The 105,346-nt window shown below is 39.3% G+C and overlaps 1 protein-coding gene across 3 annotated transcripts; it reads right to left on the bottom strand.

Moving 5' to 3' along the window:
* Positions 1-16,960: 16,960 nt before the first annotated feature.
* On the bottom strand, positions 16,961-96,908 carry PCNX1 (pecanex 1). 3 transcript variants are annotated; one of them, XM_065754709.1, is made up of 36 exons: positions 96,572-96,908; positions 88,237-88,445; positions 82,226-82,331; positions 79,657-79,702; positions 78,684-78,773; positions 75,312-77,012; positions 63,886-64,018; positions 59,670-59,854; positions 52,659-52,749; positions 50,843-50,900; positions 48,569-48,786; positions 47,648-47,801; positions 47,057-47,089; positions 45,543-45,714; positions 42,439-42,549; positions 41,907-41,998; positions 40,635-40,744; positions 39,374-39,479; positions 38,160-38,252; positions 36,903-37,053; positions 36,170-36,311; positions 35,105-35,282; positions 34,605-34,713; positions 33,850-33,979; positions 32,558-32,616; positions 31,791-32,006; positions 31,115-31,368; positions 30,020-30,250; positions 28,641-28,741; positions 27,611-27,761; positions 26,742-26,972; positions 26,114-26,388; positions 23,988-24,241; positions 22,485-22,921; positions 20,971-21,111; positions 16,961-17,842 (listed from the first exon to the last, which is right to left on the bottom strand). In XM_065754709.1, the coding sequence occupies exons 1-36, from the start codon at positions 96,722-96,724 to the stop codon at positions 17,702-17,704; spliced, it is 7,062 nt and encodes a 2,353-aa protein (XP_065610781.1). In that variant the 5' UTR covers positions 96,725-96,908; the 3' UTR covers positions 16,961-17,701. The 3 variants fall into 3 exon arrangements, with proteins under 3 accessions (XP_065610781.1, XP_065610782.1, XP_065610784.1); XM_065754710.1 differs by lacking the exons at positions 52,659-52,749; positions 59,670-59,854 and having other exon boundaries at positions 96,572-96,907; XM_065754712.1 differs by lacking the exons at positions 59,670-59,854; positions 63,886-64,018 and having other exon boundaries at positions 96,572-96,907.
* Positions 96,909-105,346: the final 8,438 nt, after the last annotated feature.

Genomic DNA, 105,346 nt, shown 5'->3' with positions numbered 1-105,346 from the left:
CTCCTCCAAAATTATTTTTAACTTGCTATCAGCATATTCACTACAAGCAGACTGGAACACGGACAACTACTTTATAAACAAATCAAAACAAAGAAAGGGGGAAAAAAACACCCTGAGTCATTCCCTTGTCTTCCTGACATTTGAATCCCATGTTATGCACGACTGGCTGCCTCAGTACAGGGAAATGTGGCTAATCTGTCTTTGGACTAGGTAGCGTGGCACTGAATTTATAGCTGGTTTACTCAGCCCAGCAGAGAATCAGCTGCAGATAGAACTACTAGACCCCTCTCCTCCCGAGTAAGCTCCAACATCTGCTGTTCGTTCCAGATAATTCATCTTTGTCTCCTGCAAAGTACACGTCACCAGTACCTCACTCAGGAACAGCAAACACTCATTGTAATGAAGAGCATTGCCTCTGGCAGGCTAATTGCTCTGATTCCACCCCCTCAAGGAAAACAGTTTCTCATTTTTTTCTGGTTATATTATTTCAGGACTTCATCCAAACACTTGGCAGAGGAGCAAGTGCCCTAGACACTCTTTCAAATTCCAAGACCAAGTACCTCATTTTATTCAGTATTTCTGTAGGTTTATTTTCACAAATAAAGTGCTTCTCTCTTTTTCAAATTTGCTTCTTTTTTTTTTTTTTTTCATATTCTCTTTCAAGTCAGTTACGTAACACAAAAGTTTCGTGGAGATATTCCTGTTCTTGGCTGCCATATCTATGCGAAGTCCTCCCAGTGGAGGCCCCTCGAGGTAGTTACGGTCACATAACAGACCTTCAGTCTGGCACCCCTTGTCAGCAGAAGCACAGCATGGTCACTACCAGCCCAGGACTGCAGCTAGCACGAACCTCAGCCATGTAGCAGGCTGAAATGCACAGTATGGACATCTAATAGTACTGCGGGATAACTTACTCCTCCTTACTGGAAACTTGTCTGGCAAGCCTATGGATGACCATGGGTGGTCTGCAGAAGTAGCCTGCAGCTACTCTGTGAAGCAGCACAGTATGCCCACATAAGCCAACTAATTCAAGCTACAAAAGGGTTGCGTATGTGCAGATGGCAGCTAAAGTAGGGCAGCACCTGTGCTCTAGCTCAAGTTAACATTGTAAAAAGAAACATTTTTGAAGTAAGAGATAAAGGAACTTGTGTTTGAGAAGCCATATGGTCAAATAACAGTAAAGGAACCAGGTGATGGCATTGGGGTTATACACCACCAGCCCTTGAGATGATGTACTTCAGTGAGATACAGGTGAGGTACCACATGGCTGTGTAGCCTGGAAAAGAGATGGCCCCAAGGAGACATGGGAGTGGCCTTTCAGTATCTGAAGGGGCTGTAAGAAAGAAGGGGACGGACTCTTGAGCAGGGACTGCTGTGATAGGATAAGGAAAAATGGCTTCAAACAAAAAGAGGGGAGGTTTAGATTGGATCTAAGGAAGATTTTTACAGTGAGGGTAGTGAGGCACTGGACCAAGTTGCCAAGAGAGGTGGTGGGTGCCCCATCCCTGGAAACACTGAAGGTCAGGCTGGAGGGGCTCTGAGCAACTTGATCTAGTTGTAAGTATCCCTGTCCACTGCAGGGGAGTTGGACTAGATGGCCTTTAATGGTCCCTTCCAACTCAAATGGTTCTATGATCCAACAGGACAGTTCCTATTCAGGGCAGGTTTTCTGTCAGAAGACACCCACCTACCATTTGCAGTGCAGAAAGCTGGCCGTGCTGAGGCAGCACATCCTCCACCTGTAGGCAGTGCAGTATGCCTCACATCTCTGTACAAGCCACCTTCTGTGTAGTCGAACAGCAGTGTGACAGGAAACATCACTATATAGTGATTAAGGGGACGGGAAACGATGCTTCGCGTGCCTTGAAGGCTACAAGTAGATCGCTGCATGCTACAGGAAAACAAAATAATCAGAGCAAGAAAGACACTGTAGGATGTGTAGGCTGTCTGTAGGATGACAGGATTCAACTCCCAGGTCTGTACACAGCCCTGTGCTGCCTGTCAATGCTGACATCCCCTTCCTCCTGATAACAACACAGATAATTGCCAAAACAGTTATATAATATATATATTTCTTATATATATAAATACTACTTGTAGGTCTAAGGGCTACAAGACCACTTCGAGGAAGCTTTCTTCAGAGGACAGCTGGACTGGGGGTGCCCTGCCAGCTGTCCCTAGGACCACTGTAGCACAGGGTTGGAAGCTGAAGTTCCCCGGCAAAGGCACTGATGGTGATGCTCTCTGGGTGATGCAACCTTTGGGCACCAGGGGCAGCAGGACAAGAAGCAGTGTCATCTCACAAGTGCTGCTGAACCCAAGCGCTGTGCCCTGAGCAATGTCACCTTCTGGATGCAGGCAAGCTCCCTATGAATTTCTGAATGTTCAAATCATCTTATGAAAATAAATAGGCTTTGGAGAAAGCCCAAGGGCATATTTCGGAGCACTTTGGATTTTAGCCTGTTTCATCCTCTACTGCCAGCTGTCCCTCTGTCCTGCTAATGTACTTTGTTATGCAGCTAGGTAATGAGCCTACTTCTCCTTTACTGATGGGATTATAATTGTGTATTTTCTGTAAGAGAGGAGAAAGGAAGCCAAACTTGTTCTGTAGGACTCAGAGGTAGGACCAGGAAGGGATTTTCTCATTTTATGTTCAAACACAGCTGAAGCATTCAGTGAAGTTACCACATTAGTAAGAAACATGTCCATTTTCCTCAGCAAAATGAAGCTGAACTCTTCTTCAAAAGATTGCCTCAAGGGCTGTCAGAGGTGATGCTTCGCTAGCAGGAATGGTATCTTTGGATATGGCTGTACTGCCTCAAAAATGCATGGGAGAAGGTGGACTAACCAGGGCAAGAAGAACATGCTTTTTTTGTCACCTTTTTCCCGCACACTAAAAGATGGGGATCATAGACATGCAGCTCAGACATGATCCCAGACAGCAGTCACACTTTGCCTTTGGTTCATGCCAAGGCACTGCTCAGCTGGAACAGGTGGCTTCTTCTGTTTGGTGCAGCAGGATGGAGAGGCAGCCCCTCACCACAATTCCTCTCGCTGCCTGAAGAGATCCCAGCAGATCGCATTCACACAGCCCTTCCCAGACTGCTTTAGGAATTGCCCCTTTTTCAAGGCAATGATAGCAGGAGGCATACATGTCTGTTCTCGGCCTTTATCACCTCCTTAAATGGTTAGAAACCAATCTTTGTGGCAGTTTATGGCTTTATGAGCTACTGTGCTTTTAGTTAATGCTTTGATTTTATCTGCCTGAGTCATTGATTACCTGATTGTTTTGACTTAAGTGGCTTGTATTTTGTCTTCCTTGGAACGGCAATGCCCAGTGGTTGGCAGTTTACCATCTAAATGGGCTAAATATAAAAGAGTAATTATATTTTGCACTCATGGTGGGAAAAGAGGATTTGATTTATTTTGATTAGTTGTCTAAGTTTTTTTTGTATCAGATTTTTGGCACTTGAATGCATAAAGGGCTGCCTTTGAACTCCACTTAACTGCTGAGAAACAGCACTTATACTTTATGCTATCAAGGTGCCATCTTCAATAGGTTTCTAATAAGGTTTTTATCTGACCCACAGTGAAATGAGTTGAATGTTCTCATACACATTTGTCACATAGGGCCTTGCCTTAGTTTAAAAATAACAACTAAGTTGATATCTTAGTAATTTTACATTTGTCTTTGATTATTAGTCCCTCAGAATTACAAAAGTCAACTGCAATATATTCATGGAAGCATAATTATATAAAGTTGGTGCAGCCAAAAACTGGAAGAAAAAAATGGACTACATGCTTTTGGAAGCAGACAAAAATAGATTCTGAAAACTGCCAGTGACTTCAACAACAGCCTTCAAGGGAGGTACACCAACACCAAGATCTCCAAAATGAAAGGTTACTACTCAAAAAAGAGTTTGATCTGAGTGCTGCACTCCCGACACACGTCTGCTGACCCCACAGCAGCTCAGGTCTCCTGTCAATCAGCAGCACTCTCATTTCAAGGTAGGATCTCTTTCTCTTTCACTATGGTGCTTTGAATTGAATTGAATTTCCTCTAAGTTTTATGTCTATGTCCTCTTAGAATCATGCAACTGCTTGAGTTGGCAGGAACCCTTAAAGGCCATCTAGCCCAACTCCCCTGCAATGAACAGGGACACCCACAGCTACATCAGGTGCTCACAGCCCTCCAGCCTGACCTTCAGTGTCTCCAGGGATGGGGCACGCACCGCCTCTCTGGGCAACCTGTGCCAGTGTATCACAACCCTTAATGATAAAGATCTTCCTTATGTCCACTCTAAACCTCCCCTCTATTAGTTTGAAACCATTTCACCTTGTCCTACCACAACAGACCCTGCTCAAGAGCCTGTTCCCTTCTTTCTTACAGCCCCACCCTCCCCCGCCTCAGAAATAACCTAAATTGGAGACAAGCTCTCAAGAATGTCCTTACTCTTCTCTGTGAAATACAGCCACCAGCAGCCCTCTGCAAACCCCTCAGAGCAGTCACCATTCTCATCTGTGGGAGAGCCGAGGGGACCTGTCCTGACCTTGGGTTTTGGGACATTCTGACAGAGGTAGGAAGGAGGCTGCAGGCAGTTGTCGCGCCACGTTGCACAAGTCCCAGCAGGGCAGCAGGCACACACTTGCTTATCTGCTTTTGCAATTACTGTGCAAATTACTTCTCACCCCGATGGGGCTTTGTGTGTGTTTTAACAAACATCTCACAGCTTTGGTATTCTCTGCACATTAAGAGAGCCAGCTTCACCTGGGAGATGCAGCCTGGGACTCTAAGCCTTTGTATTTTCTTTTACATTTTCAAGCTTCCTTCCCACAGATAGAAAAACTGACCCGCATGCTTGTTTTTTCCCCAATTCAGGTTGTCCTTTGTTCTACTTGTGCTAGAAACACAGGCTGCAAATGTGCCAGAGCAAGTCCCACCAGTGTTTCCTTAATTCAGTCAAGCAGAATCGATTCCCACTAACAGCTCCAGCCAAACCTCTTTAGACCTGTACTAAGGGCACCGATCGCCCTCAGACGTAGCAGGAAGTTCCCTCTGTGCTAGCACTGCTGGAGTCCAGTCCGACACAGATTTGCATCCTACACCCTGCAGCCTTCCTCAGTGTCCCATCCCTGACCCGCACACACCCTTCTGCCTCTGTGCCTGCAAGGGCAGCACGGGGCCAACTCCTGGAGCAGCTGAAGCTGGGCCACCGCTGAAATTTCACCAGCGTGTCTCTCGTCTACCCACACGTCTGGATCATGAACACTAAGTCCTGTGCTTCCTGACAAATTTGTTTAAAATTGGCTTGTGGAAGAAGAGGCTACCAGTGTGTGCGTGTGTGGGGCAGGGAGGGCTGCGCAGACATGGTTGTGTAAGCATAACTCTCTCAGTAAAATAGGCTAAAAATAATAAAGCTACATCATCGCATTCTTTCACAATGCTTCAGAAAACCCCAAGCAGTGCTTGCAGCTGCCAGGAGTCACTGCTGAAACTGAAGGGAAATAGGTGAGGAGAGCACAGCCACCTCAGGTGTCCTGCTCCACCTGCCCCAGGGCTGGAGTGTTGAGTGATTCTGAACCCAGCTACACTGTGCTTCAGCAAACTTAGGTCTGAACAGTCACCTGTTCCAACAGGCCTTCCTTTCCCAAATACAAAATCACCTATGTATTCATCCTGAGTTCTGGATTTTGTAAACAGTGCTGCTCTAGGGCAACTATTGCCCTTCCTGTAACTCTTAGCACTTTGTGGCTCAGGCTCCACTGTGGCTGGCATGTAAAAAGCGTGTCAACACTGAGGATGAGATAAGAAGTAAGGGAAGATAAGCAAGAGACCACAGTGAAATGCTGAAGCTGTATCTGTCTGCACAGCAGACTGTAGAATGCCTTTATCCTCACCACTGAAAACTTGTCGCACATAACATGGGCAGACAGTTTCATAGAATCATTAAGGTTGGAAAAATCCTCTGGGATCATCTAGTCCAAACATCTACCCATCCCCACCATGCCCACTGACCACGTCCCTCAGTGCCACATCCACATGGTTCTTGAACACCTCCAGGGATGGCGACTCTACCTGTGTAATGATGATGTTCCCTGCAGCAGCAGCTGGTGCAGGGACAACTGCTGTTTGTAGGGGGCACAAGGCTTCAGGCCTGGGCAGTCCCTCACCAGCTGAAGGCCAGGGCTGCATCTGGGCACAGTGGCCTGAAGGAGTGCACGGCCTCAAGTTGCACCAAGGGAGGTTCACGTTGGATATTAGGAAAAACTTCTCCAAAAGAGAGGGGAGGTGTTGGAACAGGCCGCCCAGGGAGGAGGTGGAGTCACTGTCCCTGAAGGTGTCCAAGAAACATATGGGTATAGTACTTAGGGACATGGTTTAGTGGGCAATATTGGTGGTAGGTGGACAGTTGGACTGGATGGTCTTAGAGGTCAATTCAAACCTTAATGATTCTATGTGCCCGTAACAACAGAAGTACAGATTAGCAAAGAGGGGATTTGTGGCTAGGACTTCCTTTTCAGCATAGGTGGAAGGGGAGGGAGCAACAAATGGCCCTGTTAAGCTAGTCTGTTGGCTTTAAACCAAGGTAATGAGGCATGTGGGCTCTTTGACAAAGAGCCAGAAACTCCTTTTGCCACCAATTTGACTTCTACATTTTTTTGTCTCTCTTAAGCTGACAGTAAATTCCTCACAGTCCACTGAGCATATCAAAATGGGGCTCAGGCTAGGTCTAATGCACAGTTAATTGGGTACATAACCTTTCAAAGTACTACAAGGAAAATAACTCACTTAATTGAATATTTCCAGTTGTGGAAACCTCCCTCGCGGTAAATTGCACTACTTCTTGCACTTTTGTATGTACAAAATGTAGAATAAAGTTGGATATATTCATTCTTTTCCTACACACAGCATTTCCCACACCTGTTCATCTCAGCTGTCCCTGCTGCTCCTTCCATAGGATGGGAGATCACCTCAATAGACAAATCAGACCTGGACTGGGAGCTCCTGCCCTGCCACCCACAGGGCAATAGACCCAATCATCCTGCCTGATGCTCTAGAGAAACTGCACAAAGGAGCCTCTTGAAAGAGGAGCATGATGTCTTGCACTCTCTGGCAGCAGTACTTTCTGCACACAGTAACATCACCATTAGGCTCAGCTCATCACCGGCCTTTTGGATCCCTTTCATGGGATGAACACCATCTTTCTACAGAGAACAAAGCACGACAGCGATCTCCCAGCTGCCATCCCTAACCAATCTGTGGTACTTGCCCTGCAGTAGATAGACTCCTTATCTCTAATGACTACCCCACAGGGAAGGGTGGAATCAAAACATACCTGCTGCTTTGTGCACAGCAGCTGCTTGCTGCATGACCTGCACCAGGTCCTCAGGCAGTTCCTAACGGTTTGATTGTGCCAAGGGCACATCTGTGCTACTACAGGTGACTGAAACATTTCCCCACCTCCATGCATTCTACCTGCCTCCTGCCAGCTCTCACCGCAAATATTTACACATGGCTGCTTGTAAGCAAGGCAGGCACCTCAAGTCACATCTTCAGCAAGCTTGCATTGCTTATGCACTTGTGAACTTGCACCTCTGTGAGCTCATTGAAGGATGGGAGCCTCTTCCTGCAGCCCCTCCTGCAGAGGAGGAAGCTGAGGGCAGCACAGTGCATGGCAGGACCACCACAGGCACTGCACCAAGTGGCTGCCAGCAATGAGAACAGCATCAAAGCCCCACTGGGCATCCAAAGGTCCTGCTCTGCAGGTGCAGGAGACATGCCAAAGTTTTCTCCCTCCCTGCAAGCAGCAAGCTGGCCAGCTGCAGCACAGTGCTCTGCATTTCAAAATGCTTCCTCACAATCAAGGAATAACGGGTTTGGTTTTGAAGGTTCTAACGAGAACAAAATAGGTGTGGGGGAGCCACATTTATGATCTGGGTAGGAATGTCACCATCCACTGAGATAAGGATGTTTTGTGACACCTGTTTGCAGCTGTAGTGAACCCTGGTGTGCAGTGCAACCCTTGGTGTGCAAGGACAGGGGCTGCAATCCCTCCTGCACTGCAAAGCCAGGAGAGAGCGAGGTCACCTCCTCACCCCACTGCCTGGCTAACAGACCACGCAGCAGCCACTTCTGGGATACAATGGGGAAACAAACCTTCCAGTCATCTCCTTGCTTAATTGCTCTCTACTGCCTTAAGTACAATGGCTAACAGTTAAAATGGACTTTGGGGTGTTGCCTACAGAGATCTGTAATAGTTTCCTACTTTTTCTTTCTATTTGCCATCTATTTTGAGTGTTCTACCTTTCCTGGGCTGCCCATGAGGAGCTGCGTTGTGCACTTTCATCAGCTGATTCTGGGAAATGTCAGTTATGCTGCTCTCCTCTTAGCAATACATTTCTTGAAGGATTTAAAAATAGCACAGTATGAAACATTTCCATCTTCTCCCTTCTAGAGGAGAGCCGAGGGGGAGTTAACTCTTTTCTGTGCTGCCAAAGCACGAAGCCTTGCAGTGCTCAAGTGCTGCTGGGCTGAGCAAACTGCCAGTGCCAGCAGAGGCAATGCCAGCAGGGTGCCTGCAGCAACCTCTGTGATTTCCTCCAGGGCCACCTTCTCCCTGTCTGAAGACACCTGTGAAGGGCAACCCCTGGCAGCCAACCGCAGAGCCGTACCGTGGAGGTGCCAGGAGCTCCCTGCTCCAATGAACCCATACTCACCTGCTAAACCCACGCCACGTGCACTAGAGGCAGTCACAGAGCAGGGGAAGAGATCCTTTTGTTACCCAAGCAGCCAAAGGATGCCTTCACCACAGAGCTTCTCCTGTCCTTCTGCACTTGCCATTAACTGTGCAGTTTTCCTCTGGCTTGCGTGGCCTCTTGGGGAGCCCTACTCTGCTAACCACAGGGTTGGGAAACACTGCCCCGACCACAAAACGTGGCTTCCCCTTTCAGATGACAACTCACTTTTCCCAGTGCCTAAGGAAAGCCCAGAAGCACAACAACAACCAGCTGCGTCCTGCTGACATAAGAACAGCTAAGGCACTGGTGGGACCCCTCAGGTCCCCTCCCTGCTGATTGCACAGCAGCAGTGCCTATACACTGGGCAGCCTGAGCAGACAGAAGCACCCAAATTCTCATACAGGTATCGCAAAGCCCAGCAAGGCTGCATGCTGCCCCCAGGCTTGTGTGCTGTCTCATTCTGTTTTCTTTCTTCCCTCACAGGAAGCATTGCCTGTGGGGGATAACCCTCACTTTCCCTGCCTCACCATCACTGCTTTAAAGCCCCAGTTTGATGTCCCAACAATTTATAAATCACAGGAGACCTATGGTATTTCAATTGACTCAGAACTTTGGCGTTGTAGCTGAGGTTATAATAACTCCAGCAAATCCACTCAAGAGTGGTTTCTATTTACTCAGCAGTGCTGTCATATCAACACATGTGGATCATGACGGCAGAGATGCGAGTTTGTTAGAAGTCTGGGCAGCAGGGCCATGGGCGGGCAGCTCCTCTGCTTGGCAGCTGGTCAGGCAGCAAGGCAGAGGGACAACCCTCACCTGCCTCATACGTCCAGCCTTGGAGCTGGCGTTTGCTAGGGCCTGGCCAGGAGCCTTGCACACCTGCAGCCACCAGCGTGGCCTCAGCCCACGCAAAGATGGTTCCTGAGAGCTTCATTTGGTGCCACTTGGAAGTAACTCTGGCAAAGCTCTGGTTTTCCACTCGCCTTCCTCCTATCAGGACCAAATAAAAGCACTCCCAGCACGAGGAGAAACAGAAGAACACTTTGCATGAAAGCGTTCTCTAGTGAGGAAAATTCTAAGTCACTAATATATCCCAGAAGCAATTTATTCTCCATGAATTTTCCAACAACATGAAGGAAGGATTCCAAAGTTTCTTGGCAGGCAGCAGTGCAGCAGTACCACGCATGGAATTTCCTGCAAGCCTGCTTGCTCCTTGGGAAGGCACAGACTTACCATCCATCCCTCCACAGCAGGTCCACGAGACATCAGCAGGGAGTGCTGGGTTCTGCACATGCCAGGCACGTGCACTGGCACCGTGCTGGTCACCTTCATGGCACCCTTCAGCTCTACACCTGCAGGGAAACCTCACTGCTAGCAGCTGAGAGCCCCTCATTCACAGCACTACCCCAGGTCTGAAAAGCACATTTCACCCAAGGGAAAACAAAAATAATGCTACATCTGCAGTATGAATTTCCTGTGATTTCCATTTCCTGGGCAATTCTGACAAGTGCCTTTTCATGTAAGCCCTGGAACAGAGCCAGGAGTGAAGGCTGTGTACAAACAGCGACTCCCAAGCTCCAAGATACCTTGGCAGTCAAACACAGCTCAGTGTTCACCCAGTACAAGCAGAACGTCCCAGGGCAGCACACAGCGGTTTCCTCCCCTTGTGTACACTCATAGGAATGCTTAACGACGGACAGAGAGGGGCACCCCGCTGTCTCCTGCTGTCTATCACCTGCAGGATGGTGTGGCTGCAGCCCATTCAGCCAGCTCCTCCCTCTCTCCATCGAGGAGACGGCAGCATGCACCGGTGCCAAAAGGTAGAGTGCTGGCAGCACCGAGCACTCACCACTCCCACCACTGTAAGCACACCGTGGGCCACCTGGGAATGAAGGCTGTGGTTCCCAGAAAGACAATGGGGCACAGCCCCCTGCCGCCCACCCGGGCACTAAGCACCCGCACTCACCCACCTGCATCACCACAAAGGGACAAAGGGGCTGCAGAGGCTCTTCCTGCGGGTATGAGCAGAGCCTGACCCCACACACGTCCCATCAGCTGTTCTCTGCACCAGGGCAGAGCTGATGCTATCAACATGGCCATCATTTTTCATCAGGAGTGGGCTCATTAGGATAAACAAACCCAACTACAAGCCCTGGTCACCTCAACATGGCCCACCATTCCACTGCAAAACAGAAAGGCTTGAGACTGTGATTCAGAAAATGTAGCCTAGCAGAGTTTCTCCAAAAAGGGTCTATTTATATAATCACTGCGGCGCTCAGATACCATGGAAATAAGTAAAGAATAATTTCTTGGGGGAGTCTGTGGCACTGCAGATTTGAGCAGCAGTTGCTGTTGCTGCCAAACCCAAGCCCCTGCTGGTGTTCCTTCCCCCAGGCTGCCCACGAGCTGCCGTGCTTCTTGCACAGCTTTCACCAGACTGCTTCCAGACCCATTTTCCTTTCTCTGTGCTCATGGGTGCCCACCGCTCCATGTTTGGTGCTCCAGTGACTACAGCCAGGTCACAGCAATCCCTTGCTGGGCTCTTGCTCAGGAATATTGCTGGAAGGGTAATACCCACACAACCTACACTCTCCAGTTGCATTTTGCCACCAGCTATCCCTTGTTATTCCCTGCTGGAATCTGTAAGCCCTGGACCCAGAAGGGGTCAGCTCACACCCAGCCCCCTGGCCATTCACTCATTGCAATGTGATTACTCAGAGGACCAAAGACCACAATGTGGACAAGGATGGAGAAGGGCTGAGCCTTGGGGTAGGCTCCGTACCATACCTATACTGCTGTCCCAGAGAACCACAAGCCAAGGGCCACTGCTGCACTCTCCGCTGGGCTTTCAGGGCTGAAAGAGGAGAAGTATGTTTGTCACATTTACAGGTGTTCTTCTGACTTCATTAATCTTGTTACCTTTCCTGGCAAAGCTACTGCTTCCTTAAGCAGCTGCCTGCACCTCATTAAGGAGTAAGCTGTGCACCTCAAGTTACATGTGCCTGACTTTCCTTCCTTCTCTCAGGAAAGGTGAATTTAAACTAAAGCACCTGCCTCACCAGGCTGGAAAGGAATTCGGCCCAGCTGCTATCTTAATGGCTCTTTGAGTGTCACAGAATCACAGAATGGTAGGGCTTGGAAGGGACCTCCAGAGGTCATGGAGTCCAACCCCCTGCCACAGCAGCTCCCTAGCCCAGGTTGCACAGGTAGGCGTCCAGGCGGGTCTGGAACGTCTCCAGAGAAGGAGACCCCACCACCTCTCTGTGCAGCTGTGCCACTGCTCCGTCACTGCACTGGGAAGAAGTTCCCGTGCACATTTTGTGCAGAACTTCCTGTGCTTCAGTTTGTGGCCATTTCCCTTGGTCCTATTGCCACACACTGCAGAGAAGAGTCCAGCCTCATCCCTTTGCCTCCCACTCCCTAGATCTTTATAGATGTGGATCAGATCCCCTCTGCATCTTCCTTTTTCAAGGCTGAACAGGCCCATTTCTCTCAGCCTTTCCTCATAAGGGAGGTGTTCCAGGCCCTCTCACCTTTGTAGCCCTCTGCTGGGCTCTTTTGAGGAGGTCTTCAGACCATCCTTTGATAACCAGTAGCCTCCCACGGGCCCAGAAAGGCTTTGGTGGCTCCGCTCTCTGCGCAGGCCACGCTGGCAGTGCATCGGCTCCACCCACACCGAGCACCCCATGCCATCCAGGGACTTCCACCTCCCCACGGCGGGCACAGAGCATTGGGCACAGGGCCGCTTCCCGCCTCCCTGCAGCCCGGCTTCATTGAGCTGCTCACACGAAACGAGGCACTCCGGCTCCCGTTGGGAAGAAGCCTCGGCGCCCCCTGGCGGTGGACGCGGGAAAGCGCACGCTGAAGCGTACCGAGATAAAGAGGTTCCGGGGAAGCGCCGGTGCAACAGCGTGGCAGGATGTGAGAAAATGAAAGCGCAGCGGATGCAGAAGCTGTGCTTAAGAAGTTCTCGTCTTTGTTGAACGGCAGCAAGGGGGCAGAGGGCTCACGGGAAGCCGTAAGAACAAGAACGGTGCCGTAGAAAAGGGACGTCCCAGAACGGATCTCCTCTCAAGCTCTGCGGCGCCGTAAGAGAACGGCGGAACAGACTCCTCCGGCACGGGAACCTGCGGGAGCGACACGCGGGGAGAACGTAACAGCGCAAGAAGTGACAACACGTGAAAAAAGTTTTTTATTTCTCAGTGTTTCTCCAATACTTGTCAATACTGTCCTTTTGCTGCACCAGGTTGAAAAAAAAAAAAAAAACAGAAAGAAACAAACCAAACCAAACCTCTGCCTTTTCCATTTTCAACAGCTACAATATTTACAGGCTGTTTCCAGTAACACACGCAGACACATACACACTCACAGACACGCAGGTACATATATCCCTATGCCTGGCAAGGTAGCCGGTTGCTGGTAGAGGCAATGTATATTGTCACTGTCCATTGCAAACCCTCCTCCACCCGTGTATCTCTTCTCCTCTCTCTCCATGCAGCAGCTTGCAGCCAAGCTATTTCAGGGGGAATCCTTATGCAAGAAGTACCCAGCTACTTGTCAGCACTGTTCAGGGCTGGGGTTCTCCATTCAAACTGTACACAGCAGAAGTCAAAAACCGCTCCTATTCAGGTGCTTGTGAGCCATGCACATGCACTCCTGAACTCTTTTGGAGCAGCCATCTTAATCACCTTCCAGGTAACACATGTATTATGCTGGGGTGAACAAGCCACATGCTTTACCGTCCACCAAGGTATTATGTACCCACATTTTTACTAAGGCACCAGTAATCACTGGTTTAGTTTCTGAAAGCGTCCAGCCTCACTAAATGTACTGCATTAGGTTATCAAAGACTAAGCCAGACAACAAAAGAATAGATGCCTATATAATAGGTATAAAAATCCTTAATAAAAATAGGTGCATAAAACCTGTGGTGGTACAACCCCAAATCCAATATAGGAAGAATAATATCTGAATAATATTAGTTGTAAGAAATGCAATCTGTCCTGCTCCATTTAGCGAATGGAAAGTCCTGTAACTGAGAAAGATCATCCAAGCAGTGTTTTCCTATCTACACTCCTAGGTTGCGTGGTGTCACGTGTATCATCACAGAAAAGCTCTGAGGTTGGATCTGACTGTAGGATATCCCCTTCTCCCCCTCATCCTGTTCTAGACAAAGCTCTGTGGCCACTCGTCAGACAGCTAAGGGCATGGATCTGTGCTGTGAGCTTTCATCTTGCTCCTCACCAGTCACCTAGGCCTCTCAGAAGAGTTATTCCGCTCCCGTCAGAGTTATGAGGGTGGTGGTAAAGGAAGGACAAGGGATGAACTACACCCAGCAGGTGGGAAAACTGAGGTCAACACCCAGAAACACATCGGCTGATCCAGCAAAGTGACTACAAGAACCAACCTTGATGGAACCTAAAACAAAAACCACATCTTGGCCCTTGTTCTCCTGCCAACTCTGAAATGATTTCAGAAATGCTGTATCACGAGAGAGAGCCCCTGAGAATTCATTGCTATTACTGTACAGTGTAAGTGCACAATTATAGGTATCACTGGTGTCACATCCCTTTTTTCTTTTTAAGTCAGACCGTTTTCAAAAGATTTCATAAGCTGGAAAAATGGAAACAGACTTAAAAATTAAACATCAGCCTGTTTGCTGATGGACAGAACCCAATGGGGGGAGCTTCTAAGCACTTCTCAGACATCAAATATTTGTTGTAGGAAGCAGGATGTACATATTTATGTATGTATACATAGACATCACCTTGAAAGAAAAGAGAAACAAATGCAGCTCTTGGATAGGTGCACATCTACAACAGGACTTAACTGGAATGTTCTTATGGCAACGGAACATCACACAGTGAAAAGCAGCCACAGTTCATGTACTCATCTATGGGTTCTCATGAAAGCTTTAAAGAAACAATCCTGTTCTACGATGGGCTCAATCTGGACTGACAGGACTATGTGGAAAGTAGTCATCCTTTCTACACCCGTAACAGGAGAAAAATAATATAATAATAATAATTCTCTGGGAATAATCCCAGAGAATAGAACAACTAGAACCAAAAGTTTTCATCCCATGGATGGATCCCGTCTATCCTGTGGGGATTTAGAACAAATGCTGTGACGCTCACAGTGGAGCCAAGACACAAACTTGCACAAACCAACATACAATCATGTGTCAGTCTTTAGAGGTTGCAATATAGGAAAACTTAAGGAAAAGATGCTAATTTTCCAAAGCCTTAGGAAGAGTAAAATCACAAGGTGACTTCTGTTGAGCAGATCTCAACCTGGCAGGAACACCGTGTCAATGGTTGCACAACAGGCGTTTATAAAGTATCTCTGAAAGAAGCTATCAACCTGCAATCCAGCTGCATTAAAATCCATCTCCTGAAGGCAAGACATGAAGTCTTGAGATAAAAAAAAAATACTAAAGATCTACCAATTCTCTTTACCCCCTAGGAAAAAGCCTTTCTTTTTCCCCCATCTGCTGCTTGCTAATTTAATTCCAGCTACACATTCACTAGAATTTTTATGTTAACGAGTCACCAATTCCTTTTATCAGCAGCAGAGGACACTGCTGTTATCTTGCATTGAAGAAAATAGTATAGATTGTTCAGAGTCAAGGTTAACTTACTGAAAGTTGCTTCAATTGAGTTAAAGAACAAAAACACCACAACACAAAAAAAACCCCACCCTGGTGTATTTTGCTTTTTAGTCATTTGTTTACCTTAAGGCTCTAGTACAGGGATTAAAAAAAAACAAAACCACCAAACAACTTTCTAGAACAAAGATCAAATTAGGGTCTATTTCTTTCTAAAGAATCTTGATGAAGCAATATTCCTGGTTGTAAAGGAAACCCTGTAATCCGTCTATAGGGAAAGACAGAATAAAACCCTAACCGAAATGTCTTCAATCTAAAACATACAAATGTTCTTCATTCCTGACAGCAAAATGAGCAGACTACTGACCAGGCTTCATTTACTGTACTACACCTCCAGGTACATGGCAGATGAATTTAACTAAACTATAGCGTGCACAGATGATGAGCTATGTGGAACAGCAAGACTGTTTCAATGGTGGCAGATCCAGAACTGTGCATTTCTATCAAGATCAACTACACATGCGTACAGCAACAATACCCATCTGTAGAATGCACAGAACTTGGAACACAAATTTGCATAGTGTGTGATGTAAGCAAAGCCCCAGTATAATCCACTGGGAAGTTTTAACAATTTGTCCAGCTACCAGGCACACTGAATTACCCTTTTGTAGCTAGCAAGCATACAGTGACTTGAGTCAGAACACCAAGAATTTTTAAGTAACCGTTTCTTCCTTTTCTTTTTTCCTCCCCTCCCTCATCCCATATAACTTCACTCTTACATTAGGTACACAACAGACAGGGTTTCTCTGAGAAATAATTGCAACCACCTCTGTGGTGTATCAGAAATCTCTTCTGATTACATCGTTTAGAAAGAAGCGGAGGTGACTGGAAAGAAGATGGCTGCTCCCAAAAGCTAGGACTGTGTGCAGATTCTGCACAGAATCCTACGTAATTATGGATCAGAAACAGGAAACAATCACAATAGGTACTTTTTTTTTTTCTTATGGATTAAGAGGAGTCGCAGGAACTGCAAGTCAAAGTCAAACCAGTTTCCCTCTCACACTCCCATGGTAGTTCTGAGTTACTTGTTTCCCTGAATACACACATTTAAAAAAATACAATAAAACCTAGGATATGTAACACATGAATAATTCAACTTCACAGTTATAAATACTCAAATTACACTTACATAGAATGTATAATCACAGAAAATAAAATTCAAGTCATAGAAAAGAATGAAGACTAAAGGGAAAGACAAGGCAAGGTGGCAGAAGAAGTGATACAAGTGTAGGGCTGTGCCTTCTATAAAAGCCATTTATAAATTGTTGTTTTTTTAATTTTTTTTTTTTTTAATTGGATAGAATGAAAAAAAAAAAGAACCTTCAAGTATCTCCCCTACAGAACTCAACTATCTGCCAGAGAAGAGCCAATGAAACAACATAGCCAGTTCTGGGTGTAAAGAAGCAAGGTAGTTTAAGCTAGCTAAGGGAGGACAGATGAAAGATAGTGTACTCGGGTCCACTTTTAAAGCTGGATGTGTTTTACAGATTTGAGGTACCACTGCCACAATAGATTCTGATGTAGTACAGGGATACTCAGGTACATGTCTAGATATTTCTTATTTTACCATTTATTGTGAAGAGGATGCAGCAAATGCACTTGTACGAAATACAGAACATAGAACCAAACCCATGGCACAGCCCTTACCATCAACATGTATATGGAGAGGGAGGGGATTAATCCCAAAGGCAATTTAAATAATGGTATTTTATATACTTATATTTATATATATAAATAAATGTTCTCAGCAATCTCAGGGTTGTTTTTAGTGCATTGCTGTAAAAAATTAGTGCAGTTCTCATTAATGTTTTAGCTCATAAGGAATAAGAATCTATACATCTGTTCAGTCTCTTCTTGCCACTCCTGAAACCTTTACACTGTGTTTCACCAAACTGAATGTTTGTAGTCAATTTCTTTAAAATAAGGTGGATGAATTCCACACACTCTGTGACAAGACATGGCAATTTTTGGCAAAAACAATTAGAAAAATATGAGGTGCTCTGATCTTAGAACTGAAAAGTTTGTTGATTTAAAGCATTACACAATGCATAAACAAAATTTATAAACAAAAAGATATGTCTCAACAAATCTATCCTTCATGCAAGTGTTTCTTCAGCAGCTAACAACTTAAAAAAATCTTACATTTGTTTATTTGGGGAAAAGGACTTGGACAAATCTGTGTTTCAAGTCCTCTCCTACAACTGGACCAAAGTTTTAACGTCCTGGGAGCTGCTGCTTCTGGACCCTTCTCTTTTTCTGAATCACTGGAGAAGGGGAAGTTTAAGTCTCAGAGATTTACACTTCAGCCCCAAGTTCAAGGACTCCAGTTTCAACAACAGCAACGTATTTATCTTCAATTTGAACCAGCAGGATGGTCTTATCTATGTGGGACCGACTACTCGGATCTCTGCTGCAAGGCACCCAGCGGTGAATCACCTGAAAGAAAATCAAGTAAAAGAAAATGTGAGTTTCATAAGAACAGCTGTCATTTCAAAGTTGTAGCTGATAATTCAGGGCCCTTGCAAGGCAAAGGGGGTAATAACACAAGGGCTACACTGACTTAGCTGCTCGCTTTCCAATGATCACAGGCCCACTGATAGCTATTTGTCACAGTCCTGCTGGAGATCTGCAGCTTACCAGAAGGCATTCAGTCCTGGATTTGGATTTTAAGACAACTTGAGCCAAATCAGAGCTGAACATATCACACAAAATAAATAACAATTAGAAAAAAAACACAGACATACAGATTAAGAATATTTTGAAGTAATAATTTTGAAGCCACAATACTTCTAAAGTATCTCAGCGGCCTGCTGCACACAACAGCATGGAATAAAGTTTATCAGGAGTCAAGTATAAAACCTGTAAAACTATCTTACTTAGAGATAATATAGAATAATTTAAAAAATTTTTATAAAGAGAAATGCTGCTGCATTAAGTGAGAATAGGAATATACCACCCTCAGACATAAAGCACTTCCCAGGCATGTCTAAATACTACATCCTTTGTGTCCAACATAAAACTAGCACCTTTGATATATTCAAGGGTGACCTATTACCCCAAAGGCCTGAATATCAAAGTTTCTTAGAAACTACATGTGTACATGCACAAACTGTATATAAATTGTAACTGACTCAGACAGTTTAACCATCTGTTACATAATGACTGACATTTATTTCACTTCAATTTCATATTTTCTATTACTGATCACTTGCAAAATAATGCCACCAGATAGTGAGGAGCTGATATGAGAATCTTTTGGGGTTGTCCTGTGCATGTCAGTGGTGGAGGGGAAGGGGAAAAATGCTCTCTGGCACATAGAAACATAATGCAGAATACACCTTAACCTTGAACTCCTGGAAGAAGAAGGAGATCCAATCTAAAGATGGCTAGATTTCATTTCATTGAAGAAGCCCTACAATATTTTTGTGTAGTGAATATACTAGAAAAGCTTAGCAAAATAAAAACCAAGGTTAGGAAAAGTGTTTTTTCAACGTAATAGAGAAATTTTTAACAACTGAGAATGCACAGTGCTCACAAACTAGAAGGTTCTCCTTTAAAATAATCCTTAAATGAGGGTCTTACAGTTGTGAGGATCAATGCAACCTACTCTACTCCTCCCAATAATCAGAAGACATTTTGATACTTTTACAGTTCAAGAAACCAGATACCAGAATAAATAATTATTTTTATTGTGATGACTTAAAACCTGTCATAATTCAAATCCTGAATCTAGTATCCCTAATGCTTAAAAAAAAAAAACAAAAACACACAACCCAAACCCCACAGCAACAAAAACATGAGGAACGATGTGGCTGCTGCTTCTTAGCCATTTTCTCTTTGTTCTTGTCTTTAACCATTCTGTTCCGCTTCCTCTTTTACTTTCTTCTCCTTTTGACTACTGCTTCTTTTCCCTTTTTACACAGTAGTTAAGTCTATATGCCACTCAGAATGTGGCCATAATTGTTACATAAGTACCAGAGTATGTGTTTTTCTGATGTTGATCTTCATACAAGGATGCTGTTATAACAATGCTTTGGCTGTTGGACTGCTTGATGAGCAGCACCCCAACAGGTAAAAGTCAGTTGTGTGTGCTTGCAGAAGGTGCAGGATTAGAAAGGGAAGACTGTCCTAAGAAGTAAAGGATTTACTGATGATGTATGCGTAATACAAGCAGCAAAAGCTCTGTCATTCAAGTTAAATTAATTCCTCCAAATCATACACAAGCAAAGGAGAAAACATCAGATTAACCAAGGATAAAAGATGTTCTTTTATAACCCTGCCAGTATACCGCACCAATCACAGACAAGAAACATCCACTCACTCTCAATCTCAGAACAGTCACAGTACATCAGCATGCTGCAACTTGCATGACAAACTGCAGAACTACAGAAATAAAAAAAACTGCCCAGCATTGAACAAAAGGACTCATGATTCCAGAATACAATTCAGTTTGACCTTTTACATTCATCATCTCTATGACGTTATTTATCTGCAATCGCTAATATGGAAATCCCAAAAAGCATACTGTCTAAACCCACCTTCATCATGAATATTTACAACAGCGTTCTCCTACATGTTACATACAAGCTAGTCCTACAAGTTGGCCCTTAGGGTGCTCAACTGTTATCCGTGGAAGGAACTTGTTTTCAGAGGCCTTCTTTCACATACACATAACATATTCCAAATCTACCTTAATAGAATGCTCCTGCATCCACTATTTGAATGTCATCTCCAGCTGAAACAAGCAGTTTATCAAAAGATTATTCTTATTAAGTGTCAGAACTGACATACTGAAAGTGAAAATACAGTGGCATCAGTAAACCAATGCAGGTACAAAGTCGGCAACTCTTACCTTGTACTATTTACCACTGGAAGAATACTCACTGCATTATTTTTAGACGAGAAGATCTATAAACAGTATGCCTTGGGCAAAAAACTAGAAGAATCTACAATGGGAGATGTTTTCCAACTAATCAGTGAATTTTTATTTTCATATGCAGATATAACATCCCTAGGGAAAAGTGAGACTGAGTTTCAAGTCATATGATTTTGCAAGTTTTAGTTATAGCATATTTCCTTCATAAAGGAAACATCTATTAAGTACTTATTACAAAACAAAGACACAAATAATTTGTCTCCATTTTCAGAGTAATTTAAGAATCAAAAAATCTTAACTGTTCAAATAAAGACTAGTTGGCAAATTGACCTTCAATGTTTTCTAAGGGATTGATAGTTTAAGGAAAGGAAAATGAAGGCTGGATGAGTAAGCACGATGCCTGAGGTAACAGTTCATGACAAGAGCTGGAAGAAGGCAAGGAAGGAGAAAAGGCTGACAACATTTGAATCATCTTCTATCTTTTCGATACAGTTGCAGAAATATTCTTCTGCTCCAAATTAGGATTCTAGAACTGCTCTTCCAGCAACACTGACTTAAAAGACAGTTGCTCATCCAACTTACTACTAGCACATCATTAGCCTTGACACCCAGACAGACTGTCTCGTCAAGAGATTTTTTTTCCTTTTTGAATAAATTAGCTTATCAACTTCTAAACAAAAAAACTTACATGGCCTTCCATGCCTTCCTGAGGACTCCAGTCTTTCCAGCTGTTTCTTCCAGCTTTTAGCCGTATCACCTCATCTGGCCACTGCAGCTCTTTCCTTTTTGACACGTTGATCCCTTCCAGTACTTGACTGGGATCCATTAACTATAAGTAGGAATTGAGTTTTGACTGTTAGTTCAGCCAAAATTTAAAAGACAGGGATTAACTGTTACCTTTTGCGTACTTCCACAGAACTGACCTGACCACACAGAAATCCATATCTGATTTAAATGTTGCAAACCCAAGTTCCAAGCTACAAAAATACTTGAGCAGCAGAAACTGAAAATTGGGCTGTGGTTTCAGACACAGCTGACAATATGCTGGTTTCACTGCTGCCTGGCTCCCTTCCTCAGCCCTTCTTTCAGTTACACCGGTCCACAGAAGAGTCTGAGCTAGCTCAAAATACACAATGGCAGCACACGGTCCAGTAGCAGGGAAGAGTTTAGTGATGGCAAACTTAGGACTGGCTCATCACTTCTTAGATAATTAAACCTCAAGAAACACAGGTTTAAAGAATTCACTAATAGCTTTTCAGCCTACTTTCCTACCAGCATGGTTTGTTGAGACCCACACCCAGAGTTCTGAAGTTAACTGTCCTTTCTACAGGATGAGCAGGAGAAAACTCCTGAAAACTTCTCCTTATTTAAGGACAGAGAGAACTGCATAACATCCATTATTCCCACAGCATACAGCAACCTTGTCTGTGCCTTCCTTACACAAACTATGAACAGTTTCATAGAAGTGCCCTTGTCTGCAAACAAAAGCTACTAAGCAGAAACTTGCAAAATTAGTTAACTTTGTCTACATTAACTAACTTAGTTAATTATGACTAAGGATACAATTTATTCTAAAATGAGGTGATGTCAACAATAATGTCAAGTTTGACATGGTCTGACCCACTAAATACTTTTTGGTCCTTCCCAGTAATATACTGCGAAGAGCAAGCATGTGCAGCTATGGAAAGCTACAAGAGCAACAGTATTTGTGTATTTTTCACAGAACAGCTAAGGCTGCCAATAATTAATGAATGGAATACCATTTGCTCTTCAGTAACAAGCTACAGCTTTGTTTTTTGTTTCAGTTTTTTTGTTTTTGTTTTACACCAATTTTAGAGGACAATCTACTTGGTAGAAAGAACAACACTGGCTGCTTTCAATCCTGAGGTGAAGCTCCTTAGCTTTATGCATCGTCATGAATAAAACCGGACTAAGCATGGAGAAAAACTGAGTTTTTAAGTTGACATTCTCAAGCCTGTACTACAGGAAAATAAGTAATATAAACACACAGCAGAAGTGCTTGTCCAGAAAAGCATTTCCTTACATTAGTTCTCCAGTTGTAACTGCACAGCTATTGTATACAGAGGCATACTAGACTGTGCATGTATTTAAAAGTCATTATTTCAGCAACACACAAGGTAACATCAACAAAAGCAAGTAACTAGGGAAGTTTAGGTTAAGTTTTTCTTCTGGACTATTCACCTGGATTCTGTAAATAACGTCATCCTTTTTGGCTTGCATTTGATTTGCAGGGCTTGCATTACCAGCTGACTGAGTTTCAGCTGCAGTACCCCCTCCTTCTGTCCCTAGAAAGCCCACAAGGGCGTGCTGTTTACAGGCTGGGATGCTTTGGCTGGAGCTGCTGGAAGAGGGCAGACCATGCTGCATGCTGACTCCAGACTGGCCAGTAGGTTCCATTTGGTTCACCATAGACAGGCGGGACTGGATGGACGAGGGGAGGTTACGGAGGGATATCTGACTGGTGGAAGAACGCCGACAGGGCGCAAAGCCTGTTGTGGATGTGCGAAGAGATGAATGACGACTGCCGTAGCAATAAGATGAATGGCTAGCGACTGAGGCACGGGCAGGGGAATGTCTCACGAGGCTCGACTGCACAGAGTGAGAGCTGTGACTGGTGCCTAAAAAGAAAAGATACAGAATCAGGAGAGTTGCATAAAGCCTCCCACACACATTAGATTTATGACATATGACTGTTTTATCAATTCGATACAAAATTAATGGGTCTAATCAACAGTATCTGAAACAATGATACTGTAGGTGAAGGTACCTTGCACTTAACGTAGCAGAGCATTTGAGTATGTTTCATTCACTTTACCATGGAATTTCATGTTCTGTTCTACTCACAATCCCTGTGAGACAAATCACTTAAAATGCCTCAGCCTTGCTCTTAACACATTAGCCATTTATTTCTTAATGTTAACACTTAAGTTTTCAACACAAAAGACGGTACAGGAGTTAGAGATGTCAGTCTACCAAAAAACACAAGTATTCTTTCTTAATATGTTTGAATGGATGTTCAAAGACTGAGATTGGATCAGAAAACAGAAAAACATGTTTTTAAGCAGTAAGAAAATTTTAATGTAAAAAAAAATAGTAGTTTTTGAATATTACTTAGAAGAACTTGAATAAACCTCTTCAGAGCTGCAGAGGTACTCATGTAATGTAAAGAAAAAACTCAGTGTGTTCAGCTACATCCACGTTTACATTCTTTGAGTAAAGGCAGTTATTTGCAAAACTTTTTCTCAGCTTTACTGCTTACTGCATCACTAGCTTCAGATCAGCACAGACTCTGTTAGGATTCAGCTAAAATATAGTGGAAATAGATGATCCACTCTAGTATATAAATAAAAAAATACAAAGACATTAAAAAACAGCCAGCTTAGCAGTCAATACAACAGAAGTCATAAGGTAAGTCAATCTGTAGAGATTTGCTGTGAAGAGTTACGTATTCTGTTTTGCAAAAATAACTAAACACATTAAATCTCTATTTGAGAACTTTCCATTGGCCAAAACAGCACTGCAGTGAGGGAGGAACGCAAGCAGGCGTTAATGAAACAACCAAGGTTTGCACGTGTGTTTTTTGTCTTTTCTTTTAGGCTAGGCCAGGTCCAAAGAGTAGAGAGGCCAGTTCTGGCTACAGGACCGTACTTGTGAAAAATTGTTATAGCTGTATTTTAACATTACCCAGAGTGGATGGATGAGTTGGTGGATGAGCTGCGGGAAGAGCAGTGGGATGAGTCCCGGGATGAAGTGCCACAGGAGGGTGCTGTAGTGCTCCAGGTCCCTGCCCCGTAGGTACATTCACTCCTCCTTGCGACACACTGCTCTGTGACTCATTGATAGTGGCATTGTTACTTGTGCAAGAAGCCCCACCTCCAGCATCAGAATCTTCAATATTCCCACCACTGTTACAGCCCGCTCCACAACCTTTTCTTAGCCTGAAAACACAATGCAATTAACATTGAAGTCACATCACCTGAGCATAAGGGATCTAAGAAACAGTACACTCAGCACGATCTATAAAGTCAGCTTTTTTTAGTCAGATTTTTTGGAGAATGCTTTTTTTTCCCCTCAGAATAGGCTTCACAAGTATAAAAGTTGCTTTCTAGGATATAGTAATTTTCTTCGTGACAGCTAATCTAATAACAGTTATGATAATCCAAGTGCTTAGATAAAATAGCTTTTGGGAAAAGAAAAAAATCACCTCTGAATCAATAGTTCTAAATACAAAAAGCTGAAAGAATCTCTCGTTATTTTGCAACTACTTAATAAATTGATGCTCCTTAAGATAATAGTCAGACAGTCTCAAACAGCAAAAACTTACCTATTTAGATAAGCAATATATATATTAATTTGGTTTCTTGTTACTTTCAGTAATATAATTATAGTTTTAATTTTAAAGTACACGTTGCAATTATTTGAATCATGAATTCTTCTGTGCATTCTGAACGTTCAGATAACTACCAACATTTTCCTGTATATATAATCATACAGGCTTTTCACCATATTGTTTGTATTGGTAAACCTCAGACTGACACACAACACAGCATGTTCCTTCCTCCTTTCAATTACTACTTTCTATTATTCCTTTATTTTGGTCCCACTCAAAATACACCAGGAAATCATTTCTTTTTTTTCTTAGCCCCTGAGATTCAGAACAGCTTGGATCCAAATACTGCCAGTGTTATATTTTCACCTGTTGTGCTACCCACATGTCAGGCAAGCAGGCTGTTACAGAAGACATAAGCCACCAATTACAGAACATAATCAGAATGTGCTGCATTTACTGTATGACATGCTGTAGATGTCTACAGTAAACATGACCATCAGAAAAGCAAGAAGGCTGTTCTGACTATGGGACTACCTCTGAAACCAGTAAGGACATGTTTCTGAATGCCATGCAAAGTTGTCATGGTTGTTTTTACAGCCATAGTTATAAGGAGACAGAAGAGAAGTAAAAAGTTCTCACAGCCTAAAAAATACAGCACAGAAATTCTTTGTACTAGGTTACCTGGAGGTCATATGCAGGGTGAATTATATTCTAGCTCTGACAGATGAAAAACATATTATATAATACATCAAAACTGAATAATAACTAAAGTTCGAGTTACTGTGCATGAGCATACCAACATTAATACTTACACCTGCACGCTGCATGTTTACTAGACAGAAATCCTAGTGAAGACAGCAAAAGTAATGAGCAGAACGATAACAAAAAAGTAATGTGGAAGTTGCACTGATTTTTGTTATCAGACATGACATTACAACTGCGATCATAATTCCTGCACACAAAACTTTATCCTTTTAGTTTCTCTAAGCTGTCACTCAGTTTGTGGTTTAATGGTTACAGATCTTCAAGGTTAACTCCTTTAGGTTAACTATTAAGGTTAAGTGCCAGAGCATTTGCCATATTTTATAGATGAGCTTGAAATAGAAGTCAAGACATATTCATTTCCATGTAACTGAGGCTGGACTCTTCTCAGCAGTGTGGCCACAAACTGAAGTATAAGAAGTTCCACACAAATGTGTGTGGGAGCTTCTTCACAGTGCAGTGACAGAGCAGTGGCACAGCTGCACAGAGAGGTGGTGGAGTCTCCTTCTCTGGAGACATTCCAGACCCGCCTGGATGCCTACCTGTGCAACCTGGGCTAGGGAGCTGCTTGGGCAGGGGGTTGGACTCAATGATCTCTGGAGGTCCCTACCATTCTGTGAATACTATAAAATTATGACCTGGTTGGCATATATGAGACTAGTTAATGACATACAAGAGCACAACCATATACTTGTGAGAACTCATTTTCTCAGCTCACCTATGCCACGTAGACACTATGAAGTTTCTGATATTTCCTAAGCTGATAGCTCCTCCAAGAATCTCCTTAAGCTGTTCATGACTGTCTGAATAGGACGTAGTCAAAGGTGAGACATAGATTGGGTATCCAATTGGCTGGTCACAGGAGGAGTTGATCATGTTCCTCAGAGCCTGTTTTGCATTTTGGATACTTCCTCTTTCTGGATTGCGATTACGCAGGAACACAAGCTCCTGTTGCTGCCCTGCCCACAGGCCACGCACACACTCCTTATTCACCTGCAAAAGATAAGCCATGGAAGCCAAGTAAACACTGTGTCAGGAAGTGAAACGTTACTTGACTGCTTTGCCACATATAGACTTCTACATGCATACAAGTTACTGAGCTATGAATTTACAAGCACTCATTCACTAATGAGCTGACCTGATGGACACATGAAGAAGAAAGAATAAAGCAAATGTATGAACTGAAAGAGAAATAAAAGTTATAAAATAAAATTTGAAGTCATAAACTGATTTTCCAGTGAAGCACTTCTACTACAGAAGAAGCTGCCCCAGCATTGACAGACCAGTAACAACAAAGTAATGATCTGAGTTGAAGCATGTAGTAGCATATCCTAATTATAGCTTACCTTAATGACCCTGAAACTGAGATAGCGCTTATTCAGCATAATAATTTTGTATTCATTGGTGCCATCATCCATCACATGACGCAGAGCAAGGAGGGAAGGAGAATTGGAGAGAACAGCACTCCGCCAAGCAGGGTCCCCCTCGTGTGCTATAACTAGATTTTCTTCATGAGTTGTTATGGCTTCATAGAGAACAGAAGGATCATCATATTCATCTGGAGAAGTGAAGTGATCCTGTTTCCAAGAACAGTTATGATTGATATTTCAGATGTAACTATGTATAAAAAGCAAATAACCTGCACCTCAGGAGAGGTTTGCTCCCCTGAACTTAAAAAGCAGTGATTCAAAGGACCCAGACTATTATTCCTTCAGTTGAATTTTACACAGAACAGTTTGACTTGGAAGGGACCTTTAAGACCACCTAGTTCCAATCCTCCTATCACAGGCAAGGACACATTCCACTAGAACAGGTTGCTCAAAGTCCCATCTGGCCTCACCTTGAACATCTAGGGATGAAAGACACGACAGGATAATCACTTATTTTCAGTTATCTGCCTCCATCACACACTCTCTCCCCTTTATTTTCCTATGTATTCTAATTTCTATCTCCCTAATTTTTCTGGAAACTTGGATCTGGTACCTCAGCAGTAAGGTTTGAGAATGACATTGGACAAGATGTGCTGGCTGTCCTTACATACACCCATAACCTATCTACATATCTTCTTTTATACATCCTCCTAGGGGAAGAAAAATAATGGTCATCCAATACAAGCAATAAGAGCTGAGCATCTCTCTCCCAGCATTTTATCTTTAAAAGAAAGATCATGCAGAAATAAAAAGAACTGGAGTCAGCTTTCTGACAAATTCTTCACCTGATGTAGTTTAAGTGACATTCGGATTCCAGGTACCACTACTTTCCTCAGCAATTCCATGTCAGCAAAGATCCATTCATCCCTAATTGAAGATATACGGAAGTCGCCCTTAAAAAGGGCATGCAAGCCATACAAGAAAGATTCCAGATTACTGTTGACAGAAAAAGAAACGACAAATTTGTCCATAGTTATATGATAAGAAGATACTAAAATGTACATAAAGGCATGCCATTCTTCTCTATAAAGAAGAGAGAAGATGGAAGGGAAAATACAAGTGAGCATTTGAGTAAGTAAAGCCTTGACACTAGGTGTCTACATGAGCTAAAGTCAGGACAAATAAATTATAGATGCAAGAAATTGTGTTTACACGGACTAAAGTAAACGGGAACTCTATGAGAACTCCTGATTTTATAATGACTGATTTTATTATGAAGATTATTAGAAGAAAGCTTTTCGGGGAGAAAACACCTCAGTGGACCAACCTTGAAGGAGATGTAGCTTCAGCTGTGGATGTTTTAGTACTAAATGAAGTCTTAACAAATTACTCATACTTAATAGCATCATTTACTTTTACTAAGCAAATGCAGTCTAGTGAAAAATCAAATCAAATGCTCTGATCACTCTTGTGACTGCATATTTTCAAGACCTTCATGGGGATGCTCACCGGTGCTTACAAGAAAATTTCCACTAAACTGAAGTAAAATAGTTTCTACTTCCAGAACTCAATCAATGTTAAGGTTTTTTATTTTTCCTCATCAATTATCACTAGAGTTTACCTACATCAGAATGCTCAACTTTCACTAGTTCTATAAAACAAAATGCTCAAATTCCAGTTCTCTCTCACATGCTGCTCCTTGGCTACGTTTCACTGGCTGTTATAACCAAGGCAGGTCACATAGCCTAGCTGCCCAGTTTTAACAAGAATGAAGTTAACTATCATCATCTTTATTGAAAAGGTACTCGTCCAACATTTAATCTAGGATCTCAGAGGGAATTTGAGAAATCAGAGCTTACAACAAGATTTTATTACCTAGACATATGATGTGAAGCTGTCCCCAATGCTCTCCGCCCCAGAACACAAAGCCCATAACACAGTGTAACAAGGGGCGAGTCTTTACTTGAATCCAGTGGCTTGCAGTAAGAAGGAAAAAAAAAAATAGGTGAAGGGAGTTAAAGATTTGACATTAAAAAACTGCTCTAAGGAGAAAAACACCCAAATGCATACAAAGGTACAGAAGCCCTGTGCATGTACCTACTGCCACCAGCTGCTCTATTCAGACTATCACTCTGAATTCTTTATAAAAAATTTGAGAGTATTCTATATATTTGTAAAGATAGACATGTACACATTATAATTTGTCTTATTTAAAGTATAAGATGAATGGATACTTTCCTCATTGGTACAGTGCATCTTGTACGCAAACTTATTTAGCAAGATCATAACATTACAACAAAAAGTATTCTTAGTTAATAAGCTGGATTCTTGTTCAGTGATTAGGAATATATGATTCTGAGTTAACTGAAAACTTGCCCAGACTACAGCTTATTCAGGGGAACTCTCCCTCAGCTCAAAGCCATGTTTAGCATGTTTTTTAATGACCACATGATAGTAGCTGCATTTAAAGGATTTTCAATACCTCCACAGTACGTTTTACAAAATAATCACTTAACAGGAAATGATTCCTTTGGGCTGCTGTCATCTGACTACAAAACCCTTTAAGTCTTAATTCGTTTAAGATGGGCTGCTACCTGATCTTTTAGCTCCAAAAGTAAAAAATTCTGAAGCCTCCAACAGTTCATGCAGAAAGTGCAACCAGATTATATTCCTGCCCTTTATTCTCAGTCAATTCTTGCACATTTTCAAATGCTACTTTGACTAGAGTACATATAACTTTTTTGTAAACAGTAAAAGCATTCTCTAGTGTTCCTATTTAAAAGGTGGGAGGATTTGAAGAGGAAAAGAGTTAGATACAGAATGACTGCTTTCACAAGCCAGCAGTTCTAGTTGTCCAAAGCAATGTTATAGTAATAATTACAAACAGAAAGTTGTCAATCTTATAAAAACGTGTCACAAGATTATATTAGGGTTGATCTGTAAACACTGACATCAAAATATGCAATGTCAATTCTATAAACACACTTCTCCACATAGAAAAAATGTTGACTAAATTTCAGCTGATTCCTTTAAGCTGGGTAATTGAAAAGGCATTAGCAGACAGGTCATATTGTATACTTTTTTACTATCAGAAATTATTTAAATTCGTGTATTTAGAGAAGAACATCAAAACAATAACATTTCAATTTTTTATTTTCTAAAAGATCAGCATTAAAACACTAATTCAAGGCAACAAGGAAGAAATGAGACAATTCTTGAATAATGAACACCTATCCTCACATATTCATACCTACCTTTTCTCTTCGAGAGCAGCAATATTCTATCCAGTTCAAATAAATCATACAGAAACTCTCTCTTGAGATTCCTGCTAGACGGTGGTCATAATCTTCATCAATATTGGGGTTAAAGGTTGGGTCTACATCAACATAATTGCGGTCTGTGCACAACCGCAGGCCCTCCTGCATTGTCTCATTAGCTAACCACTCCTCTAGCTTGGGGGAGGTTGTGACATAATAGATGATTCCCTGAAATGACAGTTAAAAATTCATGAGTCAGTATTACAATAAAGAAAATTAATCTAAAATTTTTCAATTTTTTTCCACAGATTTTCTTGACAATGAACAGAAGTGATACACGATAGTTTTCTTAGCTCCCAGATGCAATAAATTCAACAGCACAAAAAGCAATACAGATCTGTATACATTAAAAACTCTTGGAAGTCATCAAAAATATTAAGTAAACACTTAAGGAATAAAGGAAAGAAAAATGGATGGTGCACGACTCACTAACTTGGCAGAAAAACAAGTAAGTGGGAATTCTTAATTGAGTGAACTTGGATAGTATATTTATAAATAATTAAAATACTAAATCTAAAGATGAGGCAGCTTAATATGGTTGTATTTGGAGAAAAAACTTTGTATCTCAGAAGATTTAAACTTAATTTTTCATGACAGATCACAAATAGGGAAATAGATCATACGAGGGATCTAAGGTCTACATAGAAAACTTGCAGTTTTAACAGGATCCTTCTCTGAGTAAAGCAAAAATAAAATAAAGAGATGGTTTTGGCCCCTTCCAAGAGATGTACCGGTTACTATTTCATTTACAATGCCTACTGCATTTTGGTACTAGCCTTTCAGTTTCTACTGCAGCTTCAGCAAGAAACTGTATCCTTTCTCTGCTCAGACTATATGTTATTTGGTTGCATGAGCAGAAAAATGACCAAGTAATTGTCAGCACAGCAAACTCTGGCCTCCTTTAATGAAGCTGCTCATACAGTTGTAATTCGTATCACACCCATAAAAACTACTGGAAGTTCAAGGCACAAAACCACTCCCAGCTGTAATCCAGCCTACGTCCCCCAAAGTTTATAGTTATCTGACTCATACCTTCACATAGTAAGTGGTGAGAATTTTACGGAGATCAAAGACTTGAAGCATGGACGCTGCACTGTTATCTGTGATACTATAACCCTCCAGAACATACTTTGTCACAAGCACTTCCCAAGCCAGCCAACGCTGCCCAAACGCAGCATTAAAGGAAAGCATGTGAGGAAGGTGACCAGGTTCACAGCAACAGAAACCTTCATCTTCCTCTACGCCTTCAGTGATGGCCTCTACTTCTCTTTGCTGACAATAAGTTCCTTAGGAGATAAAATAATAATTAAAAAAAAAACCCACATCTAAATGTTTAATACAATTGTTTTAATGTTGACTTGCATTTACAAGTGTTTACAAATCATTATTAGAGTCCAATTGTGCTTCTGTAACACCAAGTAAACTACCTGTCAGTGAACAAGAGATTTGGATAATTTATCAGCGTAGCATCACACATTCTAATCAGGTAGCATTATGAATCAGTTATCATAGCCATGATGCATTAAAAGTAAAGAGAGGTTTAGCATTAGTAACAGGTTATTTTCTCCCAGTGGTCAGAGGGCATAAAGAGGCTCTGAAGCCCAATTTTCAAAGTAAATAATTTACAGGATGGAACTCAAAACAACTGAAGTTCTCAGACCAAAAGACTAGTTTGTGGTACAGACAGTTAAGAAAGGGCAACACTCACCTCTGAACTCAAGCCCTCTCAGCTGGAAGGTGACCAAGCCATTTCCTATCTCTATAAGGTGTACTAGTGCATTGAGGTAGTCAGAGGCTAGAATGAAGCAGTCCCCAGTACTATAATTTCCCCATCGACCCAACAACAAATCTCCACATAGGCTGTGCTGAAGGGAACGGGTTAAATGTTCATAGAAGATTGAATTCAGATTGTTATCATCTGAACCTGCAGAAAGATTGAATTTTGGTTATCATCTGTGTCTGCAGAAAAACTCAAGCTGGAACGTCAATCATCAGTTCTTTCTTAACAGTGTTGTTTCAAGGCTATCCACCCTGTGCCCCCCCTCCTACTCCAGCTCTTGAGACAATTACTCCAAATGATTGCTACGTGAAGTTAATACTTTTGACCAGAATTTTTCCCTCTTACTCCACCATTTTCTACATTCACTCAGTTTAACTCATGCATCTCTCACCAATCTATTCCATATAATAATGTTCAAAAGCAAATACGCACAAAAGTATCTCAGTAATGACTGTTGCACTGGTCTATTACCAAGATATTGAGACATCATCAAATAACGTTTAGCTTCATGGTTACTTAAGAATAAGGAAGCAAAAACAATTTAATGCTGTGATTATAGATGAAGAAAAAGTAAAGCAGAGACAGACAAAGGTAAAAAAAATCATACAAATGTTTGTTTTTTATAGGTTTTATTTTCATTCCTTGTGAGTGTGTTAGCAAAAAAAAAACACTATGAAAGCAATTAGGAAAGCTACCTGGATTTCGATCAAGCTGCGAAGCTAGTCTTGTATTTGAATGATCCACACGCTTTGTGCTGAAATTAAAATGAAGTGTTCTTAATGAAATTTATTACCGTAAGAAAATATAAGCAAAGAAATTACAAATAAACAGATAAAAGTACTTCCCAATGATGTTTTTTCTTCTTATTTAAATATTTTATATGCCAGTCTGATCATTTGATAACTAAACGCCCAGATGGCCAAGAAGGCCAAAGGCATCCTGACTTTATCAGAAATAGTGCTGCCAGCAGGATCAAGGAAGCGATCATCCCCCTGTACTCAGCTCTGGTGAGGCCACACCTCAAGTACTATGTTCAAAAAAAACAAAATTTCTGTAAGAAAGACACTAAGACCCTGGACCACATTTACAGAAAGACAATGAAGCCAGTGAGGGACCTGGAGCACAGATCTTACGAGCATCAGCTGAGGTAACTGGAACTGTTCAGTCTGGAAAAGAGGTAGCTCAGGGGAGACCTCATTGCCCTCTACAACAACCTGAAAGGAGGCTGTGTTGAGGTGGGGATCCAGCCTCTTTCCCCATGTTACTAACAACAGGATTAGAGGAATGGCCTCAAGTTGCAACATAGCTTAGTGGAAAACACTGGTGATAGGTGGATGGACTTAGAGGCTTTTTCCAACCTTGGTGACTCTATGATTCCTCTTTCTGCCTATAATAGGATGGTAACTCATAGATGAAGTCTGCACAGAGTATGTAGTCACAGAAGAATTTTCAGCTTCAGATCTAAATGTAGCTATTTTCTTAGGCAGGTATCACAAAGCTTTAGATGTGACAAGTACGCTTAATTAACCAGCATAGCTAACATTCTGTCAAAAATTGTGGACTCTGGAGAAAGAAAACATAGGGAGGTAATCTTATATGATCAAGATGCCATTAGAAGGATTTTACTATATATAGAGTTTAACCAGTTTTAGCTGTGAAATGGACAATAACAAGTCAAATACAGTTAATGTACTCTCCCAACAGTCTCTTTAAAATAAACTCATGTTTTGATTACATTTTTAATTTTGTGCTTAAAAAGCAATACCAAAACTGCATACCTCTCAATATAAATTACCTAAGAAGCAAAAGGAAATGCTGCTAGAATAAGAACAAATCTACAATACTTCAGAGTAAGTTCAGTGCTCTAAACCAATCTTCTTCAGGGAAAATAAGAAAGCAGCACTTCAAGGTGAACACTCGTTTAGCCTTAGTTCCACGCTTAAATAAAACAAAAGGACGCAGCATTTAAAGATCTTATTTCACCTACTTGTAGTCTCTTTCCCAGAATTTGACAGGTCTGGCGTAAGAAGTGATAAATATTGCACTTCCCAGGAAAGGATTCAGTGGGGTAGAGAAGAACGCTGACACAGCTGCTTGGACAAATAGCATTGCAGAATCTGTACAATAACAAGATTAAGGAAAGCAAAGCAGCAAAAACTTTCTTCAAGCTTCTGTAAGAGTATGTGAAGTATACAGTAACAGCAAATAAAATAAATAAATCTTCCAAACTCCAAATTTTGTCGAGCAAAGTACCTTTACAGTTTCTCCAGTTTGCAAGGGGATTATTTTTTGCCTTTGAAAACAGAAATAGGTAATGGTATTTGTAGATTTTTCAGATAATTAACCACTGAGTCTAATATGAAACTGCATGAATACCCCATTCAATCCAGCCTACACAAACAATACTAAATCTGAAATCATATGGTTACTGATTCTCGAATAAAGGGAATGAAGCAACAAAGGGAAACTTGTTGCATTTTCCCAGTTCAAATCCCATACTTTTTATGTTGGAATTCTGTTCCTACTTTATCTGCTACTGTACAGATTACAATATTGTAGCAATGTAGAAAGCATGCATAGTTTTTCATAAATGCTCATTAGACAAACCTGTTCATTCATGAGATTTATCTCATAAAACATAACAATTGGAGCATAACATTAAGTATTATAAATAAATGCATTCCCCTCCACATCCCCCCCCCCAAAAAAAAAAGTAAAAAAATTAGCAATTACAAAGGATACGTGGCACAGCAAAGGGCTGGGCAAAAGCATGGAAGGCAGATCCCCATGTTATCTGCCAGGGAGCAATGTAGGTATATACAAATCTCAACTTATAAAAGAGTTCCCAAAGCTGTAGGAGAGAAGGAAAAAAAATAAGCAGTTTTGCTGAAAATCAACGTACAACGGAATATAGTAAATATCCTGAGGAGCTTACCGGTCCCTCTAGAGTCCTTGTTGGCATACAAGCAACCATTAGATTTACAATAAGGACAAAATGATGAAGCGAGTCAAGTTAATATGCACTACATTGTCTTATTAACAGAAACTCATGAGATTTATAAGAAGACATATGCTGTTTTAAGCAAATAAGTGCTTTGAGAAGAAGTCTTACAGTTGTTACAGCATATTGATTAAAGTGCCAGTAGGACTAACAATCTGAAGTTCAGCAATCAGGTAAGAATATAGCTAGTTTTCCCTTTTGGATTACCTGAAACACACAGAAAGGTAAAGTTAAACGTTACCTTGCTGAAGAGTATGGACATGAAGAAGAGATCTAGCAGCATGGTCTCAGTAAAACTTTTGTAATCAAAAGTAAAGAAGAGCACTGTGAAAATAACAGTGACATACTGGCACGTTGGGCTACTGAATGATGAACGCAGTAACTTCAAGCCAGCTATTGTGATCATTAAAGCACCCAACCTGTATAGAAATGCACAGAAAACAGTTACTTATCTGTTGTCTGAAAGGCTATGTTTATAGACCAAAATTGTTGTTCCCATGCAAGGCCAGCCTCTTCAAACTCAATGTTTGTATCTGGATTTTGTTCATTTGTCTTGCATGGTGATAGCATGTAAACATTCACTTATTTTAAAAGATACCTTCAAACTTTTCCTTTAGAGGTTACTAACCAAGTCTATCAGTATTCTCAAGTCAATCAACACTCAAAGGATTAACATTATTTGTAAAACAGTACTGCTAAGTAATATTAGAGGTATCCCTGCTCTCTGAACAGAAATCAAGCCTTAAATTTAGGTTATCAATATTGAGATGCAGAAATCCTGGAAGTGCTCTAGATTAATTAATAACAAGATATTACTGTATACCAATTATTATTTTCTGCATGACTATACTGACCTGGGTTGCACTGGGAGAAGCGCAACTTCATGATAGCAATTTTATTTTTGTCTCAGATATAGTAAGTGATGGACCAGAAAAAATAACATTTAGTATCTTGAATTTGCAGTCTGGATAATTATATTACAGACCCTGCATATCAACAAGGAAATCCTGCTATCATACACTGCTAGGTGATCCTGCAACTTCTAATCTTTGTAGCATATATTAAAATTTGAATGATTTTTCTTTGTGTAGGTTCCTAATTTAAAACTGCAATATTCCATTTAGTTTAAAGTCAATATGGTGATTCATTTCTACACAAGCTTTCAAATAAATAAAAGCTGTATTTATTTGTTGCCTTAGTTTCCAGACAATAGCATTAACTGCCTTCCCATTTATTCCACAACTCACTATTTCATTTCCCATCATGGCAGACATACTCAGATTACCTGACAGACTTCTCTACTTACTCAGTATCCAGTTTCTTTGGACTAGCAATACTCTTAGCACTGCTGCTAAGCTCGTTGAGGACTATCAGTGGATAGATAACATTCTTCTCTATAAAAAGGAGCCAAATGTGAAGCTTCTCAAACCACATAACATGCGCAGCATCTATCAGGAGATAATAAAAATATCAGATTGCACTGATGCATCAAATTCATGTAACAGAATCTGGACTCTTGATCCAAGTCATTTTATGATTAAACAAAGAAAAGTATCCAGTTTGATACTACTTTGTTGTTTAACATGTGAATAAATATGCGTTCACTGTATCTAATTCTCTAAAGCACTTGAAAACTAATAACTTGTGTTCAAGAAACATTTAGATGTTGTGTTGAGGGACAATGTGTAGTGAGAAATACTGGTAACAGGTGGACAGTTGGACTGTATGATCTTACAGGTCTTTTCCAACCTTAGTAATTCTATGATTCAGTGATCTTCAAGAACCACAGAAATAATTTTTAGAAAAATCTGAATGTTTTTCCATTAAGGTAATAATTAGCACAAACCCAGCAACTTAAAGCACAGTCCTCAAAATCTTACTGGGACTGCTCTGAAATACATGATGATATAGCACATGTAACATAGTATCATAATCACTTCAAAGTGCCAGAGAATCAAAGTATGAGGAACTGAGTAACTACAACATAACTAAATCAGGTGTCAAGAAATAGTTCAAAAAGTATCATCAGTGATACTTACTTCGGACTTCAAATTGATAATATTCCTTGGTTTTCAGCAGCGGGTGAGAAAAGCAATGCCAAGGAAGTTGCTTTCGGAGTTGAGGCAGAACGTAATGGGTCACAAAGCCTACCGTACCCACCAATGCATAGAGAACATAACTTAAAATAGGCTAAACAAGAGAAGAATTAAAGAAATTAAGATGTGTTTTATAAAGAAAATAGAATTAAATCATACTATAACGCAACACTTTCTCAAACACCTAGACAATTGTTCATGCGATGGTAATCTGGGAATACGCTTCTTCACAAGTAACTGTATTGCCAACATTAAGATCAAACAGGAAATGCTGAAGAACAAAAACTTTATTTCTAAGAATTCTTCATGCAATTAATAAGCATCGTAAAGTAAAAATAATACAGGAGTCCGTCACAGTCCATTACTTCTACCTATCTGCATTTCATTAGATAAATGATAAAGCTACTATCCTCTAAAGACTGAAGCCATTTTACATTTTCATCTCTTGCATAAAAGGGGGTATGAGCAAAAGAAAAACAAATCAATTCTTTTATTCTCAAGGAGAAGGTGAATAAAAAGCACTCATTTAAGACCAAACTCCTTTATGACACTCAGGAAATGTTACCAATTTATGCAGTATAAGGACCAAATTTCACAGTAACATCTCCAATGTGCTTTAAATTAAAGTAATTCCAATTTTACAAAGGCGTATCTTGTTACAACTCCCAAATCCCAATTCTACTGCACTATGCAATGGTAAAGACCATATAACCAAGTTTCTCAAATATGGAAGAATGTAAAACTGAGTACCGAGGTCCAAACATACAATAGGAGAGAGATTTCCCTTAGAAAAAACCTTGTATACCTGCCCAAATAGAACACAAAAAAAAGCCACCTGAAAATCTGAAGCTACCTATGTGTATATGCTACTTAAAATTAGTTTCTAACTTAAACTACGGACAGCAGTGTGAAATGCTTTTAAAATATGTGCAAGAAACTTTCACTTGCCTGAAATAAGACTGATATAAAGCTAACTGATACCCTAATTCCAAACAAAACCAACCATTTAAGGAAAAGGAAAAAGAACTTGACACACAAAGCTGAAATGAGAAAGTGTTCGGTCATGTCCTTGCCACGCTAAGCATTTAAAGATAATCTAAACCTACTCATTCTGGTAATGCTATGGCTCTACTAAGTGTTATATATCATTAGAATATTTACATATAGAAAACAAGTTGCACACTTGATGGAACACCTTACCTGTAAAACTGTAAATACTGTACTGACGTGAATTGCAAAATAGAGTACACCAATGACTATACACACAATTAGGTCAGACTGCAACCGTTCACTCTGGGGAGTCAAAACAAAATAATTTTAGAAAACATCAGTTTTGGTTGTCCTCTTAAGAGTCATAATGCGTATCAGCAGTAATAGTGAAACCGGTTAAAAGATTCTCCAATGATACCAGTGTTAATAGCTTGCACTGAAGTTATCAGAAATTTCACAAAGGCAAAAGTTAAATGCAAAGATACCTACTCAAAGTGGGACAGGAAAAATTCATATATTCAATGTACTCTCTCACTCTGAACCATTAAGGATTATAAGGATCCTCTGTATAGCAGTGAAAAAAAATCTGATAGAGCTAACCAAATTTTCAACTTATGATCTATGAATTGCTACAATCTGAGAATACAGCAATTGAGAGCTCTGAAGACAGCTGCATAGACAAAGCTATCTATCTGGCAGAACAACTCTCTCCTTTTTTCCCCCCCTCTACAGAAGAACAAAGGAAAGCTTTGGAAAGACCCTTATGGATGAGCATGAATTTTCTGTTATCTCTAATAAGTGGAATAAAAGCTACCTGTTGGGAATGGGCAAAAAAAAAAAAAAAATGATTAGCATCAGTCTAGTCACAAGGGGGCAATATAGGCTCAGGGTCATTAGAAGTCACAGTCTTCTACGTTTAGACTTGTTCCTACTCTAAACACAGAAAAACATTACAGGATTGACTACTCTACAATCAGAAAATACTTATGCAAAGCAATTATTGCTTCAAGGTATTAACTTATTGGGATACAGTCGTGTTTTCTTCTGCAATACAAGATATTCTACCTTTTTAAATGCTGAAAGTCATTCTCAGCTCTCCCACTCACCCAGCAACTAAAGATATTGAATTAGAACTCCTGCACAGTCTTTCTGTCCTACTACTGTTAAGACTGTGGTTTCTCTGCTCTGTTTGCAGTTACCACACACTGAATCATGTCATGCTTGTGTCTGCCTTACTAGGAGAAATCTGTTGACACAGTTAATCCCCTACAGCCAAGACCTACCCAAGGAGGTCATTTTTCATACAAGTTAATTTGCTCAGTCTTTTATTTACTGCTCCCATGAGATTATACTATACTGATCACATGAGATAATATCAAAGTGCTTAGATTGAATAAAAAAAGTGATTAAAAATGCCTACTTACCACAGAATTTCTAAGCTTTTCAGGTAGAGGATCTTTCACTTCAGACAAAGGATCCTCAGGGTTTTTGTCTTCAGAATTAGGAAAAAATTTTGATTGCACTAAAGAGCTTGAAGAAAGACAAAAACATCTCACTGAAAAGCATGCACTACTCTGCTTTTAGAAGAGTAAAAGTCAAAAGATTTATTTACTACAAGTTATTATAAAGTAATCCTAGCTTATTAGTGCTTCCACATGGAAAAGCTTATTTATAACAAGATCTTCATTTTATCATAGCATCAGTTCTCCAGCTACATACTATGAGCACCACTAAAGAAAGATTTACTCAAACAGCAGTTTAAGTTCTAAGTGCTTATTTACCTAGAGACTGGGTAACAATTGGACAAATACCAAATTTCTACACTATGATTGAACTACTCATGAATCTAAGCTTCAGCGTGAAACAAAAAACTGCGTGCTCCAAATTTCAGACACAGCCTGAGAACATCAGTTAGAGAACAAAAGAACTCCCTGACTTAAATCCAACTGATAAATTTTCAAAAGACCCTGCATGAACACTCAGGTAAAAATCTCTGATCTATCCTTCTACAGAAGAGGCCCAGATTACATGACTAAGACTACTGTTCAAATTCATCCAGCATTATAGCTAAATTTAAATCCAAGTTCAAGCTCTGCTTAACCCACGTATGTGTCAACTGAGCCTCTAGTGGCTCTTCATACATATATAAAACATAATACTTCCAGCAACTACTAAGTACTGTCATCATCAGATCAACACAATCCAATTCATTAGAACAAAAAGACAGTTTCTCCATCTTAGATGGGGGCACTAAGATAATTACTGGTTTATAATCAAGATCAGATTTGAATTAGTTCTTTGACCATATATTCAAGGGCAGAATGCAGTAGTGAATTAAATGAGAAAAATATAGTAACAAAAAAATCCACATGTGAGCTTCAGTTTAAACTATTGCTTTCAGCACCCCTTTAATCACAGAACGGTTACACAAACAGCAGAAGGAAGATGGCACAAGACTGGTAATTAGAAAGGTAATTAGAAAGCACCTGAATTAGACTGTGGTTGTAAAGAAAGACTGCTCTTCAAAGGAGAAAGCAGGTGCAAAATTTTAAAGTTCCACTTCGATTACTGAACCAATATCAAACTATTTTTGATAACGCCCATGTCAATTTAATATTTAGTATCTAAAATCTCTTTGTGAATTGTTTCTTTCTTGAGAAAGGAAGAAAAAAAGTAGATGCTTACAAAAGCACAGAAGGGTCACTACTTTGTCTGCTGAGATGATATGATATTGCCACTAACAAACCACAAAATATGGAGAAGAGAACTGGAATATGCTGCCCATCCCAAGAATCCTGGAGAAAAAAGAAATGTTAATGAGGAGGAGGTGAAGTATTTAACACTATCTGACACATAAGAACTCCATGCATCATAACACAAGAATGGAAATAAATGAATCACTCCAAAATTCCACAAATAAGAAACTGTAATTCCCATAGAAAAATACTGATCAACAGATCTACAGATTAGAAGTTCTAACAGTATACACTGCTTAGGCCTATACCATCTTTCTCATTTAATAGCCATGAGTTTTCATAATGCTCAAGAATTTCATACGTTCCTCAGAAGCACATGTTCTTAGAATTGCATTTGTAGTCACTTATTCTGAAAGCTCTCCATGTTATTTCAAGGAGTTTTTTTTATTTAAAAAACAAAAAACAAACAGAGTCTGACTTAAAAATGAAACCAGTGCTTATGTATGTTTTTATTTTCATAATCTGCACTGGATCTGGATCTGCAAAAAAAAAAAAAGTGACTCGTCCCTAGTCACTAGTTTAACTTAAGCAGAAGAGTTCACAAAGTCTTATGAGACAAATGGACAAATCCTCAGAAAGCGAGCATCAATAATAATTACTATCTGCAGAATGAAAAAGAACCTAGTAATGCTGAACTTGGAGTACATTTTACAATCAACTGTAAACTGAAAGCATTTGGGTTTTTACAGCCCTGAAACTAACAAACAGAACCAATACCAAACTTTAAACACAATGGTATTTTAAGAAAGATGTTTGTTTGTGTAGGCAGGCATACATCTTCACTTTGACACTGGAAACCCTTTCCAGGCTCTTTTCAAATAAACACAGATCTGAAAACACTGTTTATGGCTTGCACCATCAGAAAAAAAAACAACCATTTTTTCTAGAAATGAACACATCAATACATGACAATTCTATAAGAAACAAGACAGTTTCATGATTGTTTCACAAACTAACACAGAACAGAACATAAGTGTCATGTTTTAGGCAAATAGCCTGGTAGCACATAAACAAATCACTCACCTTTTAAAAGGCAAAGTACGCTTTGTTCCTACTTTCTATCTGTTTCAATGATAAAAAAATAACAACGAAACATAAAACCCTCCTAATATTTCTAATTCATTTTCTGCATATTTGAGATAAAAGGAAGAAGGACAAAACCCAAAATGTGAATGCATGCTGTGTATACAATTTTGCTTACCTTCAGGGCACCATAGCATAGTCCATACAACAACGCTACTGCCACAATACTACAGATGAAACTGTAAAGTGCTGCGAGCAGGCTTGTGGTAGCTGAATATCACAAGGGAAGAAAGGATATTATGTAATTCGATTAGAATATGAAAGACTTCAGGTTGCTTAAAGCAGTTGTCAGTTCAGCTCCCCTCTGATATTAAAACCCAACCCACAAAAATACAGCCATTTTACCTTAAAATAGAGAACAATTTAAAATATATGTTTTTATGGCTTCATTTACATCCTCATCAGTTCATCAGCATTACCATTACCATGTGAATGGCTAACGTTGCAATGGAAACAAGCAGAGGAAGTACAGTTTTCAACCAACTAAGTAGGACAGTTGTTCTTTTTCTCAGTAACTGATCAGAACCTTTAACCTTTTAAAAATGTAGCTAGTATTCCATGCATATAGGTCACAAATACAGACACTGTAATCATCAAGACCTTTAACTAGCCTAATGCTTTTTGTCACTAATGTGGAAAAACACACTCACCATTGCCACCAAAGACGTGAATATCCAGCTGTTCACAGAGATACATCACAAATGTATTCACCTGAGGCAGAAGACCAATGAAGAATACTATGGGGAAGCATAGTGTAAACACTACAGGAGAAAAAAAATAGTTGAAAAAGCGATGAATATATAAAACATACTGCAGTTAACTTGTTCTTCATTTTAAGTTCTAGGGTACTACATGCTACATTTCTCGTAGAAATGACTGAATACACAGGTTACACTGACCAACATTCAGAAGTTTGGTTTATTTAAGATTCAGTTTTAATCATTGCAGAAACTCACACAGGCCAACTCAGGCTTCCAGTTTAAAAAATATCAGCAAGATTTTTAACAGATTATGAGATTTGTACATTTTCATTTGTTGCACAGAAGGCATCTATAAGCACAGCTGCCTGTTTGTAATTGCATGAGTAAATTAACAACAGCCACACCAATTTAAGAGATGCCGACCATTTAATCTCTAGGTTGTCTGTCACCAATAACGCCTGACAATTCTACTCATTTACTCATGCCAGACCTGAAAAATAATTAAATTTGTTGTCCTGATGCTAAATGACATATTTTAAAGTAAAAGTAGGCAACTTGATATGAAGCCTTAAAATCTCTGTGAACTGCAGAATTTATAATGTAAAGATAAATCAGTGACACAGTTTCAGTACATACTATGGTCACAGTCTCCCATCCTGTGCATATCGCTTACTTTCTGCCATAAGTATAAAAATGCACATAATCTATCAGCTTCCACAAAACCATTAAGTTTAAATCTGCTTCTCATGTGATATGCTTCCAGTTCTGAAAGATCAAACCATGAAAATCACCTTAGCAGACAAAATTTGACAGTTTGGGAAGGACTTTCTATAATTGTAGACACTTGTCACTTCAGTGACCACAAACTTGGAGGTATCTTGCTCAAAATCATAAGTCTCAATTCCAAGTTTCTAATGTTACATCCATAGAATGTTTGTATAACAAAGGCCATCACTCCTACTTGAGGAAGTTAAATAATTAAAGCTGTTTAGAAGCATGAGGTACAAGGCTTGGGAAAAACAATTTCTGCTCCTTTTTACTGATACAAGTAAGGAAACACATGCCTAAGGACCAGCTACTCAGGACCTGAAGAAAATACTTCAGAATTCTCAAATCATTTATCAAGCAAGTCTATACAGGAGACAATGTAGTGTTACCACATTGGGTGGTTAAAAAGTTAATCTTGCAGGCCTTGAATAAACATCTTAGATCTACTGTGCACAACAGCAGAAAATAAATCTGGGAAAATACAATCTATAAAAAGCAGTCTAGGAAAACTTCAACATTTCAGATGGCTTTTGAAGTCCTCAACAGAGCTACTCTCTAATGGGCCACTTGGGAGAACAGAAAACACCTGCTGTTGGAGCAGTTTTAGACTAATTGACCAAGTTTGATTTGTTGAATAGGTGAAAATTTCTACCAGACCTCCCTCTCTGCTGGTAAGGACACAGCAATGATAGTCCCAACACAAAGTTTGCCTTGCTCCTGTGTTGTTTTAACTGCTGTTCCTGGGAATGGGAAAAAAGAGCAGCTGACTGTTTTCCTTTGTGCTAACAAGTATTTGCTACCAGCCAGCTTCCCCTGTGAAGGAAAGATTTCTGAAACAGCATTTCAGCAACAAGATGCCCAGAAGCAGAGTAGGAAGGGGTGTTATGTAGGGATTGTGATTATAGAAGTTTTATATGTAAATTTACAAAAACAAACACACACATTCAGAACACCTCAAACAGTCTGGTAGCTGAAGGATGCCAGTACATCTCCCTAAAACTGGAAAAGACAAAGACCTACTTTTTAAAAGTACTTACTTCATCCATATATAAGGTTTTCTACTTAGGCATGAGGATATGGATATACGGAAATGACTCAGAGTGATGAGAAAAGATTTGAGGTCAACTGAGTATAAATAAAGGGAAAATTAGGCCAGTTTTAAGAAAACAAAACAAGAAAACATAAAAGTCTGCAGGCTTCACTTCTTTCACCAGAGCAGATACAAAACAAAGAATACCAGTACATGAATAGCTCCACAAGAGCTATAGAAAAGCAGCTTTGAAATGCTCTGGACAACACTGCTCATAAATAAGAGGCTTAGATCTTCCCCCTGTGGGCATTTAAGTATAGTTTTATTAGCATAAAGTAAAACTACATGATGCATGAAAATCAGAACGTTCTTAAAAAAAATAAATTAAAAAAAAAAAAGTAATAAATACTAATTCTTAATGTCCAAGTCTGTAACTCTAATTAATCAATGAAAAGTTTTTTAAAAAATAATAATAAGACCAATGTTTTATTTTTCTTGGAAAAAAGATTGTCCTAAAGCAGGAGCAAGCAGTCTTAGTCTTAAGTTTAATTACTGTGCTCCTTCACACGTTTTGATATAATTGAAGAGCTGCAATGAAAACCAGGTGTGCTCAAAATTTAATGTGCTTATAATGTATTTAGTAATTGTGTTTAATAACTGTCCTACTCAACTGCTAAATGAAAACAACCTGCTTTAAGAGAGCCCAAGGTCATCTGTGACAAGATTCTCTGCAAGAAAAGGGGCTATGCAAGTCCAAATCATAACACGTGCCCCATCCCTGGAGGCATTCAAGGCCAGACTGGATGGGGCCCTTGGCAGGGTCATTTAGTGGGCAGCAACCCTGCCATGGTTAGAACCACGTGATCTTTAATGTCCCTTCCAACCCATGCTACTCCACAATTCTATAATTTAATTTCTGAGGAGGCAGGTCTCAGTACAAGGTAGCACATCAACACTGAAGAATAAAGAACACAAAACTCAGGGCTAACAATAGAAAAATTAGATGAAGATTTGTATAGCTTTCTAATTATGACAACATTTTATTTGACAGCTCTGAAGTTTGTGACAGCAAAGCAATAGAAAGGAATAATTTTCCTATAAACATCAGTAAGCTGAAATTCTTTCCAAAGAAAACAAAATGAACTGCAGTTAGACAGACAGTGTAACAGCATCACAATGAGGTTCAATGTATAAATAATAAAACAGGTCTACTACAGTGAAGTAAAAAATTCAAATTAAGGGAAGAGCCACTCACCTATAACTAAGTCCCTGGCTGACAGCAGAAGCAATGGGTTGGTGAAAGCCATTCCATACAACTTGAATCTTGTTGTAGATATGTTTCTACTGCCATAATCCAACAGCCAAATAAGACCACAACATAAACAGAAATATACAGGCCTACTATAGGCTATGATACGATTATGACCCTGTTTAAAAAAAATTGAAAACTCATTAGTAGAAAACCTAAATTTTTTACCTTTGTTATAGTTTCAGAATTATTTTTGCTCATCAGCTACTCCTATGTGTTGTCATCTCATCAAATTTTGTTCATAAAATTCCTTAAAAAAAAACCAAACAAACGCCTTGCAGGGATAAAAACAGATGTTTTTTGTGGCTCTGATCTATATAATGAGCACACAACACCTAGACTCTATTTTTTACACTTATTCTCACCTGAAATTTCAAAGCATGTTTCTCACAACACTAAACGTCAGAAAAATTCCACCTAAGGTTCATAAGTAAGAGGACAATATTTTCATTTTTACAAAATAGCAATTCATGTTTCCTACTCAGATACTGCTCCTGCTGAAAATACAATATACAATTTACTGCTTATAATAATACAAACAGTGTATTTCAAAGGAATAAAGCTTCATAGTATTTTGTTTAAGATGTTACAAAACTATTTTGTCTTGACAAGCTAGATGGCACTCAACAGAACGTAAACATTGTTCAGCACTAGCACATTAACATTTCCATGCTCAAATGTTAATGCTCACTAGAGTACTGCATATTCAGCCTAAGAGAGTTGGCAAAAAAGTCTGAGCACGCTAACACAACTGGATGATCTATAAGACAAAAACAGTACATGTGCAAAGCTTTGCTACTTCATTCTAAAACAGCAAATTAAAATGCTAGAAATATTTTTCACTGTTATTGTCAGAATACTGAAGACTCATTCAAAAACATATCCTTATATTGTTCTACAGCACAATACTTGAAGCTGTAGATGAACTCTTTTCAAGAGACTGTAGAGATAGGACAAAGGAGAATGGCTTTAAACCTAGAGGAGATTGAGGTTAGATGTTAAAAAGAACTTTTTTTCTTCAGAGGATGGTGAGGCACTGGAACAGGTTGCCCCAAGAAGCTGTGGAAGGCCCATTCCTGAAAGCATTCAAGGCCAGGGCAACCTGAGCTGGTGGGTGGTAACCCTGTCCATTGGGGGTGGATTATAACTTGATTATCTCTAAGACCTCCTCCAACCTAAGCCATTCTATGATTTTATGAACCTTACAGTCCCTTCCACCTCAAACCACTCAATGATTCTTTGATAACAAACAAGGAGGACAGGATTTGCGAGAAACAAAGAAAAGCACAGAGGGAAAAAAAATATAGCATAAACTCCTTTATCATATACTCAGAGAATATAAGTCTCTTGCCCTTTATGAGAAGTCACATAAGACAAATGGCAAAACATCAAGAGGATCAATTTTTTGAGAGGATTTTATATCTGCAGGGTTAATAAAGAGGCATGGGCCTATGACTTACATGTCGAGGGGAAGAAGAATCTGGTTGAACGCTCTGAAACCAAAAAGAGGGAAGTTATCCACTCTATAGTAACTTTTACTCCTCTCTTCCCATCCCTTTCTCTTTTCCACCTTAATAGTTCTATCATAAAGAAAGAAAATATCTTCCTTAATTTCAATGTTCCTTATGTTAACAGTTGCCTGATAAAAATGTCTAATGAAAATTCAGCTGATGAAGAACACATTTAAAGCAATTGCATAATATGAATGCATTGAGGTACATCAACTTAAAAAGAAAAAAAGCAAAACAAAACACACTAAAGCATCAAGTTCAGTTTGTGGGCTTCTTTTTTACCTATGAGATTTTGTTCCTCTTTTGGAAAACAAAAGGTGAAAGAGTACAGTAAATAAAGGACTGTTTAAAAAACATGGAGAACTATTTCCAAAGAATAATCTTCCATAAGCACCTATCAAACTTTCAACTACTGTGAATTTTGCTTATTTCTTTTTAAAAAGCAATAAACACAGTTTTCTCTTAACTCCAAATAGTCTGCAATATCCAACCTAAATTATTTCTATTGTTTACACAAAATGAAGATAGAAATTGAAATACCTTCAACAGTGAGTACTGGCAACTGGCTATAACCAGGCAGAACTGGAAGACCCAGATATCCTTGAAAAAGCCCTCAATAAGAAGTACAGAGCCCAGAAATGCAACTAGAATAGCTAGGATGACAGCTAACACATTTTCAAGGATCTCACGATTCCTGTATGAGGTGAAAAAAACAAACAACATTAAAAGCTGATTATGTTTAGAAAAAGTGGAAGAGAACAGCAAACGTCAGAAGTTAACAACAAACATACTATTGGTAGTAAAGATTTTAAGAATAGATTTCAAGTTGTGTAAATTTTAGTACTCCTAGCAAAGAGAAGAAGTGCCAAAATACCTAGAAATAGCTGACATCGATTAGTTTCTTATAAAATCAACCTTTAAAAAGCCACACTACTGTACTGAATACTTAAAGAAGTGTCATTACCAAAATGTGAATACTTGATACATTCCTAAAGCTGATAATTGGACCTTGGTGCAAATTTTATTCCACTAAATAAATACAACAAGGACAACAGGTTAAAATACTATACGACTGTTTGGAAAAATGCTTTGGAACATCATGTACATTGTCTGGTTGCTGAAATAATACTCACATATGCCAGGTTATAGCACCTGTCAATTCACTTATCGAGAAACTTACTTTTTAGCATTATTACTTTCTAGCATTAAAGAGAACAAACAATGAGAGAACTGTTGCCCTAAGATGTCATTGTCACACTCACACAAAGCGAGAGGGCTTTTTCTAACCTTGCAGGAGAAATAAAAAGTAGCTTTTGCTATTTAAAAAAAAATATTTTTTTGGTATTATTATTTAATCACTCACAATACAGTAAGAACAATCCTTTAAAGAATGCTTACAGCTCATTTACTATTTTTAAAATCTTTAATTTCTGAAGTCAAATAACAATACAAGGATCTCACCTATCAAATAAAGCCAGAAGAGTTAATCTATCAAAATTTACACTAATCCAAAGCTTAGGCAGTATCCAAAAACGATAGTACTGCTTGACTTTTTGAGCTGCTTCCTCTTGAGGTTGCAAGTGGTCCTGAAGGTCAGGGCTCAGGTCAATATCTTGCTGCTCTAGTAGATCTGTATCTATGGTTAGCAGCCTGTTCAACCTGATCTGGGGAAGAGAAAGCTAAAAGAAAGTCAGTATTAACAGAAGTTCCTTCTTATGCATCATTGCATTCCATTGAACACTGCCTTGAAAAAGAAATGCTACGATTATTTTGCTTCAGTTTTAAGAAATTATATTTCAAATACTGTTAGATCTGTAACTTTTACTTACTTTTCCTGTCCTTATTAAGGCAAATGAAGAGCACTAGCAGAATAATAGTTTGCATACAACACAACTGTGGCATTTCAGCATATGCCTTTTTTCAATCTAAATATTTGTTAGGTGCATTATCCCACTTACTCCGAAAACTTCAAATTTGAAGACAAGTAAACTGATACACAAGCAGTAATAACACAGAAGAACAATACAAAATTCTGATTTAAAACAAATTATACACCATTTCTTATAGCCAACTGATGTCCATGCACATCCATGCTGAATGGTTGGTTTTGCATGACAAAGCCATGTGTGCAGCCAACAGTGGTCCAACTCATTGCATTCAGAATACACTGAGACACACAAAAGCTCAATCCTAACTATTCCAGTACTGCTTATGATTGACTCTAGTTGCTCCATATTCTGTAGTCTGTCACTTCAAAATTCTCTTCAATTCTCAGTAGTACTAACATCTAAGGAGATTACTCAAAGGTAAAGAAAAACCATTATGCACATACATGCTAACTCAGTTTTTACATTAACAGGACAAGGAAAATCTTTAATGCACTGACCTTTAAGAATACTAAAATTAAAATATCACTTAACAAATAAGTTAATGACTTAAGGCTGAAAATAAAATTAAAATACTCAAATAAAAAGTGCCGACATGCAGTTTTACATAACAATTTAAAAAATCTCATTTTTGTAGCTTCTCTTAATTCCTTTAAGTATCAGTATATTATAACTATACTCAGCCAGATTTTCCTTCCTAGAAAGATACTAAAAAGAACTAACAAAGGAGAAACGTCCACTTTCTAAAGGAATTTAAAAGCAGTACAAAACACACCATTTAAGATGTGTTATGTTAGAAAGCAGGTGCTTCTTTGACAAATTTTTAAAATTCTGATTACTTCTAAAGGTAAAATTAAAGTAACATATTATTTCTCACATTAGTAATCAGTTGAAGTTCCCCTTTAGGTATGTGGGTTAAGCTTTTATAAATATAATCAATTTGCCTTATACAAAAGCACCCCCACATACATCCCCAGTATCCCCAGGAACAACACTGACAGTTAGATGTCAGGGTCTGGAAATCAAACAAAGTTCTAGCAGGTACTAAGTGAAGACCACATTCTTGATCAAAAGCATGGCTGGTAAACTGAAGTTTCTCATTCTTTTCTCAAGTGTGAAAACAATTTTTTTTCTTCCCTCTTGATTAGCTTTATTAGTTACTTCAACATATTTCACTTAATCTTCATAGCTTCAGAATCATTATCTTAAGGATTATGACCACCTGCAGCGTATTCGCATAGACACTGAAGCAGTAGAGTTCAGAATTACAAGCACACATTCATGTGGACTTGATAACATTATAAAAAGTTGAGGTCAGGAAACTACGGAGTTGTAAAGCTACTTGCATGAAAAAGCCCCTGCCTTTTTCCATTCATTCTTTTAACTGGAATTAAGCTTTCTACAGCAGATTCTAACAAAAAATGTCTGAACTCCATTCAGGGAAACTGCTAACATTCCCTTTGTTCAGAATACAAACAAGATTTCTTCTTTCTGCCACAGTGTATCTTCGCAGCAGAAAGAAGTACAGTTTTGTTCAGGTCATCCAGTAATCTCTGGAAACCTTGAGGAAGTATCTCAGAAAATCAAAAACCAGGCCTGCAATTTAGATTCCAATTACCATGCTTTAGATCAGTGGAAAAAATTACGTTTACATTTTAAAGCACTACCCCAAAAGATGAATTTGTACGTGTATACAAAGACAGTTGAGCAGTACCACTTTATCTTCCCTGAAACTCAAATAAAAAGCCTTCTTAAAACAAAGTACTGCGTACGATGATCAATCAGACATATAGAACTGTCAAGTCTTCTGATTTTTTGCATGCTTTAAAGATAAATAAGAAAAACTTACTAGATCATGTGGGTAAAAGTGAACTGAGGTAGAACTCGATACGTGAGAGTCCGTGTCACTATAAGAACAGGGGGAAAGACTTCATATTATAAAACTACATTTGAATCCAAAAGGCCACTAATTTACTAGTGTCCTAAGTTAATTACCTGGCCACTTGCAAACTTTAGCAAAATGCCCTCCTCTAAATTTTTCCTTAGATCACATATTTAAAATACACGTATTCAATTTGTAAAGGGCTAGCAAATAATCAAGAAAGAAAATAAACCTTGATAACGGTCTTGTACACTGAAGTAAATTTTGTATTTGTAGATCAGGATCACTCTTCACCCTTACACTTAGTTTAACTTTCTCAACACATGATTTGACCAGGTAGTCCATTAGTTGTCTACACAATTACCGTGATGGAAATTACTCCTCTTAAAAAAGACAACAAAGAACAAACAACAAAGATGTTTTAAAATCTGTTAGCTACTGATACATAAACACATAACACTAAGACAGTGAGGTGTCTCCTGGGTGTTCACAGCTGGTAAAAACAGTGTTCAGTTAAAGTCCCCAAATTGCCAAAAGTAGTAGACATTTAACACAAACATACTGACTGACATAAGTAGATTCAGAAAAAAACCCTCAAACTTTTTTTCTTAAAGTTAAACCTCTGCTATGAAAGGCAAAATTACATCACAATTCCCACGTGTTAGTGATGAGGAGAAACTTCTCTTGCTGTAGAGAAGTCCTTATCCAACCACAGCTCCTTCCCATTCCCCCCCATAATTTCATATGGTTTTTGGCTCTGTTTTCCATGTAGATTCCATGTTTTTAAGAGTGGTACCAAATTTACACAAGTTCCCTACAGTTGCCTTCACATAAAAATATATATTTATTTGTTAACGTTTCATCTCAGTGAAACTGAGCTATTCTCTCATCCTGTTAATCAATTATCTGGATTTGATCAGTTTATTCCTCTCAATAGCATGTACAGCTTTGTAACAGCAGCCATCAGCAAAGCCATTGCATCTGGAACATGCAAGCAATATAGGCAGTCATCGCTAGCTTTGTGCAAGGAATACAGAACTTCTTCCTCAAAGTTCAACCCCATAAGGAGCACTTGCACACTTTCACAGGAAAGATTTGAAGATGAAAGCTTCGAAATCCATTACTTCATAAATCCAGAAGCTATTTAAACATTCAGCATGATGTAACAGGTTCTGAGCAGTTCTGTGTAGTGAAGTGGATTTTAAGGCCAAGGTTTTAGTTTCTTTTTCCTTTCTTCTGCCTCCCATCCTCTTCAGAGAAAGGAAGCGTATCTTTCCAAAAGCAAATGAACTTTCCAGTATGTAGCTGCCTATGTCCACCATAAATATTTTTTTAGCTGTAGGCATGTTAACATTTTCCTGTATTGTTTCATGCCATCTATGAACTTGAGATCAAACTTATCAGTTTACATTTGCTTCACAATTGGAAGTTCATTTTTAAATTAGTTAATAGCTATAATAATTAATAGCTTCCTACTACCCCCAAATCTGAGTTAAATTCTGTGAGGAAGACTCTCAGTTAAGCCAATCAAAAATGCATTTGTCAAGTTCTCAGTTTGGACATTAATCACTTGAACCAGTATTCATCTTCATTTTCCAAAATTTGATGAAATGGATAAAAATACACAATTACTGTCAGGTCTTAAAAATCATTTAAGTCTCAAAAGTAAAAAACAAAATGCAGAGAATATTTTATAAAGATTTTTATGTTCATAATAAATACTCTTAAAGATTTTGTTGCAGTAAGACAAGAATCACCACTCTTGACTGGCCTTCACACACACCAGATGTTAGACGCTCTTCTTGCGGCTGGCTCAAAGTTCACAAGTGACATGTCGCAGCCCCCTGTCTCGTAGAGCGTAGAACTGAACTTACCTATAAAAAAAAAAAAGCCAAGAAGAGGTCAACATTTCATGATATTTCATCCCATTGTCATTAGATTTTTCTACATCAGATAATTAAGCTCGATTTAGATCTAATTTTTTATCAGTGTCAGAATATAAAATGTGGTAACATGTTAATGTGTCACCAGTGCAGAGAAGATACAAGTGATTTAGCCTTCTTCCACAACATATATATGCAGTAAACAGCAATGAAGAACTAGAAAAAGTGTTCATATTTACAAGATGTCACCATTAACACAACAAAAGCAAAAGATGAGTTTCTTCCACACCCCATCCTTAAAGAATAACCAGGAAAACAACTTGCAATGACAAACTCCTCCAGTCCTTTCCCCTACAGCCTCATGAGAATGATCAGTCATTCATCAGCACAGAGGAATCATGCTATGGCAGAGATTCCTCAAGTGTTCAAATTAACATTCTTTTGAGAGGTACGCATCTATTTGGAAAGAAACCCAAAGGGTGAATAAAGTGACCAGAGATGCTTCATTAGTTATATCTCTTAAAAAAAAAAAAAAAGTAAAAAAGGAATGGAAGAAAATTTATTCCACAAAGCAGAAGCAAACGCTTCAGTGTAAGATCAGAAGACCACAATCTACCCTCTGTGATGAGTCATTATTGTTATAAAGGAGTTCCAACAACTCCAAGTTTCCTCAAGATATTGTTCATTCAAAAAAGTTTTCAATACCAACTCTATTTCTAAATACACAATTAACAAAGAACCAGACTGAGGTGCTAACTCAGATGGTAAATTACCTTACTCACAAGGTGACGTTTCTACAGCGCCCTTCTCTCTACAACAATGTGATCAGAGAGATAAGGACTGCAATTTCCCCAGAGGTCAGTTTAATATATTTCTGCTCAGAATGCAGGAAGACAATTCTGAAACTGTAATCACCTCATACAGCTCTGCCAACTCCTCCATCTCTCCTCACTCAAAGCCTTTTACTCAGTTCATAATGCAGAGCAGGCAATATTTTAAGAACTGCTTAATCAGTAAAAAGAAAAAAAACTACACCGGAGCATTTGAAGCAAAAGTCTATATACACCTCACAACTACACATCCTGAAGCCTGATCTCCCGAAGATACAGAATAACAAGCAGCCCCAGGAGAAACATCTAACAAGCTAAGAGCTTTCAGTACCTTCACCAGGCTCTCTCTCCTCACCAGCTAGACACACAAGTACGGAGAAGGAAGATTCCATACAGACACAGAAGCCACATATGGTTCAATAGTTGTGTACAGAATGCATCAGAACACAGTAACACAACAGCTCTCCCTCAATATACCTCTGCTACAGATATTTGTAAAGAAACATGAGTAGAAGATTCACTTCTAAAGTTACGGTGGTTTTGGTTGTAGGTTTTTTTTGTTTTGTTCAAGTGACTTTTTTAATTAGCTAAGAACTTAATGAAGCGATTTAGTTAAGTATCCCCTTGTTTTTAATGCATAACGTAGTGAACATCTGTTGCTGAAGTTTTAAACTCAAGCTGGAAGAAGACATTAGGAACCTCCTTCCCCACAACCAATAGCTTTAATTACATAGGAGTTCACTGAACTGCAATAATAAATAAATAAATAAAGGATTCCAACAGCAAACAAGAAGATATTAGATAAAATACTACAGTTTGCAGGACAAAATTGTGCATATACCATGTTAGTGAAGAAGTCTTTCAATCAACCAGTCCTTCAAAGAAACGATGTCTGGGTTACTTTACATTCTTCATGTTTTTGCACAAGCTGAACTGACAGACAGTAAATTTATTATCTACATTTATGAGATGCTGGATCACAGAAACCAGAATATATTTACAAGATATAGCTTTCCAGTCCCTTTAACTGAGATATTACATCAAATGAATTTGCTTGAAAAGATGTATAGCACAGTGCAGGAAACAAGTAAAATGGAAAAGACTTCAAAACTTGAGAAAATTTAGCATAAAAACCTTCATGCAATGAAACATCCACTGCTCCCTCACACCCAAATCATTTGAGATTATCAACGTTTACTGCTTTTGTATCGCTGATTAAATAGGGCATGAAACAAATCCAGTAAACAAAGATGTAGCAGATGATTTCAACAGACAAACAACAGCTTAATTCCAATTATGTGCACACAAACTGTGAAAGAGTCTGGTTTTGCTACACCTGCGATTAATCCCTCTACTGAAGTAGATTTCCTAATGAAAGTTTTCGTGTGGCTTCTCAATGAAACAAAGCTGCTCTTTACGCACACACAAACAAACAACAATCCACCAGAAAAAAAATAAACGAACTCATTGAAAGCAATAAATAAAAAAATGAAAAAGATTACAGAACTGCTTAGTGCTGCTGAGGAAGCAAACCATAAGGCATGGCTGAGGAGCTCCTGAAGTCTTGAGTTTCAGCAGCTGTGCGACATATGGCAGTCTCCTCACAGCACTCTAGAGGGATCCTGATGCTCACAAACACTCAGCACACACAGATACACCCAGCTTCTGAGAATTGCCCTAACGATTTTCTCCCCCTCCTATTCCTAGATCTCTCACAGTTATCTTAAACGTTTTTGTTAGCATCACAGTGTAGCGGCTGCAAATTTCCTCTTTTGAGGATTGTAGAACTATCAAGTTGAGAACACACCATGCAAAGCCTTACTTTAACAGTAAAGAAATTCAGCCAAATGTTTGTACAGTAAACAGAAATGCTTGTAACTTTTCACCTAACCCCATCTCAAAGGAGGGCTCTGGATTCTTCACAGTACTCTACCTGGACCACATTACAAAAATAACAAACCCAAGCAACCGATACTCAGATACAACTCCAAAATACATCAGCGTTATGGCACGAAGTGGAGAAAAGACCAATGTTCTTCCTTAGAAACAAATTGGTTTGCTACGTAGAACAGAGGTATCTCATCACCGAGTCCAAAGACAGTCACATAAAGGTTCACACATTGCACAGACTGATGTTCCCACAGATATGGGAATCAATGAAAGCAACAGAATGATGAGCTTACACAGACTGAATCTACAAGACAAGTGGCTCAGCATCTGCCTAAAGTGGTAGTTCCATGTTTTCCTTCAGCCATATTATTTTTAGCACATTTCTTAATTTTCCATCTAATAAATATTTCTGCTTCAAACTTTCCACAGTAGTTCTGAAAGTTGCTAACAGTTTTCAGTTTTTGCACATATTGAAGTCTGTATCACCATTAGAATCATTACAGTACTGTAATATGTAGTAGTTAATTATATTACTTTAAATCCTACTCAGGACGAGAAATCCTACCAAAATTTGATTATTCTATAGCATGCAAGGAAATATCATTAACCAAGGTCAGAATTTACCTTCAGCCGCAACATTGAAACTTAGAAGTTTTCAGTTTCGACACTTCAAAGGTGTTCAATTTTAAATTCATATGAAATTTATCATAAGGGTAACCTTATAGGTTATCCTTATCCTATTTATCATAAGGGTAACCTCATAGGCACAATTCCACAAACTACAAAGGGGAAATTTTCCATAGGAGCAATGGGAAATGAGTATATCTTTCACATATACCTTTGAAAATACTTCTCCATCCACTAAATTAAGTCCACTTAATTATAATCAAGCACTGAGAAACTGATTCTAAGTTGTTTTAATGATATAATTGACTATCACAGATGTCTACCTGTAAAGGCAGTATGGGAAGTTCTGATCTTCAACACCACCACGTAATTGCCTTTAAAAACCAAAATACTTAAATAAGTCTGAGATATTATTGCTCACACAAGTGATACCAACTAGAAGCAAACGCTGCAGTACAGCTGCATCAAAAAGCTCCAGGTGACTACTACTTAAGGCAAATAAATAAGATGACCACCTACGTGAGGACAACAGGCTGTTATCTCACCCTAGTTTCACAAACCAGACATCTATTCTAGTAGCTTAGTACTGGAACTAGTTCACAAGTTGTAACAGCCTCCAATGCGAGAGCTCAATAATGCCAACCTTCACCTACACACTGAAGATGAGATATTTATGAGAATAAAAGGCATTAGCTTACTATGGCTATGAAGACCATCATTCATTTCAGTTGTGGTGTCCATTTTGTAGTCTGCTGTATTTACATTATATGTTAATCAACCCTGCAATCATTCCAAAAGGTTTTTTTTGTCCTTCATTCCTCTTATGATTTATTTCTTATTCACTGCTCCATGCCAGTCTTCTTTCTCTACCCTTTCAAATTCCTTCCACCTCATCGTTCACAAAGCAACAACAATGTGTACAAGTCTTTCTACATGGAATCTGTAGACCAAAAATAATGCTTCAAAGCTCTCCTTGCCTTATTCAGCACAATTGCCCAGCAACTGTTACGTATGTACAGTCGTTATGAGACTGGATGTAAATTGGGTATAACCCATTAAGATTCATCCTTCATGGAATACATCACCAGAACCAAATTAATTAGTCTTTTAAACCAATAAACAAAAAAAGTGTGCCATCTTTAGAGCTACAGCTTCATATCAGCACACGTGTGGAAAAAAATGCAGAAGCATATATTGCATTTGTGCACTAGAAAAAAAGTTTTTAAATGCAAACACAACCTGATTCATTTTATTCCAGATTAACTGGAAAATGGTAACAATTTCAGTAAGAAAAGAAATTGTGTACACTGTATATCTATATGTGCATTATATATCTCCTTATTTGCTACGTTTGGCATTTTAATTGTTCTATTTTTATGGTGATTAACATCATCATAAAAAGTTAAAACAAAAATACAGAACAAGGTACTATCTTCCCTTTCCCCCAAGAACACTCTGAAATAATGTAACAAGGTCATCCTCCATTATGAGATAACCAGCACTCTGTAGACTTGAGGGAAATGGAGCAGTAGTTTTATTTCAGCCCTGATTGAGAATAAAAGGCATGTATCACAGCTATAAAGGAGGATCATCTCCCTTCTTGTCAAGCCTGATGAAGGAATTGTATACGTGAAACCTGCCCCATTTTGTCAGCTATTCTGCTCTAATAAAAGAATATCCATCATAGAAAACACTTTGAGAACAGGCATTAGTTCATAACACTTTTTTTAAAGCCTGCTATAGAAACCAAAGAATCTCATTTTTAAGAATAAAAACAGATTTTTGCTGCAATAATTTTCACACGAGAAGTACAGATGCTTGAAGCTTCAAAACAAACAAAATCTGATATGTAATAAGGATATATTCAACTGAGCAGACCCTGACATTTTTCTGCCTCACAATGGCAATATCCTGCTCCGTAGCATTGGACACACAGAAATTCAGATAGATTTAGCCATGCACGCTTGTAAAGACTGCAAACGTATTCCATTCCAAGTGCAGCAGAAGGGAGTACTAGGAGAGCCTACATGCAATGCTGAATCTACTTCAATTTCCTTTTAATCACAGTGAATGTAAGCTCTTAAATAATTCAAATTGAACAATTATACATAAAATTCTGAATTCTACAAAGCTTGATCAAAATGCAGGCAATATGAGCCATATCTAACAAATGCAACACTAGCACCTTTAACAAGTCATAACACCCATTTTGAATAGATACGACTGCAGTATCCCTGGATTTCAGTTATATCCCAATAACTATTTCAAACTAGAAATAAAAGTCTCCTAATTAAGTAGCTCAAAGAACTTGTAGAACTTTGTGTGGTAAGCTTTCACAGTTTAGAGATTCAGAAAAATCAAGACTTCAGAGTATATCTAGATAACAGTCAGAGTCACAAATAAAACAAGAACGTAAGTATCAGATAAGCAGGCTGTATCATTTAACACATCTGTAGTAACATTTTATAAACACATTTCAGAGAAAATCAGAATTGTTTTCTTTCTTGCTTATATATATATTTTCCTTATATTGTAGATAGTAGGTAGCGAAGAATGGCAACTTGCTAACCAAACTCTTATTTAAAGGGGAAACCACAGCCCAGCAACTCTTGAAATCTTCCCCATTAATGGAGCAAGATGACAAATCAATTACCTTTAAAGAACGAGGTTATAGAAAAATCTGTAACTAGCATTTTTAATCAGTGTACTAATCAAGCTTCACTTCTATGTTACCACAGCTGGCAGCTGTTCAGAATACCATCACTAACAATCAGCAGCTCCAAACATGGCCATTATAGCAATCTGAGCAGGAATTCCACCTTAATGATGAAGTCATCGTCAATTCAGGCCATGAACAGATAACTACAAAGATGCAGGCCAGGAATTTCTCCCCACCTTCCCCCACATTATTATGTCACAGGAGATCAGTCACTTCCTATAACAATCTGAATTTCCTTCTCCCTAGCAATGTTATTAACTACAGAGAAACTAATAAGCAGTTAGGAATATTACATAAAACAGACCATAAAGAACTAGGGGAGCATCACAGGACTTCAGGAAATGATAGCAACTGATATAAGAAGATCCATATTTTTTTCTTGTCTTAATCTCCTACTTCAACACACACATTAAAACTACCCTCCTTCAAGTGAAATTTTTTTTTCCATAGAAAAACTAAGCAAGATTCTTTTGAAAGATCAAGGGTTCCTAGTGACAATAAGTATCTTCTCAGGAATCAGAAGTCCCCCAAAGTTCCTAACAATCTCACCCCAATTTCTTTGACAATGCAAGGATACCAGTGTTACACGTGCTATGTTGTTCAAAGACAAAGACCTCATAGCATTGCTACTTATGCATCCTTAAACATTTCTCATTGCAAATTTGTTAGACTGTCTGGAAACGTGATGATAAAGGCTGGACATTTATCAACAATGCTCCTTTCTAAGAAACGGACCTCCTAGATCCAGAAACAAAAGTTAATTAACTGTTTTTCACTGCATTATTACCAATATAGCTGCTGTATTAAAACTTCCATGTCACCAAGGTTACATAAGGCCTGCATACCAAGTCCATCGTGCAAACTGCTACCGCCTACAGCAGATGCAGTGGCATGTGATGCTTCTAAGTGGACACTCCCATTTCTCACCAGCAAGGTGGTGCTAGCGCTGAGCACTGCTGCCTGGGAGGGGGAGCGGGACTGCACTTTGGCCTGGGAGGAGGACTGCTGGCCTTGCTGACCATCTTGAAGGCTACGAGAAAACACGGATGGGGGAAACATTACCGGGAAGGAAAGGAAATAGCTAAAGTGAAGCAAAACAACACTTAAAAAAAAGGAAGAATTAAAATTATAGCATTCAGAAGCCATTTATTAGGGTTAAGATAACCCAGAAGTTCTGCACAACAACTTGTTTGGACACTAGCGTTACACTAGAAGATACAAAGATACAGTTCCCACTCCACCTCTGGGAAGTGCCACTCTTTATGCCTGAGGGTGAGCTGGGGAGATGCTATTCTTACCAGTTTTCATTTATGGCTGCAAAAGCAAGCTACTGGTGGTTAGTCTAAGCATAGCCTGTGATTATACTCTTTCCCCCAATAGTTAGGTTGCTCATGGAGATATCTCATGGAGATATGACTTCAACTGATTTGCTTTCATTGTCAAAACATCACCACCTTCCTTGATATTACTCTGCACTCTTCCTATAAGATGTTTTTAAGATTAATTGGAAACCAGACATCAGCAACATACCTTGTGGATAACCACAGTTAAACCAGTAGAACCAGATTTTTTTGGGGGGAGGGAGGAAGTATTTAGAATGCTGCTAACAAGACATTAACTGGCAAAAGTTCTAGGACTATTTTAAAGTTATTTTGATAGTACTGCCCTGACAATAATTTTGTTCCTCAGAACTCCTTACCACAACAAAATTATTCTAAACGTGAGTTAGAAATTCAACTTAAACTTTCATATTGCTCTGAAGATTAAGGCTATTAGTAGACAACACCTGAAAAAGTCAGTCCTCTTCATAACCTTCTTAATGCTAAACTATTTTAACAAGTATAACAATATTTTTAAAGCAACTTAACATTAAACGTGGCAATGTCTCCAAATAGAAGCATCATGCACATCAGAGCTATGTTGCAAAGTTGATGGTTTTATTAGCCTTATTTTATACGTTTAGAGAAGTTATATCAGTCATTAGCTAGAAGTCAGTTCTTCAGATTAAGAAATAAGCTTTTTAATCAAGATAGAATATAAAATTATATCAGGATTTGTTAAAACAAATCTTTTATCGTGTCTTAGAGCATTCCCTTGTGAAACAGTCTTAACCACCTACTGCTTTTATTATCTTACTACATACAGTGTGATGCTACAGCTGGCAAGTGAGAAGACAACTAAAAGAATAAGATCTTACTAAGATCTGAGAGCATCTATATGAGGCAGTTGCTTGTAACTATTCTCTAGAACAGTAGATTTCACTTTTTGTTAGAGCATCACTGCAAAATATGAAAATAACTATCAAGACTAGGTGTTAAAAACAGCTCATGCAAAATACAACAGACATGCATACAGCTGATGAGGTTAAAAATTGCAAACCACATTCTAACATATCAAAATCTAAAGCTTAAGTCAGTATTTTACTGTTCTAGACAAGGCTATATGGCAACAGAAGCCCTATGGAAGCTCACAGACTTGCCAATTGTCACTGTCTCACTTAGGCATTATCAGCAACACCAAAACAGTGCTGTCTTCCCATTTATTCATAGCTAGGTATCAAATGGTATATACAAGTCCTTTCATGGTTATCCACATCTGTCACAGTAAAAACAAAGCAAAATATTGGTAATAACAGATTGCATAAATATGCAAGCGACTGTTATTCAGTCTAAACAAAACTATTTTTAAAATTTTGAGACAGTCACTTATATTCTTTTACCAGACACACATGCATACACAATTAGATACAACTGATGCCAATCCATACTGTGTCTGAAGCGCTCAAAACATTGTCAATGCTTAGGCAGAATAAAAGGAGAGTGAGTGAAATTTTTTTGCTTCCTTTGTTTCCTTTTTGTTGTTGTTCTTTTTCGTTTACTTAAGTATCCAAGCAAAATACACTCACATCTAATTTACTAAACACTTAAAACCTGGTCTATCACTGCCAATCGTGATGGCATATCATACCTATCTATTCTCTACCTGATATTCCACAGAAGTAGCACTTGAAGCAACAGGGAAGTAAAAGATAAATAACAAATAGGTGTAACTCATTCTCTTTAGGGCCATCTCCATGACGTTTGATTTGACGTCAGAGTTAGATTAGGTGACTACATTTTTTCTATTAAGAAGGAAGAAACGTAACATCAGAGCCACTAAGAATTAGTAAATCTATTGTAGTTAGAAGTTAACTTAGGATGTCATATTGATTAGCAGCATTAAGAACTAGACAAAAGCAGTTCACCACTAGCAATTATGAGTAATACCAGTATAGTTGGTCGTGGTAAAGAAAGGATTTTGGTGGTAACCAGCCAAAAATTTGTGCTATATTTCAAGTAACACAACTATCACATAAAAATTGAGTTATCCATATAAAAGAAAGTCAGACTACTAATCTAGAAATTTGAAACAGTCAGTAATAAGTACAAATTTTCAGATACACTCCAGTTTGCAGTTCAAATAGAATTTACATCAAACAGATAAGGAAGCACTTGGGCATTTAGCTGGCCTAAAACAACTTAGCTCCAAACCAAAGGACAGTCATTCAGCTGCACACACATCACTGTGCACAATGTAACTTCTCCCAGGCAAGGAGCTCTAATTACTCCACACAACTCTTAACTGACCAATACATAAAACTGCACCACCCCAAAAAAAAAAAACCCACAGCAGGAGAAATTTAACATTAGGAGTAAAACAGCAGTGACCTAATAAAAGTTTAAATCTCTCACTAGGAAATTCACTATGCTTTGTTCAGCAAGACTAGAAACGTTAACAAACTTATCTGAAATCATATGATGAACGTAGGCCATACACTGCACTATCCAATTCAATTCTCAATGCAGAAGTCAAGCCTTCATTTGTTAGATTCTAGGCACTGTTCTCACCATTCTTTTTCCCAAGAAAATCCTAAGAAGTCAGTAAATTCAGCCCTTGGCTATTTCAGTTGCATTATAAAGATACCCAGATTTCTTCCCAACCTCTATTTCCATCTGTTTTATCTGCTCACTTTCTAAAGTATCTTACAGAGACAAAAAAAATGCACAAATATTCCTAGAACATAAAACTGGACTGATCCTAGTGCTTAAAGTTAGTTTAGGATATATAGTACAACTATTAAGAACACAAAGGAATAACTGTATATGCTGTATACCTATCATGTTAACTGGAAGAATTCATTTTATGGGTAAACGCTCCTTCTTCTACAGGCAATGTTCTGCTTGCCTGATTTTCCAACACTTGAGGCAATCACAGAACCAAAAGATTTAAAAAGGAAACTTAAAACTATGCTGAGATTACCATTTCTACTGTTTGAGGTCACAAGCAGAGAGAAGAGTTACTGTATGTAACACGCCACTGTGCTCAGCACTGTTATTAAATGGGCTTGTGACAGATTCCCAAGGTGTACGTATATACTACATTGTAAGCACTGCCGAGGCATTCAGTGCCACACCAATTTCATACCAAGCAACACTACTATGTGTTTGGTAGCAGAAGCATTGTTATTACTCTGTTGTTTCTCTTCCCCTGAAAAAAGTTAGAGCATGTTCACACAACGTTTACCTTTTACATTTGGATTCTTTGCATGTATTTAATTCTTCACAATGTCCTGCCTCAGTTTTTCGTTTGTACTTTAAGTGCTTCTCTCTCATTATCTACATACATGAGAAGTGACTATTAAGACACTAGACCCTAAGGCTTACTCTCTTAAAGGAAAGAGAACAGCAAAATCAAGTCAGACAAATGATATGTTCTTGGGTCTTTTTTCTTTAAAGTTTCTAAAGTTTTTGACAAAAACATGGAGTTTGTTAGCATTAGTTCACTTTGTTATTATCTAAAATTAACTGTAACGTTAGAGACTGGCTATCCTGATAATTTTGAAAATAGTGCCACATATACATGCACAATTCAACAAGCCCACAGTGACATGCAGTGACAGCTCAAGGAGGTTATGGCGGGGAAGGAAGTAAAAAAAATGCCTTTCTGGCAACACTGGTGGGTGTGAGGAGAAGTGGTCTGCTGCATGCATGCTAAATATGGTGGAACATTTAGATACCCTACCTGAGGGGTGATCCGATGAGCAATGTAGGAGGGGTAGGGTTACTCCCTGCATTGTGCCGGCGTCGTACTGCCTGACGCCTAAATGTGCTGCGTTCACGTCGAAATGTGACAGTCTCCTCGCTGGCTTGTGCTGCTGCATCAAGACAGACTTTAGGTCAAAGAAGAACCCATCCTATTTATGTACAAAGTAACTTAAGACTCCTTTCTTCCCCCTGACCCTCCCCAAATTAACGAATTCCACTTGCAACAAGAAAAGTGGCTTATGCACTGACTGTTGAAATAAACTGCTGCAAGACAGCAGCACTGAACAAAATTATTAGTAGAGATCCAGGAAGGGAAAGCAGGAGAAAACGGGGCAAGGTCAGGGAAGGGCTGCATGTTTGTGTAGGGGTCTTTTAAGTACAGCTAACTCCATTCTCTTCCCAAACTGAAACAACCAGGTTTCAATAGTATCAGATATTCCATCTTTTATTTACACACAGCACAGAAGAAAGTCTGAGCTCACAATTTCCCTCATTAAATAGATAACAGTAAGAGAACACTGAAAGACAGCCTAGTAAGGCTGCCCCTCATTCTCACTACAAAATTCTCTTCTGAATACCATAACTTCTGCCAAACAAGCAGAGCTGAGTTTTACTTTATCACATCTCTCAAGCAGTCACTGTGACAAAATAAGATAGTTTGCATTCATTTTCCCTCACGAACATGAAGAAATGCATGTTGCATTCTTAACAGTAGTTATCCTATGATTTGGAAAAGCAGGAGAAGCAGACAGATAAAGACACAGGTGGTTTTGCTTTTTCAACTTCTCCCTCCACTCCACCTCCCCATCAAGAGTTTGGTCCACCTACAAAGCAACACTGTGAAGAAAACTGTTTACAGGAATGCAAGAGTCAGGGGAAGGTTGTTCCTTTGGTTTCGTTTTCTTCAAATTCTCCCTCCCCTAAACCCACTCGTGCTCCTTAAGTTTTATTCTAAACAGGATCATCTTTGCAATTTCAGCCCTGAACTGCTTCACAGCATGCCTACAACCTCAGACGCCCTCCTAAGCTGAAGACCCTTAGCCTAACCAATTTGAATGAGGAGCACTAGAGGGCTCCAACAGGTCACAAAGAAAACTGGCATAGACAGGCAAGAAAAAAAAAACTTCCACAAAAAAAAAATGCAAAGGGAAAATTAAAATGTTCAAAGGGAAAAAATATATATATCTCACAGCTTAGTAGACAAGAAGCCTGTTTCAAGACTGAGAAAATCAAGGATTACATCAAGCAAAAACAAAGGAAAACACTGGTGGAGCAGGACTTTTCATGGAGGGGTGCTGGGAAGATTACAGGCAGAGCATCTCAAGTTCTCTTAAGCCCTTCAAGTCAAACTATCCCTGCCATTAAGTTTTCAGACGTTACTAGAAAAGAATGTAGCACCGGTCTACAGGGAATAACAACCTACTACTGCCATGTGCTACTGCCAGAGCTCCAACAATAAAGAGCACGGAACAAGAGCCTGCTAAGAAACCAGAGGTTATCAAGTGAATATTGTACATGAAACGTCAACCTATAATTGGCTTTAACAGCTAAGAAGCTACATGAAGAAATTTCTTCAAGACCACTATTACAGTTAAGCATTTCACTGTCAAAATATTAATACTTAATTCAATTCTTTCCGGTATTTTCAAGAAAACCATGAGGTGAAAGTGATCAGACTTCCACTGTAAGTGTGAATAGGTGATGACTGCTTTTAAACATATTTCAGCAATACATCAGTAAAAGTATAAATCATTAATCTTTACGCTTCATTTTAATACACAGTTCAATATCTTATATTTCTTTCTGGCTTTTATATCTTAAGTACTGGATAAGTACTTAATAAGACTAAACAACACAGCAGGATTTCTGACTTTTCTTTCTGATAGGCTGAGTTAAAGCACAGGAGGTCAAAATCACTGACTTCTGATGCCGATTTGTAGATCTCAGCTTTTCCAGTGCATACAGCAGCACACACAAATCATACACTCAAAATATAGTTTCTACTGACTTCAGATGCAAAACACCATGCATTTCTACTAATCAGACCACAGTTAAGCAACACAGAATAAAGAACAGCAACTGATCTTCACCGAAATGTAAACACCTTAATTACCATTAAGGTAGTAATGGCCACTATTTACATTTTAATTATCATTTGCAGTTATTTAGCAAAAGCATTCAACTGCAATTCTCCAAGGCAGCATACTTAACACGGACAAGTGTTTTTATTCTGATAACCTTTCATCGGCAAACATCACCTTCTGCAATTTGAAGCTAGCTTATAGAAACACTAGTGGTCCTTCCTAAACAGCTCCCATTTACCAGCAAAGCAAGTTTACCTGCTGAACAGACAAAGGCAATCTCTTGGGGGTACCAAGAAAGGAGGAAAAAAATTAAATATAAGTGGAAAATTTAAAAACAATCACAGTCCTGCAAAAACAAAAAACATCCACAATCTAAATTCCTATCTACTTTGAGATGAAATTTAAATCTGCAAAGGCAAATAATTTTAGCATTCACTGGAGTTTCTATCATAAAGCTTAAAGAAATGATAAGTAGGTTTTGGTGTAGCTTTCAACATAATCTGCCAAAGGATTTTGGATTTATCTCAAAAGTTCTGGTCAGTACACATACACTTCTCCTGACATTCCAGATCACTAAGCAAATCTATTAGTTGTTTCAAAAAGATGTCAGAGCTTTTCAGGCAAGGAACACTGAGTCTCCTAACATTACACAACACCTCAAGCAACATGTTGAAACCATGACTTAAAAATTGAAAAAAGCCAGTTGTGCAGAAGGGATTATCCTTTAAGTGTGGAGAGGTACCAGATTAAGAAAACAGAGCTTTTAAGGTTATTAAAAAAAAAAGCCACCCTACAAAGCAATACAGGATTAAAAAACAGGTATGGGAATTATGTTAATATATATTATTTTTATTTCTAATTGTCTTTAAGGAAGAGGAGCAGAACAGCTGCTCCTGAGTTCACAAGTAGCAGGATGTATCTCCTCCAATAGCCACTACCATACTCTAAAACCTGTTTAATCGGGGGAAATTGTTTTGCTTTAATATAAGCAAGCTTCCTATAATATTTACAAAGTAATATGTTTTTATGTTTATATAAAAAAATCTCAGTAGGACAGTCGTTTTTTTTTAAACACACCTCTAGCCTACAGCTCACACTTTCAATGTTGTCACTTTCATTCACTTAGCCTAAACATCAAGAAAATAAATCCAACATTTTTATATATATGTATATGTACAAAATTTAGATCCGGAGAGATAACAGATTGTGCACTTTCAGTTTGTGTTTTGCTTGTTTGTTTTAAATAAGTTATGACAAGACTTCCAGTTCACGAAATGTTTGTTTCTAAAGTTTTCATTTTTCTGCTTTCTCTAATCTTCTGTCATGGAGCACTACACTTCACTAACATCAAGAAACTTAAATATCTTCTGCATGACACCACGTGCATTTGAGCCGCCAACACTAACCATTCTCAAGAACAGGAAAAAAAACAAACCAGATCTGAAGTTCAAAGTGCACATTAGAAATGCAAACCTATTTCCCAGAGATGCACAAAGTAAGAGGTAGAAGCCTACTGACACCTTCATAACAAACTGAACCCTTCCAAACTTACTCCCAAATAAAATTTCTCTAATTTCAAAGAGGAAAACATAGTTTTGACTAGTGTTGTTAACTGTGTGCATCTGCACATATATTCACTAAAAATAACATTTTCCCTTCCTTTCATTCTTTCATTTCCATTCCGATTGGAAGAAGGCCAAACCATCACTTACTAAGTCAAAATGATGTCAGTTCATGATTATGCATTTGGAATGATACTTTCCCAATAAAGAGCTCAAATATTCTGGAGAAAAATCTAGAATGGCAACTAACTCACATCGCTCTCGGAATACCAGAGCGCAGCCTCAACTATCCTCCCTGTGGGCTATGACTTCCTAGAATTTCTCTTTCTATAGTACATAAAACAATTCAATTTACATGTAAATTTCTAATTCCTCAGTATTAAAAATAAAAGCTGTCAGAAGGACTTACTTCAACACTTCACGGTACAATACAATTACCTTTAACAAACAAAAGATAAATATTTGCTTTTACAGAAAAATATTTATGCATACAAACCGAAAAAGACATTTATATCATCCTGTGCTAATCTATCATAACTTCTAATCTAAGCTTTAAGACTGAAAATCATGAAGCATGAGATTGGAAAAATGAAAAACAAATCAGAATTTCCAAGCTTTAATATATTAACAAGGCTTATTTCATTTTGGCTAAGCTAAAATGCTAAACCTAGCACCAGATGTACTCTGACATATGCATAAATTATTTCCTGGAAAGACATGACAAGTAAAAGTACTGATATGGAAAGCCATAGAATTTGACAGAAAAACTGCAAAGTTTTCTGATTAGAAAACAAAGATAAAACAAAAGATCAACTACAAAATAGAAATAATATCCCTCATTCTTCTCAAAAGAAAATATGTCATGAAGTCTATACTGTTTTGAAAATTATTCCAGTGAAGCACAGTTAGACTTGTGTGTGCAACAAATAATAACTGGACACTCCATTCCTCACTGTTAAACTGGAAGATGTCTTTTTTTTTAACCACTGGTAACAACCAACCCTACAAACACTGTCAACACTGACAGCAATGTTTATGGCTCATGCATTCATACAGTCAATGAAATGTGGCTTCTAAGCTTGAACAAATTTTGCTAAAGAAAATAGCTGAAATTTTGCCCTTTTGTATTTAGCAGAAGCCATACTTCTCTTCAGAAGACAAAGTTGCGAGAGAATAAAAGAGTCTGTGACAGTCAGCAGCAACAACAGCTTGGTTTCCCATGCAAGTGTTCATTACTTTATGTTTTCTCCACAGTTGTGATTTCTGTAAAGTTTATTCTCAGGTTTTTAAAATAGTGTTAAGGTACATAAGTAGAGAAAGGAATTTGTTCAGTCCATATCTTCAATATATAGTTATTAGTCACCATGGATTACATGCTATTATTAGACCAAAAATTCCAAGTATTTCTTAAATCTCTCTGTTGAAAAAGTGATGTAATGGCTTATAGCATTACAAACAAAAGAGGAAAATTAGAAGACAGACCTAGTGTCAGATTCTGAGGAAAGTTATAAGTGGACACATGGGCAACAAAGGAGAAAAACTATAAAGCAGAGGAATACATCAAATATAAAGTTTCACTGGAAACAGGGCAGAGACAAAAAATGTATACTCTCTAAAAAGCAAATGCAATCACTGAAAAAAAACCAACAGAAAAAACAAGAAAATTCAGAAGTAAATCCCAAGACTTCAGTGTTGTGATTGAAATGTATGAAAAGTTCAAGATGAGAAGAATATTTATAGTTACATCAAACGAGTCACATCAACCTGTAAATGCAAACCCTGTCAAGCAGGGAATAACTATGACAATGAAGCCATCTGTTCTGATTTCTGAACAAAACTTTTTTTTAAACCAGCCTGATAGACAAATTTCCATACTAATACTAAAGAGAGAACTCAGAATATCAGTTCTTCTTCACTGTTCTTCTCACCTGCATTATTCCACTATTAAAAACTGTAGATATTACTCATACAACATTTTTGACTGTAGTGTTGATAGACTAGGGACAGAAAACCTAAAGCAATCTCCTAGTCTGATTAATCCCTATAATCTAGAGATTTGGGTATTATTAATAAAGTAGTAGTATGTTCATGTAAAAGCAACATTCATATTCTACATTATTCTTTGTGAAACTTTTTACTCTTTGTATTTGGATTTATACATCTTCAGGAATAGACATTTTAAGTCTTCAGAAGACAGAGCCTCTTCAGCATAAGCAATATTCATTAGTACATAAATTGCAGAATATCAAGCTTGCTCCGAATGAGCTATTATTAAATATAATATCAACTTACACCACATAGCTACATTTGGCAGAAGCATGTAGCACTTTCATTACATTATAGACTGCTCTCAGAACTGTTTTTGGCTACCTGTATTACAATAAATCCAGATATACCTACAAAGGGGTATAAAAAAAGTGGCTTACTAACTTAACTGCAGATGGAGTTTGATTTACACTGAATACCAGAAGTTCCCATGTGATTTCTGCTGGAGATGAACACTCAGGAAGTTCATCAACATACACCATTTGTCAACACAACCCAGCTATTCTTTCCAAATCAAGTAAAAAAAAAATTATTGTGAGAAGTAGTTGCACAAACACCACCAACCTATGACATCTAAAAAAAACCTCACTCCCACAGCAATGCAAAGCATTCTGGAAGAACCACTACTTCTGGTTTGTTTGGGAGGCTTGAAAGAATTAAACTGGGGTCAAATTTTTGAGTGCTGCTACCAAGGGAAAACAAACAAAATCCACTTAAACCATTTCTAGTGTATGTTGTAATGCTGCAGAACACATCTTTCACTCACGCATCCCCACGTAACTTTATGTGAAATATTTAACATTCTGTGCATAATGCACTGAAGGAGCATGTTCTCAGCAGGTAAGCAAGAAGACCCTTGAAAGCAGTACTGAGGGCTTCTGGCAACTATACACATCCCTAGGTCTCAACAGCCACTGCTAAGAGTCAGACATAACATGTGGGGCTTTTTTTGTTGTTGCTCTTGCCCTCATTCCTTTGCAGCAATGAAATACCAGGAAAGATCATTATTATTGTGGTCATAAACCTTCTAAGGAAAAGTCTTTGCATTATCCATAAATACCAAAGAGAAGACAAAACAGGTAGGATGAAGTCCCACACAAGATAAACAAAAATAGCTTTTTGCTATAGCAGTTGCTGATGAGCTTTTTTGTAGATACAAAATGTATTTTATGTGCCACTACAGTGGCAAGCTCCAGAAATACAGACTGCAGAGCAGAGTTCCAGCCATGTGTATCACTCCCTACGCTGTTCTCATCTTTAAGTGCTGAATAGCTGTATCTCAGCCCTACTCAGATGACATAGGCTCCAAAACTTGGAGGTACTTCTGCAAAACTTAATCTTTACTGTCTTGCACACTGAAGCTATGAAAGGAGAAAATTACACTTCAAGAATCAAATACTGAAAAAAGCTAACATTAAAACCTCTATTTCATTCTTGATCCAAATGCTGCATGCTTTATAGCATGCTGCTCGCTGGCAAAAAAAAAACAAAAAAAAAAACAGTTTCTTGCTTTTAACAAAACCTCATATGCAGAAAAACCCTTTCTATTGGCTAATCTGCTTATCTTGATCCAGTTGCAGAAGGGTCCTGCAGAGCACAGGAACAGAGGTAGCTTGCATGCATACACACACACAACTAGATTACAGTAAGTACATTTTGCAGTCTATCGTTTCTTAACTTTTCAGAGTTTGATTTTTTTCCATGCAAAACCGTTTGGCTGAGCAGTTAGAGCATGGATTCATTTTCAGAAAACAGATCCAGCCTTAACTGCCTTCACTCTACACTGATGCAACCTATCAGAAGCATGGAACAGCTCTATCACACAAGGGAAAGTACTGAATTCAGACCACTGGAACTTTACACAACAAAAGCAGAGCAGTTAAAAAAGAAGTGGCATTTTAACACCAGACATGACCATTGGCACCAGTCTCAAATTCTATTTTTAGGTTATACTTATGTCCAATCATTGCATGCAGATACACAAAGCATCTATGTACAAACACACAGACTTGAGACGCTGAACAGGTTTCTTAAGACCACATGAAATGCAAGATTCTTATTCTAGCTCACATAAACCTATTTTGCCTATTTATAGTGACATATTACAGGCCAAAAACAACAGGATGAGCTGTTACTTCATAACTGCATGTAATGTACAGAAGGGAAAGTGTTATTAGACAATTTTATTTCCAAAAAGTTATGCAGCTTAAGTACTTAAAATCCGCAAATAAATGAATTTCTTAAATTAGAGTAAGCTGTAAAAGAGCAGCAACTTAAAAGGTGCATCTTTTACAGTCAGTAAAGGACTGAGAACACGTGACTTTTCAACTCAGCTCAAGTTTTACAAAACACAACTGTGCCATGTACAGTATTAAGTTGGTTCTTCAAATCTTGACAAACAGCAAACCAGAAATAGCACATAATTGACAGAAGACAGGTACAGGAGAGTATTCAAGGTGGTACTTCTAAAAAAAATATATATATATATATATATATCACCAGACATTTCACCAAACATTTAGACATCTAAGTAGCCTGCAAGAGTAGCTAAACAAAGAAAGTAATGGTAGTAAGACATCTTCCATTTAATTTTCGGTATATATCCTCCATATTTAATTAAGTACAGAATTTCCAAATGCTGTGTGCCTCCATTTTGATGAACTGCAATTTTTACTCAAACACACAAGTAATCATCTCATAAGGAATGAGTCACTCACCACTTCCTGGCATAATAAGATTAAAATGAAGCTAAGTTCTATCTGTTGAAGAAACACACATACAAGTTCATAAAGTACCCTGCTTAGTAAGAGAATAGTGAAGGCCATAACCAGGAATACGTCTTCACAGATTACTTAAGCAAGAATGTACTTCTCAGTTACTTCGCTGAAGATTTGAACATAGTCACTAGTTACCATTTCACTTAATGTCTTATCTGAAAATGAGGAACTTAAAACTGATGACTGAAAAAGGGAAAAGGGTATCAATCTTTTTGCTAAAGGTGCACACTGGAGAACCAACTGATTTTCAGAAAGCTATCAAAAGCAACCCATAAAAATTAAAAAGTGTTTACATAAAATTAAGTAATGCTTTCATTAGAAAATGACACTAGAGAACTTCAAGTCGGATCCAATCAATATCCACTGATATTAGGAAAATCTGAACCAGCTTATTCAGCAATTCATCTGCTACATGTACATAAAATAATGCCTTAGTTTTCTCAGATTACTTCTATGCATACACACGTACAATGTGTTTTTATATTACACGTTCTTAAAAACAATCCCAAAAGATGAAGACAACTCAGGAGGGAGAAATATGACTGTGAAGTAACTTCAGTTCTAAAAAGTTAAACATTTTCTATTAAATAGTAATCATAGGTAACTTGTTTTCTTCTTTGATCTTAAGATACAGCCATCACAGAATTCAAACTTCTCTATGCCAAAGCGAAAAAAAAGCAAACAAAAAAGCAGTTCCAAAACAAGCCCACAGAAACAAAGTACAATAGAAAGGAGCTATTCAGGTAGCCCAGTAACACACACATTTAAAGTAACTGCTGTCTTGATGGTAGACATGACTGCATAAATATTAAGTAATGCAAAACAAAAGTAAATGTTTTTGTTCTGCTTTCAGAAAACAACACACGCAAAACCCTGTGTGAAAAAAAAAAACAAAACAAAAACACTCATTTCTTATAAAGGAACTATTTCCTGTTCTATTGGTAATGGGAAACATAGGGTAAGTGGTGACACTATTGGGCCTGGAGAACGTGAACCCAGATCACTTCTCAAAGACAGCCTGAAGTTCACAGGTATGTAATAGTTGGGTGATACGCACTTACTAAAAATACCAGCAATTTCAGAATGACCATTATCCAAGCAAAGTTCAAAGACGAATCTGAATATACTGTTGCACATGACAGCAAAAGCAGCAAGACTTCCCTGCTTAGGCTGCTCTATACGTTCTATATCCCCCAAAATTGCAGCAAGACACGTCAAGTTTGCTCTTCCCTGTTATCACACTCATTAAAAGATCCATCAAAATATTTAGCAATATACGCCAATCAATGCTGCACTGACTCTTTCATTTTCTACTGATGACTAAATGAAAATTATTGTGTTCTGTAAAATAAGGTACATGAAACCTCCGCACGTCAGTAAAGAAAATGAAGTTTAAAGATGTAATAAATCAAAATGAAATTGCGTGCTGATGAGAGCATACATTCAAGATCATAAATACATAAAGCAGACCTCTTATTAGTCAAATTACTCCCAAAGAGCTATCATTTTAACAAGGCATAATATGAAAATGCATTAAGTGTTTAACCCCGAGTTAGCCCTAAACTAGTAAATGCAACTTTCCATCAAATGCTACTGCAAAGCTCTATGACTACAAAGAAAAAAGTACTCTCACACTAAGTGTTGTTAAGTTCCCCCTTTTTTTTTTTTTTTGAGTGAAAGCACCTAAATTGCTGCGAGCTAACTGAAAAACAGTCAAATTTGATCAGTAGTCACAAATGGTTTTTTTCCATAATGTAATTCTATTTACTAGAGTTTGTACATAAGCCAGTGTAAGAGAACTGTTCACTGGTCACACTCCACCATCCAGTAACTTGAAGTCACTTTCAAAATGCAAGAGTCACTATGCTTTTACTGTCCTTGCTATTTAGACTAAGTTTGCTACAACTTATTGTGGATATTGCTGTCTTTATGTGAAGACAACTTATGAAACATTTGAGTACTTAGCTAACATGATCCAGACATTTTGATATTTCCTTCAGCAAATAAATGGCAGAGAGAGGGATAGTTAGTAAACCTATCCTACCTTGCAAAAATAATTTAAACCCTCTTATCATCCTCAATATGAAGAGCCCTTCAGTTAAGGCAGTCAATCTGACTAAACAAGAAATGAGACAAACATTACAACACATGATAAACAAAAATTATCAAGAGCTCCAGAATAAATACCCTCATTAATCTACATTAATACTAGCTATGCAAATAACCTTGGTCTTGCATTACACCGAACAAATGAATAGTTAAAGAGGAAGCTACACTCCTCTCTCTAGGCACAGGAAGGTAAGCATGTTCTCACAATGAGGACAAAACAAAGAATCTGTAAGTAAATAGCACTGTACAACGTGAACATCTTGAACAATGACAAAGCCAAAGAAAACAAATCCCTAGAAGTCAGTTTATAGTCAGATCATCATGAAAAAGAACAACTGAAGACAGTATTGCAAGGATTTATTACTATCATTATTACTTTTTAATACCATGCTTACTGAGTTTGTTCACCTGGTAGAGTTCATCTAAGAGGCAAGTCACTTCAATCAATCCAACATTAGTGTGTTTTTTTTAACCTGCACAATCCTTTTAACCAGAATCGGTCTCAACTCTATCGTTAACTTTTAAAATAGTACACAAATTGAAAATTTCAACTAATTACAACAGAACACATCTATAAAAAAAATAGGAACTATAAGATACAGCCCAAGTTTAACAAAGACTGCCAGTAACAGATCAGTAAATACCTCTACCTATGTACTTCATCACATCTGTTAACTCTCATTTCCGGAGGTCTTCCATGAGAGAATGACTGACATGTTTTGGAAGTGCTTTCCCAGGCAAGAACAGATACAGGAAAATACTTAAGTACACCTCAATTCATTAACAAAGTGTGGCAAGGTTACTTCTGACAGGTCATTTACTTACCTCCGCTTGCTGATTCTTGCTCTTCCCCTTCAGGAAACGTAGCCTGGCTTGGTAAGCTATTCCTAGAACGAGTGACTGACTCTAAATGTGAAGCCCTTCCCAGCAGAGATAGCTCATCTAGCACCTCTCCCTCTTTGGCTTCCAAATCAGATTTTGAAGTGGTTAACTGTTTTATGTTACCTGGTGTCATTAAACTATTTGGATCATTTAAGCAAGCTACAGTACCACTGTCCAGGCTCAGTACTCTGGCACGATTCTTGGCACTGTTTGTGCTAGAAGTCCGACGCGTAGTTCGTTTTTTGCTAATTCCTTCAGAGCTCATGTGGGTTTTATGAATATTTTCAGAGTCTGTGCCCCCACGTTCTTTAGAAACGTATTTGGTCTTTAGAGCACTGTACTTCCCCTCAGGAGACTGGCATGAATGGGATGTGGTGCTGGAAGAGCTATCACTGCTGAACTGATGAGCTGACTGCATACTTGACGTCCTGCTTAAGTCACTTTGATCACTGGAGTCCTCATCATGACAAAACACGGCACTGTGGGGTTTAGTACCAGATACACCTCGGAAGGAAACATATTCCCTGTGCCGACTCGAATCAAAACTACTAGCCCGCTTTTTTCCTGTCCGTCTCCGGCTGGACTTGTGGGTAGAGGCTGTTCGATGTATTAAACTAGAAGATTTGGGTCGAACATCTCCTTCTTTTTGTTTTCCACTAGTTTCTTTAGAGGCTCTTGAATCTACTAATACAACTAGTTTCTCACTCTGCTCATCTCTTTGTTCAGCAGCCTTCCCAGGTGGCCTGTCAGCTTGTGTAGTCAGTTCATTGGCATGTGGGTTCTTATTGGCCTCTTCTGAAGCAGAGGCACTAAGACCCTTCTGACCGTGCATCTCATTGGATGCATTAGAACCCTTTACCTCTTGAACACCACTAATAGAGCTCACTTCCACAGCAGTCCTTTCACTACTAGTCCTTTTGTCAGTAGTAGAACTACTGTCATCCTCCGAGTCAACACCACAGTCTTTTTTCTTACCATCCTTTTTCTCTTCTCTAGGAGACTCCTCCTCATGCTCTGACAGCACACTTTCTATATGCGTAGAGCTAGTATGTTCACTTTTATAGCTACTAATGGTACTGTTAGTGTCACGATCAGTCCCACTGCAGTAGCTTTCTGTTGAACCACTGCTTCTAGTACTGAGGCTTCTCAGACTGTCCACGCTTTTGTCTGCTTTCAAGGATTTGCTCTTCCCACTCTTAGCCAGTGGTTGAGGGCTGCTACTTTTCAGAATGTCATCCAACTGAAAAACTCCTGAAATGCATGAGTTCTCAGCCAAGGACTCTCTGGATCCAGAAGGGGGCTTAGAAGCTTCTAACTCACTGACAGTATCCAGTCCTCGTCTTTGCTGATAAAGAGGAAAGTCATTGAGTGATGCATCTGGAAAAGCAACAGCAGAGCTAGAAGTCCTTGGTACACCTCGCGGTCTGTGATCCTTTCTATAGGAGTGAGAATGCAGAGTTATAAGCGAAGCTACTTCTGTGTCACACGCACTAGTTTTAGACTGGTCCACAAGCTGATTGTTCGAGAGGCACACTTTATCACTGTTGTCTCGTGGCAAGTCTTGTCCAGAGGATAGTGAAGGCTGGATGGAGACAAACGAGTCATTTGACACCAGACGAAAAAGCTTCCGATCAGTTGCCAGATCTGTTGAAGTACATATTTATATGAATATTTACATGAACAAGTTATACAGTTTGTTTTTCAACTGCTTTTTAAGAACAGATAAAATAAACGAATGAATCTGTAAGGATTATGCATTATATTACCATTAAAAAAAAACTTCCTAATATCCAGGCAAATCTGACAGCTATTTAGTCTTAAGAAATCGTAAGCAGCAGCTAAATCTTAGTAGCTAATAAAAGACAAGAAGAATTCCAACTAGCTCACAACCTCTTCTCTTGCTCAGTGTCTCAATATTTATACATGTTCCCTCAACTCTGCCTTCTGACACACCACCTGCAGGCTGTAAATTGTTTGTTTCACAAAACTTCTGCTGATTAAAGAAAATAGGCCCCCCAGCTCTGAACGTAACAAAACAAACAAAACCTACCACACTCATCAAATACCCTGTAAACTCACAGGTTTTATCAAAATCATAAAATAATGCTTTAGGAAGTTACTGAGATTTGTTCAGACAGTGCTGAATTATGGTTTTCGAAAGAGAACGAGTATTGTCTGCTCTTTCAAAACCAATGCCCTACTTCTAACATTAGCTCTGTGAAACAGAGTCACAAGGATCTGCTGTCAGCTCTCGCTCAGGATCACTGTTTCCATTGGCCATAACAAGCTTTCTCCTGTACAAGGGTCCACCCACCTGGAGGTAGCACTAAGAGTTAGTCTATTTTCCTTTACATTTCATCAAAAAGTAAAAACATAAATAAATAGACCCAGAGATCAGGTTAGGTTACTACAACTGTTAACGTCTTGGTAAGGTCCATAAGCACATATAACTCAGAAGATATAGCAAACAGTTCCATTATGAAGTGGAAGGAAGCTGCCTATTACAATAGAGCATTACAGGCAACAGTGCTATCTTAGATACACTTTCAGTACTGAACTGCACAGTCATCACTGAATATATTTAAGGAATCTAACAGACCAATTAGACCTGCCAAAATGAACTACACTACTTTCTGAGTTAACTTCCTGTTAATCATCAGATACTTTAAAAATCAGGAAACAAAAGATTTCCCTATGGTGTTAAGCTCTATTTTATTTTAGTTCAAGATGATTTTTTCCCCCTCAGGGAACTAAGCTAAATGAAAAATGAAGTCTGAAACAAAACTGAACAACTGAAGAATGCAAGCTGGCATTTTCCTTACAGATAAGGAAAAAGCAACTACAGAACTGTGTTCGCTCAAGTAATGGAAGCTGGCCTTATTATGGAAAAAACATTCTGTGTAGGCTTGTTTACATTACAGAACGACACACCTATTTAGAAAACATCCTTCAGCTGTAATGGGAAGCAAAGCAAACTAGTCAACAATGAAGTCCATGAATTCCATGCCACTTTCAGTACAACGAACCATTTAAGAGACATACAAGCTAGCTATCTTTCAGCAGCAAAAAGACAGAACGCAGTAAATATTTATCACCTGCTGGAAAATGCCAGAACAGAACATGCAACCCAAGAATAAAGTTAGAAGGATTCAAGCTATGCATCCCAGGAACTTTAAGTAATTAAGAAATAGAGAGCTTCAAGATAAAAGTTTTTTAGATTCTATCAAGAAACTGAATGAATGCAGTAAGTCCATTTAGCAAAGGGTCATTGGTAACAAAATACCACGTTTAGCATGCAGGAAAAAGAAATTTTACCTTGTTCTTCACTCCCTTCTTTACATAGGCTAGAACTCTGTCCAAGACTTAAACTGATATCATCAGAGGTCTTGGCAGTGTCAGTATCTCCTGTAAACATTAAGACAGAAAGTACTAGTGCTCAAAACATTAACACACACATCTACATGCACTGAAGATTCCTCATCTGTCACAGAGCTTGTTACCCTTATTTCTTCATGAGAAGGCAGACAACACTAGTTGCAAGTGGCACAAGATTTGACCTTTTCCTTTCAAGGTATATATTGCCTACAAATTTAATTTTGTATCTAAGAATGTTTTCATTCAACTACACTGATCTCCCATGGAAAAACAGTAGGAGTATCTTAAACCCTATGAAAATGATTTTTTTTTTTATACAATGCACTTGATATACATACTTGAAAATTGCTTTTTGCAATGGTTGCCAATAAAAATGACAGATTGTAATTAAATATTAAAAATTGGCAAAGAAAAATAAAATGAAGGTAGAAAAAGATCAGTTTACTTATTATCAGCTTAATAAATACACAGAATAGCAACTTTCCATATCACAAATAATTTATCTTATTCTTTCAAAGTGGTTCTCTTAGCATCAAGTAAAAGTATTGCCTAAGTAACCAGAAATAATCAAGTCACTGAAACGCAGAACCAGAAGAGTCACTGGTCAGAACAGAACTCAAAAATCATAGGAGAAAGTCCACTCAAACCAGTCCCTTAGCTCAGCAATTAAATATATATATATATATCAGACATTGTACAGAAGATATAGCACAAGTTCCAAGATACACTCTCTGAATGCTTTAGACATATCACCTCCAGCTCTAAGGTGGATTTCCTCCAATTAGTAAATTATCTCACTAAAAAGTTTTGAAGATGAACAAGGTTGATAGTATTTGGAAACAACATTTTAAACTAATAAGGTTGCTTATTATGATTCCACAATGTAATTTTAAGAAGCAGCTGAAAATCTCACCTTTGATTGTTGCTGCTGTTCCCAGACGAGATAATCCAGATCCAACCTAGAAACAGGGAATTTCATAAAAAGCTGTAGGATTACAGGAATTAGCTAACTGAATTTTTTGTTACTGCAAAGCATGCTTTTTCTATACATCTAAGGGATGTTTTTAAGAGTACAAAAGCTTCCAACAATACCACAGCACTGTAAAGTCGTTTCTGCCTCAAAATATTTCTGCAAACAGATGACAAAGCATCTAATTATGCATTCAGCTACACTGCTATTACTTTATTTTATGGCCAACACACTTAAGCGCTTTCCTTCATTGATTTTAAAAACCACAGCTTCTAATCCGGACATTTTCCTTGAAAATACTTGGTGGGGAAAGCAAACTACTAATGTGGTGACACAGTAATAGCTCCTGTTGTAAAGCTGCATGTTCAGTGCAGTACCAATGGGTACCTAAAGTGCTTCAGGGAAACACCACATTAACATAAAAATTCCACTCAACAAATATCAAGCTAAATGCAGAAGCTGTTTGCTTTGGAAGAGATGCGTGCTTTCAGCTGGGTTAGTTCTGAGGTCTATCAGTGAATTGATTCAATGATTAGATAACCACAAGGACATCGCATGTTAGCACAGGGGAAGTGGCAGTAGCACACTTCCCCAAGGGTGACATGCTGAATAGGCTTAGATCAATTCAACCTAATCATTGGCATGGACTGTTGAAGCAGGTCCAGAGGAGACTACAAAGATGCTCAGAGGGCTGGAGCACCAGTCCTGCAAAGAAAGACTAAGGGAACTGGGGTTACTCATCTCAGAGAAAGCTACAGGGAGATTTCAGTCCAGCCTTCCAGTACAAACAAGATGAAGACTGACTTTTTATATGGCCTGAGAGTGAATGGGACAAAGGAAAATGATTTTAAACTAAGAGAGGGAGATTCTGGTTATATGATAAAAGGAAATTCCAACAGCTTTGCTATGCACAGTAAGAAAAAGCAAAGCTGGTTTAATTCGTTTTCTTCACTACACTGTCAAGCACACTCTTGTCAGACATCTTGCAATTTTTCACCTTTTCTTTTCCTCCTTCAGTAATATGCCCTCTCTTCAGATGCTGCAGCTGAATGCAAATGTGCCAGCATGGGAAAACTAAAAAGAACTCAGTTACTTACTGCACACTTACCCCTTTGATGCTGCAAATTCAATCACAGGTGACTAGCAAGCACTAATTTTTATCAGTAGTTTCAACTGCATTATTATGTCAGCATTAAAGTACACAGCAAAGAGCACAGAGCTTCTTCACATGCTTTAACATTACAACAGTTCAGCGTGGCAAATACTAAACAAAGGCCAGTCAAAGAAACAGAAGCCCTGGTCTATCACACTACTCCTACATGGACCATCACTTCCTATTCCTTTGAACACTACAGAAGCTACCTAGGCTGCATAACAAAGCATTATGCAGCAAACATCAACATAATATTGCACAATGTTATACACTGATAGCCCACAGAGCTAATCGGATAGACTTGCCATAATACCAAGACAAGGATTTCCCTTCCATCCAAAAATAGCTTCTGTATCCTTAACAGAATGCTGCAGTGCTCTCCGGCAACATAACCTTACAGCCCAGCCAGTCAGAACTATTTAACCCCTGACAAGTTGGTAAAAGAATGATGCCACAGCTTGGTAAGTGTCACAAGCTAATGAAAGGAACAGCACATGCAGCACAGTAGAAGTCAAATTCAGCAGACATAATAAAGGAACAGAACAGCTTCCCAGAGAAACTACAAAACAGAGTATACTGAAGCTGTATTACAATCTAAAAAAAGGCAAGTTATTCACCCCTTCCATCTGGAACATAGCAGTCCCTATTTACTGCCCTCCTCCTGTCCCTGCTGAGGTATCAAAACAGGAAAGATTCTGCAGAAGTAATCTAAAGATTAACTGTTTTATTATTTCTATTTCAACCATCTTAGCTTGCTTTGTACTCTGCATTTAAAAAAAAAGTGTTAATTTGCTAAAGTCTGAGGCACCAGGAATGATGAATTTCATGAAGTAATTTAGCATGACAAGAGATAGTAGTGGATACATCCTAAGAAGAGATAACAGAAGCTTCCTCAAAATTAATGCTACTGAAACTTACCAATCGAGTGTCTAAATGACACATATCAAACAGTTAGCTCGTGCTATGACTTCATAGTTGTATTCTGTCTAATAGCTCACTGGTACAAAAGGGACGACAAAAGCCCATGACAATAGGTCTTAGCATTTACCATGCTCTAAGCCACTTTCATTTCTTAAATCAGAAGAAAGCTAGCTGAGCAGAAATTGAATACTTCCCACTGGGACTGTAGTTTGCCTTGTAAAAGCCAGCTGTTCTTAGAACACAAGACAGGATGAGCAAGAACCAAACAGCTCATGCAATGCCATCCCAAACAAAGCAGTTAAATACAACAGGCAAGTAAGCTGCTCATCTTAGGACAGTCAAAAAAAAAGATACTAAAAAATAATAAAAATCAGCAACGACTAGTGGTCACAAAGCCAGCACTACTAAAGTAACAACTAGAACAGTTTTAATTCTCACCTGGTTGTTTGGATCTATTCCAGCATAAGAATTGCGTGAACTACAGCCAACAGGGGGAGTGGCTTCTCGTATGAACTCTGACATCTCAATTCCTCCACCAGGGTCACTAAAAGAAAGTAGTAAAATAATTAACCAACCAGTTAAACACATAAAATGTCTGTCTACACTGAGTCCAGGCTTAAAAGCATTTTCTCACTTTTCAAAATTCACAAGGTTAAACAAATCCCAGTACCTCAGACAAATACTGTACACGTGATGCAGAAAACTCAGGTGGAACATCCCATACACTAATAGAGAAGCTGCTTGCCTTGCAACTTCACCAGCCAGCACAAAGTGTGAAGAATTAGGAACCTGGAGGGATTTTGAAATGCTGGCATATTAAATCTTCTCTGTGAGTGAACGCAAATGTCTAACTTTTGGAACATCTGTCTGTTGAAACATACAGCAATCAACTGACAAAAAAAGCACTCAATAACAGTCTTCCTAAAAGCAGCGGAAGAACTCCATTTGAAGTCATTTGCTGTTATGAAGATCAAATGTTCTCCTTAAATTGTACCTAGGAGCAAAATTAAGCATGAGCTATCCAGGCCCTAAGGGACTTTGCTGTTGATTTGATGTCAGACTTAAGTAGATTACTCTGAAAGTAATGCCTCCTATTAATTTCCATGATATTTGGTAGTGAAAATACATAACTACACAATACTTCCTCAACACTGTCTCCACCATGAGCTATGCCTTTTCACCAGTAACAAACAAGACCATGCATGCCAGGCTCTGCATCAGTGGAGGCAACCCACTGTCATTTCTGCTGAAACATACCACCTACCGCCTCGCTGTGTTCACACCCCTATTTGATCTCCATAAATGTCCAGCAAGAGTTGATTAATGTCAACAGGTACAATTTTTCCACATGGAGGAATTTAATGCCACACCCTTGCTTCAGATGTACTTCCATGTCAGACACTGTTTTTATCAGACTGTCCCTCTGCTGCCATCTGTCACAGGGCAACAAAGCCTAATGGAACATTGTCAGGAAAGTTCAGCCTCTACAGCCATATTACCAACAGCCATCTCTGATGTTGTGGGCCAGTGTAAAAAAAATAGGAGGCATCACTTTTGGAGCAGCCCTCCTATCAGAGAAGAACTTCCATTCAGAAGCTTTATATGCTCTATTAACATGTATTTTAAGATGCAATACTCAAATACAAGCATTATAGTGTTCTAGTGATTAAACCATTCCAAGATTAAGAAATATTACTTTCAAAGTATGTTCTAGGTCAACACCATCCAACATAATTCACCATAATTCAGTTTATCAAAGGCAGACGTTTACAAAAGAAAAGTAGGCTGGGCTTGTGACAAGGCCACTCCAGTATTTTGCTGGAGAAATGACACATCCTCCTCCACTTGGAATGAAAGTAAAGATGTGTCAGTGCAATTCCCTCTGGAGAACAGGACAGAAATGGGCAGAAGTACAGCAGGTCTGTCTTTCTATGCAGCTAGCCCCATATAGTCAGACCAACAACTTTAAAAAAAACACAAAAAACCAAGAACATTAAAGTAGGATATTATAAGGAATCTAACCTGAAATATCATTTATACTATGCTATGATGTTTCAAGCTTCTCTAAGCTCTGAGAGAGATAAATCGCATTGCAGTTCAGCCTTAGGTAGTATTCTAAATCATACACGAGTCTCCTATCATGTACCTCTACAGTCTGAACATTCCTTCATCAAAGGGATAACAAAATAAAAGTGCCCGAAGTTAGGAAAATACTACTGAAATAAAAATAAGTCAGCTTAAGAGTCAATCACCATGAGTCAGCAGAACAATATGGTCCAACTTCAGCAATCTGGGGAGGTGCCATGATTTTGGTACAGCTCAGCAGTCTGACAAAAACATGTTCTATTTGCTTGTTGTTTACAAAGCTCTCTCTGACCTAATCTGAGCAATAATGATAAGGAAGAATCAGGTAGAAAAAAATAAATGCCGAGTTCAGCTTTTTTAATTTCCATTTGCTTTAGCCAACCATAGTATTCCCTACATAAACTTTTTTTTAGAATGCTTAAGGACATAATATAAGACTAAACTAAAAATCTTGATGTTTAAGTTCAGCATACATTCTGATGACAACTAGAGAAATAACAAATAATGCCTTTCACAAAAAGATGAAGTTCCTTTCTTGTTTAAATAATTTATTCAGAAACACTGCAAATGATTCAAGCACATTTTGTGAAATAGGAAGAGTAAGTCAACAGGAATTAGCTTTCACAGACAGATATGGGGAGGAGAGCCAGGACTGGGGAAGGAGGCAGTCTTGTTTAAAAATGAACCAGCAGATATGAGCATAAGCAACAATACAATCCAACAACTGTCTACATAGGGATGCTGTGTTTGGAGGTAGCACTCAAACCAATGGATTAACAAAAGCTACTAACAAAACAATAGAAGTGTCTGCAGGAACAAGCAGGAAGGACAGATATTCAGGCTTAACCACTGCATGCACACAAGATTCTAAATGTTCTTGTAGCCCAGATCCTTGGGCTACAAACAGTTGACTGCTGATAGTACAGTAGCCATTCGCTCCTGCTATGAAGTCCTACAACCAGTTTCTAACAGTTTGATAACTTCATACCCCAGAGCAAGTACTACACTTACCAGATTGCAAGTAACCAAACAAACTGAGTAGAGTGAGTAAATTACATCTAGCTACTTGCAACCAAGATCACAGAGGAGGCATCCACAACCTGCACATTTACTGTATGTAACTGTTAGCATGTCAGAGTCCAAATGAAAGCCTGAAGAGACTGCTAGCCTGACAGAATCCAGAAGTTTAATAACTGACTTAGGCTGATAAGCTAAAGAGGTCTGATGTTCAGCCAATGACTTTCAGAGAGAGTTTAGAACAGTTCTGACAACAGGACAAAGCAGAGGAAGAGTTTCATTCTTTATCTGTTGAACATCATCTTCTATCCATAGATTTTCTTTTTGCTTCTTTCCATCCTTCAGAGACACTAAATTGTTCTTGAAGTCCATATGATTCAGAAATATAGGAAGAACATCCTTCAGGAAGATGACAGCTTCTGGTCAGCTGAGTAAAGGGTTAAAAACTCTAACCATTAACCTCCTCACTTTACTAGTTTCTGCTGGTACTTAAGATAGCCCTGTAACAGGCCCAATTAAAGCCAGATTGGCCAGATTTGACCAGAAAAATGAGACCAGGCTAAAGCCAAAACTATTGCTCTTACAGGAGAAGCACCACAGCATGTACTGCAAATTCTAGAACAGAACAGTTTCAAGCATCAAGAGACTTTTTGTCAAGCTTGAAGTGGTAATTATTACTTTAAAAAAGCTAAACAACTCCAATAAGTCTGTCAGGCACAGAACTGCAAGAAGAAACTGTGTAAGTAAAGCAAGAATCATAGACACCCCAACATTCTAATTAAGTTTTCTTGCTCTACTTGTTTAAAGCAGACTGTACGTAATTCAAAGGCAACGAATTAAGAAACCACATTGTCCTGTTTTATTATAGCAAAGTACAAGCAAAATTCAGCTCCCCCACGTTGATGAGTGTTGAGAATAGCGTCACCCAGTTAATGATTTATCCTATTGTGAATCACAGTAGTCACTGACACAAGAAGGAAGTCATTCATATTTCCAAAAACAAGAATGCAAGTTAAATGTTTAAACTGATATCTTACAGACTTAGAGGATTAGGTGTTTGTATTCCAAGTATTTGTTTGTTTTAATGAAACCTCACAAGAGGTAAAGCATAACCAACACCACCATATCATGTAAGTATGAAGTCAGCAATTGCACGAGAAGTTAAACAAGACAGTTTTCATTCCTATATTTAAATTGCATAACCTTCTTTCAAAGGTATCAAGTCAAGAATTTCATATTTAAAGGAATGTAAGAAAGGAACAACCTAAGGAACACCAAAATCGGTCTTTTATTAATTATGCTGAAGTCTTATGAAAGATGAGATACCCTCAGTTTGATCCTATTCAGAAACTAATGTTAACGTAAGATACAAGAAGCCTATGGAAATCTACAAAACCCCTGATGCCCACTCTATGCTACAAGAACAGCATTAAAAGCTAAACAAAAACCTACATACGCATGCTCATCAGAAGAGATTTTCTATTACTCTTCTGATTTAACTTAATACACTAAAACCTTGCCCTGTATCTCCTCTACTGGTTTGAAAATTATCCCAGAGTTCTTGAGAGCCTCCAGGTATAGATTGGTATATACTGCACATCCCACTTAACAAGAATTAACACTGGAATTTCAGCACTGACCTTGTTCCCAGTTCTAGTCAAAGGACCCAAAACTGGGAACAAGGATCATATAAAAGTAAATGAAACTTCAGTTGACAACCAGGATATGTCATCAAAACTAACCTCAGCATCTGAGCTCACAAACATTTATAACATAGTAAATCAGCTCACATCAACTGGTCCTCAGAAAAAACAGAACTTCTGAAACATCCATAAGTAATTCACGATACCTTTACAAAGAAGTCCTTGCCAAGCTCTGGCAACTCCTGTGTAAGCAAAAGCTACATGGCTTAGAAACAAAATGGAGGAAAAAAAATATAAGGATCACATCTAAAACATACATTAGCAAAACTGCATTTAAACAGAACAGACCACTAGCTCACTTTCATGAATTTTATTATGCAGGATAGGTGCTAGTATACATTTAGGGTCACACTGTGCCAAAGCAGATGAACACAGCTTTAGAAAGAAGTGTGGTGACCTAAATGGAGTTACAATTAAAATCAGCAGGTTCAATTACCAAACACTGAATGGAAAAACAGTCAGGTTATAAAAGATTGATACAAGAAGTTACTGTATACCAACTTTAAAGGAAATAAAGATAGATTTTGCTAATAATAAGCCGAGCACTGATGCAGAAGAACTTAAGACTCATGCCATGGAAGCTACTCCATATGCACAAGGAAGTCCTTTCAATTCTATCCTAAACGTTTAAATACATCAACTTCCCTTACGCATCCTTACACACTGAGGAAAAAGCTGATTTTGATTACAACTCCTTATAGCACGTGCCTCCATTTAAAAGGATCAGGATTTTGTGTTGTGTTGGTCTTTTTTGTTTCTTTTTAAAAACTAAAGAAGTACAGTAGGACAGTATACTAATTCCCTCACTCTGAAAGCAATTCATGGATAACAGTACCAGAAATGCAAAGGAAAGAGAAAGGTCCTTAAAAAGCTAACAATTCAAGACTGATTTATTCCATGCAGTATAACTCTTAAGAGGTTCTCCGTTACGTGGAGTTTGGCAGTGGCATTGATAACAGAGCTCACAACACATACTGAGTACAAACAGTCTGATTGGGATGGCCTTGTTGATAAGTAATCTTTTGCTCTTTTTTTCTTCTGCATAGCCTGATCAGAGAAGGGAAATATCTTCTGATGATGGCAAAAGCAAAGATCTGTTGAAAGTACTAATTTCCTGTTGACAGTACTTGAGAATCCTCACCTTCATCCCTAAGCTGAACAACTTCAGAATTCCAAGTTCACAGGAAGTGCTCTCCTGAAAAAAGCCTACAACTAGTGTGAAGTACTGTATGTGACCTGCTCTTGCAAAACTAAGCAAACTAAGTTCAGATTAGACACTTCTTTCATCACTAAAGATGAAGTAGTATTTGACAGCTAGATTTTTAAAACCAAGTTGACTGCTGAAATAAGATTATTCGTTCTGGATGTGTTCATTAAGTATTTAGCAACCTTAAGAGCACGTATTTTCCACATTGTTGTCTCAGCGCTTACAACATCTTCCAACTCTTAAAGAATCAGAAAGTTGACAATTTCAAACCTAAAATGTAAAAGGATTTTATATATTAGACTTAATCAGTCTTTCCAAAATCACAGACGTCTGCATCCATATTCTCAAGTGTTTATTTCATCCATCATTCCAGTTACATGTCTGATAGAGAGAGAACTTCATTTCCAGCAGTAGACAAGCATTGAGAGAAACCTTACCTGGGTCCATTGCTGTCTTTCCTTTTGGCTGAAACACCGCTTTGTTCTGTTTTTGCACCCCTGTCCATACGCTCATTGGCATTCCTCTCCACAATTTCTCCCTCATCCAGTGCCCTGTGCAAACGGTAGTTCACCATCTTCAAAACGATAAAGAGTGCTGCTATTACTGGGCAGTAGACAGCTACTATCATCATGGAAGAAGGAAGGGCCTTTCAAAGGAAAACAGAAACGTTAGTGAACATGAGGTCCAACATTCATAAGAAGCACACACACAGCTACCCACAGTTTGACAATTTGCCTCATCCTGAGGATACTAACCTTTGTTTTAAGCAAGATATAAAAAGCCATACACACCATACAGTCTAAACCTTGAATGGAGATTATTAGAAGTCCAGTAAGATTAAAAAAAAAACAAAAAAAAAACATCGACTACAAAGTACCAAAGCAGCACAGCAGCATGCTAAGTAAACCTACCACTTAAGTTTGAAAAACAAATTTAACTTACTCTTTTCTTTCCAGGCTTTTGGAATGTAATACTTAAACTAGGAGACTTACTAGCATGACTTGTACGTCAGAGTATTTATTCAAACTTGGGATTATTTATGCCAGACCGCTACATGCCCATGGAGAGACAGCTAATGGAGATTTTTTTTAAGATAATTTTTCAGTTGTGACAGAGGTGAACAAAAGCCTAAAGAAAAGCCTCAGCTCTAAATTCAACTTCTGAAACTCCACTCCAAACTAAGATGCCACATCCAGCTTTTGCCAAGACTCATGAGCCTTTTACAAAGCAGTCATTTCAGCAACAGATATTAAGTGAAGTCTGATAGCTGTTGAAGAGAAGGGTACAGAGTACTAGTCAAACCTCCACCTCAAGACTTTAGCCTCATTCACCTTTTACTTGCATCTATACTAAACAAAATGAGATATTAACTCTCAGCGTTCAGCCACAAATACATCGCTTCCATGATCAAAACAAGAAGCTGTATACTCCAATATCGTTACATCATTGCCTTTGACCCAACTGATGGTACAGTTCGTTTACAATTTGATATCAGTCAGAAGTATATATACAGACATTTGACAATCAGAATTAAACAATGTTTGTGCTAAGTAACAAATGCTAACTCAATAGACGAGAAGATTAAGTGAACTGCCTTTTTAGGTTTCCTATTGTAAGGCTAATTCCAGCTTGTTTCATACACCTAGTCCCTCTCATTTTACAAACATTAGCAACAGAGGCATCCTCACAGCAATCCAAGCCGCACGCATATCTTGCAGGAGAATAGGACAGAAAGTCCTCTATATTCTTTTACAAAGCTACCTTTAGGCATTTTAAAAAGAGATCTGACTAAAACATTAAGATTCCTACATATTTAAAAGAATATTTGTCCTGAAAGAGCCATGAGTAATTTGAGCTATGACTTAAGCAAAAACACTGTTTGAATAGATTGCTGAATACAAAACAATGTACTAACAAAGGGGAATAAAACAAACATTTCTTAATATTGCATCAATTGTTAATTTCACTGGAAAACCAATCCCTAGGCTGGCTTTTCATATTCTGTCAGGAAGCAAAAACAATCAAGCAATACAACATTACTCACACCAAACATGTAAATATTTGAGTCTAGAACCAATTAGGAGAGAGGTTACTTATTATGATTTCTTCCTTCAAGAGCTCCAGTTTAACCTACATCACATCCTCAAAAACAAGACTAAATCTAATATGCTGCTTGAAGTAGGACAGGCAAAGTTGGGGCATGTTAACTTAGATTTTGCCAGCCATCTTTCATGTTCAGCTGGGCAAGACTAACGGACAGGGAAAGATTCACTTCACAAGTATTACTTCAGAGAAGAAAGAGGAAACAATTTTAAATACAGCACCAACAATCAAACAGGAGTCACAATGGTAATGACATCCATAACCCTGGAGCAACACAAAGGTTTCCTCAAAAAAATGCAATGCTTCTGAGAACTTTAAGGGCCACTAGTTTCCTGCAGGCACAGGCAAGCCCATTAACTCCAGCAAAATGTTTAGGCTTCCTGTACACGCTAAACAGTCTGCTATCAAATCACAAACAGGAGTTCAATAGGCCTGTCCTTTACAAGTACCCAGTGTTCTGAAGCCATTACTGCAGTCAGCTTAACACTAAACAGCAGAAGTATAGACATGTCTTTCATGGACTAACGCCATCTGGAGAGCTCTTCAGTTTCTCCCCTCCATCCATCAGCAACAAAGTCACACACTGCATCCAATTTACCCTGTGGAATGCAAAATCTACATGTCCTGTTGGGCAGAGGGAAGCACTGAGAATGAGTTAGAAAAAAAACAGAAAACAAACATAACTTGAATTAAGCCCAACAGAGAATTAAAGGGTACATTCTTTTCCCTCTCACATCCCATTTCTACAGGATTGCAGAGGGCTAGGATTAATGCAACGAACTGATATTTTTCATTATTCATATTTATTCACACTTGCTCCTCTCTGGATAGAATGTATATTTTGGGAATAGAAGAAATTTGAGCACGTCCAGCACACTCTACTATATGATCATACTTTAAATTAAGGTCTTACACTGTGGTACGCAGTACTACCCACAGTGCCAGCAATTCATCTACATTCCAGCCTCAAGAAATACGGTGAATTCAAGCCAACTTAAACCACTGGTGCCTCCTCCATTCTACTTTGCCAAAACTTGGAAACATTCAGCCTCTGTGCGGGGTCTTTTCTCCAAGAGCCAAAAAAAGTTAGAGTAAACTTACCCTGATACAATCAATAATATAAGATGGACATCAGGAATAACTTCTTCATGGAGATGGTGGTCAAGCACTAGGAGAAGCTGCCCAAGGAAGCAGGAGACACCAACCCTGGAGGTATTCAAGAGATGCTTGGATGTGGCATTAAGGGACATGGGTTAGCTATGGCCCTTGGTAGGTCAGGCTGACAGCTGACTTGATACTGAAGGCCTTTTCTGACTTAAATGATGCTGTGATTCTACTTTGAGTTGCTCTTGACGTTTTAACACATTTCAGGAGACTGAGTAACTGAGTATCCTATACAATACCATCTTCGAGATTATAAAAGAAATGCTCAGGTCCTACAAATGCGCAGCTAAGTCTCATTTCAGTTTTCACAAGTAAGAAAGCACCACTTTTACTAGGCACAGTCAAAAACCTTGTTAGAGCTTGTTCACAGACTGGTTATAAATCTGTAACTGCACCAGCATTCCAGAGAATTTCTCATTTTACTGCACATCCCTATGGCCACTTCCATTAGCACCAAAAGAAAGAGCACACTCACAACTGAAGCTCTCATAGGAGAGAAGAAAGAGCTAGACATGACCATACAAACCTGCATGCTTTAATTACATTCTGTTGAAAACATCAGTCACCCAATGTTTGAACAAGTCAAATAAATAATTAGACAAACTCCAAGGTAGAAGTATTTCCCCATATCTCAAAGGGAAGTCGTGTAGCATTATAAAAAGCTCAAGGAGGAAAGCAATGGAAGATACAAACTTCCTACCGTGTTCCCCTTTGAAGTCACTTCCAAAACATATACCTTACAAAACAACACAAAGATATCTATGTGGACGGATCTCAAATTAATCAGACCTTTTGAGCCTGGCTATCTCTTCCTCACTTTTCTTCTATATAATAAAAACTATATACAGATAAAGAACCACACTCAGAATTTACTCTGAAGAACACTTATTCAAGACTCTTGAACTCAAACCACAGATCTGCTGTGCTATCAGCTCATTATTGGTGGAAAGTACTGAAATACTGTCTGTTGCGTAGGACAGAACCATGAGCTCCTATAACCAGCTGGACCAGTAGAAACTGCTTAACTGACAACCAATAGTTTACTAATGCAGTTTCCTAAAACACTAGGGCATCAAGCAAGTGGGGTTATAAAAGAAGAATAAGTAAGTAGTGAACAAAGTGAAGATAAAGGAATGCAGTTATGCTGTTTCTGCTAACTACTGGCTGCAAGGCCATCTCAGCTTTATCACAGCACTCCCTTTGTGAAAGAGAGGGTAGGAAACACTTAAGCACTCCTAAATTCCAGCCATCGACCTAGAAAAGTAAAGAATCAAAGAATCATCAAGGTGGCAAAATACCTCTAAGATCACCCAGTCCAACCATCTACCTATGCCAATATTTCCCACTAAACCACATCCCTCAGTACAACATTTAAATGTTTCTTGAACACCTCTAAGGCTGTTGACTCCACCACCTCCCTGAGCAGCACATTCCAGTGCCTGACCACTCTTTCAGAGAAGTATTTCCTAACATCCAACCCAAATCCCCCCGGCACAACTTGAGGCCATTCCCTCTAGTCCTATTGCTAGTTACACGGCAGAAGAGGTCGACTCCCACCTCACCAGAACCTCCTGGAAGGGTAATGGTAGAGAGCGATAAGGTCACCCCTTAGCTTCCTCTTCCCCAGACCGAACAATCTAGTGGTCTTAGAAACCTCAGACCATCAGTTATGGGACTTAAAAATATTCCCACTTAAACTACAAAGATGTCTGTATCTTGAGTCAGCATTTCAAATACAAAAGCACTAGGAACAAGAGAAAATTTCATATCATCATAGGTTGTGCTGCACATTTATGAAGAATTAAAGATACTTTCACAGATCTCTGCAAAGCACTAGAGCTTTAGCTAGACATTACAAATATAACAAAGTTCTCCAATTATTATCAAAAGAGAGGTGTTAGCTATTAAGGACATTCATAGCAAAGTTTTTCAATCCAGATCAGATTTTATGTCCTTACATAAAAGTGATGTCAACCAACCTTTCATTCAGCAGTAACAGTTGCCTTGTGAAACACTGAGTCCAAGTATACTGAAGTCAGTTTCTTATAAACACAATCATACTGGAGAAGAAAGACTATCCATGAACAGCAAGTCTAGTTCTGTCACCATTGTTTGTTAACAGCCAAGGCCCTTAATAACTGCTTGTATCTGGAAGCACATTCAGCTACGAGTCACACAGTATTTTGACTAAAGCCTCAAGTGTAAAAATGAAACCTCTTGTAGACGAAAAACTACCTGTAGCTTAAAGCAACATGAGAAAAGTGGGCTCTCATCACACATTTAAGTACTTAAATTCTGTTTAAGAAACAGTATCCATCTCAGAAACTTCTCCAAAAAAGACTTTCACACGAAGTTATATATTTATGACCCACTTCTGTAACCATGTACACAAGTCAGGAAATCAAATGCCTATTAAGTGAACTGTTGTGTAAGTGAGTTTGACTTTGACAGACAAGCTCCATAGGTATGAGCTCATCACCCCAAGCAAGGTACAGTCCTGGCTCCTCTTCAGTCACTGGCAAAGTTCCCCGGGTGCCAGAGCCAAGGCTTCCTTCCCTTCTGCGCATGTGGTGGGGCTGAAGCAGCATTCCAACAGGGGGAAGTGCCTTGGCAGCCTCCTCGCTTCCCCTCCTCCTTGCAACAGTGATGCACAGCACTAGCCTCTGGATTTAGGGTATCTTTCTTCCAACTCCACCACTATATTTTGCAATCCAGTTGTACAGTTTCCTCGTGTCGTAGCATATTTGCTTCTCTCCTAGCTTGAGTTTTGGATTAGACTAAGAAAAGATTGGCTCTTCGGACAGATATGCAGAACAAGCACAGTTGAGCCTGTTACTCAATACAACTATCAAAACAGGATAGAATCAGCTACTCTAGAAAGCAATATTTTTGCCTGCATGCTGCCAAGCCACAGTACACATCTAAGCAGCTTCACTTAGGCATACATTTCTCCTCAATCCCTTTGTTATCTACAGTTTCCTTCCAAACAGGCTATGCGTACAAATACATATGAGAAAGACAAGTATCTTCATCTGCAGTATAGATACTTGCATGCACGCATCTGTGTCCTCCACTAGTGATGCAGATCCTACACTTTCACATGCCCATTCTCAGATGGCAGACAGATCAGGGAGCAAGGAAGGAAGGGAAGCTGAATTAGACTGCTAATTCCCCCAGATGGTTTGCACCATGCACTACATGCATCAACCCTACCAGCAGGAGCATACATGTGCCAAATAATACATACATGATACAATTCCCTCACAAAAACCACTACTAGATTCTATGCTGAAGACACAGGATACAGAGGGGAAAAAAAAAAGATCAGCAATGCCTGGTGCAATAAACCAAAATCTTTAAGCAGTAAGTACATGTGAATTACCATATCCTAAAGAGATAGCTTCCCATATTTGTTTGAAATTGGATACTTGGAAAAAAAGTTATCAGCTTACTGTAAGATTCATTTAGCTTTGAGAACCAGCCACAGGTCAAGTTTTTTTACTGCCTTTTGTTACTTCAAAATGATGTAAATACCTACACTTACCCTAATGTATCAAATCAGGACTATGATCTTGGAATTTCTTACACGTGAAAGCTCCATACGTAACGTAAAACCAACCAGCATTTTTAATCTTTATGTATATTTTTAGATGCTAATGGACATCTGCCAGCAACATTTGGTACTACCTTAGAAACTCCCTCCTATAAACCAGTAAGCCACACTCAGAATTCAAATTACTGTTACCTAAGACTTCTTAGTGAGTTCTGCTTATTTATCTATGTCCTACAGCCACGCAACATTTACGCCTTTTTCATCTGGAAAGAGTTAAGAGATGCTAAAGAACTAAGATGACCATCACAGTTCCGCCTGTTTAGTTTATGTCTAGACAACACTTAAACTGCACAGGGTGGAAAAAGGGAAAACAGCCAAATATGATTCAATCTGCTTCAACTTGTGACTAATCTCCCTACTTATTCTCAGGGAAGTTGGCACTTGTTGCATCTTTAACTTGTCCTGAGATATGAAGCAAAAGAACTTCTCTGACCTCAACGAAACCTGATGCAGCTTGCTTTTGCCCATCTTCTCCCTTTACACAAGAAACACATTCAAGGAACACTGAAGTTATCCTATAGCACAGGCAAGTGAAGCTTAACTGCTACTTCAAGATCAGCAGGAGATTCAATATAAGTTCAGACTGATCAGCCAGCAGAGTTATGTACAGTAAAAATCATGCACCCCCAACAAGGCCTCTGTGTGAGCAGCATATAGCTCACCTTTATGCACAGCCTTCTCAGCAAGGGAGTGCTAATCAAATCAACTATTCTATCAAAATAGAAGAGTGCTATTTCTGAAGAAGAGCTGGATTTGGGACAAAAAAGGACCCTCTTCTTCCCATCTGAAGAAGTTCCCAGTTTTTATTGAGAGTGGATCAGCTTAGTACAAGTTCCATCTAGCTGTTGTCACGTTAGTTTTAAAAGAAGTCTGCCTCAGCCTGCAGTTTCCTTGCCAGCAGTATAAGGTTTTCAAACAAAAAGCCTTGGAGCTACCGTTTCCAACACAGAAACACAAATTAAGAACTAAGCACTGAGGGCTGTGAATCTCTTCCACAGCAGCTGTTTCTTAGTATGAAGTACCTCACATCACAATTTTACAAATTGCTTTTTAACCAAGTAAATGCCTGACCTAAGAGCACTACATTTTGACAGCTGCATTCACACAGAATCTCTTCTCCAAGATTTCATTCACTAACTCACAATTTTTTCACAAGGCACTTTCTTCTTCAGTTGTCAAGAGCATTCAGACTTGGCAGACTTGCAAATTGGAAGACTGGACACAGCACACTTAGAATGATCACACTGTTCCACTTGGGAAATCTGAAGCAAAATATTTATACTCCATAAACTGCATACAACTTCGATGGAAAGACAAGCACTGGCCACCAGGAAACTGTCTCCTTCTCTCACAATTGATCGTACCTTCGCTGCATCTGTTCCAAGTCCAAATGTCAAGGGAACACCTGGGTTTAAAGGTCAATGTGCTTTTTTTAATAGCGCCGATTGAAGCACCTGATATGTTCAACATGGATTCTCCCAAGCTGGCATTCTGAAGTTCGTATACAAGCAAACTGACGAAGGAACTTTTCACCACAGTCCAGAGACAGCACACCAGCCAGCACACCGTGCTACGCCTCGATGAACTTTTACATAATGGACCCCGAAGGCCCTCTCTTCCTGCTATCGAAAGCGATAGAACCGTCAGCCGCAAATCCCGCTTCCACCCGAGAGCTCGCGCAGCCATCGGGGCGCACGGCGGCTGCGGGGAGGGCGGCACGGCGGGCAGGGGGCGCGCGTGCGGCGGCCCCGCGGTCCTTCCCGGCCCCCCCCCCACTCCCCCGTTGCCGTCCCCCCCCCTTCCCCCCCGCCGCTCTCAGCGCCCGCCCCCCCCGCCGCGCCCGCCCGCCCCGAGGCCCAGGGGGCCCCGCTCCCGCGGCGGCCCGCGCTCACCATGTAGAGGGTGAAGGGGAAGCCGAGCAGGAAGAGCCACAGGTAGAGGTGCAGCGCGTTGACCCCGGCGCCCTGGTGCGGGTCCTGGTACCAGCCGCCGCTCAGCGCCGCCCACACGCCCTGGCGCAGGATCTGCAGCACCTGGGAGCCCATGGCGGCCCCGCTCCGCCGAGCCGGCCCCGCTCTATCCGCCCTGGGAGCCCGGGCAGAACCGCGCACCGCCCGCGCTCCGCGACAGCCCGCACGGCCGCAACCGCAACCGATGCCGCCGCCGCCTCCCCAGCAACGCCGCCGCCATCTTATGTCCGGGCCCCGGGCCGGCCGCCCGCCCCCGCGCCGCCGATAGACCGGCAGCCTTTGCGGCAGGGGACGCCTACCCCGCGCGTTGTCGCCGGGGAGGGACGACGCCACGGGGGCGGGGGCGAGCAATACTGCGCCTGTGCGCGGCCGGTCGGCCGCCTTCATCCCCACCTGGGCGGCCGCAGCGCCCCCTGGCGGTGTGGAGGAGGGCGGCGCTGCGGCCGTTAACGCTGCGGCCGTTAACGCTGCGGCCGTTATCGCGGCGCTCAAACCTCAACCGCAGGGACCCGCTGCGGGCGGCGGCTTCACTGGGCTCCGCGGGCGTGACAGAGCTCGGGACCCCTCTCCGGCTCGGCCCCTTGGCGACTCGCAGGGCTTCTGCGTTGTCCCTCCATTTTCTAGAGCTGCAGCCACTCGGGGCTTTTCTTCCCCTCAGCCAGTGGCACCGGGGCACGGTGATACCATGGAACAATTGGAAAAGGCCTTCAGGATCACCACGTCCAATAGTGGACACTTGAATTACCTAAAAGTGATGCACTCTAGTTCTTGAAGTCCTTCCATAATGCTGTCAAGACCCAGTTTCACCAAACACCCTCAGTGCCTGTCACCATATCGTTCTCAACACGTTTAAAGGAGACACAATCGTTCAGATTTCTCTCCAGCTACTGCAAGCAAAATGGGAACAGAGCTTCCAGATGACTCTTTTACAGAAGGCCTTGAGTGATCATCACATCCTGGGTTCTGAAGCTTTTCCCATAAGTGCATTCCCAAAGCCATGCACCAGGTAGAAAGAAACAGATAAGGGAAAGACTTTTGAGTGTACTGCCAAGCTTGGGAGAAAGGATATCTGCTCATCTATAGGGTTTGCAGACATAATGCTGAAGATCTTTCATTAAATTACCTAACACCGACCATATTTGGGTGAAAAGTAGTTTTGAAGGCATGCTAAGAGACTGCCACTGCCACAGCAGAAGGATCCCACCCAGGGTCCATCCTGAACCCCATTTTCTCTCCCACCTAACAGGTTCAAGATCATGAGCTCACAACAACCTTCTAGGCCTCTGCTGAGAAGGAACTGCAGTGCATAGCACCCAAACAACCAGTCGTGACTCATGATGAGCATGTATTTGGGCCTGTATTTTCAAAAGACTGTACTACTGGCACAGCCTCCCCACTGTTTTCTTCCCAACAGTTAGGTAGCCAATAGCAGCATCTGGCTATTCTTGGAAAGCCAGAAGATAGAAGAGACTGACTCAAAACAGATGTAGTTGATCCTTTTTTTTGTTTTGTTTGTTTTTGTTTGTTTTCCCAGCAGGAAAGTAAGCAGAAGGAATGGATGCAAAACCTCAACCATGATAGCTCTCTTCCCAGTATAAACAAACAAATTTTAAACTCTATTGTTTCAAGGAGTGCATTTTTGAATATGTGGCTACTCATATTGAAAAGGAACTTTTTAAAAAGTATGTCAGTGTCGAAGTAAAGACATAAAAATAGGATGTGTAAGGAGAGGGGAAAAAAAAAAAAACCAACAACAAAAACAAACCCAAGCAACAAGGAACAGAAAAGCTTAATGGAGATCTTTTATGGGTGAGGAGGGAGTATTCCCTCTGTAGGAATAAAGTCAAGCATGACAAGCATCACCACCTAACTGTAGGCTCAGAAGAAAAACAAAAATAACCTCACAATCTATGAATCCTATGCTTCACTCCATCATTTGCCAAAACACCTTTTAGAATTACAAACACAGCTGTTAAGAGATGAAGTTCTTAGGATGTGTTATCCATAAATACACTGTGATAATGTAACCATCAGGATTATGAAGCCTTAGTTCTTCCAGCAGCTGTTTCACTAATGTTACATAAAAGCTGTTCACCTTCTCCACAGAAAGGAGGGAAGACAAATAGCATTCATTAATAATGTGTCTTGAAAGCTGCACTAAACACAGTAAAAACATTTGTGCTTCTGTTTAGGAGCCATTGATTGAATCTGAAGAGATTAGCCTCAGCCTTACAGTAATGATTCATGTTAAACAGAATCCCTGCGTGACAGGCTGGAATTCCCTAGCCCTGCTCCTGCAATATTACTGGCTCAGCCCCGATGAACAGCAGCATAACCTAGTTCAGCACAGATATCCCTGCTCAAGAGAACTGGATCTTGGGAATATTTAGTGAGTCGAGTAAAATAAGCAACAGAATCTGGTGTGTGTGAGAACACAATTAAATCCCATTGTTCAGCTGCAGGCTGAAAACATTAGAACACAAGATGGGAAATAATATTATTGGAATCCATCCATGCTTGAAGGTAAAACTGATAATAAGCTTAGTTGTAGGCATCATTAATAAAGAAAAAAAAAAATCACGATTCGCTTTCCAAGGAAACAAACAAAGCACATCAAAAACGGGGTAAGAAATGAGCATGGAAACAGTGCATCTGAACAGAAAGCAACAGCAGCAGTCTCAGACTATGCATTTAACCTCTGCAAGCCAACAAATATCTGGTTTATCTTCTGTGCTCTGCTTTAGCCTTACAGTACTTCTTTAGGATGAATGTTATTCCCTGCTCAGGAAAAGAGAATATGCTCTAGGAAAATTAGAGCACAAAACTGGTGAGGAATGAGCAATTTTTAGATGAAATATTTAAGAGGAGGCATTAAGTCAGATGATTTGAGCACAACCTATTTTTCTCCAGTAATTCTCTTATAAATTATTATGCCAAGACTGAGGCAAAGAAGTCATTTTGCTACATGAGCCAGCATTATGCAGGAGTAGACAAACGCAAAACTGTAACTGTTATTTTGGCCAGACAATATTCTAATTTCCTCACATTCCCAGTACACAGTCAAGTATCATTACTACTGCAGGCTATTGTGAAGATTTCTGTAGCATATTAACATTATTGGTTCTCTTTGCATATCCCATCTACTACAGATATGGCTGCTTGGACTTGGCCAAGGAAGAACTACCTTTTAATCATACCCAGAAACACTTTTCTTCATGCCACACTCCAGTGGGTTGAACGGGCATTTGCAAAATTAGGGCAATGCTATATGTGGTGCGTGATAAAAATGTAGGCTATATAAAATACTCATACGAGACTATCACAATTTCTTGACTGACCTTATAAGCACACTTTTGTTTTTTCATAAATGCATGATATTACAAGAATAAGAAGTTAACCAAAACCAACAAAACACTGAAACCTGTAACAGAACTATTTCAACACGCTGGCATTGCTGAAAAACAACACTGCAGCATGTTTTGGATCACTACTTGTACCTTAGCCTTACTATCTCTCATCTTTGCATTTAAGGAAATTAAGTTTTACACTTTTTCCTCCAGACAGTTTTTGTGGAATATTTGAAATTATCATTTTAAAATTTGTTCAAGAGAATTCCTAAGCTTTATGACAATACAGAGTAGCTAATGAAGATGAGAGGTTAAACAGAAAGTTAAAACGAGTATTTTACTTAAATTGTGTGGAATTTATTCTGTCTGTAAACAAGCATATGATTGGCATTTCCTTGTTCTTTTCATTGCAGTAATAATCACAGTTTGAGACCAAGCTGTAAGTAGCTCATAAAACAATCAGCAGAAAATAAGTAAAACACTAATTTACTCACTTTACAATTAGGAGAGTTAGTACTCCTAGTCTTCATGTTGGATACAGCGTTTGTTTTCAGATGAAGATTGACAAACTAGGCCTTTGTGGCTCATTACCAACTTTTATTTACTTGTCCCTATTGATTCCTTGTCTCAAGATCTATAGCTAGACAGCAGGATTACAACCCTAACTCCCAGATCTTGCCGACACCTATTTCTTAGTGTGGTCTGGAAACAGTATCCAAAGCTACAGCTCTGAGAGTTTGTTGGGTTTTGTTTGTTTTTAAAGAAAAAAGTCAATTTCCCATAGAGTTTCTTCTAAGTGAGTCAGATCCTTTCACAGGCTCTAATCCCTCCTGTTCCTCCCAGTTTTGTTCCCTGGTCCTCCAAAATCTTCCATGAGAAGTTACACCAGATTCAGTCTTACGCACGAGAGGATCACACTGAAACTCAACCCTGTGCATTACCCCCGCTCCCACCTGGAATACAGCCCTTTTAGAGACAGCAGGGAAAGCACATACATTTTCTAGCATTTCTGCACAGATCAGGCAGAGATTTACCAGCAGAAAGGTTACATGCCAGGAGACCTCCTCCCCCTGCTGCGATGGTATGCAATTACACCACACAGCGCAGCCCCAACTGTACACCAGGATACACCCTGCACCCACCTTTATCACAACCGTGGCACATTGTGCTCTCCAGCTGCCCCTCCTGGAGACAGCCTGCCCCATCAGCCCTGGAGAAAGACCAGGACTTCTCCTTTAAGGCAGAAGAGCGCTCTTCTTGCCCTCAAATACCTATAAGCGAGGGAAAACAGTGCTTCATTTCCTCCCCCCACCCAAATATCTCTATGACTAATAGAGCCCTCTGTAGTATTTCACAGTGCTGCTCAGGGAGAGATCAATGCAGTAAGCAGAGGATTCTAATTACTGATCTGCAAACAGCTGAACCATGAAGCTCACAGTACCATTAACCCCCGCTCTTGCAGTTTCTCTCAGCTGTGGGTTGCATTTTTTGAATACTAAGCTCTTTTTGTACCCTCTCTGAGCCCTGTGGTTTTCTCAAGACAAAATACACAGACCAAAGTGAGATTCTCCCCACAGAAGAGCACTTATATCTTTTTTTTTATTATTATTATTATGAAGGCGTGCTTAAAGGGGAAAAAACGTTTGAAATGGATCCACACGGACAGAGAGGTCCCATGAGAGCTAAGGAAAACAGAATTCTTACAAAAATGATGATAGCAACGTTCTGGCCACTAGAACAACAGTATCTTCACCTCTCCTCTTTACTCTTTGTTGTCTAGAAATTGCCTATTTTAGCTGTATGTTTCCAGTAGGTAGGTGGGCTCCATTTTCACTATCCTAACCTGTTCCAGCTGCTTCAGCATGGCTGAAAAACCAACTGGAATGGCTTAATGCTCCCGTTGCTAGAGAAAGAGTGCAGTTTTAAAATGAAATTTCTTCCTAAGAATGATTCTGGTAGTTTTTTTGTAAGAAAATAGTAGCAGCATCCACTTTCATGTCACAGGACCTAATTCTGTGAACACGTCCATGCAGAAATCACACAGAGAAGCGTCACTGCTGTCCCAGTGACCGCAAGGTCTCTGTGAACAAAGAGAAGTTTGCTAGCATTACTGGTACAAGAATTGCCTAAAACCACCATGGAGATGAAACATAATAAACAAGGCTAAAATTAGAATATCCAAACACTGAGCTGACAGTATTTTAGCAGCATTTATACCACATTCTTTAAAGTACAGCACAGTGGTGCCTCACTGTAAGAAATTTCTACCAAACAATGACTCATGATGCCACTGGGATAAAATCCTAATTAAGATCTTTGTTCACAGTTAAAACTCTCTGTCTGAAGTGTAAAGCTCCCATAACATGAAGACTAATCCATCCATGACCATCTTCTACAGTTAAAGAGCTTCTTCTCTCTCATGGCTGTTTTTAGCCTTTAGAATTGGTGAGTTAGGCCTTTAGAACTGGTGAGACCCAGCCTAGAAGAGGGTTTCAGTTTCAACTACATCATCAGAAAGGAAAAATTTAAAATATTAAATGCATACTGATTTCAGGGTAATGAAGTGAGGCCAAAATTAGAATTCCCAAAGAGGCAACGTAGGCAAAGTTTGGAGAACAGTCATGAATTAGCTGTTTCGTCCGCAGGCACGTAACTTTGTATTATCCGCAGAATGGATTATGTCTTGCGTTGCTAAACAGGCCAAAAATACATAGGTACAAAATACGAGGTAGGGAGATCATTGCAGTGAGCTATGCAGGAAACTGTGGTAGTGTGGTAAGGCCTGTGAAGAAGCTGAGAGTATGTTAATTTGCAGAAAGAGAGGAATTCTGCAGAATAACTAGTGACACTGCAAGATGAAAATGTTGCTGGGGACATAAATCACAATTTCACTTGACTGGATTTCACATTATGTACCGGGGCTTGCTTAAGCAGATTAGTTCAGAGGCCCTGAAGCCTCATCGGTTTCCCTAAATCTCCCTTGGATTCTGTCTTCATTCTGAACAAACAGAACACTAACTTTACATTTCTGTCTGATTTCAACGCCTTTCCTAGCTGTGTATGTAAGACTCCTCAGTGAATACAGCCTTGTCTGAAGTGGAATATGGCAGTGACTGTGTGCTTTAGTAGGAGGTGTGAAGAATAATTTTGACATTCAAGACTATTGGAAACAGTATGTAATTCATTGCCTCGAGGTGGAATGTGGCCATAGTTAACAACTTAAATCTGAGAAAAGAACTACAGAATTTCAGTCTTTAAGACTTTTTGGAAGGTAGCATCGCTGGTCATATACTGCTTCAGCTCCAACGTAGGTTGGTCTCAGAAGAAGCGGTGCCATGTTTTTAACAACTAAAGACCAGATATATCTTATGATTTATACTGGCAAGAAATCTCAGCTGCATCACAAGATTGGCTCCTTCCCATATTCTTTTTGTTCTCTGGAGGTCTCCCAGATAAGTATTGAGCAAGTCTGACCTGCTTAGTGTAGAAGATCTGATGAAATCATACCGAGGTGCTGTGACTATTTTTGCGTTTGCTTGAATTGGCAATGCCTGAAGGTACAGTTGACAGATTTCAGAATGTGAAAACGATTAATCCAGGGGAAGTGCCCTGAAACACCACCACTTCATGGCAGATCTAATGTAACCAGGATTCCAGCAACCCTTTTAAGAACTTTTTAAAAAGAAAACCCACATGAACTACCCAGTGAATTCTGTGAATCACTGAAGCACATAACCAGGCTGTCCCTGATTTTTGTTCCTTTCTCTCTAGGCCACAATTTTACAAAGCATTAGTTCAGGGAAGCTATTATCCTACAGCCACAGCACTGCACAAACCAAATGAAATCAGGCATACATACAGCAGAGTGTGGCAAGTTTGAAGGAGGTGTGATGAGAGCTTCATTAGAGAGGACATATGGTTTTTAAAGAAAAGGTCTTTGGCAGCCAGCTGGAAGTGGTATAATTATTCATCAGGAAAACAACAGCAACTACAAAGATCTCCTTCCCCTGCTGGCCTAACAGATTTCTTGCAGTCATTCAGTGGACTGGATAGGTTTTCACCTAACCTCTGTAAACAACTTTTCATAGTAAACTGATGTAGAAGGAAGCTCTTACTGTCAAAGAAAACCACGGTCATACAGAAACGTATGTGCTACCAGACTTCTCCCCACACTCCCTACTTTCAGATAGCTCTCGGCTACAACTCAGGATGGATCCTGTGAATGAGGAGCACACTATGCATGTATGTGCTCATGCACATACAAAGACACAACACAGGTTCTGCAACAGCAGCATTTTTCATGCAAATCTTTTTTCAATTGCATTAGCTGATATTCTTCAGCCTGTCTTTAAATCAAGCTGTGTTTCACTTTTTACATTTATGCTCCTGTCCTTGAGATCTGTCACTGGCATCCTTTGCACTCATTCATACAGGTAAGGCTTGATGCTCCTTATCAACAGCAGTGGCACAGCAGCACCACAGCAAGTAGAGAACTGGAAAGTGGACTTAAAAATAGATTTACGTGTTTCAACTGAGTGTTGGTTATTGCTTTTTCATCTGTGGATGAAAGCAACTTGAAAAGCTGCTCTGCTTAGTCCCTTTACACACCTTTACACACCTTTACACAGGTGTTAACACTGCTAGAAATCGATTGACTGATTTACTCCAGTTTACCAAGTAGATCATTGACAAAAACAGTGCCCAGATCTACCAAGCCCTAATCCATTAAACAGAAGGAGTATTTGTATAAACCACACTTCTGTAGAGTCAGTACTAGACAAGTGTGTGTTTCAGTTTTTTTTTTTTTGTTCAGAGACAAGCCGGTGGGATGAAACAGGCTATTCATTCCTCCTCTGCATTTGTTTGTCATACAAGACTGTTCCCAGCTTTGTATCAAGAGCAGAGACTAAACAGAGCAGTAGCAGTAGAGTTTACAGATCAGAGAAATGCAGGCAGGTTCATTCCAAGTCTCGGCCAGCCAACAAGTTTTCCTACAAACACTGCTTCTTAGTCCAACCCTTCTGTGGAAAAACTCACAAGAGACACTGTGAGTGAGAGAGCAGAGGAAGCAATACTGGCAGAGTTTCTTCTTGATCATTTGCTCAGGAATGAGGGATGCCCATCATGGATCAGCCTGTAAATCCCTCATGGCAGATTCCTGGGGATTTTCAGGCATCCAGAGGGATCTGTGTTTCCTGAGGCCACAGACTCCTTGTGCAGCTGCTAGGCTCTAGGCTCCAGGTTTGGCTCCAGAGCATTGTCCACATTAAAAGCATTGGCCTATTTATTTCCTTCATGGATTCTTTATCAGTCATTGGCATGGAAAGAGATATTCAGCCCCTAAGGAAAT

The sequence above is a fragment of the Cyrtonyx montezumae genome, unplaced genomic scaffold (genome assembly GCF_038088225.1).
Source record: "Cyrtonyx montezumae isolate F1298 unplaced genomic scaffold, pur_monq_1.0 scaffold_10, whole genome shotgun sequence".
Classification (NCBI taxonomy): domain Eukaryota; kingdom Metazoa; phylum Chordata; class Aves; order Galliformes; family Odontophoridae; genus Cyrtonyx; species Cyrtonyx montezumae.
The sequence above is the reverse complement of the archived record's forward strand: the minus strand, read 5'-3'. Positions and strand labels throughout refer to the sequence as shown.

What these genes read in the sequence shown, in the direction of transcription:
- PCNX1 (XM_065754709.1), bottom strand. Translation starts at nt 96,724, where the DNA reads ATGGGCTCCCAGGTGCTGCAGATCCTGCGCCAGGGCGTGTGGGCGGCG. An exon ending in GCTTCACATCATATGTCTAG is followed by an intron (nt 27,762 to 28,640) that starts GTAATAAAATCT and finishes TTCTGTCAACAG; the next exon opens with TAATCTGGAATCTTTCTTGT. An exon ending in AGGAAGGCATGGAAGGCCAT is followed by an intron (nt 17,843 to 20,970) that starts GTAAGTTTTTTT and finishes ATTTTCTTTCAG; the next exon opens with GTGATTCACCGCTGGGTGCC.